The following is a 121,896-nucleotide window of genomic DNA, read 5'->3' on the forward strand; positions in this document are numbered from 1 at the left end:
CTTTTCGTCCATAGAAGAAATCCAATCAGCAGTGACAAAGACCTTGTGAGAGGTCCCCGAAGACGCCTTCCAGGGCGCATACCGGGCATAGCAGAGTCACTGGAAAATGGGTAGAGGCCCAAGGACAGTACTTTGAAGAATTTTAAGTGTTTGTGCAAATCTGTTCAATAAATTACTTAAAAATCTAATTGCATTACTTTTGGAACACACCCTGTACAATTCTTGCTCCCAGTAAGCAATCCTGCAGCTGTTTACAAATAGAATCCAAAAATAAACACTAGATCCAAAAATTTAAAAATAAATAATAAAATATATCCCAAATTATCTGCAAGCATTGCAAGCATCAAAATCTACTAATTATTTTAAAAAATAGAAAATGCATGAATAATATATGGCATATTAAGATGTGGTAGCAAAATGGGCACAACAACTATGGGAAAAATTATAAAAATATGTTTAAAATATAAAGTATACTAAAGTATAAAACATATGTCATAAGGACAATAAAAATGAGGGTAACTATACTGAGTGGGGAAGAAAATCCTGAAGTATTGGTGCCGCTATAGAAAAATCCCTACCTAAAATGCGCTTCTTTGTAGGGAAGCAATAATATCAGAGCAAATGGCAATTTTTATGCTTTTTTTGTGTTATATTTGGTGTTTTTCTTAGAAGAATATTTTACCATCACAACAAGATTTCTCAATTGTAAACTATATACTTACCAACACATCTTGGAACACCTCTCCAATGGCCATTCTCACATGTCGCAATTGGAGTGCCCTCCATTTCATACAGCCTGTAGCACAGATATAGCACATATTCACTTGATAAGAATTCCTGTTTTTCATCGCTTAGAAGCATTGCATTACGAATAGCAGGTGGAGGACCACAACTTGTTGGAATCTCTACAATTAAAATATTCAATAAATGGATATATTAGACTGGCTAACAAAACAGTCCTGGGTATAATTGTACTACCTTATATAAAAACATGGAATAAACAGAATGATTTCAAAAGACTTTCTCCTATTTATCACTGGATTCTATCTATACGTAACTGTTTCTGCTCCTGTTCAATTATTATGAGAGAATTATGGGGGAAGTAAAAACCATCGTTAGACAAAGATATAGTTTATTTCATTATAAAGAGTGATAAATTCTAATAATCATGAGAAAATTCCACAAAATCATGAAATCATGAATTAAAATCCATCTTAATAAATTTGTTCCAAACTAGCCTGATCATGAAGTAGAGTGATTTCCTCTTTATATTATAAGCAGTTTCTTCTGTGCCATTATGTTTTTGGTTTAAAAATACTCCAAAAGGATACCGTAATCTATCATATCTCAAAAAGTGGATCTTTCCAGAAGCTCTCCATTTCTAACACTTCTGATCTCCCACTTTACCAAGCATTTAACTTTGGAACATTAAGTAGTAAGTTATAATTTCTATCTACTATTCCCCATTTTTTTCTCCAACTCTGTTACAAAATGGTATTAGGACATGTTTTTCTGAAGAGGAACCATAGCTCAGTTACAGAATTACTTTATGTTCCGGCAAGCTCAGGTTTCCAAAGTCACAGATTACAGGCTAGAAACATATCTGCCTGAGAATAAAAATTACAAAAAATATGTAATCCTTTTTTTATGTGTGTGTGTGGAAATGTACATCTTTTAAGAATTAATATTGCCAGATATAAAATTGTTTGCATCTCCATATTTTTCCTAAAATCGAGATTTATTTTGTTTTTTAAGTAATGTTTACTTTAAAAGTAAAACTTTAAAAAGTATTTTTTAAAAAAAATTCTTAACTAATTAATAATATTGAATTAGCACAATTAATTACACTTGTGAAAATTGAAACTTTAAAGAGTTAGGATATTTTCATAAGTTATAAGATATAACAACCATTTTTCTTAAATAGTCTGACAAAAGTCTGACAATATACAAAGTTGATGTCATCAACAGTTACTAGATAAAGATAAAATATCACACTTTCAAAGTGTGATACAATACTCATAGCCCATTGCCATTTTATTAGCATGAAACAATAATATTGTAACATATGCTTTAAAGATATTCCCCTCACATACTGAAAATATATAACATCTTAGCCTGGATTCAAATTTAGTGGAATTCTTTCAATAACTGTGATTCCACTGTAAAGTCACCCAGTGAACATTCAATGGAAATCCAGTTTGATATATTAGTCACAATACCTTAGAAAATAGCGCCGGCGGACTTACCTGCTGGCGGCGTTTGCAGGAGGGCCGGGCAGACACCGGACTCCTGGTGGCCACCATCTTGGGTCTCGGCCGAAGTCTCACGAGGCGAGACTTCGGCCGAGAGTCAGGCCGACGTGGCCTGACTGCTGACAGGTCCGGGCGGGGCTTGCCGGCCCTATTTAAGGGCGCGCAGGCCCGGGCTCAGCCTTTTCGCTCGGACCATTGCAGCAGAGCAGACACTCGGCTGAGTGCCTGCTTGGGGTAGCCATTTTGGACGGCCTCGTGTTGCGGCCGCCATTTTGGCTTTGGCAAAAAGAGAGCTTACAGCGCGGCGGGAGCCGTTTTGGATTGCGGAGCCGGCATCGGCTGGTCTCCGCCTCCTATTTGCATGCTCCGGTTTCCCCCGGGATCGGGGGGTCGTGGGGGGTGCCCGTTGGGTGGCGCGGCTTGGCGCTTCCCTCCTGGGGGGGGTATTCGACGGCTCTACACAGGGGCATTCACCCAGGGTGGGCTATCTCCTCTCCGGGCCCTTAATAAAGGTGGTGGGCAGTGAGGCTTCGCTGTCACCGCTGGGGGGTTGGCCTGCCGAGGGGCCTTCCCTGGTAAGGCCTGGGTGATTGGTGTCGGCCTTGCTTCCCAGCAAGAGCTCTTTGGTTGAAGGGTAGTATAAAAGGATATAATAGAAAATAACAATAAGGGTATGGCCCCAAAGAAGAGGCAAGCTCGGGCCCCTCTGGCCCAACCAGCAGTGCGGCCTAGGAGGGCTCTTAGGTCTTCTGCCCAGGCTCGGGCTAGTATGGAGGGGCCCCCTGGGGTGGTCCCACCAGAGGGGGTGGTGGGGTTTCTGCCCACAGCACCTCACCCCGATGTTTCTCCCTCTCTTTCTTGGGCCAGGGTCCTGGAGAGGTTGGATGAGTTGGAGCATTGGCGGTCCGGATCGGGCCCCCCCCCTGCCTGCATCGGCGGCCTGGGAAAGAGATCCGGAGGAGGAGGTAGCCCAGGCCGGGCAGATGGCCTAGACCGGGCAGATGGCCCAGACCGGGCAGATGGCCCAGTCGGGGCAGATGGCGGCATTGCAGGGCCCTGCACGGATGGGCCCCCCGTGGATGTCATCCACCCCGTACGGGACAGGTGAGGCTGCACCACTCATGTCCACCACTTCGCTCCTTCCCTTACCCGGTTCAGGGCTTAACCCGCCGGGTTTGGGGACTGGGGCTAGTTTTATGGGGCCCCTGTCAGGCACATGCGGTCAGGTTTGGTCCCCGCCGACTCCGCCAGCAGTGGCGCCGGGGGTAGTTTTTCCACCGGGGCCTGGGGTGGGGGGTTGGACCCCTCCAGCGTCCGCTATTATGCCCCCGCCCCCTTTGGTGTACCCACCGGGGCTAGGGGTGTTGGGAACGGGGGCCTCCACTGTGTGGGACCCGTTCGCCAGCATCAAGGCTGGGGCCATCCCATGTGGGCTGCCAGCCACTCCCCTGGGGTACCACCTCCACCCGTCGGTGAAGGAGGCGATTTGGAGGGGGGAGTATGTGGACCTCTTCTCCCTATTGAACAGAGAGGTCCCCAAGCAGGACAAGGATGTAGTGCCCGGGGAAAAGCCAAAAAAGACCAAAGTCACCAAGTGCTTCAGCTCATGGCTGTACGCTTTCCTGACTTACGCATCAGTTGTGATTCAAAGGCAGCCGGCTAGGGCTGCTTCCATGCTCAAATATATTGACCTAATTGCTAGGGCTCATTTTGAGTATAAAGGTACTATCTGGCGGCATTACGACAAAGGTTTTAGGATGCGGATAGCTCACGACCCCTCCCTGCCCTGGGATATGGTGGTGCCGGACATATGGTTCCAGGCCACATATATGTCCGGCAAGGAAGGGTGCGATAGGACTGATAGCGGTCATTTTATGGAGGAGGAGCCCGTGGCTTCCACACCAGCCAAGGCGGCTACGGGGGGAGCGGGGAGGGGAGCCTCCCCTGCGTGTCATGAGTTTGCTGCAAAAGGGGCGTGTTTTCATCCCTTTTGCAAGTACAAACATGCATGCGGGAATTGTGGGGGGACCCATGCCTCTTCCGTGTGCCCCCGCCCCAAGAAGGGGGCGGAAAAGAAGGGTGGGGGTCCAGCAAAACCTCCCCCACCTACTGGGGGAAAAGGGGCCCAGCCCAATTAATTTTAAAGCACTTGAGGGTTGGTTGATTGACTACCACCCTCGCTCGAGAGCGGCTGCTCTCTTGCTAGGTTTCTCCAAGGGATTCAGGATCCCTTACGTGGGGGTTAGGCAAGCCTTCATGTCCGACAACCTTAGGTCGGTTGTGGGACATGAAGACATTGTTAGGGAAAAGATTCGGAAGGAGGTGGCCGAGGGCAGGGTCCTCGGGCCTTTCCTGGAGCCGCCCTTCCCGAATCTTAGAGTATCCCCATTGGGGGTGGTCCCCAAAAAGGCGAGTGGTGAATTTAGGTTGATTCACCACTTGTCTTTTCCTAAAGGGGAGTCGGTGAATGATTTCATTCCTGACGAACTTTGTTCAGTCCGGTACACATCCTTTGATGCGGCCGTGGCCATGGTTAGGAAGTGTGGGGTTGGAGCCCTTATGGGTAAATGCGACATTCCGGCTCCTCCCCAGACGACTTCGAGCTCTTGGGCTTCCATTTCGAAGGTGGTTTTTATGTGGACAGGGCTTTACCCATGGGTTGCTCTGTCTCATGCTCTCTTTTTGGAAGCTTTAGCACCTTCTTGGAGTGGGCGCTCAGGAGGCGCAGTGGTCTGGGCTCGGTCGTTCACTACCTTGATGATTTCCTGATGGCGGGGCCTGCGCGTTCGGAGCAATGCGTTGCTCTAATGCGGGACTTCGAAGCCCTTTGCGCTCAGTTGGGGGTGCCTTTAGCCTCTGAGAAGACCGAAGGCCCCGCCACCAGGATTACCTTCCTCGGTATTGAATTGGACTCAGAGGAGCAATCTTCCAGATTGCCCCTGGATAAGTTGACTAAAATCAGGGGTAAGCTCGATACGGTTCTGGGCTGCAGGAAGGTCACTCTTCGGCAGCTCCAGGAACTAGCCGGGATACTTAATTTTGCCTGCCGGGTCGTGGTGCTGGGCAGGGCCTTTTCTAGGAGGTTATATACTGCGATGAAGGGGCTCCGTTTGCCCCATCATCATACCCGCTTATGTGCAGGGGTCAGGGCTGACCTCTGCGTGTGGCGGGAGTTTTTAGATCAATTTAATGGGCTGTCTTTTTGGAGGCACGAGCTTCTTTTGGAAGCTGAGTTGCAGCTCTGCTCCGATGCCGCGGGGACTTGTGGTTTTGGGGTAGTGTTAGGTGACCAGTGGTGCTGGTCTGTTTGGCCTCCGGAATGGAGTGCCTCTTCATTGGTTAAGGATTTGACTTTTTTGGAGCTCTTCCCCTTGGTAGTGGCCCTAGAGCTTTGGGGTGAGCAGTTTAGGGACAAGACTGTGCATTTTTGGTGTGACAACCTAGCGGTTGTCCATGTTGTGAACACCCTGTCCTCTAAGAGTGACAGGGTCATGCGGCTTGTCCGCCATTTTGTGCACAGGTCCTTGTCCCTAAACACATTGTTTTTGGCTAGGCATGTCCCCGGGTTAGATAACGGGGTTGCTGACGCCTTGTCCCGTGGTCAGTTGTCCAGGTTTCGGACCCTGGCCCCGTGGGACCGAGAGTCGCCAGAGGCATTCCCCGACCACCTTTGGAGCCTGGGCGGGCTCCCGAGCGGTGGAGAGACGAGGCCTCCAGGGCTATCGCCCTCTCGGTAGCACCGGGCACCCTGCGGGCTTACCAGCGTGCAGGTAAGGAGTTTGGGGATTTCAGGCAGGATAGGGGTTACCCCCATAGTTGGCCTGCCCCAGTTGAGCACCTGGCAGAATTTTGTGTCCAGCTTAGGCAGCGTGGCCTTTCAGTTAGGACTATTAGGTCCAGGTTAGCCGGCCTCGCCTTTCTGTCAAAGGCGGGGGGGTTTAGAGATTTTTCTGGTGACTTCCGCATTCGGAAGATGCTGGAAGGCTGGATGAGGGAGCGACTGGGAGCCCCTTGTGACACTCGTCAGGCCCTGACGGTTCAGCAGCTGTCCCTGATTAATCAGGCTTTAGACAGTCTGTGTGCCTCCTTGTACGAGGCCCGTCTTTTTAGGGCAGCGACTTGTGTCATGTTTTTTGGGGCCCTCAGGGTCAGTGAGGCCATGGCCTCCTCTCAAGCTGACACGTTGCTCCGTGCCTTCCAGTATGCTGATCTAGCCTTCAGGCAGGGGGGGGGTATCCCTTGTAGTAAGGCATTCTAAGACAGATCAGCTGCACAGAGGGGTTTGTATTGAGCTCAGTGTGGCCGCCGACCAGTCTGTGTGTCCGGTGGCCGCCTTGCAGCATTATTGTAGTTTACGGTTGTTGGGGCAAGGGTACCTTTTTAAGGATCTGGACGGTACCCCTCTGACCCGTTATCAATTCTGGGTGTTAGTGTCCAGGGCAATGGCTCAGGTAGGCATGGATCCCGCCAGCTATGGAACGCATTCGTTCCGTATCGGCACCGCCACTAGCGCGGCACTTTCTGGTTTCCCGGCCCAGCGGATTCGGGAGATCGGCCGCTGGCGGTCAGCGGCATATTTGGGTTATGTTAGGCCCGCTGAGGATTCTAGGCAGGGCTTAGGCTAGGTAACCTCTCTGTGTGTCCTCTTCCAGGTCCCCATGCCAATACGAAACCGACGGCGCTGCTGTGCAGCCACAGCATGATATTTTGGGCCGGCCGCTCTGCAGCCAGAAGTGCCATCGGGACCCAGTTGTCATTGGGACAGTGGGTCAAGGTCGTTTGGATGGGCCAAAGAGGTATGCGGTGGGAGGGACTCCTGCCGGCGTTGCTGGGGGGGCAGCATCCCACGGCTGCACCCAGCGGTACTGGGAGGGCGGATTCCCAGGGCTGCGCCCAGGTTGGACTGGGAGGGCGGCATCCCATTGCTGCGCCCAGATGGCTGGTCTTGCACCTCGGTGGCAATGACCTGTGCCTGCTTGGGGGTCTGCCATTGATCATCCAGGCGAGCGAAGACCTGCAGCGGCTTCGCACGGTGTGGCCACACACACAAGTGGTATGGTCAGAGATCCTCCCGAGGATCACGTGGAGGGACGCCATTTCCCTTAGGGCCATTCACCGGGTCAGCCGTAGAGTAAATAAGGCCCTGGGCAGGATAGTCAGGGAATTAGGTGGGGTTGTAGTGGCCCATCCCCTCATCACTGTAGATCGGCCGTGGCTTTACCGGGCCGACGGCGTTCACCTGTCAGAACAGGGGAATGCCATTTTCTTACAGGACCTGCAGAGGTCTCTGCGTGAGCTGGCGCAGCTAGAGGGGGGAGTCGGGGGGCCAAGATAGAGATCTGACCCCCGCTCCGTGGCAGGTTAGGGACGGAAAACTGGGTGGTGGTTTAGCAACTGCGTGTTCTCCTTTGGGCATCTTTGGGGATGATTGACAGGTTCTCTCCAAGCTTGTGGTGGAAGCGACCTGAGCAGTTGGGGGGAACCTGTCTTTGGGTCCCGCACCTTTAAGTCCCCTGTTAGGGGTTAGCCGGCGGGACCCCTCTCATGCAAGTGCATGGCAGGGTCTCAGGTGAGGGAGGGGTCCCTCACCTGGACTAGCATGGAGCTATGCCCATAAGTTGCCCAGGAAGTTTATCTGATGTCATTTTCCGCCCCGGAAGCATTTGTTTGACCCTGCAGGTCCATTGTTTGGATCATAGTTGGGTATGTTAATTTATGCTAATTTAATTGAATAAATTATGCTAATTTATTATTAATAAAAATGACCCAGTTTAAATCCAGCTCTTGTGTCCGTGTCGTTACTCCGTCTCTTCTGCAATAGCGCCAGCGGACTTACCCACCGGCGGCATTTGCAGGAGGGCCGGGCAGACACCAGACTCCTGGCGGCCGCCATCTTGGGTCTCGGCCGAAGTTTCGCGAGGCGAGACTTCGGCCGAGAGTCAGGCCGACGTGGCCTGACTGCTGACAGGTCCGGGCGGGGCTTGCCGGCCCTATTTAAGGGTGCGCAGGCCCGGGCTCAGCCTTTTCGCCTGGACCATTGCAGCAGAGCAGACACCCACCCGCCCGCCCTATTTTGCAGTGTGCTATTGTGGGTCGCCCCAGGGGGCCGAATGGGAATTTTTTGCGGCTTTGCCTTTTAGCCAGGCCGTTTTTTCGTCCATTCCACACTGGGGAGATGGATGTGCGGTTAGGGGGTGCTTGCACCTGTTAGGCTAATTGGCTTACCTTTGGTCATTTGGGTAGGCAGGTTAGGGGCGGAAAACTGGGTGGTGGTTTAGCAACTGTGTGTTCTCCTTTGGGCATCTTTGGGGATGATTGACAGGTTCTCTCCAAGCTTGTGGTGGAAGAGACCTAAGCAGTTGGGGGGAACCTGTCTTTGGGTCCCGCACCTTTAAGTCCCCTGTTAGGGGTTAGCCGGCAGGACCCCCCTCATGCAAGTGCATGGCAGGGTCTCAGGTGAGGGAGGGGTCCCTCACCTGGACTAGCATGGAGCTACGCCCATAAGTTGCCCAGGAAGTTTATCTGACGTCATTTTCCACCCCGGAAGCATTTGTTTGACCCTGCAGGTCCATTGTTTGGGTCATAGTTGGGTATGTTAATTTATGCTAATTTAATTGAATAAATTATGCTAATTTATTATTAATAAAAATGACCCAGTTTAAATCCAGCTCTTGTGTCCGTGTCGTTACTCCGTCTCTTCTGCAATAAGAGACTGATTTCTAGGCCTGTCTTAAGCATGAATGATAGCTGAATGACTTTGTGCCAGTTATTCTTTTTTAGGTCAACACATCTCACAGGAGACCGGAATATCAAATATTTTTACCACCTTGAGTTTGTATCTAAATTTGTCCATGATGTACAGTATGTGTATGTATACATGATAATCTGAGTTTGAGATGGCTGAGTTTGAGGTATTTTATTGCTTACTTGCTCAATTAAAAAAAGTCACATACAGATGTATCTCATATAAGGTTTAGTGCCTTTCTTCAAATTTATTTTTAATATATTAAAGGGTAGTTGAGTTTATATCTTACCTGGCTCAGTAAGTAGATTGACCAAGTCATCATATGGAACTTGCATCTGCTGCGGAACTGAAAGAGCAATGCGGATGGCAACACGGAGGTAATAAATTTCAATTATATTAAGTTTTGCAGAGAGAAGAATTAAATTTCTATTAATGGAATAAGTTGATGATCTTTTTCTGCACTGATAAATACTGCCATTTGGGGGGGGATGCAATAGCTACTTTCCATTCTCATGTATGGAACCAGTCCTTCTATGTATGAAAAAGAAGCATCAATTCAAAGTAACTGATTCCTCCCTCCCCCCAAAGGATTTTTTCCCAGTTAGACTACTTTACACCCACATTGAAATCAATGAATGAAATTGTTATGTAAATCTTAAGTTTCATTAAACTTCACTCTGGAACCCTTTCAATATTGGTTAAGCATTCTTTCTGTGAAACCACTTTCCTTGTTCCCTTTATAATGTAGATGTTTTGCAAAGGAGAAGATTGTGAGTCAGGAATAGTAATGGAGTTTTTTTTCCTTTAGCATGAGTCAGAGCTAGTAAAGCAGCTGTAATTGTGTATGGAAAGGCCTTGTGAGGTTGGGCAAAGAGACACAGCCAAAGAAATGGTCAGATAAGAGAAAGGGAAATTGCAAGATTGATGTAAAACCCACCTCTATCGTCAGGCATGGGGGAATTGAAATTTCCCTTCCCCCTAGGCTTATAGAATTTATACATGGTATGCTTGTATGTATGAGTGGTTATTTAAATTGGGGTTTTTAAAATTATTTTTAATATTAGATTTGTTTATATTGTCTTTTTATATTGTTGTTAGCCACCCCGAGTCTTCGGAAAGGGGCGGCATACAAATCTAATAAATACAAATACTTCACATTGTGTATTATTGTCCCACCAACTGTGGCACTTGTCCTCAGAGAAAATGTTAAGGGAAGCCCCGAGTTATAGATGCTATTAATATGCCTCAGTGGATAGCCATTTGGGCTCCTACGGGTACGGTCAGGTACGCAGTACCGGTAGTAAAATTTAGAGCTCCACCCAAGAGCACCCAATTTGCACTGAAAGAAGTTGAAACAAAATGCATAAGCCACGCCCACAATGTGGTAGTAAAAAATTTGGTAGCCCATCACTGACTTAAAGCTTCTTAATGCCTAGCAAAAGTTATTTTCCCGTAAACTTTTGCAAACTTTACCTAGTTCTTCGAACACATGTAGCTGGATGTTAGACTATAATATGTGTTTTTGCCTTGACAAAGTACAAAACCCAGCCAAATAATTTTGGCGCATGAAAAATGTTGTAACCAGTTTCCCCTGTCAACAACTATATACAAGTGCAACAAATTATATAACAAATAATATGTTGGTCTTTCAGAATTTGCTAATTAAAACAACTTTTTCGATTCTACCTAATAACTGAATTATTAATAATTGATTAATAAAAACCAGTTGATGATTGTTGATGAGAACTGATAAGAATCTTCAACAAAATCTTTCTGTTATTTACAATATAACATACCATCTGTATTTCATTTCCACCTAAACTAATTGTTTACCAATAATTTAATGATAAACACACACAATTGTGTTTGTCACAGACAATTATTGCCTCTGTTGAAGTGGAATATAGAACTCCAAATTTTAAAATGAGATAAAGTTGACTTTAGAGGCCATAACAGTTGTACCCATCCATCCTTAATGGTGAAGTTCCTGTGAGTGCTGTACTCATTACAAAATTCAGAAAGGGATATCAGGTATCATTATATATTACATTCCAGCAAATAAGCTAAATAGACATAATTGAGAATCTAACTACAATTACCCAGCCAATAGACATGAGCTGCAACCTAAAAGACAATTCTATTATCTGATTTAGATACAGATATGTTAAATCACAATTTTCTCATGACATGTTCTTGTTTTAGAAAACTTAATTTAAAATAACATATTTTTTCTAGTTTTCCTAAAAAGTACTACTTTTTTTTGCCCTGCAAAAAAGCCAACTTTTACTTCTCCTTGAATAACTTACCCTTCTGAAGAACACAATTTGTCCATAATAGGACAAAAATTATATAGCCAAAATAGCACATATCAGTATTTCAGATTGTCAACATCCACACTGTGTACAGTCGGGGCTTTTAATCACTGACACCAATGACTGTCCTTGGGAAGGTTTTTCAACTTTGGATTCAAATGAATATTTACTTATTCGTGCTCCAAAGTCCACAAGACTTCTGTGTTTATTAGAAACTTGCATGATAAAGTATTAAGCAATATGCAATACTTACCCAAGACAAATGTTTTTCAGAATTTGTCAAAGGAAAGGTCTATGGAAAGCAGACTTGAAATTCCTAACCTAATTCATACAACATACAATGCTTTCAGTGTGCATAAAATAAAAGATACATTGTATTTTGGATATAGGATAATATATTTGTGTGTATGTTCACTGCTGTTTACTAGATATAGTACACATACACATTCTAAATAAGAATCTTTCTACTTTAAAAAGGGATCTGTTTTGCCTTTAAGGCTTCTCCCTACCCTTAGTTTAAGGCTTCCCTTAAGTAAAAATAAAAAATAAAACAATTAAATAAGCCATAACTGTGAGAGTAAGGCCAATTAGAGAATTAGGAAGTGAGACGGGCTAGCCAAGCTTTCCTACACAAATAGGAAGGGGCAGAGTAAAAAAAAAATATGTTCTAAGAAATACTTTTATTACTTCTTAGTATTCTTCCTCCTCTTCCTGGGGGAAAAGTGATAGGTTACTTAGAATTTTAGGCTTCATTTTTAACATTTTAAAAGGTGATATTGGTGTTTTTTAGCATAACATTCTCGGCCAATGATGGCAAACAATTTTTTCCTCGCGTGCCAAAAGATTGTGGGTGTGCGCTGTCGTGCATGCACAAGTGCCCACACCCATAATTCAATGCCTGAGGAGGGCGAAAACAGCTTCCCTCACCTCCTGGAGGTCCTCTGCTGCCGGAAATGGCCTGCTTCCCAACTTCTGGTGGGCCAAGTAGGCTCGTGTTCGGCCCTCCCCAGGCTCCAAAAGCTTCCCTGGAGCTGGGGGAGGGTAAAAATGACCTCCCCCATCTCCCCGGAGGCTCTCTGGAAGCCAAAAACGCCCTCCCAGAGCCTCTGTGTGAGCCAAAAATCAGCTGGCCTGCACACATGCACATTGGAGCTGAGCTAGGACAATGGCTTGCGTGCCAGCAGATATGGCTCTGTGTGCCAACTGTGGCACCCGTGTCATAGGTTCGCCATCACTGGTCTAGGCCTTTTTTTAAAAAAAAAAACTTCCAAGGATTTTTCCCCCCCCTTAATCCAGGCCATTTGTTTTTTCATTACTAAACAATGGAGAGTGTATTCTGAAAGTCCATGAATACAATTTTAAGTTTTAAGAAAGATAACGAAAGGGAAAGGGAAATGTAACCCATATGCTACATACCAATACAAATTCCTTGTGTGTCTAATCACACTTGGCCAATAAAAATAAAATTCTATCCTATTCAATTCTAATTCTATTCTATAAATATGTCACTTCTGGAATGTTATGTAGAATAATGTTTTCTATTGTTCTGACATGTAACCAGTCTTTTGTTCTTTGATCACTTGCCTTTTAACCTACATAGAAAAATGTCCATTATTTGTTTCAATAATGGACATTTATTATAATCAGAATAATCAGAATAGAGTTGGAAGAGACCTTGGAGGTGTTCTAGTCCAACCCCCTCCTCAAGCAGGAGACTCTATACCATTTCAGACAAGTGACTGCCCAATCTCTTCTTAAAAGCCTCCCAAGATGGAGCACCCACAATTTCTGAAGACAAGCCATTCCTCTGGTTAATTGTTCTCACTGTTAGGAAGTGTCTTCTTAATTCCAGATTGCTTCTCTCTTTGACTAGTTTCCATCCATTTTTTCTTTTCTTGCCTTTTGGTGCTTTGAAAAATAAGTTAACCCCTTCTTCTTTAAGGCAGCCCCTCAAATGCTGGAATACTATCATGTCACTCCTAGCCCTTATGGACTAGCTACTATATAACTAATTTCTGCAACAACTTGATCCTCCTTAATAAATCCTTTTGCTTTGCCTGAATTACTTGGTGATTTGCATTTTGGAGTAGGTAAAGAAACCTATTTGCAAAAGTAAACATGTTCCAAATAAAGTTCTTAATAGCTCCCCACCAAACTTGAGATCTTTGAGTTTTGAGGCCAAATTTCTATCAACCGATGATGCAGTGGGCAAGACTGAGAAAGGGACCAGCGGAGTTATTCACCCACACAAGTAAAGGCAGGAGTGATATTGATATTTTAGATACAAATAGTCCTCACTTAGTAACCACTATTGAGATTAGCATCTCTGCCATGGAATAATATGATAGCCAAGCAGAAAATCACATGGGTGGCAGCTAGGCTTATGAGCTTACTTCCCCTTCAGTTTTTAAACAAGACCACTTTAAGTGATTAGTGAGCAAAAAAAGAAATCTTGATTGTAATTTATGATTTTAATTCTACCTTTTGTATTAATTCTGCTTGTCATAAGCTGGTTGTGAACCATGCAATTGGTGATCATGTGTCTGCAGGAATTCAAAAATTGTAATTATGAGAATTGATCACAAAGGGTTTTTTTTCCCCTAGAATTGTCATCATTTGAATGGTTGTTGTGTGAGACAATTGATAAGCAAGCACTTACCTGGAGTCAGTTTATTCCCTCCGTTAGAAACCCTGGAATTGAAGGCCAAAGTCAGGGTAAAGAAGATGATTCTTTCTGTATATGAGACAATGTAATCAGTGAAGTACTGCCATCTTCGACGCTACCAGTATGCCTTCCGAGGCTGTCTTCGGTGCACACATGTCTGGCGTGTGCGTGCACACCTATCAGTGCAAGATTTGGCTTCCGCACATGTGCAGCAAGTGAAATCTTGCACGAGGACGTGCACGAGAGCAAGATTTTGGTAATTTTCACCAATATTTTTGCTTCTGCGCATGCAAAAATTGTCAAAAATCACCAAAATCTCACTTGTGTGAGTGCCTTCACATGAGATTTCACTTTCTGCACATGCACAAAAGCCAAATCTCACGTGGGCATGCAGGGGCACACATCAGGGACACAGCTACCGGAACATAGCACCTTACCGTTCCAGTAGCAGGCCGTCACTGAATCTAATGTAGTGGTATTGGGAATTGAACAGACCTCCCATTACTGGAAAACTCTCAGTTGTGCTTAAAAGACAGTTCTGTGCTGCTTGCAACCACTGCAATATATGGAGGGAATGTTTCATTTTGGCAGCACTAAATTACCTGTTTTGCTTATACCTGACATTAATACATAATAACTACAACAGAGCACATATTACTAGCAAAAAATGACTGGTTCTCAAACAGTAAGATCCCTCCACAGTTTGAAGCAGTCTTTTGGCAGCAAGAGTGGTTCAAAAACATCAGACTATACTTTTGAATGACCAGCTAGCTATTCTGTTTGTTGGATGATGACAGATTCTGCCACCTTCTTTATCTGATTACACCAACTGCTTTAATAATCTCATTCAGCAATTTTGCCAGCCAGGCAGGACTTACCCCAATCATGGATGCAGCAAGAAAGTGTTTTGAATAGTGCAGCAATAAGATGAAGTCTTTATGTTTGTTTTATCTTGGTCCATTTAGAGTGGGCTGTGTCTTCTTACCTTTCCCTCAGCGTGTACTGGTTTCAATGGAGTGAAAATGTAAGAATGAAGAGTCCAGGCAAAGTGTATTGCAGGCAAATTTTGAGATGAGTCCTGATGGAGCTCAAAGTTGACTCAGCCTTCCATTCTTCAGTAAAATGAGGGCCCAGATTGTTGGAGGCAAAATGCAAATTATAAACCACCTCGAGAGTGTTGTAAAGCACAATGGGGTAGTATATAAATCTATGTACTATTGCTAATGTCTTCTATGATAAGCAGAGCACTTCTCATGATGTGGCCGTCGGGCATACTACCTCATGGTAGGTAATAACCGCCCATGCGGAGAGGGGCGGCATACAAATCCAATTATTATTATTTTTATTATTAATAATAATAATAATAATAAATATGACTAACACAGCAGATGAGTTATGCATATTGAGTTGCTAAATTCAATCACAGAACCACATGAAAAGTGCAACCAATTAAGAATCTTTGTTAGTCTTGTATGTTGCTCACAATTGTGAGGGATGGCCATAGAATGAAGAAATTATCTGGAAAAGTTTGATTGCTTATTATTTCCAGTGATATATAAAAGGGAGACAGATACTAGATTATAATTCATCTTGACACCTGATCTTCAAATATCCCTATCCAAGAAACACTACCTGTTGTTCAAGAAGTTGCTAGGGATGAAATAGCAAAGCATTCATATAGGTGTTTTCTTTATTCCTGGAAGTGGAAATGTAGGGTGAAGACAATTTGTCTACCTCAACTGTTGTTCTTGCAATGAACCACTCAAATCTGAAAGCCAAGATTCTGCTCTTGACTTTTTTTCATAGAGTTCCTACATTTCTCTATGTACAATCATAGCAATTAAAATTCCCACTGGAATTGTACAGTGGACGAAGTTACAGTGCACGAAGGCCAATAAGATTTCTGCATTAGAAAAAGTGCATCCTAATATACACGTTTTATTATGTTAAGCAAATGTTTTTTAACAAGCTCAGAGAATGAACCTTCACTCTGAAAAGGCTTGATTGATAAAATGACTGTGGTTAATAAATCTGCTGTTACTGTGTCACATAAGAGTATCTGAACCATGCTGAATAATCTCAGATATGAAAAAGTCCTTTCAGGTATATTATTAATGAAAAATAAAATAATAACTTGAAGGAATTTTGTAATTTTAGTAATTTTTTAAAAATGAAGCAAGTAAATGCAAATCTGTTTATTGTAATAAATATGAATGTTTATTTATCAGGATCCAAATCAAAATGATTCTGTTTGTAAGCATCTTCAAATGTTGCATGCTGAAATCAACAGCTATTTCCATAAATCTGAGTAACTATAGTATTGCAGCAGTAAAAAAAAAGGTACTAAAGTTAATTTGCATGCTCCTTGTAACACGATATGAGGCAGAGAAGTCACTTGAGGTTTTTTTTTTCAACTTTCTCATCTAAAAAAAAAAGTTAATTATTACTTACAAAGAGAGATAAAGTATATAATTATAACCAGTATTTCTAAAGTTTGGATTAAGATTAATTATTCCCAAATCAGGAAAGAGCAGTACCGTTCAACTAAAAAGAGAGAGAGAGAGATTATATAAACCAATGTAACTTCCAAGTAATTTATTGCAAAATTCTGCACTTTTAAACAACTGAACCCTATCAAAAAAAGGAAGAATTTTATAGGAATAAGTTTTTTTCTCCATACTCTTGAACAGATTGACACTGACTGATGCTTTAATCTCATTTTATGTACCTGTAGTAGAATACTTTCCCTTTCTCTATTTTACAGGGTGCTTTATACAATTACAAGACGCATTGCATAAATATCCATTAAGTCTTCTATATCCAGCTAAGTCTTGGTTAGAGTTATTTAATTTAATAGAGAAGAAAATGTTTGTTTTTAATATTGCCAATATGTCAGGTTCAACAGAGCTTTGGTAAATTAAAAAATAAAAATCTTCTATTTTTCTAATTATGGCAGAATGTAAAAAACCAAAGAGGAAGTCTTTGGAAACTGATATTTTTGAGATAGCAATACATGTTTGAACACTTTGGATAAATATATTTAATATACATTGTTCCAATACCATTTTGTTAGCCAATATATCCTAATTCTTAAAATACATTTGAATAAGGAAAACATAGGACTACATAAAATATAAAAAGAGGTTGCAGATAATGTTTTGCTTACCCTTTATTTCTAACGCATTGTGGATAAAATAGTTGTCCATTCTGACACTGTACTCTAAAATCAGAGGGTGAATTTGATAGGAGTCTAGTGTGGTATGCTTTGCATACAAATTCAACAAATTCTCCATGAAGAAAATAAGGTCGATTATCAAAACTCCATCTCAAAAGCAAATTTTTTTTGGCCATCTCTTCCTGTGACAACGTGCATGGCTCTTTAGAAAATAAACACAATATGGTTTTTTTTACCATACCATGAAATGTAATTGTGAGATAAATCAACAGGAGTCCAGAAGAATAATAAAATAAAAAGCTTTTATTCATTCATTCATGAGCGGACCTGAGAGATAGGATAAACATGTCCATATCACAGAGGTAACTTTCAAATACAAAATGCCATACAGTGGCACCTCTACCTAAGAATGCCTCTACTTACAAACTTTTCTAGATAAGAACCGGGTGTTCAAGATTTTTTTTCCTTTTCCCAAGAACCATTTTCCATTCACAAACCCGAGCCTCCCAAAACTGTAACCGGAAAAAGCAGGGAGAAGCCTCTGTGTGGCCTCTCTAGGAATCTCCTGGGAGGAAACAGGGCCGGAAAAGGCGGGGAGAAGCCTGCATGGGGCCTCTCTAGGAATCACCTGGGAGGAAACAGAGCCTCCACCTTCCCTGTGGTTTCCCCAATTGCATGCATTATTTGCTTTTACATTGATTCCTATAGCAAAAATTGCTTCTTCTTACAGACTTTTCTACTTAAGAACCTAGTCACAGAACAAATTAAGTTCGTAAGTAGAGGTACCATTATACATCCATCTCTGTACCTTTATTCCTCCTCCTTCAAGCCACTCCTCCCTTACACAATACTTTTATATAATGTGTATTGGCAAGCTTTTACATCACTTGGCTCTTATTCATGGTAGTTTGCTTTCCAACATTTCAGATGACCATTATTATTAATCACTTATACAACCACTATATGTTTCAAGTTTATGTCTTTATGAGGTCAACTTGCCTGATTCTCCAACATATTGACCATAAACCATTCCTCTCTAGAGGCAAACATATCCTGTTTATTAAGGTTAACTGCTGATTAGCATGCCAAAATACATTTTAGTATGTAATCTTTATTTTGTAACACCTTTTTTGTAACACTTGTTTTGTAACACCTTTTCTTCTAGTCTCTTACCAGAACAAAGGGTCATATGAGGGAACAAGGGGGCTTTTCTCACAGTAATAGAACATTTCACTTAGATACTAGGATTCTTTTTATACTGCATCTGATAAAATGTAAATATTAATGAACTACAACTTCATTAATTAGAATTATCAAGAGTTCATTTTCACTCCATTAGATTACTAATTTGAAGATAGAGCTACACATTGTTGTGTTTCCTGTCTGGACAACCTCAAAGGATTAACACCACTGCTGTGAGTCAGACTTTAAAATAATCTGAGTGAAATCAGATCTATGATTTACATGGTGGCCATGAGGTTCTGAGCTGCTTCCTACTCCATATTTAGGGAAAGCAAGTTGAAGTCCCCCAATATTGTAAGTCTGGGGAACTCTGACACCAACATGTCTACTACACTGAGCAGCTCAGGCAGGGAATCTCAAAATGAGGATACAACAGCAACAATTAAGGTTGATTTCTAGAAACCAATCTTATCAGTGGTGCCTCACAGCTGATTATCTGTGGGGCAGTGCCTCTGAAAGTCAGTAGCATCTCTCAGATAACAATAGTCACTCCATCACTAAGAATGGCAACTGGAAGACAGTTGAAACCCAGATAGTCTCATTTCTGAGATGAGAATATACTCTTCCATGCCCAAGCAGATTTCACTAATACATGCGAGATCAACCCTCTCATCCACTATCAAATCATGAATCAGGAAGACATCATTACATGCCACCCTTTAAATCAAAACCCAGGCTACTGAACCAGTGATGGGTTCAAAATCCCATCACTACTGGTTCATGTGCATGCTTGCGTGTGTAATGCTTCTGTGCATGCAGAATGATTTAACATTCAAGCTGTTCATAGAATGAGAATAACATTCCTCAAGAGAAGTCTATTCTCATTGATGTTACATATCGAATCTGAGCTTTCATTCCAGTATTGCAATTCATAAATGCAACATCTAATTCATTGCTAGATAATATAATTAGAAAACTTTACATTGAAGGCCCTCCATTTTAGGCATGAAGACACCAATGATTTTCCAAAATGTATTGAAATGCATTGAAGCTGCATGTTTATTTGGTATCTATTTGTATTGTCTTATAAGGATAACACTAATATTCAATACCTATACAAACAGGTGGAGTAGTCCATTGGCTCCTTGAACAAAAGACTGTTATGGAACCTTGCAAAACATGATATTCATTGCAACTGTACTGTATTGTTGAACCATCTTCATAATTTTCTGTTAATGAGCCCATAACAATCCCATTTTTTATGGAAGGTGGAGGACCACATTTAGCATTTAAGCCTACAAAACACAATGGGGGAAAAGGCAGCAAAAGACAGCAATGTTTATGGTTAAATTCAGCTTTAAAATTGAGAGAGGAAAGGTACTTTTGCACAAATTTTCGCTGCAATCTCTATTAGTAGTAAACTATAAAATTGGGGTAAAATGCTTCCCCATTCAATGTGAATCACATTACTTGCTTGAAATTTTACTTTGCTTTTTCTTTGCTTCGCAGTAAAAGAAGGATATGGCCCCAAACAGCTGGATGAGCCCAAACAGTAGGGAAAGTTTTCATAAATTGATTCATGAGGAAGCCAAATAAAAGGACAAACCCATAACCCATTTTCCTCATTCCCCCACCACTTCCAGCACTGGGAAAATTAGGAAGAACAGAATTGTTGTTTATATTTACCTAAAGGAATAATCATGCACACAGTGAAGAATATACATTTTTAAAAATTCATTAGCATTGGCTGTTTGCCTAAAACACCATGGACAATGGATATCTTTTGTAGCCACAGACTATATCCACATATCCCAAGACATAACTCCAGATTTAAATCATAATATTTATTTAAGTCTTTGCTGACCCCTTGTGATGACAGTGCAACCCGCAGAAGTCCACGGGCCACAGATTCAGAACCACTGGTCCAGTTTGCTTGCAACTGCAAGCCACAAGCCCCTTAAGGAGACTCACAAATCTTTACTGTGAAACCTGGTTAGGCATACACTGCCAACCGGCCATGATTCTAATTAACTAACATCATGGAGCTGAACTTATTAACTTGTGGTTAAATACATTTTAGAGAAAACACATTGAGAGAAAAGCAGCCCAGGAAGAAATAACTTATTTAGGCTATCTCTTTGCTCTGCAAAGGGTTAAGGGAATGGTTAGGCCCAAGAGAATAACTGATTATAATAACTAATTATAATGGTGAACACAAGAAAGAGAGAGGATGGGACTACAAAGGTCATAAATATGGGCATGGGTTGCATAATTAGAATAGAATAGAATAGAATAGAATAACAGAGTTGGAAGTGATCTTGAAGGTATTCTAGTCCAATTCCCTGCTTAGATAGGAAATCCTATACCACTTCAGAAAAATGGTTATCCAATTTTTTGTTAAAAACTTCCAGCGTTCTAGAGGCAAATTGTTCTAGTGATTAACTGTCAAAAAATTTCTCCTTAGTTCTAGGATGCTTCTCTTCTTGATTACTATTCTGACCTAGGCTTCACCAAATCACGAAAAAGATTCTTTGTCCCGAAACCCCCCCCCCCACCTTTTTTATTTGGCGAATGTGAATTCCTAGTATGCACATCTAGCAAACAATCTTTCAAGGGTGAATTGCAACCACAGACCTTTTCAGTCCTTGGATAGTTGCCAGACCAATAGCTTCCAGACTCAATACTGTACATCTTGCAAATAATATTTGGCAAGGATTCTCTCAGATAAGCAAATCTTCATATTAACCAACTAATTGTCTCCTGCAAACACCACTCTTCTTTTGTTCCTATTTATTCCTTTGGGAGGGCCATTCAGAGTCCCCTTGTGTCTTTACTCCTGAGTTGACTTCTATTCCTTATTTGTTCTCTTCTCCTGACGGCTCTGCACATGTGCACATTAGGAACAGGCTCCAGCTGTTCTTCAGTCCCATTTATCTCTGACTGACAGGTAGCTGATAATTGTCGGATGGCCCTGGCCCATCTCTGTCTCTGACACAGAGCGCTAATCAGAACCTTCCCCAGACTCCAGAACTGGCCTATGTTCCTCCCAAGTGCTGCCTCTATGTTGGTTGAGGCAGGCAGGATTCGCTTGAGTACCACTTGTTGGGGGTCAAGGGAAAGGGAGGGTCTTGCCTTCTCTTTCTGCTCAAGATCCCCATGGACAATTGGTGGGCCACTGTGTGACACATAATGCTGGACTCGATGGGCTTTGGCTTGATTCAGCATGGCTCTTCTTATGTTCTCCCCAACCTCCTTACTGGCAAGCCACAACAATTACTTTATATCCATTGTTTCTTGCCCTCAGGTGCTTTGGAGAATAGCTTGATCACATATTCTTTATGGCAACCCCTTGGATATTGGAAAACTGCTATCAAGAGCTGGGGTGGTGCAGCAGGTAGAGTGCTGTACTACATTACCACTAAAGCTGACTACTAGATCTGCAGGTCAGCGGTTCAGATCTTACCAACGGCTCAAGGTTGACTCAGCCTTCCATCCTTCCGAGGTGGGTAAAGTGAGGACCCAGATTGTGGGGGCAATAGGCTGGTTCTGTTAAGAAGTGTTATTGCTAACCTGTTGTAAGCCGCCCTGAGTCTAAGGAGAAGGGCAGCATAAAAATCAAATCAATAAACAAATCATGTCACTCCTAGTCCTTTTCATTAAACTAAACATACCCAATTCCAGCAACGCTTCTTTATATGTTGTAACCTCCACCCCCTAATTATCTTTGTCGCTCTTCTCTGCACTGTTTCTAGAATCTCAACATCTTTTTTTACATCCTAGTGACCAAAACTGGATGCAGTATTCCAAGGTAAGGCATTAGGTAAAGCATTATAAAGTGGTATTAACACTTCATGTGATCTTGATTCTATTGCTCTGTTTATGCAGCCTAGAACTGTGTTGGCTTTTTTAGCAGCTTCAGCACACTGCTGGCTTATATTTAAATAGTTGTCCACTAGGACTCCAAGATCCCTTTCACACTATTACTACTACTACTACTTATTATTATTACTATTAGTATTACTATTATTATTATTGTTGTTGTTGTTGTTATTTACTACTATTGAGCAAGGCACTACATATACTGTGCCTGTGCATTTTGTTTTTCTTGTCTAAACATGGAACCTTGCTTTTTTCACATCTGAATTTGATTTTGTTAGATAGTGCCCAATATTCAAGTCTATCAAGATCCTTCTGTATCTTAAACCTATCTTCTGGAGAATTGGCTTATACCTGCAACCTTAGTATCATCTTGAAATTTGATGAGGTCCCCATCTATGCCCTCGTCCAAATCTTTGATGAAGATGTTGAAGAGTACTGGGCTTAAAACAGCTTTTTTGTCATACTTTTCATCACTGCAATAACTGTAAATGGTTGCTATCTGAGGATGTTAGAATTTGCCAAACTGCTAATAAAACCTTTCCTAAGAACAGCATAATTTTACCTTTGGAAATACACTGAGGGTATCTCAATTGTCCATCATTACATTGCACCAGCAATTTGGATTCTGAGACTAAGGGTGGTAAAGCATATCCTTGTTTACATACAAATTCAATAGATTCACCATGTATGGAATACCATTCTTCTTCAAGCTTCCATTTCATTTCTAGGTTGTAACTGACAAAAGTTTCTTCCCTAGCTAAACATGGCTCTGTAAGACAAGAGTCAACAATAATGTGTTAAATTCTGTGATTAAAACATTATTAGTATTCAGTAATTTACCAAAGCTCAAATCTAGTTGATTGTTGATATTAGGAGATGGGAACTAATTTTCATTTATGGTCAGCAATGATTTGCTGCCTTTTATAGTCTCCTGCCTTAGAGAATAAAGCTTTGTAGTGATCAACAATAATTGCAGAATCATGGTCCCCAGAAAGGGGCAGCATAAAAGTCCAATGAATGAATGAATGAATGAATGAATGAATGAATGAATGAATGAATGAATAAAATACCTGATTAATTATTTCATGTATTATTAACATTGCAGCAACTCAATCCATAACACAAAATGTATCATGGGCAGAACTGATCTATTGTTAGTTATTTCTTATAAAATGAAGATATATCAGTTGGGATAACCAAATAATATGTTCAAATACCTGTTGAATATTAACTATGCTGGTCAAATGTTTTCTTTTAACCACACTTCAAGCAATCAGTTTCAAATGGTTTTGGAGAGGAATTTTTTGGAGAAAAACAACCTATTATACTTTTAAAGAATAATCAGGTTTTATTGAAACATAATGCTGCATGTTTCTTTAGTCTAATTTGTAAATAAACATTTCATACAATAGTAATACAATATAGTGGTCTTTCAAGCAAATGTCTTTGCTGCAGAATAATATAACACATAATTTTATATAAAATAAAAAGATGATATATGTTGGCTTATGGGAGATGGGAACTTTTAACACAAAGTTCTGAGCTCATTCATCATATTGGGGGAAAATGTCCATGATAACTGTTCTCAATATTCCTGTAGTACATATCTGCTCTCTAGAAATATTTCAGAAGGTCTTCAAATGAAAGCTGGCAACTATCTTAAAATTTACAAATATTAAGATCTGGCATTACATCATTTATTCAGGATATCACAGTATTCTTCAATTTAACCATTTATATAATGTACAGTATTTATTCTCCCAGGTTTACCTAAACAAGTTGGTGGCTCAGTCCAAGCTCCATGGATACAATGAACTGTATTGGATCCTTTCATTATATGTAAAGGATGGCATGCATATTCCACTAAAGATCCAGGGTTGTAACTTGCCAACAGCCCAATGTTATTAACAGTAATACTATTTCTAACTACAGGAGGGGAATTGCAGTTTCCATCAGTTTCTACAGTCCGGTAATCTTCTGTGGTCAATATCCTGCCCACATCTGAGAAATAAAATGATGGAAACAGAAATACAACAGTAACAATCTAATGATGCTCAACTATACTTTATCAAAATTATTACATGCATACAGTAAATGGCATTTCAATCCTCTTGCATTTTTAAGTTACAAATTTCCCTTTTCTCTTTCTTAACATGTTAATTTTAATAGAGCCAAAGTCATAGCTAGGAAAATTCAGAATTCAGCAAAAGGATTTGCTTGTTACCAATCCATTTTCTACTGTGTCTTTGACTTAGAAAAGGGACAGTTTTTAGTTCCAGGAATAAAAATAATCTTACAGAAATATCTGAAAGTTTTCAGATCTGAAACTGGCTATCAAGAATGTCTGATATCTAGAATACTCTATTTTGGATTAGTAAATATCCCTGAATGCATATCACATTTATATTTGAAGAGAAAATACACAACATAGGAATTGCACTATATAGTAAAATTCTGTCTTACATTATATAATTATTTAACACTAATATTTAGAGTCAGACCTATGCATTTGGGAGGTGAAGTCCATTTCCCATTCTCACATCTGATTTCTCTACTTCCATTAAGCTGGAATGAACGCTCACACTGATAAAGTATCATGTCTCCATGACGGTAGGTTTTTAAATTAGTTAGCAATCTGGTATTTGGGGGATGGGGTGGGGGAGGGCATTTGTTTCTTCTTTCTGTAATCAGAATAATAAAATAATAAACAACAACATACTATTTTGTTTTAGTAAAAGCTTTATGGTATATTTTTTCGGAAAAGTCTTGTCCAAAGAAATCTGAGGACTAAAACAGACACAAAACATCTTTTTTTTCCTAGAAAAAAAATCAAACTCATCACACTTACATCATCGCCCTACATCACACTACAAAATACTGTACTACTATTTTCAAAGATAATAAGTGAAGCAAAATCAAAGTAACCTTAACTTCCAGGTAACGAAAATGTAAAACACACCTACTTGGAAAAAATAATTGTAAAAGATAAACATACTGTATATAGAGAAGGAAATTCAGTATAATTTTCCCTCCTAACTATTTCTGCAATGTATTTAAAGCAAGTTACATAATCATTGATTTTGATGAAGCATAGGGAAAAGGAGTATATTGTATAATGAAAATATTAATGGAGGTTGTTCTACCAAGATAGAGGGTTATGTATGGCTGGTAGACTTAATTCTATGGTTAAAGCTTAACTCTTGTCCAATAAACCAGGTTGCTCTAACAACTTCTACTCTGTCCCCAGAGTTTTAACTGTTTGTGGGCTATGTCTCTTGAACAGCAAGTCTTTATTGCTAATGGCAAAATGACCTGCTCTTTAAGTCCTGGAATCTGAATCTGATTCTGAAGCCAGCCAAATAATTTCCTGTCTGACCAATCTCAAAGTTGATTTAACATATGCTCTATTAGAATGCAAATTTAATAGGACATCCTACGAAGAGAGCACTTGCATGTTTGAACTTTAAGTATGGGACCAGTTTTTCTAAGGCACTGTCTCTCCCCAATCACATCTGCCCATTCCATTAAGTCTGGCAAAAAGGTGCTATAAACAGGAAATCCATCTAATGGGCCCCAGTAGGAGACTTTTCTGATGTGGAACCTACCCTTGAAAGATCATTCCTGCAACTCCCCCCACCCCCACCCCAAAAAAAAAGAGATTGGCCCTGACCTTGCTGACTTTACTGAAGGGCCTGAAAACATGGCTTTACCATGTGGCTGTGAGGATCCAGTAATGTACAGAAGACATGGAACCTGCAAAGTAGTTCTGTTGCTAGGAAAATTGGGTGAACTGTCTTGCAGATGGATTTCTAAATGACTTTCAATTTTTTAAAACTGTCTTTAATAGATTTTTGTTAAGCTTTTTCTTGATTTGTGCACCAGACTCATGTTTGTGAGATGGGCAATTATACAAATTACCAAACAAAGTTATAGGGATCTATGAGTCATATAAAAGAAGTACCTTCACATATTGGAAATTCCGGATACCAGCCAAAATAATAACACTGAATTAAGTCAGATCCTCTTAAAGTATAATTTTCCAAACAGATAATCTGAATTACATCTCCTTCTTCATAAGTGCTTTTCATGGGATAAACCTTTCCATGTTCAACAGGTTTTCGAGATAAACACTCTGATTCTAAAAAGCAAGGTAAAATAAGAATGAACATGAATAAATGATCTATTTTGCAGTATTGACCGATATCAGCTAATTAGGAATGTTGTTTTTCCCGTGAATTAACTTACTAGTACATTTGGGAACAAGAGACCACCCTTGAATCTGACATATCACTTCTTCTGTTGTGTTTCCTCCGACTGTAACATATCCATCCAGGCATTCATAGTTGAGCTTGTCATTCAAACTGAACACTCTCTGCACTGTAGGATAGTGACCATACAACAGATCAGGAGCTAAGCAAGTTCCTGAAAACAAATAACAGAAAAACCAAACAATCAATGAAAAAAGGAAAGTGGGAAAATAGGTTGTGCAGAAAACAATATAAGATATGGATATCATTATACAAGGGTTATCCGGAAAGTAAGGATACAAGGCATGTAGCTCTCCCAGAGAATGTTCGCAGGGGAAGTTGGTATTATTATCGTGTAGTGGGAAGCCAGTGGAAGCAAACAAGCAGTGCCAGTGGTCAATAGATCATCAACTGGCATTGTGGCGAAGGTTTGAGATGAGCGTCCTCATTCTGTTTCCCTCCAAGTGCAAAGTGTGCACTGTAATACGCTACCTGAATGTTAAGGACGTGAACGCTGCTGCAATGTGTGCCCAAGATTTGTGCGTGATGGGTGCCCAAGATTTTTCTCACTGATTGCTGAGTTTTGAATTTTTTGGCTGAAGGAGATTGGGTATGGTGCCATAGCATTGATTGAGGTTTGCTCTCTGCAGTATGGTAATAAGTCCAAGTTTCTTTCCTGTCATTATACAGTTGAGAAAAGCCTCGCCTTCAATCTTGAAACGGTCAAGAAATTCTTGGGTGGCACTGACGCTGTCAATTTTGTGCACTTCAGTAAGCATCTTGGGCACCCATCGCAGCAACATTCATGCCCATAGCATTCAGGTAACTTATTACAGCGCGCTCTTCGCACTTGGAGGGAAATGGAATGAGGACTCTCCTCTCTAACCTTCATCACAATGCCAGTCGATGATCTACTGACCATGGCTCTGCTCATTCTCTTCCACTGGCTTCCCACTACATGGTAGTAATACCAACTTCCTCCATGAACATTCCCCATGAGAGCTACATGCCTTGTAACCTTACTTTCCAATAACCCTCATATTTATTGTTGTTTTAGTTTTTAATTCCCTAACACTTTAAGTTACCTGGAGCAAAACCTACATATAGAAGCAATGAGTTTGTCATAAATTAAGAAAGGTGTAGCATAGTCAAAATAACTCAAAATATTTTTTCCCCAGATTAATTGACTTCAGCTGATCAATTAATTCTGTTGGTCTCTTGGGTTATTTGGCAGGTTCTTTGTAAGTAGTTCTAAGGCTGCCCAGAATTGCATCTTCAATCTTTGCAAGACTTTTTAAAGGATGAAAATTTCTGCAACTTGCAGAGAGTGATAAAAGTGGGAAGGGAGGGAGGGAGGGAAGGGAGGGAGGGAGGGAGGAAGGAAGGGTTTCCAGTGGTTACCCTCATCTTCCCTCAAGGAAACTCAATGGATTTCTTTTTTTATCTACCTGTGGTCATTCATTTTTTTAAAAAAGGAAATATGTTTGAAACAATGATCCAGAGGCTCATGGGTTGCCTACATACCTAAGGGTTCTTTAGTGGCTTCCATACACTGTGGCTGAACTGACCATCCATCTTGAAGACATTGTATACTTGCATTCCTCTTGCCTTCTGGAGTTTGGTAGCCTGAATTGCAACTATATTTCAAGTTTTCCCAGATGTCATAAGACAATTTTGTATCAGAAAAAACACCATTATCTAAAGTAGGTTGGATGCATTTCTCTTTAGTGTGTTAAAGAAAAAGAGGAGAAAAATGTTATAGATTTTTCCTTTGTTCATAAAAGTTAAACTCATACATGGCAAGAATTATATTATAGAAAGGACCCATAGTCACTTAACCAAATTCCATACATCAAGAAGCCATGTTAATAGCTTGAGAAATCTACAGATCATCCTTGCTTACTTACTGGATACTTAATAACTATTCAAAGTTACAACAAACTCCTCCAAAAGGTACTTATGACCCATCCTGCCATATCCATCCACACTGTCAAGTGATTAAATTTCAGATGTTTGGCAATTAGCTCACAGTTGCAGCATCCCATGGGCACATGACAGCAATCTGAAACTTTTTTAATCAGTTATTTAACTATCAAATTGTATATACAGATTGTTCATCCTAGCTCAAGGGTCCCCAACCTTTTGGATCTCAGGGACCACTGCATTCATAATTTTAAATTCCACAGATCACTAATACAACTCCAAGGCACCGCTTGCTGAAGCACCTGGACTCCCAGTGATGGGATGGGGTTCTTCAGGCATTCTCTCCCCTTTTCTCTCTCTCTCTTTCCCCCTTTCTTTCTTTCTCTCTCCCCTTCTCTAATCCCTTCCTTTTGTCTTTCTCTCTCATCTTTCTCTAATCCCTTTTGTCTTTCTCTCTCATCTTTCTCTCCCTCTTTCCCACTCTCCTTTCACTCCTTTCTCATCTCTCTCCCCTCTCCCTCTCCCCCTCTTTGCCTCTCATCTCTCTCTCTCTCTCTCTGACATCTTTTTCTCTCCCCTCTTTCTTTCTCCCTATATTCTATGGCAAATATTTCCAACCCCCCAAGAACTGCCTTGTCAGTCCAATATTCCAGAGCTCTAGTCACAGGACTAGCCATTAATCATCCTGGAGCAGCTCCTCCATCCATGGACCATCAAAGTTTTCTCCACGGACCACTGGTTGGTGACCTATGTCCTCGCTATACTTCGTGTGTGACGTTCAAATTTTCTTATATGAGAAATACTACATTTCTTTTCTAACCAGACTAAAAAGATAAGGATGTGGACTTACTGTAACATTTGGGGACTGGTGTCCAGCCTTCATTGGTGCAGTTTACCCTTCCACGTTGACTTCCAGTTTCAGCTGAATACCCAGCCAAGCAGGTATATGAGAGCTTTTCACCTTTCTTCATTGGAAAATAATAATTTTTAAAACTATAATAATAGAGTGCCATTCTTCCATTTTCTATACTGGGGAAATCACAAGTTTTGTCTAGAAGAAATGTATTAATATTCAGGTAGGAAAGTTTGGTTTGCTCACTTTATCAAACCTAAACATCCTGGAAAGTAAAGTTGTTAAAATGATGTTAAAGCCTATTGAATAAATACCAATCCTTTAAAAAATCTTACAAAACAATGCAATTAAAACGAATGTGTTTGTAATATGAGGTTTATTGTACAGTATAATGATCTGTTATAGCCTGATAAACATGACCTTATATTGATCATTTTTCCTCCCCCCAAACCCACCCCCCACCTGGATAACTTGTTATCCAAAATATTTTGATTGCTAGCTCAACTTTCGGCCTCTCCGGATGCATGCAATCATACATCTTTACATATATTCATAAAAATAAAGACATAATCAGAAGGATACACACATAAATTTTGAACCTAGGATATCAGTATCTACTGCCTTACAATTATTGAAAAATTGTGACATTTTAACCACAACATACATATATCTGATTTTTACCTTCAGCAAGAAGTTTCCTGATTGCAGCAAACAATAATATAAATGAAAGCATCCACCTTTTAAACTCCATCCTTAATGCTTTCCTAGCAAGTTTGTATTAGCCCACTTTTGCTAGTTTACTCTATTTCTGAAGGCAGTTCAGTTAATAATTTATAGGAAAGCATGACAGACTAGAAGGTTTTAGAAGAGAAGTTGAAAGATTATTTCTTCAACAACTATTCAGTCTAGGTTGTGACTATTTGAGCCCCCAGATTCATTCAAAAATATAATTTAATCTTAATTAATTTACTTTAATCAAGCTGGCAATTATTATAGTTTATTTTGTATTTACTCCTGCACCGGCATAAAATAATTTATTGAAATCCATATCATTTCTTACTTCTTTGGCCTTGCCAGCTATATGAAGTCTGACAGATAAAAATATTCCTCTTTTCATTAAGAAACTTTATTTCCCCTATAGAATTATATATATCTATAGTACATCTACATTGTAGGAAGGCAGCACCTCCTTTAGGATATTTCATAATATATCAACTAATGTAACATTAAAAGGTTGAAAAAATGTTTAAATACTAATTCAAAATTTAGCAAATTTATCAGATGGATTCAGATGTAAAAAAATCTGCAACTCTTATGTGATCTGTTAAAAGGTATTTCATTTAGATCAAATATGGATGATGCATGGAGGTAATATCAAGGGGAGGAGTATGGAAAACATGTCAAAAAGTCAACAAGAATTGAAATAGTAAGACGGACAAGAGATGGATAGAAATAGGGTATTTATTAATATAATATTTGTGCTATCAAGAATTAAATAGAGATAGAAATTAGAAACAGGAAAATATTATTATGCATATTACTATATAATATTTTAAAATCAGTATGTGGATGAAATGATCAGAAGTTGAAATATGACTGTCTTAACATTAAGACAAAATATCATCATATTTGTCAGTATTGTGTATTAAAATACTGAATACTTAAATGAATGATTCTATACATGATGGAGCAAATGTTTAACAACTTTAGTTGTAATTTGTTATGTGTGTGTGTGTATACACACACATTATAACAAATATTACAATTATTACAAAAAACAGCCTAGAGCTATCCAGTGTGTGTGTGTGTGTGTGTGTGTGTGTGTGTGTGTGTGTGTGTGTGTGTGTAGACTGTTTTTAAATGCCAATACATAATAATCTCCACTTTGTAAGGACTAGATAGCACTACTCCTAAAAATACTGCGGTACAAATTCATTGTAAACATTGATAATCAATTGCCCCTTAATGAATTTAAAGTAAAATAAATTGACTGGACTTTTTCATAATCTGAGGGATGGTTTAACTTTTACTGCAGTTGCCAGCAAACATTTTCCAATTATATATATTTACGGGACTGTCTCTTGCTGCATACCTCCCAGAGACCTATAAGAGCAGAGTTGGCCTCCTTCAGGTCCTGTCGACCACTAAGCAACGCATGTTGACGGAGCCAGGGGGACAGCCTTCTTTGTTGCTGCCCCAGCTCTATGGAATCAACTCCGCCCTCCCGAAGTCCATACTGCTCCCACCCTAATGGTTTTACATAAGGCCATGAAGACCTGGCTTCACCGGCAGGCCTGGGGGCTGTGAATTAACAACTATCATGACCAAATTGTAGGAATGTTATGTATGTATGCTGATTATTTAGTTTATTATGGGTTTTAATCTGGTTTTGCTGTTCAATTGGATATTTGAGTTCTTTTTTTATTGTACTTGTATTTTTATGTTGTAAGCCGCCCTGAGTCCTCCGGATTGGGCAGCATACAAGTCAAATTAATTAAATAAATAAATATAATTCTTCTGAAGAGATGTTGGCTGCTTCCTCCTCATTTACATATAAAAGTAAAATCATGTCAAGACAATGGCAAATAAGCATAACTTTTAAACATAATTTTGCTTCTATTAAAATGAAATTTGCATTATTTTTTGTATCCATTATTAAGTGTTGATTTTATTGCAATAGTCTTATTGTTTTTATTCTTCTATTGTAAACTATTCTAGCCTCCTCCGGGAATATAGGTCAAATCTTTAGGCTGATGCACTTTATTGAAAGTAAGCTTTGCAATTGACTATTTAAAAAATAAGGTTTTTACTAAAGGTCTTGCTAGCCATACTCATTGATAGACAATAACATTACCACCAAACTGGCCAAGGCATTTAACCCTGGTATTCTCCTCGGGTCTAAAAGGACCCGAAATGAACTTTGAGACCCTGTAAAAAATTTTCCCTGCATATCTGAAACTTGAAATTCTATGACTTTTTCTCATTTGAGGGATTCTTTCTAAAGGTGGTGGGGTTTTTTGGAAGGGGGTGTATAGTTTTTGCTGGGCAAAAAAAGGTATCAGTTATCCTCCGGGACCTTTTAGACCCAGAGTATAAAAGGGTTGGTTCTAGCTACTGGAATGGTCTTTTTGAATACTTTTTTCACTAGTATACTAACTCGAACATTTCTGAACACAATGATATGAAAATTGAAATGAAAAAAGTAATGCTTATTTGTTTATTTTGCTCAGAAAAGCCCGCCTCATCCATTTTTGTGAAATTTTGTTCATTTTCATCTAGATTAGGCTGCAAAATCTTACTTTTTTACCATCTTTGGCATTGAAATACTAATTTGAACATTTCTGAACACAATATGAAAATTGAAATGTAAAAATTGATGCTTATTCGTTTATTTTGCTCAGAAAAGAGCCTCCCCCATCTGTGTGCACTTTTTTCAATTTATAGATAGAATAGCCTGCCAAATCAAAAAATTTTGACCATCTTTGGCATTGGCAAACTAATTTGAACATTTCTGAACATAATGAAATGAAAAAAAAATGTTTTGAACACTTGTAATCCTCCGGGCCATATGTGACCCAGAGTAAAAAAAGGTTGGTTCTAGCTACTGGAATGGTTTTTTTGAATACTTTTCTTGCTAGTGTACTAATTTGAACATTTCTGAACACAATGAAATGAAAATTGAAATAAAAAAAGTAATGCTTATTTGTTTATTTTGCTGAGAAAAGCCTGCCCCCCCCCCCCGGCTATGTGCAATTATTTCAATTTATAGATAGATTAACCTGCAAAATCCTTTTTTTTTTTCATTTCATTTTTTTTTAATCAGGGATGTTCAAATTAGTGTACTGGTTCAAAAAAGTATTCAAAAAAACCATTCCAGTACCTAGAACCAACCTTTTTACAGTTCAGGTCTAAAAGGACCCAGAAGAGCACAAGTGTATAATCTTTGCAAACATCATTTTTTCTCATTTCAATTTTCATTTCATTATGTTCAGAATGTTCAAATTAGTATGCCAATGTCAAAGATGGTGAAAAAAAATCTGATTTTGCAGGCTGATCGAGATAAAAATGAACAAAATTGCACAAAAATGGGGGGGGGAAGAGCTTTTATGAGCAAAATAAACGAATAAGCATTAATTTTTTCACTTCAATTTTCATATCATTGTGTTTTCAAATTAGTTTCCCAATACCAAAGATGGTCAAAAGAGTCAGATTTTGCAGCTTAATCAAGATGAAAATGAACAAAATTTCACAAAACCAGGCGGGCTTTGATGAGCAAAATAAACAAATAAGCATTAGTTTTTTCACTTTAATTTTCATTTCATTGTGTTCAGAAATGTTCAAATTAGTATACTAGTGAAAATAGTATTTAAAGAAACCCCATTCCAGTAGCTAGAAACATTTTTTACTCCTGGTCACATATGAAGCCCGGAGGACTCCAAGTGTTCAGAACATAATTTTTTTTCCATTTCATTATGTTCAGAAATGTTCAAATTAGTATGCTAATGCCAAAGATGGTCAAAAAAAATCTGATTTGGCAGGCTATTCTATCTATAAATTGAAAAAAGAAGAGGTCCTTTTCTGAGCAAAATAAACAAATAAGCATAAATTGTTTCATTTCAATTTTCATTTCATTGTGTTCAGAAATGTTCAAATTAGTATAGTAGTGAAAAAAATATTCAAAAAGACCATTCCGGTAGCTAGAACCAACCTTTTTATACTCCGGGTCTAAAAGGACTCAGAGGGTAACAAGTGTATAGTAAATGCGAGGAGGGTACCAGGGTTAAACATGTAGGAATTACTTTTAAATCTTCTGTGATTTGGAGGTAAATCAAAAGCTTATTCGAAGTCAAATTATTTAGAAAAGAATTCTACCAATTTCTGTGTATAAGAATGAAGCCTTATAGTAAAATGTGTTTGCTGTGTTTTCTCTCATCTGAGTAACACAATAGGCTAGCATATGTGTGTGTGTAGGTCTAGGCATATTTGGGTCTTTTCCCATGTAAGGTTGATAGACTCCTGGTGATGTTTTGAAGAGGTCCCACTCATCATCTTCAGGCTGTTGTCTTTGGCTTTGCGCTCTGTTGTGCTTTGTTTGCCCACAATGTGTGTGTGTAGAAAGATAGATAGATAGATAGATAGATAGATAGATAGATATCGACACTTACCAGGCTGTTTATGTGAGATAATCCCTTTATATAAACAGCCTGATATGCCTGAATAGATATAGAGGAGGGAGGGAGGGGCGAGGGAGAGAGAGAATGTGTTTGTGTGTTTGTTAAAAACAGTAAAAATTAAAGCAACTGATACAATTAAAAAGCCATAACAAATGTTGTTTCTAAATTATGGCTAAAGTGTTTTACTTAAACTCCAAAGACAAATTGTATGGGTCAAGTGAAAGAGGCATATGTAGGCTCAAATATTTCAGTGGAAGGATATACAGATAATATTTATATATTATAAGGATATATTGATAATACAGATGATAATAAAACTTGTAAGAGTGTGGGATGAACTGAATATGAATACAAAACCTTGGAGTTACTGATCGGTTTTTTCCTTCCTCATAATTTTGATGTTTCCACGTAGTCATATCTTGTGAAATAATTTATGATGAAGTAACGAATAGGAAACTTAGGGTTCATAGTGATAAAGCAAAACTAGGAATTCTATGGATAAGAAAATCTACTTTCCATTTGTAAGGCAGAAGAACCGTTGTACATACCTGAACGGTCTTCTCGATGCACTGGAAGGAGAGTCCAACATGGGTAATTCACCAATCTTATTGGTAGAGACTGAGTTAATTTAAATATTTAAATATGAGGTAGTCACCGCCCCTTAGCAGCCCCCAATACCTCAGTTTTAAAAACGAAGCCAGTTTAAGGATAACCTGTTTATTGAACAATAACCATATAACCTCATAACAGTGTAAATTGAATCCCAAACTCCAGCGACTTGGCGAAACAACCATGCCGGGTGGGTTTGGACTCTCCTTCCAGTGCATCGAGAAGACCGTTCAGGTATGTACAACGGTTCTTCTCCACTGCATCTGGAAGGAGAGTCCAACATGGGATATGCCAAAGATTACTGCCCATGGGAGGGAAAAGGCTGAGCTACGGTCGCAGGAGTTGAACACACTTGCTGCAAAACCCGTCTCCCAAATGAAGCTTCCGCCGAAGCCACTGAGTCCAGTTTGTAATGGCGTATAAAGGTGGTAGGAGACGCCCACGTAGCCGCCCTGCAAATGTCCTCAATGGACGCCTGAGTCCTCCAAGCCACTGAAGTGGCTGCACTTCTAGTGGAATGCGCTGTTACCCCGGTTGGTGGTACTTGAGACCGGGCCTTGTAAGCCTCCTCAATACAGTCTTTCAGCCAGCGACTGATGGATTTAGCTGACACTGCCAGACCCATTGATCGCTGACCAAAGGACACAAACAGCCGCTCAGATTTCCTGAAATGTCCAGTCCGTCTGATGTAGATTTTCAAGGCCCTCCGAACATCTACCTTGTGCCATCTCAGCTCAAGAGGGTGCTGTCCATGTGTGCAAAAGTCTGGCAACACTAATTCTTGAGCCCTATGAAACCCAGAGTTAACCTTGGGAATAAATGTAGGGTCTAACCTCAAAACTACCCTATCAGGGTGGAATATACATAAATCTGCATGCGTAGACAGGGCCGACAACTCCGACACTCTGCGTGCCGACGTAATTGCGACCAAAAAGGCAGTCTTTAAGGAGAGCAAACGTACTGGAATAGTTCTCATCGGCTCGAAAGGAGGGGCTGTCAACGCCTTGAGTACCAGGGAAAGGTCCCACGTCGGGAATCTGTGTACTGGAGGCGCATGAGTGTTAATCGCGCCCTTAATAAAATCCCTAATCCAAGGATCTTGTGATAGGGAGCGAGCGTGGGGTACCCGGATGATGGTTGCCAGAGCAGCTAAATGCCTTTTCAAGGTATTCGGGGCTAACCCTTTTTCTATCCCTGACTGTAGGAATCGTAAGATTGACACAACCGAAGCCTCCCCCGGATTAAGGTGGTGATCCAAACAAAACTTACAGAAGGCCGCCCAAGTGGCCTGGTAGAGTCTTACCGTTGAAGGGCGACGTGCTGCCTGAATGGTGGATATGACCTCGTCTGCCAAGGCTTGCTGTCTCAGACCCGCCCTTTCAAGTGCCAGGCGGTCAGTTTGAACCACTGAGGGTCCGGATGGCAAACTGACCCCTGAACCAACACTACCTCGGAATCTGGAATCCTCCATGGGGGAGACACCGACAGGGCTACTAGGTCTGCAAACCAAGGCCGTCTCGGCCAATAGGGAGCCACCAAGATCATTTCCACCCCCTCCCGAATTGTCTTGTCTAATATCCTTTGAATAAGACACGTGGGGGGAAAGGCATACAGTAACCCCTGGGGCCATGGTGACCATAGGGCGTTGACCCCTTCCGCCCCTGGAGTCGGAAACCGGGAGAAAAACCTCTGCAATTGGGTGTTTGCTGGGGTTGCGAAGAGGTCCACCAATGGAAGACCAAATCGTAGCACTATCTGCTTGAAGAGTGCAGGGTCCAGCTGCCACTCCGAAGGATCCAGAGTGGACCTGCTCAGCCAGTCCGCCTGCACATTGCTGGTCCCGGCAATATGCTCCGCCGTCAGAGAGGCCAGATGAGATTCGGCCCAATCGAAGAGGTCCGTGGCTTGAGTCATGAGGCGATGAGATCTGGTACCTCCTTGATGGTTCAGGTGGGCTTTTGTGGCCACGTTGTCCGTCAGAACCAGGACATGCCTGTCCTGAACCCAGGGAGCGAAGGCCTGAAGGGCTAAGAAAACCGCTCTGAGTTCGAGAACGTTGATATTGACCTGGGTTAAGTCCTCCTGACACCACAGGCCCTGAGCTATATGAGGCCCCATATGAGCGCCCCAGCCCGACAAGCTCGCGTCTGTTATGATGATCACACGCTCGTGGCTGCGAAGAGGAGAACCCTGGATCAAAGCTGGGGACAACCACCATGCCAGCGACTGCTTGACTGAAGCTGGGAGTCGCACCTTTCGGTGGGAGTGACTCACCTTGTCCCTCTGGGCCGGAAGGAGAAACCATTGGAGGCCCCTCATATGATGGCGAGCCCAAGGCACAATCCCTATGGCTGAGACCATAGTCCCTAGTACCTTGGACAATGTCGCCAACGGTATTTGCCTTTGTCGACGAAGGCTGGTTACCAATCTCCGTATATTGAGGACCCTCTCTGGTGTTAGCGAGACCGTGTCCTCTGCGGTGTCTATGATGGAGCCGAGGTGTTGGATTGATGTGGTGGGATGAAGATGGCTCTTCTCCACGTTGACCGTGTACCCGTGCCTCTCCAGAGTTTCCCGTGTGAGCGCCAGATGGTGTTGCGCTTGGACCATAGACTTGGACATAACGATTATGTCGTCCAAGTATGCCATAACTCTTATGGACTGGGCCCTTAGATGTGCTGTCAGAATGTCCATCAGCTTCGTAAATGTACGGGGAGCCGAAGATAGGCCGAACGGCATGGCACGGTACTGGTAGTGGACCCCGTTGAGACAAAACCTGAGGTACCGACGATGAGCTGGCCAAACCGGAACATGCAGGTAAGCCTCTTTGAGGTCGATAGAGGTGAGAAAATCGTTGTGCCGAACAGAGGCCAAAATTGACTGCAGGGAGTGCATGCGAAATCTGCGATACCGAATGAAGGTATTCAGGAGCTTTAGGTTTAATATCATCCTGAACCCCCCCGAAGACTTCGGCACTAGGAACACAACGGAATAAAATCCCGTGCCCTTGGCATGTTCGGGCACCTTCTCTATTGCTTGTATGTTGAGAAGGTGTGTTATCTCCAGTTGAAGATGACGTCTTTTGAGTGGGTCTCGCATTAGTGGACAGGTGACAAACCGGTTTGGCGGGGGCTGCAAGAACTCCAGGTGCAGTCCTCTTGATATTGTGGCCCTTGCCCATTTGTCGGTGGAGGTAATCCTCCAGGAGGCACTGAAGCGTTGAAGTTTGCCTCCTATGGGCTGTAATGGAGCCAAGTCATTTTGTGCGCCTGAAGCCACGTTGGTTCCCTCTAAAAGGACGCCGAGACTGCTGGTATCCTCTGGGCCTATCCTGAAAGGCCGCTCGGTCCCCTCTAAAGGTGGGCTGGCCATACTGATTTTGGGTGTATGACCTATTACCTTGACTCGCCGAGGAAGAGGAATCCCAACGAAATGGCTGACGGCGAGCGTAAGGATTGGGTCTACGCTCCTGGCGCCGGTATGCTCTAGGGAGGGTCTTACGTTTGTCCTTATCCTCAATGAGGACAGGGTCCAAGGCTTCTCCAAAGAGCTTCTCCCCTTGGTATGGAGATGATGCCAGGTTCCACTTGGACTTCAGGTCCGCTGGCCAACTCCTCAGCCACAGGAGGCGTCTGGATGCAAGTGACGCCGCCATCCCTCTAGCCGAAAACTTTGCGGCATGGAGAGTTGCATCCGCAGAAAACTCCGCAGCTGCCAATAATTTACTGAGGTCCTGACGTAAGCGACCTTCTTCCGGACCTAGGCGGGCCTGTACCTCCTGTAACCACATTATGGAGGCCCTATTGAAAAATGAAGCCGCGGTCGCTGCCCGAAACGCCCAGCTTGCCATATGATGGGATTTCCTTAATAAAATTTCCGCCTTTCTATCCTCCGGCTTCAAGCTGTCACCAGTCTCAGATGGTACTAAGGCCTTAGAGATCAAGGTCATTACTGGCTGATCGATGGGCGGAAATTCTAGCAGCTTTTCCATGTCATCATCCAAGGTATAAAATTTCCTTTCGATGACTGAAGGACCTTGAGCTGCTGCAGGCTGTTGCCATGGGCGTTTGATGCTTTGCCTAAATATATCGGAGGATGGCACATGTTCAGTCTCAGGTTGGGGCTCCTTGAATAGCACTGCTGAAGGCTTAGGGTCCTCTGAGGCCTCGGAGGCCTCGGATGGACCTGGTAAATCTGCCACCTGCTTAGCTTTGTGTAGCAGAATTTTGAAAAGGGGAGCCTTAAAAAGTCCAGCTTGCACAGGAGGATCTGGAGCTGATTCATCATCCGAAAAATCGTATTCTTTTTCCATGTCCTCCAGGGGAGACGGCTCCTCCATCCAGGACCCCATACCCGAGGGGGGCGGTGCAGCCCACAGGTTCTTGGGCTGTGCAGAGCGGGGGTGTTGGGCAGTTTGTTGCACCCCCACAGCCATCCCTTGTGAGTATACATCAGAGATGAGGCCTTGCAAGGCAGGGGACATCTGCTGCCAGGTATCAGGTGACACCCGCAACCCAGCCGCAGTGGGTGTAAAGGTGGCAGATGGGGCACTCCGTAATGAGTGGCTGGCAGACCCTGGTCTCTGTTGCTGAGGCCCAGCTGGAGGAACCACTTGAGGCATGAAGTGCTGCCTCTCTGGAGACCATTCTCTCTCTGATAATGTCTCTGATGGTCTCAAATTACATTGGGCTGGTGGATCCCTGGCCTGCAATAAGGGAGAGGTGGTTCTAGGAGTTAAGAGGGCTGCCTCCAGTCTCTGCTCCAACGCTTTAATGCGCCTCTCTGCCTCCTTCATTGATGAAGATGCTTGGGCCTTAGATTTGTCCTTGGACTTCCCCTTGCCTTTATCCTGAGGCAATACACTGGGGGAAGATGACTTCTCAAGGGTCTTTTCCTCCATACTCACAGTTCACAGTTGTTTTTAAACAGCGAGCTCAAGAGACACTTGACAGACACGACTGTCAATGGCCAAATATCAGCGAAAAATGGCGTCCAGGCAATTTAGAGCATAATGCTGCCCAGTGACAGTTGGTCGCGCCCAGTGATTGGGCGGAGAGCAACATTACCCGCCCAATCATGGCGGGCGCGGGATTCCTTGCCTTCCAAAATGGCGTTCCCGCTCTTTTCTGCCGCTGACAGCTCTCTGGGAGGCTCGCCGGTAAGGGCCCTGCCCCCCCCCACGCTCGAATCTGACAGCCGTTTAAATAGCCGATCCGCGCGGCTTTTCCGGCTCAGCGAGCGGCTTGCGGCGGCGGCTGTCAAAATTAGCCGCCGAACAGCTGAGAGGCGCTGGCTGGGCGCCAAACCCAAGCGCCTTCGTTCCCGGCGAAATTCTTGCCGTCCAAGCTTCCCAGTGAGGGGGGCTGACCCCCTCACCTTCAGCTGGCAGCCGGGTATGGCCACTGAGGCCGGGGACCCAAGGCTGAGTTGCTCCTCGCTGAGCATAGTACCCACTGAGGGAAGGGAAGCTCGAGGAGATTCACGGTGGGGGTGATTCTGCCCGCGGAGGGCAGAGACCCCTTGAAATCCCTTTCCTGATTCACAGCACCTGCAAATAGAAAGGGGGAAAAAACCCAGAAAATTAATAATTTATTATTACTATCATTATTAGTATTATTACTATTATTATTATTACTATTATTACTATTATTATTAATGCTTCATCAGAGAAGCCAACTCAACAGTCTCTACACTAAGACTGAGTTTTTAAAACTGAGGTATTGGGGGCTGCTAAGGGGCGGTGACTACCTCATATTTAAATATTTAAATTAACTCAGGCTCTACCAATAAGATTGGTGAATTACCCATGTTGGACTCTCCTTCCAGATGCAGTGGAGAAAATAATGTTATTAAAAACAAAATGTAAAAAAATATTATTTTTAATATGTTGCAAGGAAAAAAATATTCAATATTTTTTGGGAAATAATCCTATCAGAGCTTTAATTAATTTTTTCTGATGTTATCTTTCAATAATCCTGCTCTGTTCCTTAGAATGCAATTTTCCAAAGAAACCCTCAACTTAAACAAATTTTACCTACTCATTTTATGCTATTAAACTGTTTCTCTCTAAAGCACAAGAAAAACACTTCACATTAACAACCTTATTTTTTCTGTTTTATTGTATAAAATAAATCTTATTATATTGTATACAGTATGCACTTTTATCTCTAAATTATATAAAAGTAATAGTTGAGATATCAATAAGAAGTTAGTTTAATTGACAAGTGAGTACAAACACAAATAAAAAATATTTATAAAACAAATGCATATGTACATAGATGCAAAAAATCCAGTCCATTTCTTTCTGGAAATGTCATAATTATAACCCCTTTCATGTCTTAATCATAGGAAATTCCAAGTGTGTTCACAACCATCTCGATGGCTTGCAATGGATCAACAATCTCTCTTATATTATCTTTCCTTAAATCCCAATCCGGCCTCTGCCTACAGGATGAAAAAAAATTCCATAAAAATAAAGGTATGATTTGAAACAGAAAATTTAAAGTTACAATAACCTAGACTTACCTTGAAACTATTTTTGTTTTTACAGGAATGGAACTCTGTTTGGCACGCATTCTTTGGACATCCATTTGATGTTTACGGGCTGTAACTTTGAACAATCTCCGAAGTCTAGCAACTGTTTTATGATTGTTTTGAATCTCCTAAAAGATAAGGCACAATTGTTAAAATATAGTATTTGTTCAATGAAACCTCACAACTGTACATCTTTGAAAATCCTTTCAAATTTTCAATTGGACCAATTTAATGTTCTTTCTATAATCTCAGTATGCCTCAAGTACTTCTTTTAAATCTCAGACTATATTACACAAAATTCAGGAGTCACTCTACAGAATAGGGCAAATTCAAACATTTAAAATTAAAACACAGAATTGAATAGAATAAGAAGAGCTAGTAATTTTTTAAAAAGCATATGCCATAAAGTAGTGTGGTCTACCAATTGTGAATAGTTTGAACTGATTTTAACTTTTAAAGGCTGTTAAATGTTGTGGGATCCAGTCAACCTGATTTATAATCTATAAGGCAAAGTTGAGTAGAAATTGTCTGTATTCAACTATATTCCCCAAAGAGGAAATGGGACAACTCACCACAGCCAACTCGCCGTTCCTAACTTGCCACAGCCAACGTGCCGTGGGCCAACTTGCTGCAGGACAAGTTAACAATTCTATTTAATTATTTAAAATAACTAAAAATATTTTAATTTTTGCCATTCACATTTCATTCTGTCCTTCCGTTTGCATCCCAATGATTCTACTCCATCATTTCTTTGATACAGTATTAACTTGTAACTCTTGTCGCACACCTTTGTTGTCCTGTGGTGAATGGCTGTAGCAAGCTGCCTTGCAGCGATGTGAGTGGTGACAAGTTAGCCATAGGGAGTTGGCTGTAGTGAATTGTAATAGAAGCAACTTCATATCTCCCTCAGCATATCTAAAATTTGTCATCATAGCTCAGAAAAGCAAATCTCATTGTTAGAATCTAATATCTAGGATTTGCTTTTATGGTAGTCCTAATTTAGTGATTGCTTCATTTAGTGCCTGAAAAGTTATAGTCAAAGAAATTATGAAAAAAGAGCTTTGCAACCAGCCCTCACATTTACAAACTTCAAATGTTTGAAAGCAAAGGAAAGCTGAAGCAGTGTCATGTTTTCACTTAGCAACTGCTTTGTTTAGCAACCAAGATGTCAGCCCCAATTGTGGTTGCTAAATTATTATTATTATTATTATTATTATTATTATTATTATTATTATTATTATTATTATTATTAATATTTGTATGCCGCCCTTCTCTGAAATCTTGGGGCGGCTCACAAGGTACAATATAAAAAACAAAGCATACAGGGCAAAGCATACAGGACAAATCTAGTACATTTAAAAACTACAGCTAAAAATTTAATATTTTAATCACTCAACCAATTCAATCATACCATGCATCAGCGGCATCCTATATAAAACCATTATATATAAGCAAGTATTAATTGGCCAGATATCTGTGAAATAATAACAACAACTTGTTATTTTGCCCACTCAGAAAATACATTTTAGGTTAAAACAACCAATTTCACTGTGAGAAAGAACGAGTAGGAACATTTGTTCACTATTCAGTTCTAAAATACTTCATTTTAGAATGTCTGTTTTTTAAAAATCTCCAGCAATTGCTCTTAAGTACTGTACTAGTTTCTGCATCTGAACCTGAAGGCTAATTCTAGCTTTTTTTTGGCATGCAGGCCCAAACAAGGAAAAAGAATTTACATTCCAATTTTTGAATGTTTATATTTGAATATATACTTTGGCAATTCTTACAGAACGAAGACACAAAAAGTTAACAAAGAAAACTTACAGAAGCTCTTCTCGAGTCCTTTGAGAGATGAGCAAATAAGCAGCACGTCTTGGTAAAAATGCTTCCAGTTTTTTTTGAAGTTTTGTCCCCAGATTTTTCCCGATACATCTGAAGTAAATCCAACAGTGTTTCCACTGAATTTTTCACTGAATAAACAGCATCAGCAGTCTTTTCATACTAAACAGATGAGAAGAGTTGTAAGTTAATTCTCAAAAAAATCCTAGGATTGTTCATCATTTGTAAAATCATTATGGAAACTGTAAACTTTCATTTCATTCATTTTATTTATTAGATTTCTAAGCCGCCCAACTCCTTCCAGACTCTAGGAAGGGTACAACAATTAAAAACAATTAACACCCTAAAATAAAACATTCTTCCTTCTTGGCAGAAGCTAGATGGTATTGTTCAATGACCCCAGGCCTGCCGGCAAAGCCAGGTCTTCATGGCTTTCTGGAAGGCTAGAAGGGTAGGGGCAGTACAGATTTCCGGGGGCAGTTGGTTCCAGAGAGCCGGAGCTGCCACAGAGAAGGCCCTCCCATATGGCCCCGCCAGCCAACACTGTCTAGTCGATGGGACCCAGAGAAGACCAACCCGGTGGACCCTAATCGGTTGCTGGGAGGTATGTTGCAGAAGACAGTGCCATAAGTAGTCTGGCCCTAAGCCATGTAGGGCTTTATGACAAATAAATGTCAATGATTTACAGCATCAATATATAGGCACAAGTAAACTCATTCTTTTTGATTTGTTAAAGTGTAAACAATATAAGCAGAATCAACTAACTTTATTCTAGCAAATATTTAAAATTCCAGATTCTACTTAGGCAGGACAATAACTAAAATATATATTCTTATGAATTGAGGGGCAGGTGTCTTCTTTTACTAGCAAAAATAATGTCCTAGTGGTGGGGGAGGGGTTAAGTATCTTACTACTTAAATGTTTTGAAAATTAACCTTACTATTTTTTTATTGCCTAATAAAATTCAATTTATTTTCTAATATTTAAACAGGGCTTTCTTTTCTTAACCTCGCTCAGAAGTTTTTCCAAACCATATCCTGACAGTATAGGAAATTGAAACAGTGCTTTTAGGTGGTACTTTTTCATCATCTGCAAATGTATTTCTTTTTTCAAACATAATACTAAATTCAACCAAAACCCACTAAAAGTACATTTTCATAAATTATTTGATAAGCAGGTCCAGTAACGATGTGGGACTAAGTAACATGCTTAGTATTTAATTTAAAATATACTTTCCCTAATTTTTTTGTAATGAAGTGTTTTCTTCAAATACTTTTTGACTATTTGGCAGACTGATACAAGCTCCAAGAATAATGAGTAATTTTTTTTGCAGTTTGAATAGCATATTATATGTAAAATGCTAATCAATATAGTGTAAATGAATGTAGCTCTCATTTGCAATATAACCTGACATTTAAATTCTGGTACTTATTATAAATGAAAAAAATAATAACAGATGTAAAATTGATAATACCAATTTACCGAAAATAAAAAGCTTAATTTCCACAAACATGAAATAAATTAATACCTTTGATAAATTAAGCAAGACTTGGACAGAATATTTAATAACATCCATACTAGGGACACTTCTATTGCAGCTCCGTATCAAAGTAAAAATAGTGCAGACTGCTTTACTTTGGGCCATATTTTCACAGCATACAGGAGACAATCTTGTAACAATCTCTGACAAGAAAAAACAGGAAAAATATTAACATCTTTTCAAACTAATACCTACATTTATTGTAGAAAGAAATATAAATTCATGACCAATGTATTCATCATACAACTGATACATCAGAACTGATTGCAAGTGTCAATTCTTAGTCTATTGCTATAATATTCTATTTATTGCAGCTTATGCTCTGCGCTCACAAAATTAAAACGCAACATTATTTAGAATTTAGAGTTACTATAATCTACATTGCTAGTCATACAATTATTTAAATTCCAGATTTCTATAGCCTGTGAGGACTCAACTGCACAAATTCAGACTTACATGTGGGGGATAATTAGAAAACTATCAATAAGGCAAGATAAGTTATCAAGACATCATATTCCCTCCCTTCCATACATATGAATCAAACTGCACCATGTATAACAACTGATTATGGGAGCAACTCAGTGGTGTCTCTCGTTCTAATTTTCTTTGAGACACCAATGCTTCTAAAGTCTAAGTAATGTTCATAAAAATAATTATTTTTTAGCTATGTTTTGCCTGTTTTTCACTTTGTAGATAGAAGATTGTTTGTATACTGATATTTACAAATCAAATTACTAACCCAGATCCTTCAAAGCTACCAGAATATAAGAAAAATGTTTATATTTAAGAAGATTATCAATGGCAACTGCAGTTCTATTATACAGCTTATTCTCTTCTTTGCTTTCTTTATTGGCAATGATCAAACTGTCTCGCAGAGATCTGGTTTCTGGAGTATCAGTCTTCTTTCTCCATGAATATCCTCTCCACAATGCCTTATAAAGGAAGAAGGGAAAAGTAACATGTTTAAGGAATAAAAGATGAGGCAGAAACTTCCTAGAATATAGCTTTTATTATTTAAAAATAAATTCCGTTATTTTTTCCAGGCAATTGTTTTTCTCTCTCTCCCCCACCTCTCTCTTAATGGAGAATTTTAGAGAATAAGCTATTCATAAAACATTTCCAGATAACCATTGAGCAATATGCAAGATGTTAGATCTAGTTCACAGAATATCCTAGAGAAAAAGCATTGTTTCCATGTTTGTAGTTTTCAGTCAGTTGATCTGAAACAGAATGTTTAAATCATTTGACTATTTTTTATTCTTTTATAATATTCAGTTAGCTGCCCATCTTAAAACTTACAATAGCTTATAAACAATAAAGCAATATAAACAATTATAAAAAACAACAAAAACAATAAAAACAGAAAAAACCTATGCCCCAGCCCCATTTTCAGATATTTTCATCTCAACCTGGGCTTTCCTTTTCCATTGTGTGTGGGAAGAGCCAAGTTTTAAGTATTCTCTGGGTGAACAGAAGGGTAGAAGACTGTTAGACCTCAGTGTCAACTCGCCAAGCTTTCCTAACTTGCTCCCCAGTTCTCATAGGCATGGGGATGGGGAATCGAGCCTTGCAGCTGCATTGAGGAATTTGCATCTCAGTCAAAACAATGCACATCCTAATCAGCCAAAGGCTATCTCCACAGAAACCAGGAACTGTTAGAGTGACTTCTATGACCTGCGACATTGCTTTGTTGGGGAATGTGACTGATGATACACCTTGGGAGGAGGGGGAAAGAGGATCAGAGGCAAGGCAGGAACTAAGTGGGGTCAGACTGGTTTTACTAGGTCCATGCTCATATGGTACTAATAAATAACTGGATTTTCATTCAAAATTGGCTTGAAGCTCCTACTTTTATCAGGGCATCGGTCGGAACCCTAACACTAAGAAGAAATGAGCTATTATAGAAATGGTACACTTCTGAAGTCCAACAAGATGACAATATTTTAAGTTTCAGTTGCCATATCTGGAACCTGGGGAACTACACTTCAGAGGGGAACCTCCCTCCCAAATACCCTGCTGGGTTTGATCAAATATAGGTCAGAATAGCCCTCTTATTCATAATTAAGTTATGAACAATAGAAACTTCATTATAAGCTGCTCCAATTTCTTTTATCTGGATCACTGCATGTCCAAGAAAAAACAAACTCCAAAAGAAAATATTTGGGTTTGGAACCAAATTTGTCTTTTATGCACATTCCTAAACAGTATCATTTTTCTGAAAATTTATTTACCTGAAATTTAATTACTCCAGTGTTAACATTTTGGGGGGTTATGTCTTTTGGAATTCCACCTGTATTTGTATTTCTGTGACTAATCCATCTTCTCACCATTCTTTGTATTATAATAATGTTCCTACGATATTGCAGATATTTCCTCCTCTGCCAGTTTCCTCGAAACCATCTCTGTTTTAAAGGAATATAAATGAAACTTTAACTTCATAATATAAAATTATGAAAGCAGCAGCCTGGAGTAAGTGAGGGACAGCTATAAAAGGATATTCCATATCTTAAATGTACTGGACTTAGATAATTTTGCTTTTAATTTGTAGTTAAATTGTATCAAAGGATATTTATAAGAACCGCGGTGGCACAGTGGTTAGAACGCAATACTGCAGGTTAATTCTGCTGATCACCAGCTGCCAGAAATTTGGCAGTTCGAATCTCACAGGCTCAAGGGTGACTCAGCCATCCATCCTTTGGAGGTAGGTAAAATGAGGACCCAGATTGTTGGGGGCAATATGCGGACTCGGTAAACAACTCAGAGATGGCTGTAAAGCACTGTGAAGCGGTATTTAAGCCTAAGTGCTATTGCTATTTATTCAAGCTTATTCTATTGTCACTGGAAACAAATAATGCTGGAGAAAACTGAATTTTAAAAATACCTGTATTTTTATTGTGCTTCTTTTCACTCTGGAAAACCTCTGTCGTTCAATGAAACCCCTCACTGTAGCTTGCAAAATAATTATTCTCTTACATGTTTGCAAATAAACTGTTGAGTGATGTTTCATAGTCATGTAAGATCGGTAATGTTGTTGTATTAAAACTGCAGCTTTCCAATATTTCTGGTATTGTTCTTTGGCTTCAATGGCTCGCTGCCTTTTAAAACTCCGCTGAAGCAAGAGAGCAGCTTCCTGTCTACTTTGGTTTCTTGCCTTCATCCTGCGAAAAGCTTTCTGGATGCAGATGGTAGCTTTCCGAATGGAAGAATATTGCTGGACTGCCATTTTGCTCGCTTGGTTGGCTCTGACTCTGACCTGGATGAGTCTGACTGCCCACTGAATACTTTTGTAGGATTTCCATTGCCTATGTTTTCTATAGTTACTTTGTATGACTACCGCAGCTTCATGTTTTTTCTTTAACATATTCCTAACTTTCATTCCTCTGTAAGCTGCCTGGAGAATTAGAGCAGACCGATTCTGTTTCAAGTACAACTCTTTGGTTTGCTTAGCTGCTTGGTATGCTCTATAATGGTGCTGTATTACAACACAAGCAGATTTCATTGTTCTGTACTGAGTGTAGGTTATGCGCATTCGAAAGGTTGCTTGGATAACTGCAGCAGCCAGATGCATTTGCTTTATGTGTCTCCTAACAAGCAGGCCTCTTATACCAGATTGTATTATAATCACTGCCCTACGCAAATTAAGGAACTTCTCATATTGTTGTTTTGAGAGTACTGTTGCTCGATATTTTCTCTGAAGAAAGTTAGCAGCTGCTTTTAAGGCAAGGTAATTTTTACGTGCTCTCTGTCTTTTAAAACTCCGCTGAAGCAAGATAGCAGCTACCTGTCTTCTTTGGTTCCTTGCCTTCATCCTGCGAAAAGCTTTCTGGATGCAGATGGTAGCTTTCCTAATGGAAGAATATTGCTGGTCTGCCATTTTGCTCGCTTGGTTGGCTCTGACTCTGACCTGGATGAGTCTGACTGCCCACTGAATATTTTTGTAGGATTTCCATTGCCTGTGTTTTCTATAGTTACTTTGTATTACTACCGCAGCTTCATGTTTTTTCTTTAACATATGCCTAACTTTCATTCCTCTGTAAGCTGCCTGGAGAATTAGAGCAGACCGTTGCTGTTTCAAGTACAACTCTCTGGTCTGCTTAGCTGCTTGATATGCTCTATAATGTTGCTGTATTACAACACAAGCAGATTTCATTCTTCTGTACTGAGTGTAGGTTATGTGCATTCGAAAGGTTGCTTGGATAACTGCAGCAGCCAGATGCATTTGCTTTACGTGTCTTCTAACAAGCAGGCCTCTGATGGCAGATTGTATTATAATCACTGCCCTACGCAAATTAAGGAAGTTCTCACGCTGCTGTTTTGAGAGTACTGTTGCTCGATACCTTCTCTGAAGAGATATAGCAGCGGCTTTTAAGGCAAGGTAATTCTTACGTGCTCTCTGCCTTTTAAAACTCTGCTGAAGCAAGAGAGCAGCTTCCTGTCTTCTTTGGTTCCTTGTCTTCATCCTACGAAAAGCTTTCTGGATGCAGATGGTAGCTTTCCTAATGGAAGAATATTGCTGGACTGCCATTTTGCTCGCTTGGTTGGCTCTGACTCTGACCTGGATGAGTCTGGCTGCCCACTGAATATTTTTGTAGGATTTCCATTGCCTGTGTTTTCTATAGTTACTTTGTATTACTACCGCAGCTTCATGTTTTTTCTTTAACATATGCCTAACTTTCATTCCTCTGTAAGCTGCCTGGAGAATTAGAGCAGACCGTTGCTGTTTCAAGTACAACTCTCTGGTCTGCTTAGCTGCTTGATATGCTCTATAATGTTGCTGTATTACAACACAAGCAGATTTCATTCTTCTGTACTGAGTATAGGCTATGTGCATTCGAAAAGTTGCTTGGATAACTGCAGCAGCCAGATGCATTTGCTTTACGTGTCTCCTAACAAGCAGGCCTCTGATGGCAGATTGTATTATAATCACTGCCCTATGTAAATTAAGGAACTTCTCACGTTGCTGTTTTGAAAGTACTGTTGCTCGATACCTTCTCTGAATTGTCACAGCAGCTGATTTAAGAAAAATAAATGTACGCCTCTGAAGAAAAGCTTTACAATTTTTTTGAATGATGATGGCAGCCATGTGCATCTTTTTCAAAAGGACTCTAGTTTTCATACCTCGGAAAGCTGCCTGGATTTTGAGAGCAGAAATCTTCATCATTTTGTATTTATACATCTGAGCATTTGTATCTCTGGAAGCACGATACCATCGCTGAATCACTTTTGTTGCTGCAACTAGCTTTAAATAAGCTTTCCGTTCTCTGTACATTCGATAATATGACTGAATAACTATTATGCACTGGTGACTACTTCTCAATTCCTGTCTAATTTTCATGCCTCTGTAAGCTGCTTGTAGGATGAGAGATGACTTTCTAAGTGCCAGGTATTTTTTCCGATCTTCTTGTCCTCTGCAGAAAGCTCTGCATCGTGCTTGAATTATAATAGCTGACTTTTTCAGAGTCCTATATTGAACATTACATTGATGCATTTTAAACATGGCTTGTATACAAATAGCTGCTTGGTTCATGCGTTGGATTTTTCGCCTTTCTCTCAAACCTCGGTAAATTGCCTGCATTTTAAGAGTTGTTTCCTTTAAAGTAAGATATTTTTGTCGTGAGTTACGGGCTTGAATAACAGCACGATACCATCTCTGAATTGTAACTGCAGCTTTCCTGAAATGTTTAAACTTAGCTTGATTTACATGCATCCTATAATAGGACTGAATAGTCACTGCAGCCTGATGCTGCCTTTCTATTTGCCTTCTCACAATTGTTCCTCTCCAAGTTGCCTGGAATAATACAATGCTATTGTAAAGAACAATATATTCCTGTTGCTGTTTTTTACTTGACATGTGAGCCCGATAATGCTGCTGTATAGTAATAGCGGAATGCCTCATTATCCTGAACTTTTTCATAGCTTTATACTTTCTGTAGGCAGATTGAATAGTAATTGCTGCAGCATGCTGCTTCTGAAGCCATTTTCTCACTTGCCAACCACGCAAAACCGCCTGTAAGGAAATCACAGCTGCTTTTGTCTTCTGAAATCTTTTTCTTATTTTGGATCCGCTTTTAGAAGTCCTGTACCATTTCTGAATTACAATGGAAGCTTGAATCAAACTTTGATATTTCATTCTAGCAGCATAAGCCCTGTACAAAGCTTGGATTTTAGTAGCAGCCATGTGTTGGTGTCTTAGCATTCTTCGTACTTTAAAGCCCCTATAGCTAGCTTGTAAATGCAAAATTGCCCTTTTGATTTGCAAAAACTTCTGTCTCTGAAAGGTCTGTTCTCTATGTGCATGATAGTATGCTTGAATGACAGATGCAGCTCCAGACATTTTTAAAAACCGCTGCCTCTCTCTCTTCATTCTGTACCAAGCTTGAAGGACAATTACAGCCTCTTGCCGTCTCTGAATAACAAGGGAAAAAAACTAAGTTATACATTTGTTTGTTCAGGATTTTTTAGTGAAAACTTTATTTATTTGAACTTAAAATTTAATGGTTTAAGGAATGACAATCTTAACTATCTTAAATAAGAAAGGGATTCATTTTGATCAAATGGTTTTATATGTAAAACCATTTATATACCAATGGTTACAAATGGCATACAAATGTTAATAATAATAATAATAATAATAATAATAATAATAATAATAATAATAATAAAGTCAATTATACCTGGATTGCTATTCTTGCAGTTTCTTCTTGCTTTGCCTTTTTTAATTTCTGAAATTCCAGCACAGCCAAATATCTTCTCCAATGTTTTTGAAGTACAATTACAGCATTAAATTTTTGTTCCTTGGTCTGAAAAAAATAATACAAACAATCATATTTCCGTCCAATAGCAGTAGTCTGAATTGACAATAGAGAGCAAAATAGAAAGCAAATGAATACCTCAGCAAGTATTTTCAATCTGTATTTTCTCCAAGCAGATTGAATCAACTGAGCTGCTCGAATCTCTTTAGAAAGACTTATAAGTCTTGAACACAGAAATGACACATAAATAATGACTACCTAAAAAGGAAGAACATACAAACAGAATCTTACTATATGTTGTGAGGAAATAAAACAACTCTGAATTTTAATGACTTGACTGATTACCTTCTCATCAGGTATTGTATTAGACATGTCTGAATGCTGAATCATAGCTGGAATACCTCCCAGATCAGAAACGGCAGCATTGATCAGTTGAAAATTTCTCTTTTCATTATCAAGGAGTTCTTTATAAAGCACGGAAGTACTTATAGCTTTATAAATAGAAACATAAAAAGTGGAATATATTAAAGCAGAAATGGTAATTCATAATTTCAAACTGCTTTGAAGCCAGCACTATTTTTTTAATGAACTCACTTTGATCAATTTTGAGATTTAAAGAAGAATCAGACTCAGAAGAGGAATTTAGCCCAAGAGTGCCACTTCTGGTACATTCTACAGTTTGAGTAGTGTGTTTACATACAGCGTCCAAGGGCACATAACATGGGTGATAATGATGAATCAAATAACATAATACTCTTCCATCTGAAAAGGACACTGTGAAATTTTCTACCTAAAATAAAGGAACATAAAAACAGTGATAGCTCTGGGATGGTTGTAAAATATAAATATATAAATAAATAAATGTATGTTAAAACAGTTCTGAAATAGTCATTCTGAGATAAATAACTTCCTTGAGACGTATTCTTCTGGATATATATTTCCAGAAGATATATATTGCAAATATATATATTTACAAAACTCTTATTTTAAAAAAGTAAGATATAGAAATCTACCTTTTTTTACACACTATCCTAATTTTTTTTTTCAGGCAGTTTAGGACTGGGAGACAAGCAGGAGAGAAAGAAACAAGATAGTAAATTGTGGCAGAAAGGTGATGGCTAGGTCAGCTGATGGGAAGGAGGAAGGAAGGGCAAATTCATTTTGCTTCTACAAATATTGTCTATTCAATTTTAACTAAGAAAGAAAATTTGTTGTTAAGTGTGTAGTGTAGTAAATGATAGCTAGGAAGATTTTCTAAAAATAAAACATAATGCTAAATGGTTCGAAAATTCTTGCTCTAGAGATTACTCAGAGAGTATTCCACAACTAGATGATGCAGTGCTTTTTAGGGGTAGGGATAGAAAGGGCACATTGAGACATATCTCATTCTTCACTGTTGCTAAACTAAATTGAAGCATCAAGTTAAGCTCTTTCTAAATCTATTTAAAGATTTCAGCACACAATTTATCTTGTGTTTTTTAACAACTTGTTAGAACTAAAACGGAAGAATATATGCCCATATTATAAAGTTACTAAAATTGTTAGATCAAGTGAAATAATTAACTTACCTTAAGAGCAAACAGATCAACTAGTAGAAAATTTAAGTGTGTTTAAAAAGAATCAGTGTCACATAATCTCTTACTTTGGTTAAGTAATGTACAGACTAATTATTTAATCTAACAATATGGAATACAGTACATTTTTTAATAACACTTAAGAACTTTTCTAGATAAGAATTGGGTGTTCAAGATTTTTTTTGCCTCTTCTTAAGAACCATTTTCTACTTAACAACCCAAGCCTGGAAAAATTTCCCAGGAAATTTGAGAGCGGCACAAAGTCCTGGCCAGTTTCCTGCCATTCCCCATTTAATCCCGGCCATCTCAGGCTTTTCTGGGCTGCCAGAGGAGCCTTTCGGTGGCGCTTAAGGAGGCTTTGGCAGTCCAGAGCGAATTAAGCATTTTCCTTTCTCTGGGCGCTTGAAAAGGGAATAAACCACTTCGCTGTGGTGACTCCCTCGCGCTGCCTCCCATACACCCGGTGTGAGGTTACCTCCTAAAGTGTCTAGGCGCAGAAAGGCAAAGGGGGGCGTTTTGCCCCAGCCGAATCAACTCGGTTTCAGCCAAACCGAGGAGCCACCACAGTGAAGGAAAGGCACCAGCAACAAAGCGAGCGAGAGGAGAGGGGAGCCCTTCAGCATGGGAAGGAAGAGGAAGCAGGTAGCAGCAGCCACCTTTTGGTCAAAGGAGCTGGAGGTTCTCCCCTCTCACCCGCCTGGGTTTCTCTGTCTGGCGCAGTGTGTGGGAGGCGCGTGCTCCTTCTCACTGCCTCTTTTTTTTTAACCCTTAAAAGTTTTGGATTTTTTAAAATTCACCTCACCTTCTTCCTTCAGTAGTGACTGTCCTCCTTCTCTTCCCACCCAAATTCTGAGCTTTTATTTCTTTCCTAATGGGTTTGCATGCATTATTTGCTTTTACATTGATTCCTATGGGAAAAATTGCTTCTACTTAAGAACTTTTCTACTTAAGAAGCTGGTCACAGAACGAATCAAGTTCTTAAGTAGAGGTACCACTGTAGTATTATATTTTATATGTTAAGCCCAATCATACTGACAGGCCATTATATTTATACTTTTTTATGTGCCATAGGTTGCTTTAAATCACCCCCCACAACCAGCAAGTAACTATTCACATGCCATTTAGCATCAATGAAGTATACCAAGAATAGAGAGAACAGTAGCAAATGCTATACTTTTACAAATAAATTATTATCATAATCAACTCATAAATATTTTGTTTTCACAGCAGTAATAATCCATATAACAAATATATAATCAAAGCATAAATATACTCCCTTCAACATTTCAATTCACTTTTATTATATTTGGTTAAGTTTAATAATTACCATACTCATAACTGCATTTTGTGAGATGGTTAAAGGAAATAATTATTTACCTTAATATTGTAAAATCCACAGACAACATTCACCCAGTCCATCAGCAGTTTTACATTTTCACCATAGCTTTCATATGAATAAGACATGCTGGTTTCATATCCCATGCTGTTAACACATTCCACATCAGGTCTTTTTAATTTTCTAACTTGCATGTTTTTTAAGAATGCAATTTCTGCTTTTAATTGATTCACATCAAGGGAAATATTCACCTAAATAAGATCCAACCACAATTTTATTCATAACCATTCCTTATGTAGCAAAATAATTAAACCAATAGTATTATTGATGGAATTTTAGAAAACATTCTGAGTAATGTTTAGGATGTTAAAACGTATCAACTCTTAACAAACTGCTAAGACAAATTATCAAAATTAAAATGGCAACAGGTAAAGTGTATGATATAACACATATTGAATTTTTTTTTTTTATTCAGGTTGTGAAAAGAGCCTACAGAAAATTCTAATAATTCAGAGACTATGAAAATAATGTCTTTATTTAAACTAATTAGGACTCTGCAGTGCTTTGCTCTAAATTCTAAAAACATGCTCCGAAATATGAAAGATCACTATCATAAACTCTGTAATGCTTTAAAGAAACTGAGTTATTTTCTTGGAATTATGCAGCTAACTTTTACAGTTGCTGCACGGTCATAAGACATGGCTCCTTTAACCCTGCTGTTCTGTTCGAGTCTGTGCAACATGAAATTGAAGTTTGAGACCCTGTAAAAAATTTTCCCTGCATTTCTGAAACTTGAAATTTCACAACTTTTAATCATTTCAGGGGTTCTCTCTATATTTTTTGGGGGGGTGGGGTGGGGTGGCTTAGTTTTTGCTGGGCAAAAAAAGTCACACTTGTACTGTTTACGAGTCTGTGTGACTCGCACCAAAAATGCTTTATTTTAAGTGCTTATGTTTGGTCAATTTGAAAACTTCTTTCCCTTGGAAACTAGGTTGAACATTTCTGCACACAATGAAATGGAAATTGAAATAAAAAAATAATGCTTATTGGTTTATTTTGTTCATAAAAGCCCACCCGCCCCCTTTTTTTGTGAATCTTTTTTCAATTTACATACTTTAGCCTGCAAAATGTGTACAATTTTACTAAATTTGGTGTGGGATTACTAGTCTGAACATTCCTGATCATAAGAAAAATATAAATGAACTGGAAAAAAATGATGCTTATTGGTTTTTTAAAATCAGAAATAAGCCCCCACCCACCCACCCCCACCCCGGCTGCTTGCAACTATTTTCACTTTAAATTTTTTTTAGGCTCCAAATCCGAAATATTTTTAATATCTTAGGCATTCATTTACTCAATTTAACATTGCTGACCATCATAAAATTATTTTTGAGGGGGGGAGGCTACTTAAATTTGGTCTTTTTGAAAACTTTTTTCACTGGGAAACTAGTTTGAACATTTCTGAACATAATAATATGAAAATTGAACTGAAAAAAATCGATGCTTATATTTTTATTTTGATCAAAAAGCCCCCCCCCCATTTTTTGAGCATTTCGTGTCAGTTTATATTTTTTTAAGGCTACAAATCTCCAAGAAATTTCCCCCCAAAAGTTTTGATATACTAAATTGAACCTTACTGATCATAAGAAAAATAGAAATGAACTGAAAAAAAATGATGCTTATTTGTTTATTTTGGTCACAAAAAGGCCACCCCCTCGACCTTGCTGTGTGCCATTAATTTCACTTTTTATATAGATTTGGCTAGAAATATTGGGAATATCCTTTTGAAAAGCAAGCACATGATAGCCAAACAACTAATTTTATGAAAGAAATTCATTTTACTAAAAACAAGTATGTAATTTTGAAATTAGCAGCATAATTTTTATATAAATTGAAATAATTGAACACAGCGGGGGGGGGGACTTTTATGTGCAAAATAAACAAATAAGTATCAATGTTTTCAGTTCAATTTTCATATCATTATGTTCAGAAATGTTCAAACTGGTAATTCAATGCCAAAGTTATTGAAAATATTTGGAATTAGGGGCCTAGAAAAATTTATAAAGTGACTTGCTTGAAAAAATGGGGGGGGGCCTTTCATGAGCAAAATAAACAAATAAGCATCATTTTTTTTCAGTTCAATTTTCATATCATTATGTTCAGAAATGTTCAAACTAGTAATTCCACACCAAATTTAGTAAAATTGTATGTTGTTTGCAGGCAAAACTATCTATAAATTGAAAAGAAATTCACAAAAAGGAGGGGGAGCTTTTATGGAAAAATAAACCAATAAGCATTATTTTTTTATTTCAATTTTCATTTCATTGTGTGCAGAAATGTTGAACCTAGTTTCCAAGGGAAAGAAGTTTTCAAATTGACCAAATATAAGCACTTAAAATAAAGAATTTTCGGTGCGAGTCACACAGACTCGTAAACAGTACAAGTGTATAGTGGTTTTGAACAAAGCAGCAGGGTTAAAAAGTTGCAGTGCTGAAAAATGATGCTGAAAATTAAGCTTTAAATAATGACAGCAATCAATTTCTTGATAATATGTGCATATTTTAAAGGTTTCAAATCTTAATATCTATAGCTGCCACTTTGTATGACAGCTTTTCATGAAAGCCTTCGAAATGTACAAATGTATCCACATCAGTGCTGTCATCTATTTTTAATTTTTTTCTGAAATTGAGTTTGTGCACAGCACATCTACTTTTACACATTGACTTTATGCATGAAACAGAAATATTTTGCACAGACCATTTCATGCTGATATTCTGAAGCTAGAGAATGCACTTTCTTATTTTATGCTCTAAAGATAAATTAAACCAATGATTACACAGTACCTGAAAAGCGAACACTATTTTCCATAATAAAGCAAATGTTTTCTCTCTATGTCGATCTACAATATCCTTTGCGTCAATGGTTGAACCTATAAATCAATGAAAAAGGTTAATGAAAAGCACAATCAACAGACTGGTAGGATACCGGCTCCACATTATTTTCTAATACTTACCAAGTTCATCTTTCAACTGAATTCCATGAGCATTCAATGCCTCAAAAGCAAGTTTAACATTATGCATCTTCTGAAGTCTGCTGATTGCAGGCACTCTTAATTTTTTTGAAAGAGTCCAATCTGATGACAGCAGTTCTAAAGTTCTCCTTAAATACATTAATATTTCATATTAAAAAGTAATTAATTTCTTCATGCAACATTGTAACTGTAATGAAAAAATTCAGTAAAAACTTACACAAGACGAATGCCACATTGTAAGTCTGTAGCTAAATTTGTAACACCAAAGTCAAATTCATCCAGCGTAGTCTGTACATGATTAACAGGGAAACCCATGAAGCCCAAGTGACGTGAAAGATCACCTTCTCCACTTAAAAAGTCCCGGGAAAATGCTAGTAATATTTCTTTACTAGACTAGGGGGGGAAAAGGGGGTAGAAAGAATCAGTACACATAAATAGAGCTATTATCCTACATAATTAATGAGTCTTAAGTCACTGAACTATAATATAAATATTACTGCAAGCTGTATACTTTAATAATATTGGTAATACAGAAGAACCCCGACTTACGAAATTAATTGGTTCCGGAAGGAGGCTCGTACGTCGAAAAGCTCGTATGTCGAAACATTGTTTCCCATAGGAAACAATGGAAAAGCGATTAATGCGTGCAAGCCCGGGGAAGTTCGCCAGGAGTCAGCGGAGAAGCGGCGCGCCTGTTTTAAAAGATCGGAGCCGGCCTGGGGGGGCTTTCCAGCAACCCCCCCAGGCCGGCTCCGATCTTTTAAAACAGGCGCGCCGCTTCTCCGCTGACTCCTAAAGCGGGGAAGTTCGCCAGGAGTCAGCAGAGAAGCGGCGCGCCTGTTTTAAAAGAAGCCGGCCTGGGGGGGCTTTCCAGCAACCCCCGAGCCCCCAACCCGGGCTCGGGGGTTGCTGGAAAGCCCCCCCAGGCCGGCTGCGATCTTTTAAAACAGGCGCGCGGCTTCTCCGCTGACTCCTAAAGCGGGGAAGTTCACCAGGAGTCAGCGGAGAAGCGGCACGCCTGTTTTAAAAGATCGGAGCCGGCCTGGGGGGGCTTTCCAGCAACCCCCAAGCCGGGTTGGGGGCTCGGGGGTTGCTGGAAAGTCCCCCCAGGCCGGCTGCGATCTTTTAAAACAGCCGCGCGCTTCTCCGCTGACTCCTGAAGCGGGGAAGTTCCTGAAAGGGACGGGGAAAGCCCTCTCTCGCAGCGAAAGCGCTCCCAGCCAGGGGGCTGCGAGAGAGGGCTTTCTCCGTCCCTTTCAGGAAAGCGCGCCGCGCCCCTTTCGCAGCCCCCAAGAAGGGGTTTTTTGCTTTTTTCCCCCCCGCCTCATGGGAGAGAGAGAGAGCAGCGCCCTGTCAGTTCCGAGCTGTGAGAGGGGCGCGGCGCGCTTTCACGAAAGGGACGGAGAAAGCCCTCTCTCGCAGCCCCCTGGCTGGGAGCGCTTTCGCTGCGAGAGAGGGCTTTCTCCGTCCCTTTCAGGAAAGCGTTCAGATCCCCCCACCCCCAGTAGAAGCCAAGGACCCGCAGAGTGGGGCGGCAGGGGAGGCGACCGCCTCTCCACTCACCAAGTGCCGGGATACGAGCTGAGAAGAGCCGGGCTGGTTTGCTTTCCTTCCTTCCCGCGCTGATGCAGAGCAAAGTGTCATGCCCCCCTGACGCTTTGGGTGGCAAAAGAGCCCAGCGTTGCTTCGGAAGCCGCCGAAAGCGCCAGGGGGGCCTGACGCTTTGCTCTGCATCAGCGCCGGAAGGAAGGAAAGCAAACCAGCCCGGCTCTTCTCAGCTCGTAGCCCGGATTTGAGCTCGGGAGACGAACAGAAATGTCTCTCCCCTCCCAGCTCTTATCTCGAGTAGCTCGTAAGTAGAGCTGCTCGTATGTCGAGGTTCCACTGTATTTCCTTTAATTACAATCATTAATGAAACTTCCAGTTAGATATTATGCAGTTCAAAAACATGTAATAAACCCATTGTTGATTAAATTCAGCCCTGAAAAATTATTGTACTTTATATCTATTATTTTTAAAAAATCAAAAGAAATAAGCATGGCTTGTGTCTTTCAAATACACAAATACATACATATTGTAGGCAAACATAATTCAAGACAAGCTTAAGGAATACCTTATATTCTGCATTTTTGAAGAATAAGCAAGGGTCATGTTCAATAATTCGAGATACTTTGGCACGATCAAGGAAACAAACCAGTAGTAGAAGTTTTTTCAGTGTAAATTTGGACAGTGCTTCTTCATGACCTACAAATGCAATATTTTATATAGAGATGCTTCTTGTAACTATTTTTTTACCTTTGTTCTTTTCAATCAATCTGGATACCTACAAGGATTTTTAAAAACATTTTTGGAAATGTTTGCCATTTCCTTCTTACGATAGAATGATTAGCCCAAGGATATCTGACTGAATTCATGGCTAAGGCTAAAATTCATAAACTTCCAGTTTCCAGCCTGGTACCTTTAACCACTATACCAAGCTTGCTCTCAATTTCAAAATTCTGTTACGTTAATAGCAAAGAAAAATGTTACCATCTCGATAAAGATGAGGCACGGTTGGGTGTCGGTATTCAGCTGCTATAACTGGGTTCCATAACAAGCGATTTAGTATAAACACTGCCAAACCCATCATATCACTGTTACTTTCCAAAGCAATCAGTTCACCAAAGATTGTCTGACAAAGAGAAAAGGGTGAAAATAATTCAAACTATGAATAAAACTATTGAAGCAATAGGATAGCACTCAAATTTTTGAAACAATTTGGTACATGAACATATCATTAATTTCATTGCAATTTCACTAATTTATCTTCACAGAATATTTTAGCAAGCAATAGAATAATGTATGGGAAAGTAAGAAAACAATATACAATATTATTATGTTAATGCAGTTGTTATCATCACTGAAAATCAGCTTAATGAGCCACAAAATACTACACTTGTTTTGCTGTTATATGATACCTATTCATATAAACATTATGTTCTCAAGCAGAAGAATTTTACATTTAAAGAATCAAGGTCATGTACCTGACCTTGAACAGTTTCTTGTAACACAATAAAGATTACTCTACAAAATAACATGCTGCTTACAGAATAATCATTACAAAGTACAAACTCACTTCCAGGCCGATGCGCAACCACAGTGGATTGTAACATAACAGCCAGCTGAGGATTTTCTGTCGTTCTCCTGAAAGAAAGACACAAAAGTATTATGTAGTGAAAGCATTTCTGAATGTTACAGAAAGATATTGAACACATTAGTAGCAGACACAGTCAATTTATTTATCAATTTTCTTAAGCCAACACCCACCCTCCCAACAAAAAACCAACAAAAAACCAGCAGCCCGCAACCTTTTGGACACCAGGGAGCAGTTCCATGAAGATTTTTCTTGCATCCCGTGGATGGAGCTTCACTTGCTTGCAGTTTGGTTGGCATGCCGTGGATGGGTGCCAGTTCATGGTCCAGGGATTGGGGGACCCCTGCTCTAAAACACAACTATATTCTTACCAATATCCTTCCACAGATGTCTGTCTTTTCGAACTAGCAAACGTTTTGCTTCAATTTCAATCTCCAGCCTCTTTATTGCTTTCATCATTTCATCACAAGTAAACAAACGGAAAGATGACCTACGAAGTTTGTTTAATTTGCATCGAGTCGTATATGCTCTTAATGATGCTTCTTCTTTTGTTGGTGCTTTAGGAACACTGGTTTTATAAGTCTCTGTTCCCAGGATGAGACATGCTGTATTAACTAATAAAGAGAAAATGGTTGTATGCATGTAAAACATACACTATCTCATCTTAAAAATAATTTGAGTTGTCATTAGGTGTTCTGCCTCCAATTACGACCATATCAAAACACACCATTTGAACAAACTTAATCAATAAACCACTAATGATTGGCTTAGCAATGGAGACACACACAGAAATCAAAAAGTGATCCTTTCTTGCAAAACGTCAGCTGCTAATTTATTATTTATAAATTGCTAGTTAATCTTCATAAGCAGATGGTGTAAGTTCAGACAGTCTTAACTTGTATAGATGGTGGCAAGGCATGTCAGAGCCCTGGTCTCAGCCTGCTGCTGCTGAACGTCAGGTCTGTAATCAGCAAGGCCCGTCTGGTCCGGGACATACTCCTGGAGGAGGCAGACCTGGCATGCATAACTGAGACCTGGCTGGGCCCTGAGAGGGGTGTTCTCCTCTTGGAGATGTGCCCAGACGAGTTTCAGGTACTGCACCAGCCGTGATACCAGGGAAGCAGTGGAAGAGTGGCAATTATAGTCCGGAAAACTCTTAGTCATCACAGGATCTCTGCACCCGAGATTGCCAGGTACTTACTTACAGGACCACCTTCTGCCTCATACCTCTTAATGGCCAACAAGGGCCCATAGGGCTGGCCTTCTCCAGGTCCCGTCCACCAAACAATATCGGCTGGTGGGGCTGCAGGGAAGGGCCTTCTCTGTGGCAGCTCTGACCCTGTGGAATCAACTGCTTCCAGAGATCCGTGCTATCCCCATCCCACCAATCTTCTGGAAAAACTGGCTTTTTCGGCAATTCTGGGACTAGGAATGACTGAGTCTATGCATTGTTTTTTGGATTAGTTATGTATTTTATGCTGTTTGCTGTTTTTTAGTTGTGGTTATTGTTATTGTGAGCCACCCAGAATCCGTCTGGAATTGGGCGGCATATAAATATCACAAAATAAATAATTTTTTGTACTTTGGCAAAATGCCCGGGAGTCTTGCTTGATAAGCTATTCAAGGCAGAAAGAGTAGATTTTCACAAGACAATCACAAAAGATAGACGAGCCTAAATTGTTGTTTTCTGCTGAGTTTTAGCTGCCTCTACTGTTCTTAAGTAAACTAGGGGAGTGGCCAATTAACCCCAGTTTTACTCCTGAAGAGACCTCCTCTGGAGTAACCATTCCTGTCTCTTGGCAGCTGCGGGTTCTTGCATCTGCCATGAGGTGCTGGAAGTTTCGAAGACCCTGGCTGAACCTCTGCCTCTGGCATCAAGTTCTCACCATCCTCTTCACTGTCCAACTCCGATGCCAGCTGTACAGGCCGCTGGTCTATCACGAAGCCGATCTCCTCCTAAACAGGATCCGCTATCAGCTCCATGGGCTGCTGGCGGGCCACAGCAGAAGGATGGCCAGATGGCTAAAACTTGCTGAGTACAAGTGACACCAAATCCTAAGCAAGTCTAGCAATCAAAAGAAAAGACCTTTTAATCTGATTGCTAGGCTGACTTTAGATAATAGTATCAGGTCCAACACAACTATATTTCTAGCTGATTGTAATAAATGTGTAGATGCATGAAAAAATCATAATGAAACATTTTAATGCATATACACACAGCTAATTTCTGGAACGCGCAACAGTTCTTATATTTTGTAATAACTCTTAATCCTTGAAAAATTAAGATGCCATTGATTAACTTTACCTTGTGAAACGTCTGTTTTCAGAGTAAAATCATCAGGAGTAAGTACAAAATTCAACCACCATGTAAAACCTCGTTGTTGTTTTTCTTTCCACTGCTCATCGTAAAACATATTCTTTGCTGCAAAAGGCATTGGATGCCTAGGAATATTACCTAATGAGAATATATCAAAGCTCCATTTATAACTGTAAACGAACACTAGGAAATGCTGGGCAAAGGATTGGAAATAGGATTTTCTTGAAATACATGAACCCTTATAATAAATGAATAATAATAATAATTTATTAGATTTGTATGCCGCCCCTCTCCACAGACTCGGGGCGGCACATAACAACAATGTGCAATGTAACAAATCTAATATTTTTAACAAAGTATCTAAAAACCCGTCATTTAAAACCATAAAACACAAGCATACCATACATAAAACGTGCACTTAACTGGCTCTTTTATTTAGTGTGACTGCTTTGAAGGTTGTTCTGGTTATTTGAATATGAATATGCATTCAGAAACAACAATTGTAACTACCAATAAAGTGAGGCAGGTCTGTATGCACAGATTGCTTCTTGGCCTTTTGGCTACAATCAAAAATGTAATGCAAATAGTTGCGGGGACAAGCTTTTAAAGGAGCAGCACAAGCTTTTCAAATCACATGACTGCTTCAACACTGAAAAATATTGACTTGCTTATGCTAAATAAGATTGTGAAGTGTCTCTTTCTAATGTTTTGTACTACAAAAAATGAGATAATGGAACAGATGAACAACTGTAATGAAACAAGTGTTTTAAGATTTCACATAATTCTCCATTATTCTCAAAAAACTTTCAAGCTTGAGGTGAATTCTGGTTAAATTATTCCTTTTTTATTATTCTTTGCTTTCTTGTTCAATCTGTGTATGCAACCAATAGTTCAACATATGGAACTCATCAGGTTGTACACTACACTCATGAATATATATGTTTATAAGCAGGAATTATCCATTTTGGATTGAAAATAGCATCTTTAGGAGTTCACCTATCAGCCTTCACTCTGCCACTTTGTGGGCCTAAATCACTACACAATAATTTTTTGAACTCTGCCATATCATTCATGGAGTTCAGAGGATGAGCACCAAACCTACTACTAGTAGGTGGCGAGGGGGGCGTTTGCCCAGGTTCGCCTGGTGCACCAGTTGCGGCCCTACTTGGACCGGGGGTCACTGCTCACAGTCACTCATGCCCTCATCACCTTGAGGTTCTACTACTGTAACGCTCTCTACATGGGGCTATCTTTGAAGAGTGTTTGGAAACTTCAGGTCGTGCATAATGCAGCTGCGAGAGCAATCATGGGCTTCCCTAGGTATGCCCATGTTACACCAACACTCCGCAGTCTGCATTGGTTTCCGATCAGTTTCCGGTCACAATTCAAAGTGTTGGTTATGACCTATAAAGCCCTTCATAGCACCAGACCAGAATATCTGCGAGACCGCCTTCTGCCACACGAATCCCAGCGGCTGGTTAGGTCCCACAGAGTTGGCCTTCTCCAGGTCCCGTCGACTAAACAATGTCGGCTGGCGGGACCCAGGGGAAGAGCCTTCTCTTTGGCAGCCCCAACCTTCTGGAACGAGCTCCCCTCAGAGATTAGGATTGCCCCCACCCTCCTTGCCTTTCGTAAACTCCTTAAAACTCCCTCTGCCGTCAGGCATGGGGGAACTGAGATATCTCTCCTTGCCTATGTAGTTTTATGTATGGTATGTTTGTGTGTATGATTTGTAAATAATGGGGCTTTTAGACTTTTAATGTTAGATTTGTTATTTTAGACTTTTAATATTCGATTTGTCATTGTATATTCTTTTATCACTGTTGTGAGCTGTCCCGAGTCTACGGAGAGGGGCGGCATACAAATCTAATTAATAATAATAATAATAATAGTAGTAGTAGTAGTAGTAGTAGTAGTAGTAGTAGTAGTAGTTGTTGTTGTTAGAAGACACTTTCTTCAAGCAGCAGTAAAGGACAAAGTCTGCATCTTTCAAGAAAGCCATGATTTTTATCTGGGATAATGCTTCATCGCATGCATCGAAGTACGCCACTGCATGGCTAGCCAGAAAAGGGCTGTAAAGATGAAGAAATATGACATGTTCCCCTCCCTCACCTGACCTAAACTCTATTGAGAACTTGCGGGCCCTTCCTAAAGGGGATATTTGTGGTGAAAGAAAACAGTACACCCGTCTGAACAGTGTCTGGGAGACTGGTTGCTGCTTCACACAAAATTGATTTTCAACAGAAACTGACAGACTCCATAAATGTATGGCTCCATGAATGGATGACTGTTATTGAAATGAAGGGTGGCTATATTGGTCACTGTTATTTGTTTGAACTGTCAAAAATGCTTTTGTAAATCTTGAGTTGTTTATTATTCTCACTTTAACAGATGAAAATAAATGAGATGGGGAAATTTTCATTTAATTGCATAATTTTGCACATTATAAACTACCCAATAATTGTGCACACATAGTTATTTTCCTAAGAAATCCATAATCTCACTTTTACTTTTTTAATATTCAAGTTTGAGGTTTATTAACATTTTGGATTGACCAAGAGCACTGTAGTTGTTCAATGATAAAATTAATCCTCAAAAATACAGATTGCCTAATAATTGTGTTGATAGTGTAAATAAGTGAACATTTATCAGAGTAAGGAAAATTTTAGCAGACTACACCCCATGATAAAATGACTAGGCAGGGTGTAGGCAACCCTTTCTTTCAAAGTGCAAAATGCCAGGAATTTATGTTTACCTGCTTTTAAAGGCTTCACAAAAGTCAGATGAGACTGTGCAACTGGAACAATATTTTTTGTCCTTTTAAAATTCTTATATTTTTTTGATGAGGAACCTGAAAAAAATAAATTTCTAACATTCTAAACATGAAATTGAAGCAAAAGATCAAGAATTAATATAAGTAAACTATTCTATCACTTTGTAATCACAAGAGAGAATGAGAACAAAAGATTGGTTCACTCTTAAGTTTCATAAAATATTATTTTTTCTAACAGAATAACAATTGAAAATTAAATGCTTTTTTTTTTTTACATTACCAAATCTCTTCTTTTGCTTATCTCCAATCTGAGATTTGGAAACTGCTAATTTCAAAGCATTCTTGCTTCCATTTCCGTCATTGGATACCAGAGTTCTTTTTCTTCCTAAATTTTCTGCATATTCTTCTTTTCCATTAACATCTTCCAAATATTCTCCACTTTTTCTTTTACGATTATGAGACGATTCCAAATAAATGAATCCGGATTTATCTTTGATACATTTAGTTTCATTTGAAACACTTTCTATAACTGGAAGTCTTGGCAATATGTCCAGATTTTTAGGGATAATGTCCGTACAATGCTCTATTGCATTAGAAAGACTTTTTTTAGATTTTAGTTTTAACATCTTTGCTTCTTTTCCTTCAGGATTGGGCTTAGTTTTGGTAGCAGTACTAGAAAGCAAAGGCTTTATTTTGCTCTGAAGGCAGCAAGCTTGATCACTTGTCTTGGATTTGACATTTTGTTTAATCTTCTTATAGCAAAGTGTTGTAGGATTTTTTTCATTTATATTGTTGGGAGTTTTGGTGGAAAGCTGAGGTTCCATAAAAAAAGCAACTTGTACCTTTTCTTTCTGTTTTGAAACTTTTGCTGTTGACATACATGATTTCACATCTGAAGAAAAGGACACAGTTTTACATTCTGAGATTGGTTGAACAACCATTTGATTTTCTTTTAAAAACTGATCAGGTGAAAGAATAGGCATTGCAATTGCTGCATCTTCTGTCACTTCATAACTATTGTTTATAAAAGAATCAGGACTTAAAATTTTCCTACGATTCAAAGACATATTCAATTGTTCTGGTGTACCGACTGATTTTGCATTTATTTCTGCTGAGTTAATATTATATTGGCATACTTTCCCCCCCAAAACATTAGCACATAGAGTTGTAACAGTAGGGGTTTCTGTTACATTATTTAATAACTTATGACAGGCTGGTGCTTCTGGAACAGAATATGTAGTTGATAGGGGAGTATAAAAGACATGTTGGTTCTTCTGACTGACGGGATTAATAGGGGAAAGAGATAGGTTATGTTCTGAAATGATTAAGGAATTTCCATTAGGTGAAATTCTGTTTGAATTCACTTCCAGATTCTCACAAGACTGAAGAGGGCTTCTGTTTTTCTCTGTTTTTTCAGACACCTGAAATGTTTTATTTATACTTTTAACGACTGGCACTCTTTTTCGTAATTGCTGCGCAGGGGGTCTTCTTTTAATAGTATCCCAAAGATTTTTCTGAAATGATATTAAATAAACATAGGCAAGTATTATAATTTTCCTTATTTTCCCTATAAAATTAAAAGCTCATACTGCCTGACATATTTATAAATAAATATAAAGGAACACTGATTCTCATTGTTAAAATTGGTAGCAGCATTTTAACTCTACTATGTACGTATGTCTACTGAATGTTTTATTTACAATGGCTATTTTTTCATTTTGTTGAATTCAATGTTGGGGGAAATTCAGGATGCTTAAAACCAAGGGAGATATATTAAAATTTTCAGAGAAGGCACAATAATATATAGCAGATGTAAATGTTGCGGAGACTTTAAATATATAAAACTCATAGACCAATGATATTTCTGCGTCTTTAATTACATTGGTATATGATTTTGCACTTTCAAGAAAACCAAACATGCCTTTTCAAACATGCCAACAATTTATGCAGAAAAGCTTATTACATAGATGGATATCCTGCCTGTCAAACTAAGAGACTGACTTTATTAACAAGCAGAAGAAGAAAGATTTTAAAGAGCTGCTGGAAGAAAAATCTGGTCCTGTTCCAAACTGGGAGAAGGATGCTGTTGAAATGAACTGGAGGCAGGCTGCATCTTGAAAAGGAGGTCTCTATTTATTTTTAATATATAATTTTTAAATATAAACTTAATATTTAAATATATAATTGTAACCAGAAACCACAATTAGAGCAGCATGTTTCTGGGCTAGTTAATAAAAGGGGTTGAGAGTAGGTAGGCTTTTATACATTCTTTGGCCTTTGTGACTGACATGCATGTTCTTGTGCAAGAATATGTCGTTTAATATTTTAATGGCTGTTGTCAGATTCCTATCTGGTCAGGGTCCAGCGGAATGAATATAAAATATCCCTTCCAAAAGGCTAGCCCATTGATGGAAAACCTATGGCACACGTACCACAGGTGGCAGGCAGAGCCATATCTGAGGACATGCGAAGCATTACTCTATGTCAGCTCCAGCGCACATGTGTACTGGCCAGCTGATTTTCGGCCTTCTTTTCTATCATTTTTCAGGAAAGCCTACTGAAGCCTAGGGACGGTGAAAAATGGCCCAAGGGCCTGTGCGCATGTGTGAGGGGAGGGGAGGGGTTGTGTTAGCATACAGCATGGAAAAAGGGGAATAGAATGTTACATGAGGGCAAATTTGCATACTGGCATACAGTTGGTTTTGGCAGTTGGAAGAGATAATTCTATTTTTTCGTATGTTGACTGTTGGTGAATCTGCATCATAGAGAGCATATGGATTCTCTTAATGTTAGAGTTCATGAGAGAATATATATATATATATATATATAATGTTCATAGATATATATAATGTTCATAGATATATATTGTGTATGCTTGGTTTTAATAATGGGGTTTTTAGTGTTTTTTAAATGATTAGATTTGTTCTTACAGTGTCTTTGTTATTGTTGTGAGCCTACGGAGAGGGGCGGCATACAAATCTACATAATAATAATAATAATAATAATAATAATAATAATAATAATAATAATAATAAATATTTAAGATTAGGGTAGGATCTAAATGAAGTACAAGGACTGTGTATATATGTTATTACAGTGGTACCTCGAGATACGAGTTTAATTCGTTCCGGACCTGGGCTCTTAAGTCGAGCAGCTCTTATCTCGAACGACTTTTCCCCATAGGAATTAATGTAAATAATTTTAATTGGTTCCAGCCCTCAAAAAACTCACAAAGTTAGTCTAAATTATGCAGAAAGACATGTTTTTAATGAAGAAATGTACATGTACATATAAATGAATAATGAAGTTTCTTTCACTTAACTTGTAAACTTTCTTAAACTTTTAAATTTACATATGTTCAACTTCTCTGCCACCCAATCCTGTAGGACAGAGGTCCCCAACCCTTTTTGCACCAGGGACCGGCTTTAAGCGATCAAGAGAGGAATGGGTGAATGAATGGACGGAGGGTGGGAAGGAAGGAAGGAAAGAGGGAAGGGACAGGAACAGTGGAAGGAAGCAAGGAAACTTATGAAAGGGGAGAGTAAGAGAGGAATGAGTGAAGGGAGGGAGGGAGGGAAGAAGGTGGGAAGGAGAAAGAAAAGAAGAAATAGAGGAAGGGAAGGTAAAAGAGAGAAAGAAAAAGAGCAAGAAAGAAAGAAAGAAAGAAAGAAAGAAAGAAAGAAAGAAAGAAAGAAAGAAAGGGGGAAGGGACAGGAACAGAGGAAGGAAGCAAGGAAACTTATGAAAGGGGAGAGTAAGAGAGGAATGAGTGAAGGGAGGGAGGGAGGGAAGAAGGTGGGAAGGAGAAAGAAAAGAAGAAATAGAGGAAGGGAAGGTAAAAGAGAGAAAGAAAAAGAGCAAGAAAGAAAGCTGCAAGCACCCCCCCGAGCCCCCCAGGCCGGCTGCAACCTTTTAAAACACGCGCGCCGCTTCGCAGCTGTCTCCTGAAGCCGAACGCGGAAGTTAGCGTTTGGCTTCAGGAGACAGCTCCTTGGCGCTTGTATCTCGAATTTGGGCTTGTAAGTAGAACAAAAATATCTCTCCCCTCCCAGCTCTTATCTCGAGTTGCTCTTAAGTAGAGCAGCTCTTATGTCGGGGTTCCACTGTACTTGAGAAGTATAGTTCTGCTGTAATGGGTTACAGGTCCAGAAAATACCCATTATAATTTGTTGTGCTTCATTAAAGTTTAATAAGAAAAAGAAGAAGAAAAATTTTGTGGAAAAGACAAGTGGAAGGCTGTGGCAGTTGGTGGTGTTAACTGCAGTAGCCGGAATTTCTGTGACAGTTGGCAGTGTGATGAGAAAATTTAAAGGCACAGTATTAAAAGTGCAAATCGCTCTCTAAGATTTATCAAAATGTCTGGGGATATGATACAAAAGTCACTAATCAGCAAATTGAATGGAGAAAACTATAGTTCATGGTGTATAACAGTGTTTCCCAATCAGTGTGCCGCGAGCCCGGCCTGGCTGGAGCTTCCCTGGTGGTGACGGCAAGTGAGCTTTTGGGGCCTGGTGGGAGGGCGCCGGCCACTGTGTGCCCGCACAGCCATTAGGAAACACCCCCCCGGCAGAAATTTTTGAAGTGGCACAAAGCCACGCAGTCCTGAATCGCTCCCTTCTCTGGCCAGCAAAGTCGGCTGCCCAGGAAAGCGCTGCGTTTGAAAAGCACGCTGCTTTCCCAGGCAGCTGGCTTGTTGGCCCCAGAAGCGAGCAATCCGGGACTGCGTGGCTTTGCGCTGTGATGACAACAACGGTGCCGTGGTGGCCTTCAAATGCCGCCCTTCATGGCGCCCCACCACCCGTTCCTCAGGTAGAAGTCTGGCGCGCTGCCGGGAGGCGGAGGTGGCACGTGGCAGGGCGCTGAGCGCCATGGACACCTCGGAGGGTGAAGGGGTGAATGTGGCTGCTGCCTCTTAGGCGGAGGCGAAGGTGACAGCGGAGTCTGCGGTGGGGCCATGTGGGGACGCTGATCCAGGGGGCCGCGGACCGGCAAGCCGCCCTCCACTCTCTCTCTGCGCGCTCTCTCTCTTTCTCTCTGTTGCCGGCGTGATGCATGAGAGAGAAAGAAAAAGAGAAAAAGGAGGAGAGAGCAAGAGAGAAAGAGAGAGAAGGAAAGCAAGAAAGAGAGGAAGAGAGAGAGAGAAAAAGAAAGCAAGAGAGAGAGAAGAAAAGCAAGAGAGAGAGAAAGAGGGAGAAAGCAAGAGAGAGAGAAAGCAAGAAATAGAGAAAGAGAGGAAGAGAGAGAGAGAAAGAAAGCAAGAGAGAAAGCGAAAGAGAGAAGGAAAGCAAGAGAGAAAGAGAGAAAGAAAGAGAGAGAGAGAAAGCAAGGGAGAGAAAAAGAGAAAGAGTGTGTGAGAGAGAGAAAGAAAGCAAGAAAGAGAAAGACAGAGAGAGGAAGAGAGAGAGAGAAAGAAAGAGAAAAAAAGCAAAAGAGAGAGAAAAAGAAAGCAAAAGAGAAAGAAAAGGAAAGCAAGAGAGAGAGAGAAAGCAAGAGAGACAGAGAAAGAGAGAGAAAGAAAGCAAGAGAGAGAGAGAAAGAAAGCAAGAGAGAAAGAGAAAAGGAAAGCAAGAGAGAGAGAAAGAGAGAGAGAAAGCAAGAGAGAAAGAGGGAGGGAAGGAGGGAGAGAGAAGGAGCAAAAAAGAGAGGAAGGAAGGAAGGAAGAAAGAGAGAGGGAAAGAAAGAGGGAGGGAGAGAGAAATAGGGCGAAAGGGAGGAAGAGAGGGGGGTTTTGTCCAAACTTTTTAGCCCCCCCCCCTCAATGTTCCCCAGGATTTTGTAAATGTAAATAATGTGCCGCGGCTCAAAAAAGGTTGGGAAACACTGTACACGAATGAAGTTACTATTGGAGTCTGAAGGCTTATGGTATCTTATTGAGCAAGATCAACAAGAATGTGAAGCCAGAAGGCTTCCACAATAGATAAAACACCGAAACTAAATTGTTGGTTATAAATATACAAGATTCAATGTTGTTTAGAATTCAAGAGACCTCACCTACAAAAAGATATTGACAAAATTGAACGGGTCCAAAGACGGGCTACAAGAATGGTGGAAGGTCTGAAGTATAAAACGTATCAGGAAAGACTTAATGAACTCAATCTGTATAGTCTGGAAGACAGAAGGAAAAGGGGGGACATGATCGAAACATTTAAATATGTTAAAGGGTTAAATAGGGTTCAGGAGGGAAGTGTTTTTAACAGGAAAGTGAACACAAGAACAAGGGACACAATCTGAAGTTAGTTGGGGGAAAGATCAAAGGCAACATGAGAAAGTATTATTTTACTGAAAGAGTAGTAGATCCTTGGAACAAACTTCCAGCAGACGTGGTTGGTAAATCCACAGTAACCGAATTTAAACATGCCTGGGATAAACATATATCCATTGTAAGATAAAATACAGGAAATAGTAAAAGGGCAGACTAGATGGACCATGGGGTCTTTTTCTGCCGTCAGTCTTCTATGTTTCTATGTTTCTAAGATATACCAACAGCTAAATTAATTTGGAAAACACTTGAAAACTTATATGCCAGGCCGTCAGTAAGCAAGAGGCTGTTTCTGAGGAGAATGTTGTATCAAATGAAGATAAAACAAAGTAAAAGCATGATAAATTACCTAGACAAAATTGAAGTCTGTGTGTGAGCTGAGAAAAAATAATGCACAGGTAGATAAAGAGGAGCAAGTTGCAGTGATGCTAAGTTCAGTGGGAAATAACTACTCAACAATAGTCAGTATTCTTGAAAACTTACCAAATAAACAGATAAGTGTAAAAAATGTGACAAGGAAATTTATACAAGAATACAGTAATACCTCGTCTTACGAACCTAATTGGTTCCCGGGAGAGGTTCGTAAGACAAAAAGTTCGTGAGATGAAATATTGTTTCCCATAGGAAACAATGTAAAGTCAATTAATCCGTGCAACAACAAAAAAAAAAACCCGCAAAAAAACCCGCCGCCGCCCGGCTGTCACCTTTTGAAACAGCTGGGGGGCTTCTCGGCGGCCTCCCGAACACCGAACGCCAAACCCGAACTTCCGGGTTCGGCGTTCGGGAGGCCACCGAGAAGCCCCCCCGGCTGTTTTAAAAGGTGACAGCCGGGCGGCGGGGCTTCTCGGCAGTGGCGGGTTCGTAAGAAGAAACAAGTTCGTAAGTAGAGGCAAAAAATTTCTGAACCCCAGGTTCGTATCTCGGGTTGTTCGTAAGACGAGGGGTTTGTATTATGAGGTACCACTGTACAATAAAAGAACTAAAACATCAGGGGTGGTGGTGGTAGTGGAAGCAGCAGATTAGCTGAAAGTAATGTGGATAAAGCATTAAAGGTGAAGAAGAAAAGATGCTTCAGATGTGGGTGTGACAAACATCTTATTGGACAATGTTCACAGAAACAAGAGTACCAAGAATAAAGAAAACTTCCAAAGATATAGAAGAAAAGAAACCTGAGAAGATGATGATGTACAGAGAAAATGATGCAGAGGAGGATGAAATACAACACTGGGTGGTTGACTCAGGGGCATCAAATCATATAAGTTACAGTAATACCTCATGATACGAACATAATTGGTTCCAGGACGAAGTTCGTAAGGTGAAAAGTTCGTAAGATGAAACAATGTATCCCATAGGAATCAATGGGAAAGCGAATAATTCGTGCAAGCATTATGCGTGGGGAGGGGGAGAAGTTTTCGCTGACGGCAAAGGAGAATCCCGGCACTTCAGCTTCAGACAAGGCTCCCTTGACTAGATGCCCCCTTCCTTAGCGTCCTCTGGAGCCCGTGGGGACAGTCACATGCTCCCCCTTTTCTCCCTGGACAAGGAAGTGGCGCCCAATTGAAGTAACGATCCGGAGTCCTAATCCGGCTGCTGCTTCTCCTCCCTCTAATCCTGAGCAGCCCATCTAAGAGAAACCGTTCTGAGTCCTCTTCGCCCTTGGGGGGGAGGACGGGACTTTCACCTAGGCAGCTTCAGCTATCATTGCAAAGGAGAGGCAGCCCAGCTGCCGAAGATCAAACTGTTTCTATTCCGTTCTAAGGCAAGGCTCAGGATTCCTTAAAGGGGCAGCGCTGGCAACTTTTCTTTTTAGCACTGGGGAGAAGCAGAAGGACCCTTGCCTCCCTCCCCAGTGCTTTGCTCAGGGAGACAGAAACGGCGAAGGGGCGGGGGGGAGAGAGAACGGGAGGCTCACGATTCCTTAAAGGGGCAGCGCTGGCAACTTTTCTTTTTAGCATTGGGGAGAAGCAGAAGGACCCTTGCCTCCCTCCCCAGTGCTTTGCTCAGGGAGACAGAAACGGCGAAGGGGCGGGGGGAGAGAGAACGGGAGGCTCACGATTCCTTAAAGGGGCAGCGCTGGCAACTTTTCTTTTTAGCATTGGGGAGAAACAGAAAGACCCTTGCCTCCCTCCCCAGTGCTTTGCTCAGGGAGACAGAAACGGCGAAGGGGCGGGGGGGAGAGAGAACGGGAGGCTCACGATTCCTTAAAGCGGCAGCGCTGGCAACTTTTCTTTTTAGCGCTGGGGAGAAGCAGAGGGACCCTTGCCTCCCTCCCCAGTGCTTTGCTCAGGGAGACAGGGACGGCAAAGGGGTGGGGGTGGGGGCGGAGTGCCATTTTGCGATCTCCGGTGGGTTCGTAAGGTGAAAAAAGTTCGTAAAAAGAGGCAATTTTTTTCTGAACCTCGGGTTCGTATCTCGAAGTGTTCGTATCATGAGGGGTTCGTATCATAAGGTACTACTGTATAATAAAAATATTTTTTTGCAGGTTACAAAGCAAGAAGAGTCATATGGATGGGTCGAGATAACTGATGGACAGGAAATAAGAATATCAGGGGTCGGAAAGGCGAAGATATCAGCACTGAAACATCCAGAAGATCAAGACAACAATGTGTGGAACAATGTTATGTGAGTTCCAAAAATCAGTAGCAATTTATTGACTGTGTCTAGACTAAATAAGGATGGTTTTTCTGTATTATTTGAAAACAATATATGTAAGATAATGCACAAGGGCAAAGTTTGTGTAACAGGTAAGATGGAAGGGTCTTTATATGTAATTGACGGGAAGGAGAATTTGGAAAGGGCAAAAAGGATGTTTGCAAAATTTAAGTGAAGAAAAATATAAAGTTCCAATTTGCATAGATAAATGGCATCGTAGGTTAAGCCGTGTGAATTTTGGGTATTTGAATAAGATGATAAATGGAAAAAATGAATATAATTTAAAAGTACAAAAATTTGAAACTATGTAGCGTGTAACTGCTGTAACACTGAAAAAGCAAAGAGAAAAACAGTTTCTATCAGAAATAATGCAAGGTCAAAAAGAGTAATGGAACTTATACACATTTACATGCGCGGACCAGTATCTTGCAAAAGTGTTTATTTTTAATCATTATCAATGATTTCTCCAGATATTTCTTTGTATATATCAATATCACTTATATCAATATCAGTGCTTTCCAGCTCTCTCTAAGCAGTTTACAGACTCAGCATATCGCCCCCAACAATCTGGGTCCTCATTTTACCCACCTCGGAAGGATGGAAGGCTGAGTCAACCTTGAGCCGGTGGTGAGATTTGAACTGGTGAACTACAGCCAGCAGAAGCAGCTTGCAGTATTGCACACTAACCACTGCGCCACCAACGCATATCCAATGGAGAGTAAGTCAGAGGTACTAAAATGGTTCAAATTCTTTGTTATGTGGTCAAAGAGGAAATTTGGAAATACAATCACTACAATATTAAGTGACAATGGTAGTGAATTCAAATATAAATTTTGAAAATTATTTAATGTCACAAGGCATAAGTCATAGACGCACTCCAATATATACCTCAGAAGAATGGGGAATTATTGAAAGGAAGCTTCAGACATTATGTGCTGGAGTCAGAGCAGTACTTTTGGATGCCAAATTAGAAAGGAAATTTTGAGCTGAAGGGCTCAGGTGTTTAAATTACATACAAAATAGAATTTATCACTCCTATCTTAGAAAGTCTCCATATGAAGTTCTGTATGAAATAAAGCCAAATCTGAGCTATACTAGGGTGTTTGGATGTATAGCATATGTTCATGTTCCAAATCAGATCAGAGGAAAATTAGATTCAAGGGGCAAGAAAGGAATAATTTTCATAACATATGATGAGAATAGCCATGCATAGAGAATTTATATAGAAGATAGTGTAGTAATGTCTAGAAGTATAATATTTGAAGACATAGGGAGAGAACATGTGTGGTTGAGAAATAAAAATAATGAGAAAGAAAATACTGTAGTTAGAAAAGAAAAAACAGGAAGTAGCTGAAGTTAAAAAGGTGAATAAGGCTAGAGTAAAGTTAGTAAAAGAGGCACAAAATTGGGAAGAAGTAGATAAAATGCCAAATGAAGAGACAAGTAGATGGGAAAAGGCAGCTTCAGAAGAAATTGATTCATTGAAAAAAATTAAACTTGGAAATTGGTAACGCTACCAGAAGAAAAGAAACCGATTGGTTGCAAGTGGGTGTTTAATGCCAAAAATAATGGAGAAAGCAGCATAATGAGGTATAAACTAGGCTAGTAGCATTGGGATATAATCAAAAAGAAGGGTTAAAAATAGAACTAAGCACATTGATATTCGTTATCTTCAAGTGAAAGATATGGTGTTTAAGAAAGAAATTGTCTTAGAATATATGCGAACAGAAAATATGCTAGCTGATATATTTACAAAGCCATTATCAAATGAAAGACATAGAAACTTGATGGATTTGTTAGCAGTAAAGAAAAAAAATGAAAATGTTTTCCCATGCAAATGAAATAAGAAATGAATTTATATTGTTTTAGTTTGAAAAAATATATAAATTATTTCAGCAGGGGTATGTTAGCATACAGGATGGGAAAAAGGGAATAGAATGTTACATGAGGGCTAATTTGCATAGTGGCATACAGTCGGTTTTGGCAGTTGGAAGGGAGAATTCTATTTTTTCGTATGCTGACTGTTGATGAATCTGCATCATAGGGAGCAGACAGATTCTCTTAATGTTAGAGTTCATGAGAGAATATATATACAGTGGTACCTCGACATACGAGTTTAATTCGTGCCAGAGCTGACCTCGTATGTCGATCATCTCCTATCTCGAACAAATGCATTTAGATTTATTTGGCTTTTCGCGTGGAGATAACTGGAAAAAATGGAATTCTTGCGCCACCTAGTGGACGCTCAGCTCATATCCTGAATTTGAGCTCGGGTGTCGAACAGAAATTTTGCTCACGTCGCAGCTTGTAACTTGAAATACTCGCATGTGGAGCAGCTCGTATCTAGAGGTACTACTGTATATATAATGTTCATAGATAAAATATTTAAGAATAGCATCTAAATGAAGTACAAGGACTGTGTATACAGTGATCCCCCGCTCGTTGCGAGGGTTCCGTTCCAGGAACCCCCGCAACGAGCGGGTTTTCGCGAAGTAGCGCTGCGGAAGTACAAACATCATCTGCGCATGTGCAGATGGTGTTTTTACTTCCGCAGCACTAGCGAGGAGCCGAAGATTGAGGACTCAGCTCGGAAGCTGCACGGGTGTTTTAAAAGGTCTCCGCCGGCATGGGGGGCTTCTTAGCACCCCCCCAAACCCGAGTTGGGGGTTCGGGAGGTGGTAGGAAGCCCCCCATGCCGGCGGAGACCTTTTAAAACACCCGTGCAGCTTCCGAGCTGAGTCCTCAAGCCAAGCGCAGAAGTTAGCCTTGAATCCCTTTGAATCCCGCCGCTTCTGCTGGATACGGGCGATGGGGGGGCAAGCTGCCACAGCCCCTGGCTTCCGCGCCGCTCGTCCCACCCACCGCCCGTATCCAGCAGAAGCTGCTGGATTCAAAGTGCTGCTGGGAGCCGCAGGCGAAAGGAGCTCGGGCATCGGAGCGCGGCGCCAGGCATTGTTCTCCGGACCCCGCCCGCTCAGCCCCGCGGCGGCCCTTTCCCTCTCCAGGCTGCGGGCGGGGTCCGGAGAACAATGCCCGAGCTCCTTTCGCCTGCGGCTCCCAGCCCACCGCCTGTCTCCTGCTGCCCGGTTTAGCCAGGACACGAGCGGCGAAATGACTTGGAGGAATGTGAAGCTGAAACCGGCCAGTTTCAGCTTCACATTCCTCCAAGTCATTTCGCCGCTCGTGTCCTGGCTAAACCGGGCAGCAGGAGACAGGCTTTGAGTTTTGGCTGCGGGGGGAGAAGTAGGACTTTCCTAACTCCCTCGCCCCGCAGCCAAAACTCAAAGCCTGTCTCCAACGCGCGCTACGATCTTCCGGGCGAGCCAGGCTCAGCGGATCAAGGCAGCCGCTTGGGCCGAGAGGAGCCGGCCTTGATCCGCTGAGCCTGGCTGGCCCGGAAGATCGTAGCGCGCGTTGGCTGCACCGGCGGCGAAATCGCTCGCCGCTGCAGCCAACGCGCGCTACGATCTTCCGGGCCAGCCAGGCTCAGCGGATCAAGGCAGCCGCTTGGGCCGAGAGGAGCCGGCCTTGATCCGCTGAGCCTGGCTGGCCCGGAAGATCGTAGCGCGCGTTGGCTGCACCGGCGGCGAAATCGCTCGCCGCTGCAGCCAACGCGCGCTACGATCTTCCGGGCGAGCCAGGCTCAGTGACGGAAGGCAGCCGCTTGGGCCGAGAGGAGCCGGCCTTGATCCGCTGAGCCTGGCTGGCCCGGAAGATCGTAGCGCGCGTTGGCGGATCAAGGCCGGCTCCTCTCGGCCCAAGCGGCTGCCTTCCGTCACTGAGCCTGGCTCGCCCGGAAGATCGTAGCGCGCGTTGGCTGCACCGGCGGCGACATTGCTGCCGGCTTGGCTTCGCTCGCCGCTGCAGCCAACGCGCGCTACGATCTTCCGGGCCAGCCAGGCTCAGTCACGGAAGGCAACTGCTTGGCCCGGGATGCTGGGCCGAAAGGAGCCGGGCTTGAAGATCGCAGCGCGCGTTGGCTGCGGTGGCGAGGGCTTGCAATAGAGGGTGGAGGAAGCGGCCATGGGAGGGCGAGCTGCCTCAGGGAGGAGGATCGGGCGGGACCAGGTGGGGGCTGGAATTTCTCCGCCAGGGCGAAGGGCGGGCGAGCGGCGAAGGGCGGGCGAGCGGGTGCTGGGGAGGGCTTCTCGCCCTCCCGACAGCAAGAGGGGGGAGCGAACGGCGTGGGCAGGCGAAGGGCGGGCGAGCGGCAGCGAGGAGTTTGCGTGGGCGGTGGGGAAACTCCTCGCTGACGCCAGCAAGAGGGGGAAGACCCAGGGAAGCCGCTGCCATCTACGCATGCGTGCCCGGCACGCATGCGTAGATGGTATTTTGACTTCCGGGTTGAAAAATCGCGAATTACCCTGTTCGCAATGGTCGGGGACGCAATAACCGGGGGATCACTGTACATGTTATTACTTCAGAAGAGAAGTATAGTTCTGCTGTCAAGTTGTTATTTGTGAAAACATAAAACAAGTTCTATGAAAAAGAAGAAATAAATCACATAAGCTTATATTGGAGTCAGTATATTTATTTACCCAATATACATTGTTGCACAATTCTGCTATGATAATACTCTGCTAAGTGAAATGAAGATCACTTAAAAACATAAATCTCATAGAAAGCCAACAGGTTGTAAATCATGTGGGGGCGGGGGCAGTACACATAAACAGGGGGAGGGCATTGCATTATGGGTGGGCACACACACTATCTTGCATGTGCATACCCTTTTGACACTCAAACAAAAAAAGGTTTGCCACCACTGGGCTAGCCTTTTCTGGCTTTTGCCTAAGGCTGTTTTCTTATAGCAGGAAGAGTGGGTCTACTTTCTGCCTTTAACATGTTTCTCCTCCTTTAGGGACAATATTCTGAATAAAGATTATTTTATTCGGGAGGCAGGGGCTTTCCTACAGAGTGTCCTACCTTTTTCTTTATAGGCTGCTCAGCATTCCCCAGCAAAACTGCTTGAAGTTTTACAACATCGTTTACAATAAAAGTTATAAGCTCTCGAACTTTGCCGCCTTCTAGTGGTGTCCATGTTATTAATATATAGATCCTCTCTCCAGGCTGCAAAAGAAAAACATGAAACAAACAATTGGTGTGATGAATATATCCAGTTACAAGTGCAATTTTGTATGAACCTAGTTTCTTTGAATGCTAAAAGTTATATCCCAGGAGCATATTTAATGGTATCATTCTCCAGAAAAGTCACTGGTAGATTTTGCTTTGTGTGCAATCTCCAAATTTGCTTTGAAACTTAGGAGTTTTCCCTAGCAGAACTATGGCTTCCATGGTGTAGCCCTAAATATAAAATAGATTTATATCACTTTAAAATATTGTATGAAAATAAAATCATGCTTATATATTTTGTGAGTATGGTACATTTGCTAATAGATAGCAAGTTGTTCCAGTGATTGTTCTTACTGTTAGGAAGTTTCTCCTTAATTCCAGGTTGCATCTCTCCTTGGTTAGTTTCCATCCATTGTTTTTTGTCTTGCCTTCTGGCACTGTGAAAAATAAATTGACTCCCTCTTCTTTGTGATAGCCCCTCAAATACTGTAATACTGCTATGACGTCAATCCTTCTCTCTAGACTGTCCACATGCAATTCCTGCACCTATTCTTCATGTTTTTGTCTCCATGCCTTTAATCATCTTAGCTGCTCTTCTTTGTAGTTTTTCCAAAGTCCCAACATCTTTTTTGTAATCTGGCGACCAAAACTGGATACACTATTCCAGGTGTGGCCTTATAAAGCAGTCCTAATACTTCACCTGCTTTTGATTCTATGCCTCTCTTTATACAGCCAAGAATTATTTTAGCTTTTTTACTGTCGTGCCCTTCTGGCTCATTTTAAGTGATCATCCACTAGGACTTCAGGATCCCTTTCACGGTTACTGTTTTTGAGCAAGGATTCACCTACTTTATACTTAATGTCTTTTTTCCTGCCTAGATATAAAACCTTACTTTTTTCCACATTCAATTTCATGTTGTTGGAAAGGGCCCATTGTTCAAGTCTGCCAGGATCCTTTTTGAATACAGTGGAACCCCGACATAAGAGCTGCTCTACTTAAGAGCAACTCGAGATAAGAGCTGGGAGGGGAGAGATATTTTTGTTCTACTTACAAGCCCAAATTCGAGATACAAGCGCCAAGGAGCTGTCTCCTGAAGCCAAACGCTAACTTCCGCGTTCGGCTTCAGGAGACAGCTGCGAAGCGGCGCACGTGTTTTAAAAGGTTGCAGCCGGCCTGGGGGGCTCGGGGGGGTGCTTGCAGCTTTCTTTCTTGCTCTTTTTCTTTCTCTCTTTTACCTTCCCTTCCTCTATTTCTTCTTTTCTTTCTCCTTCCCACCTTCTTCCCTCCCTCCCTCCCTTCACTCATTCCTCTCTTACTCTCCCCTTTCATAAGTTTCCCTGCTTCCTTCCTCTGTTCCTGTCCCTTCCCCCTTTCTTTCTTTCTTTCTTTCTTTCTTTCTTTCTCTTTTTCTTTCTCTCTTTTACCTTCCCTTCCTCTATTTCTTCTTTTCTTTCTCCTTCCCACCTTCTTCCCTCCCTCCCTCCCTTCACTCATTCCTCTCTTACTCTCCCCTTTCATAAGTTTCCTTGCTTCCTTCCTCTGTTCCTGTCCCTTCCCTCTTTCCTTCCTTCCTTCCCACCCTCCATCCATTCATTCACCCATTCCTCTCTTGATCGCTTAAAGCCGGTCCCTGGTGCAAAAAGGGTTGGGGACCTCTGTCCTACAGGATTGGGTGGCAGAGAAGTTGAACATATGTAAATTTAAAAGTTTAAGAAAGTTTACAAGTTAAGTGAAAGAAACTTCATTATTCATTTATATGTACATGTACATTTCTTCATTAAAAACATGTCTTTCTGCATAATTTAGACTAACTTTGTGAGTTTTTTGAGGGCTGGAACCAATTAAAATTATTTACATTAATTCCTATGGGGAAAAGTCGTTCGAGATAAGAGCTGCTCGACTTAAGAGCCCAGGTCCGGAACGAATTAAACTCGTATCTCGAGGTACCACTGTACTGAGCTTATCTTCTGTGGCGTTGGCTATTCCTGCCACTTAGTGTCATCTGCAAATTTGATGAGTTCTAATTTCCAATTTATATGCCATGCAATTCCAAAAAGGAAAATGCCCTTCTGAAGCAAGATACTGTATTGACAACTTTGTCACAATATTTTTATAATACCAGGTACTCATATAAATTCAGACCAAGATGTAACATCATTAGTTTACAAAAACACTAAAAGCACACTTAATTCTTAATAACCTATACAAGTCTCCAAAGTTCAAATAACATACCAGCCACTAATATATGGATCTGTGAAAAGGGTGATAACAATTTATAAATGTTCGCCCCACCAGGCCTTTTAACAGCCTTCTTATCTAGAATACCTCCTTAAAGGTAATTGCACCCTGACAGGCAGCCTGGAATCAATCACCACTTAAAAGACTTGCAAATTTTGACACCTATGCCCATGCTCTTTACACCATGCCCTGGCCAGGAAGATCTTTTCTGATAAAGGAGATAACAAGGATATTTCCTATAACTATAAAAAGCCATGTTTTTTACTTTTTTTTTCTTTCTCCCAGTCATAAACCATACATTTTCCTCACAGCATGTCTTTCACCAAAGATTTGAAATCATATAAAAATCTTGCTGATGGACAGTCTGTTGCCATTTGCCCCAAAAGCAGCCATACTTGATTTGGGGGATGGTTATACATTCCCAGGAAAATTGATAATGCTCTCCCAGCTCAGGAAGGAACCCAGGCAAATTCTCCCAACAAGGGCAAAGAGAAAAAGGAAAGGAGGGGAAGGAAAAAGAATTCTTCTATAAGCAAATTGAAATTGATTTTCTTCATCTTAAAGTGAAGCTCAAGGTCATAGACATACCATCTGTATATAGTTTTCTTGGCAACATTATATGCAGAAATACTAGCCTGAGCTCCTTTCGCCCAGCTGATACCTCCCCCCCTCACGGAGCCTTCAAAAAAACCCTTCCCAAGACAGACGCCCAGCTGATTTCTTCCCCCTTAGCTTGGGATTCCTGAGCCTCTATCGCCCAGCTGTTTCCTCCTCCCTCACCTTTACAGAGCCATCAGGTAATCTTCAGGAGGATTCCACCTCTAAACTCCAGAAGCCCAGAGATTTCTCCTCAAAGCTCTGACTCCCGAAGACCCATCCTGCAAATCTAGCTTCTGTTGAAAGTTGCATCCACCATTAAAGAAACTTTAACCCCGTGGCTTCAAACAAAGCCACTCTTCGAACAGAGACCACCTGATCCCATAGGTGAAAGGGACCAAATAATTTAAATAAATAAATCAATTGGGTGCGAGGGGCACTGGAGCTCAGCAGAATCATCTCAGTCTCCAGAGACTACCATAAACTCCAATAGCCCAGCCTAATCATCCCTGATTGCTCCTAACTTCAGAAACAATCCCTGATTGCAACTAACTTCAGAAGCCCCAAGATACTTAACCTCACTGACCTTAACAAATAAAAAAGTTTACTACCTACTGTCTAAAGAATGCACTTAATGCCAAATGTGCCATAATTACATCCATAATACCTGCCTGGAAATTAGCAAAACTTTCTACAAAAAACTTCCTAATTTCTACATTTCTGCTCTTCATGTTTACCTATAATGAATGACCTAATCACCATGTGAATAAAATTTCAAAACCTCGAAACAACCATAGCCTCACAAAAAGTCCTCATAGATTCCATCGAATCACGCATTGAAGAACGCTTGGAAGCCCACATTGAAAAATGCTTGCAAGCATTCTTCACATCTTTGGATAATAAAGTCACAGCACAATCAAAAGGAAACCCAATTCATCTAAATCATACTCTAACTCAGCAACAATCACCACCTCAACCATATGCCCTTCAACTGCCACCTCCACCATATGTTCAGTCACAACATCCACTACCTCAAACCATCCTAATGTCATTTCCCTACTCATTAGAGACACCCTGGATGGAACATGAACAAAAACAGAATAATGCCATTGTATTTGGGCTTGAAGTCACTAATGAACCTGATATAGACCAAATTCAAAAATCATCACATCCAATTTTCCAGCTGATGAAATCATTGAAGTGACCAGAGATGGCCCGGAATACAAATATAGAGATGGTTCAGTAGCCCCCAAATTCTGTACAGTGGTTCTCACAAATGAACTTAGCAAACGCAAATTCATTAGGACCATAAACTCATTAAACAGAGATGACTCAAACCCTAAAAAACTTCAGTTTAGACCGGACTTATGAATTACGAGCAGATCTAAAAAAACGTCAAGACCAAGGCCAAACTGATCTTTATATCAACTACCATGCCGGCTGTATCAAAACCACTTTACGCAACCCACCAACCAACCCCCAAACCATCATCAACCAAAACCTCCAATCTACCCTCAACCAAGATCAACCCCTCATTAACCACTACCTTCAAACCACCATCGCTCACAACCATCCTAACTTCCAATCCTTCACTACTCAAAACTAACTCTCAATAGACCAAGACTTGGTATGCACGCCTCAGAATCCCCTTTTTTTTAAGCCTTAAAGTTTTGGATTTTTTCACCTCACCTTCTTCCTTTGGCAGCAACTCTCCTCTCCTCCTCTTCTTCCTCCTTCTCCTCCCCACCCAAATTCTGAGCTTTTATTTCTTTCCCAATTAGTTTGCATGCATTATTTGCTTTTACATTGATTCCTATGGGAAAAATTGCTTCTTCATAAGAACGTTTCTACTTAACAACCTGGTCACTAAACAAATTAAGTTCTTAAGTAAAGGTACCACTGTATTAACCAAAGAACCTATTCAGTCACTTTCCCCATACCCACAAATAGGATGGTCCAGATACAGCAAGAGGCACTCCCGCCCCCTCTAAGTCCATACCAAGGATCAGTCGCCTTATAAAAGTAGCCCATTTTCTCTGCAGCCTACAGCCAAGAACAAGCCTCTTTGGGAGAATAAATGGATCTCCTTTTCACATGCAATGTACCTTGCACCTTATTTTTATCCCAGCTTGGAAAAGGGATTGGGAAAATTCTTTTAACAAGTCCTAATATAAGAAGTCCCTGATTTGCAACCACAATTTACCTCCAAAATTTCCATTAACTGCCATATTTGTTAAATAAATTTTGCTCCATTTCCCCACTTTTCTTGTCATAGTTGTTAAGTAACAATTTTAGTTAGTAACACAAACTTTCCAATTGACTTTGCTAGTCAGGTCATAAAAGGTGATTACATGACATTGAGAGTGACAGTCATAAATACAAATCAATTGCTATGTTTCTCCATTTTGACCAGATGGTCCTGGGGATGGTGGAAATGGCATAAGTATGAAAAGCTGTCATAAGTCACTTTTTTCAGTGCCATTCTAACTTTGAACGGTCACTAAATGAACTATTGTAAATCGAGGACTATCTATAATCCAAGTTTACACCCTACCAAAAACAATCCTCATAGAAAGAGCCTCGTTTGGGGAGGCTATACATTTATTAACCATTAATATACCCCAAGGTTCACTATCTTTTAACTTACCATACCCTTTAAAAAGAAGTAGGATTTTGGGAGAGCATCAGCAGACGTCATCCATAAATTGAAGATTATTCTATAACGTCCCTGACCGATGAAAGTCACAGAGTAAAACCTACAGATAACTGCGGCGCATTGCTACATTTGCCGTTGCCATTTAACCGTTCCTACCTATCGGGCAATCTTTCAGGCTACCGATGCTACACGAACGTAAACACCCGTCCGCCTGCGGCTTAGGCTAGCATTTCAGCCGACCCTTCCCAGACCGCCTCACCTTCCCCTGCTTTAAAGAAAAAAAAGCACCTGAAGAAGGAAACCGTCCTGCTCCACCGTAAAGCCTTTGGAGGCGGGCGGCGGGCGGAAGACGGCTCCGCGGACAGCCTCCGAATTGGGATTCTCCACGGCCAGGCGGCGAACGCAGGAAGTCCCGACGCGGACAGAGCCGAAACTAAGGAAGGGAGGCCGGGAGAAGTGGCCGAGTGACAGCACGGCGTCGTTTCCATCCTCGCAGCCTGGAGAGGCAGCGCTGCGCTTGCTCCGCTCCGGAGGACACGGCTCCCGAAGCCCGGCTGGTCCCACACCCTGCCTCCTTTCCTCCATATGGGGAGAAACGATTGTCGTCAACGTCTCCAGTTAACAACCAGAAGGGCCTTCGCCCACCGGGAAGGAATACTGTAGACAAATTCCCTCCCAAGAAAGAAATCGAGATTCGCAACCGCCGTTCGAGAATTCAAACTAGCACCCTCCGCCAATCAGGAGGATTGACAGAAGACCGCACGTTTCTTACGTAAGACCTTTTTCCTCCAATCGCCAAGCGGCTGTGAACAAAGATTCGGCCAATCGCTTGAGATGTTTGGTTTTGGTTTTTTCCCTCCCTGGTTTTATGCCTTTTCCTCCCCTCAATGCTGTCGAGCTCATCACGTTACGCACCAATAACAAAGGGAGGGCTCAATTCATAACAATTTAAATTGTTTAAATTTCTCTCGAGAAAAAGACTTGTCTTCTTTCGGTTGTCCCAAAGATGTTTTTTCAAGAGCAACTGGACTTTCTGGGTTTTTTCTTTGAACACTTTTCGCTTCTCATCCAAGAAGCTTCTTCAGCTCTGACTGAATCCCACCATCTAGTCAGAGCTGATGAAGCTTCTTGGGTGAGATGCGAAAAATGTTCAAAGAAAAAAAAACAAAGTCCAGTTGCCTCTTGAAAAAGCATCTTTGGGACAACCATGCCCCGGATGACTGAGAATCTCCATATAGATACTCTTCTTTAGGTTGTTTATTCCGCTCAAGCCCGCCTTCTGCTTCAGCATCATACAGAAATAAGTTCGGATTTTTCCCCCTAGCCTCTGAATTGCCAGTTAAGAGCCACTAATTCCATCTGGAAAAGATCCTTTTTCTTAAAAACCTCCCGAAATTTTATTTATGTTAGTAAAATAAACAAACCTTGGAAATGTTCTTGGTGATTTGGAATCAGTGCTCGGACTTGTTTGGCCCCTGCCTTTAGTTTTAAACTTTTGGTTTTCTTTGAACGTTTATCAAAGACATTTATTTCTGGGACTAGAGCAGGGGTCTCCAATCTTGGCAACTTTAAGGCTTGTGGACTTCAACTCCCAGAAATCCTAGCGAACTCTGGGAGTTGAAGTCCACAAGTCTTAAAGTTGTCAAGGTTGGAAAACCCTGGATTAGAGAATAGAAACTTATCTTGTCAAAATAATAAAATAACTGTGACTTAACACAAAACATACCAATCACTTATCATTTACATAAATAAGGGGTCCCGGGACCGCAGTCCGTTCGGAACCGGGCCACGAAAGGGCGAGCGGGCGAGCGGGCGGGCAGGTGGGGGAGCGCGTTCAAAACTCAATTTGCGCAAATGCAACTGCGAGCCCGCTGCCTTGGCATCTCCCTTTCCCATTTCTCTGCCCCACCCCGCCGCTGCTGTTACCGCCGGTCCGCAAAGTCGGAAAGGTTGGGCACCGCTGTATTACAATAAAGTCATTTCTAAGGTGGTTGACGGTTTTGCAGTGAATTGGGGGCTTTCATAAGTGCACTAGGGTGCCTTCCATTCCCTGTCCTAATGTTTCTTACTAGTATCATGTATATAAACATTGTTTTATCTTTGTATACCAATACCTACTTGACAATAGAATAGAATTTTATTGGCCGTGTGATTGGACACACAAGGAATGTCTTGGTGCATATGCTCTCAGCGTACATAAGAGAAAAAGATACATTTGTCAAGAATCATGTGGTACAACACTTAATGATTGCCATAGGGGTCAAATAAGCAATGAAGAAACAATCGATATTAATAAAATCTTAGGATACAAGCGACAAGTTACAGTCATACAGTCCTAAGTAGGAGGAAAAGGATGATAGGAATAATGAATAAAACTAGTAGAGATAGAAGTACAGATTTAGTAGAAAGTCTGACAGTGTTGAGGGAATTATTTGTTTAGTACAGTGATGGTGTTCGGGGAAAAAACTGTTCTTGTGTCTAGTTGTCTTGGTGTGCAGTGCTCTGTAGCAGCGTTTTGAGGGTAGGATTTGAAACAGTTTGTGTCCAGAATGCGACGGGTCAGTAAATATTTTCCCCGCCCTCTTTTTGACTCGTGCAGTATACAGGTCCTCAATGGAAAATAAATAAATAAAATAAAATATCCCCGCAACCTCCCAACCGGAGCCGGAGGGCGAAGACCAAGCCCTCCCCGCCGATTCGCCACTTTTCGCTTTTCCTCTTGGTCCGCTTCTTTTTGCCATAGAGCCAGAGTCGGAATGACAAACTTGCCCAGCTTCCTGTCAAAAACTCAGTCTGAGTGACGTCAGCCTTTACCCGCACCTATACCCTCTCCCCATCCTTATGGAACCCGGAAGTGATGGCAAAACCTGACGTGGGGGGCTAACGGGACGCGACGATTTGATTTTTTTTTTTTAGGGGGGAGGTGCATTTTTCCCTCCCCCCCTTTTTGTTGGACACAGCTGCCTTTCGGAATCTGGAGGCCGGCCTAGCGACGGCAAATGGGGGAGGAGCGTGCTTTCCGAGAGCGCGCGCCTGGGACCGTTGGTTGCCCCTTTCCTCGGCGAGGGGAGGAAGGTAGGTAAGAGGCTCCTCCCCTCGTTGGAGGCCGGGTGGGTTCAGGGGGTTTCCGAGGGGCGCAGGTTTTTTTACTCTTCGCCATCCCGGTCGGGAGGTGGGGGTGGGGGTGAAGAGTTAAACGACAGTCCGACGTGTCTGAGGCTCGGCTTTAGTATCCTTGCCTTTTCTGGGTGAACCTGACCTGTTAGATCTGATTTAAACCTAGTTAGGATCGCCTTGTTAAAGGCCGGATTATTGTTAGTGGGTGTGGGTGCGTGGAGGAAAAGGGAACATTGTCACTACCTCATTGATAAAGGGAAGGCGCCTGGCCGCGAAGGGCGATTCCTTCTCCCGCCCACCCTGCGACAGAGGCCGTGGAAGAGGCGATGGAGACGGTTTCCCCCCTTGTGGAAGCCCCTTCCCCCATACACACTTACTTCCCTCTCCGTTGTGTTGCATCGGTATGCAGGCTAAACAAAATGTTTTTACGCTTCTGCTGCTTTTCTCCTTGCTCAATCTCTACTAACACAATGGTGCTTCTTAGAGCAGCGGTCCCCAACCTTTTCGATCTCAGGGACCATCGAGGTCAGAATTTTAAATCCCGCGGACCACCAGATTCATAATTTTAAATCCCACGGACCCTAATTCCTAATTTAAGTCCTCCAGGCCACTAATATTAATGTCTTTTGAAAAAAGATAAATACATTTGTAAAATAATGATCAGAAAACTTCCATTTTATTAATATGAAAGGCACTTATTTAACGTAATAAAATTATAAATGCTTATTTAATTACGACAAAATAGTAAATGCTTATTTAATCATAAAATCTTTAAAGGTTGTTTAACTGTTACAAATTATTAAAGATAGTGTAATTACTACAGAATAATTGAAGTTTATTTGATGGTGGCTTGCTGATGTTGATGGGAAAGTCAGTCCCATATTCCAAAGCTGTAGCCCCTTCCTTTCCCTCCCTTTCCTCTCCTCCCTTCCCCTCCCCTCCTCTTCTGGACTGATTTAATTGCACTTGGCCATATCTGGCCAAGGGACCAAGATTTCTCCACAGACCACCAATTTTTTCCCATGGACCACTGGTAATCCACAGACCACAGGTTGGTGACCTGTGTCCTAGAGGACTGATGATAGTTGCACCCGAGTCTGCGGAGAGGGGCGACATACAAATCCAATAAATAAATAAATAAATCTTGCTCCTTGCCCTAATAATGTGGCCATTGGGCCAGTTATTACCCACCAAATGAAAAAGCAAAGGAGCAGTTATGAGATACAGATAATAAGTGTCATGGTATTATAGCAGAATTATGCAAAAATGTATATTGGGTACGTAAATACACTGACTCCATTATAAACTTATGTGTTTTATTTCTTCTTCATGGAACTTGTTTTCTGTTTTCACAAATAATAACTTGACAGCAGAACTATACTTCTCTTCTCAAGTAATAACATATAGACACAGTCCTTGTACTTCATTTAGATCCTATCCTAATCTTAAATATCCCATCTATGAACATTATATATATTCTCTTATGAACTCTTACATTAAGAGAATCCATCTGCTCTCTGATGCCGATTCACCAACAGTCAGCATATGAATGAAAAGAATTCTCCCTTCCAACTGCCAAAACTGACTGTATGCCACTATGCAAATTAGCCCCCATGTAGCATTTTATTCCCCTTTTTCCATGCTGTATGCTAAAATACCCGTGCTGAAATAATTTACCGGTACATTTTTTTTCAAACTAAAACAATATAAATTCATTTCTTATTTCAATTGCAGGGGGAAACATTATTTACATTTTTCTTTATTGCTAGCAAATCCATCAAATTTCTATGTCCTTCATTTGATAATGGCTTTGTAAATACATCAGCTAGCATATTTTCTGTTGGCATGTATTCTAAGACAATTTCTTTCTTTTGATTATATCCCAATGCTACTAGCCTAGATTTATACCTCATTATGTTGCCTTCTCCATTATATTTGCCATTAAACACCCATTTGCAACCAATTGGCTTCTTTTCTTCTGGTAGCTTTACCAATTTCCAAGTTCCATTTTTTCCCAATGAATCAGTTTATTCTGAAGCTGCTTTTTCCATCTACTTGCCTTTTCGTTTGGCATTTTATTTACTTCTTCCCAATTTTGTGGCTCTTTTACTAACATTACTCTAGCACAGTGATGGCGAACCTTTTTTCCTTTGGGTGCGGAAAGAGCGTGCATGTGCGCTATTGCAAATGCCCGACTGCCCACATCCATAATTCAATGCCTGGGGAGGGCAAAAATATCTTGGAGTGGGTCTGTGACTTATTCCTTGTGACATTAAATAATTTTCAAAATTTCTATTTGCAAATTCACTACCATTGTCACTTAATATTGTAGTTATTGTATTTCCAAATTTCCTCTTTGACCACATAACAAAGAATTTGAACCATTTCAGTACCTCTGACTTACTCTCCATTGGCTACACAAAGCAATATCTGGAAAAATCATCAATAATGGTTAAAAAATAAGATTTATCACTAACACTTTTGCAAGATACTGGTCCATGCACATCAATGTGTATAAGTTCCATTACTCTTTTTGACCTTGCATTATGTCTGATAGAAATTGTTTTTCTCTTTGCTTTTTCAGTGTTACAGCAGTTACACACTACATAGTTTCCACATTTTTGTACTTTTAAATTATATTCATCTTTTTCATTTGTCATCGTATTCAAATAACCAAAATTCACATGGCTTAACCTACGGTGCCATTTATGTATGCAATTTGGAACTTTGCATTTTTCTTCATTTAAATTTGCAAAATCCTTTTGCCCTTTCCAAATTCTCCTTCCCCTCAATTACATATGAAGACCCTTCCATCTTACTTGTTACACACACTTTGCCCTTGTGTATTATCTTACATATATTGTTTTCAATATCCTTATTTAGTCTAGACACAGACAATAAATTGCTACTGGAACCCACATAACATTGTTCCACACATTGGTGTCTTGATCTGGATGTTTCAGTGCTGATATCTTCGTCCTTCTGACCGCTGTTTTCTTATCTCCTGTCCATCAGCCATCTCGACCCATCCATCTGACTCTTCTTGCTTTCTAACTGGCAAAAAATTATTTTTATTATAACTCATATGATTTGATGCCCCTGAGCCAGCCACCCAGTGTTGTATTTTGTCCTACTCTCCATCATTTTCTCTGCACATCATCTTCTCAGGTTTCTTCTATAGCTTTGGAAGTTTTATTCATTCTTGGTATTCTGTTTCTCTGAACATTATCCAATAAGATATTTGTCAGACCCACATCTGAAGCATCTTCTTCACCTTTAATGCTTTATCCATATTACTCTCAGCTAATCTGGTGCTTCCACTGTTCTTGATGATCTTGCTCAATAAGATAGCATAAGCTTTCGGGCTCCAATAATAACTTCACTCATACATCATGAACTGTAGTTTTCTCCATTCAATTTGCTGATTACTGACTTTTGTATCATATCCCCAGACATTTTGATAAATCTTCATAGAAAAAAATGCACTTTTAATTCTGTGCCTTTACATGTTCTCCTCATACATAAAAATTCTGGCTACTGCAGTTAACACCACCAACTGCCACAGCCTTCAACTGTCTTTTCCACAACTGTCTTTTCTTTTTATTATTAAACTTTAATGAAGCACAACAAATTATTATGGGTATTTTTGGGGCCCATAACCCATTATGTTGGCTTTCTATGAGATTTATGTTTTTAAGTGATCTTTTTCACTTCACTTAGCAGGGCATTATCATAGCAGAATTGTGCAACAATGTATATTGAGTCCATACAGGGGGTGGACAACAAGATGGAAACATCTTGAAAAATCATCAAAATATCTTTTAATATGGTGTTGGTCCACTTTTTACGGCAAATACAGCCTCAATCCTCCGAGGTATTGATTATACAAATTGTGAATTGTTTCCAAAGGAATTTTAGCCCATTCTTCAGTTAAAGCACCCTCCAGTTCTTTTAGAGACGATGGTGGTGGAAATGGACTTCTTACTTGAATCTCTAAAATCGACCATAAATGCTCAATAATGTTGAGGTCTGGTGATTGTGGTGGCCAGATGAGATGCTGAACTTAATTAGAATGTTCCTCGTGCCATTCTTTAACAATTCTTGCTTTATGGATTGGTGCATTATCATCTTGAAAGATGGCATCCCCCTCTGGAAACAGTTCTTGAACCATAGGATGAATTTGGTCGGCCAAAATTCCTAAATAGTGATGGCTGTTAATTCTTCCATGAAGGGAAATCATTGGCCTGGCAGATTTCCAAGAAATAGCACCCCAGATCATCGCTGAACCCCCACCATGTTTGACGGTTGGGAGAAGGCAGTCTGATGAAATGATTCTTTTGGCTATCTCCAAACATAAACACAGCCAGAGGTCGGAAAAATGGTAAATGATGATTCGCCAGAGAAAATCACATTTTGCCACTGCTCGAGGGACCATTTCTGGTGGTTTCTACACCGCTCTAAATGCTTTGAAATATTTGTCTTTCAGAGCAGAGGTTTTCTAATTGGAGCTCTTCTGTGGAATCCAGATTTGTGAAGCTCCCTTCAAATAGTTTTTGTGGAAACTGGGTTCTGTACGTGTCTATTGAGCTCTGCAGTGATTTTAGGAGCTGTGTTCTTGTGATCCGCTCACAATTCGCTTTAGAGTCTGACGGTCTCTCTCAGACAACTTCAACTTTCGACCAGACCTGTGCTTGGCTGAGGACGTTTTCCCTTCTCTTTCAAAAGCAGTCATTACTTTTGAGACATTACCTCTTGAAACGCCAAACATTCGGGCACTTTCTGTTACATTAGCACCTACCATTCGAGCACCAACAATTTGGCCTCTTTGAAAGTCTGAGAGGTCTGCCATTTTTAGAAGGTCAATTTCCTTAAATTTCTGTAAAAAAAAAATGTAGCTTAAAAAAACATATCAAATAACAGAATTTTAAAAAACCCATTAAAATATGTCAAGTTTTGATTGATTTGAACATGTTCCAACATTATGATGCCAAAAAGTCAAGTGTTTCCAATTTTTTGTCCACCCCATGTAAATACACTGACTCCAATATAAGCTTATACAGTGATCCCTCGATTATCGCGAGGGTTACGTTCCAAGACCTCCCGCGATAATCGATTTTCCACGGTATAGTGGTGCGGAAGTAAAAACACCATCTGCGCATGCGCACCCTTTTTTCCATGGCCGCGCATGCGCAGATGGTGGAGGCGGGGAGCGACGAAAGTGCGGAAGCCGACAGATTGCTTTGAATGTCGGCTGCCCCCGCCCCCCCAGCACCCGCTCGCCCGCCCGCCCTGCCGGCCGCTCGTTCTCTCGCCGCTCTCCCGTTCGCTCGGCCGGCCGCTGCCTGACTGGGGAGGTGGATTCGCCGCCCCCACCAGCCCGATCTCTCTCCGGTGGCTGGGGACGTGGATTCGCCGCCCCCACCAGCCCGATCTCCCTCCGGTGGCTGGTGTTACACACACAAGCCATTCCTCCTTTGGCTGGGGAGAAGAGACCCCACCGGGCGCGAGCTGCTCTGTTATTTGCCGCTCCTCGCCGCCTTCGCCTCGCTTCGCCTCAGCTGCTGCCCGCTGCCTTCATCTTCTCCCCAAACTCCTCCTTCCCCGCCAAAGCAGCCACCGCAGTCGAGCGCGTGAGCGATGCAGGGCAGCCCAATGCCGCCGGGAGGGGAATCCAAGCCGGTGGCTGGGGACGCAGATCCACTGCCCTCGCAGCCCGATCTCCCTCTGTGGGGGGGGGCGACAAACCGACAATCGGGGGCTGTCCGTCCCTGTTGGGTGGTGCAGGGCAGGCACAGGGAGGGAGAGAAAGGAAAGAGAGAGAAAGGGAGGGAGAGAAAATTGAAGAAGGGAGAGAAAGAAAGAGTAAGAGGTAGAAAGGATAGAGAAAAAGGAAGAGAAAGGGAGAGAGAAGTGACTCTTGGTGATGACGTATGACGTCATCAGATGGGAAAAACCGTGGTATAGAAAAAAAAAACGTGGAGTATTTTTTAATTATTATTTTTTGAAAAACCGTGGTATAGCGTTTTGCAAAAATCGAGACCGCGAAAATCGAGGGATCACTGTATATTTTATTTCTTCTTCATGGAACTTGTTTCCTGTTTTCACAAATAACAACTTGACAGCAGAACTATACCTCTCTTCTCAAGTAATAAGGTATATACACAGTCCTTGTACTTCATTTAAATCCTGTCCTAATCTTAAATATTCTATCTATGAACATTATATATATATTCTTTCATGGACTCTAACATTAAGAGAATCCATCTGCTTTCTATGATACAGATTCACTAACAGTCAGCATACGATTGAAAAGAATTCTCCCAACTGCCAAAACCGACTATATACCAGTATGCAAATTAACCGTCACGTAGCATTCTATTCCCCTTTTTCCATGCTGTATGCTAACAATTATCCCCTGCTTTGCTTAAAGACGAGCAAGAGCGATTCAGTAAGAATACACTTTTTTAAAATCTATGTCTCTTTGAGTAACATTACTAGTAGCAACATATGAAAGAGATAATGCAGCTGGAGACAGATCTAAATGCTTTCTGGTACAATATCTTTTCCAGGCTATTTTTCCAATTACTTCTATTCACAAATAAAGGAATAAGTACTACCGTATTTACAATTTGATAACATGCATGTAACTTGAATGTTTTGGTTCAATTCAAAATGAATTTTTGCTTTCTAGAAAGAGGGTGGATGCCAATTTTTAGGACTCACCAAATGTAGAAGTAAATTAACTGATGTTAAAGAAAATGGAATGAATCTAGGTTTTTTTTCATTGGTTTCAAATAAAATTATTTGATCCATTTGCAGGTCATAACTTCAAGTATCATTGAAGCAACTATTTGTTTGGAAACATTTGGCTTATTTATAACAGTTCTGATTTTAACGTGGCACGATTGCAATGAAGAAGAGAAGAAGGCTTAATGTAAATGTAGATGACAAAATACATCTTGATCACCTAAGAGAGCAAACTAATAAGATTCCTATAACAGAGTCTGAGCAGGAAGCTCAAGCTGATTCTGCAGAAGTAGCTATTGCAGACCAACTCATATATTCCAAAGAACTTTCTCTGCTCTCTGATCAAAGAAAGCTTTTAACTTCTTTGCAATACAATAAAAATCTACTTAAATATTTAAATGATGATCGACAGAAGCAGCCGTCTTTTTGTGATCTTCTTATAATTGTTGATGGAAAGAAGTTTAGCTCCCATAAAGTAGTAGTTGCTGTTGGGAGCAGTTACTTTCATGCTTATTTGAGCAAAAACCCAAATACAAATGTTATTACCTTGGATTATGTAACACATTCAGTTTTCCATCATCTGCTTGAGTTTCTTTATACATCACAGTTTTTCTTAAATAAAAATGAAATACCTTTAGTTTTAGAAGCAGCAAAATTTTTAGATATTATTGACGCAGTTAAATTGCTAAATAGTGAAAATGTTTCCATTTCACAATCTGAAGAGAAAACAAAAAACCCGTCTCAGATAGAAAAGACAACTGAACAAACTCCTAAAATTGCCAACAATCATCAATGTACTTTATGCAATCGTAATTTTTGTTACAAGAAGTCATTGGAAAATCATTTGTCCAAAGCCCACAAATCATCTGCATGGGAAAAAGAACATGGACTAAAAATGGTTGAGAAATCAGTGATTTGTACTAGACGATCAGTGCGAAATCGTAAATGCCCAGCCAAGTTTGATCAGAGTGACAATGAAAGTGGCAATGCATCAGATACCAATTTAGATACAATTGATCCTAGTAAGGAGAGCAATGAATTGGAGGACAGTGGAAGTGAATACAACACTGATGGGCAGGAAGAGGACACTTTGGGAGATGATACAGAGTCTGAACAACACAGTGAAAAAGAAGATGGTGGAGAGGTTGATGAACCAGATGGTCCAGCAGGAAATATTTCTGAAGATAATCTTTCTACATGTATTTCACCGATTCTTCAGAACAGCAGCAAAAAATGTTTGCAGTGTCCTAAGTGTGATAAAATATTTGATCGACCAGGTAAATCAGAATATGTTTCATCTTACCTTTGCAGGATGTCTGTGATAGATTTAAAAGCAATCAAAAAAGTCATTTTCAATCTTGGGTTACCATCCAGAGCCAGATTCAATGTATAGAATTGTGATTATTCTTTAGATTTTAAATATATCCATGATTTACTTAACAGGACATACAAAACTTTAGGCATCCTTTGTAAAAATTAATGCTTCACTGAATCCTTAAATCGACAGAAGCTGACACAATATCTCTGTACCATTCAAGGCAACATACAGTACATAATGCTCCTTCCTATTTTACCCAGAGCAACAATCCTGCAGTTAATTGAGCTGAGAAAGATCCAGCTGGCTATTAATTAGATTGCTAGTTGGAAGACATTAGATTTTTGTACAACTTTTCCTGTTTTATAAGAGTCATTTTTCAAATGCTCAGAAAGCTGTTAGAGCTTTCCTAGCTGCTGAAATAAGATGAAATAGTCACAGCCTGGGAAGGTAGGTTATTTAATGACCACATCTGTACAGTTGTCTTGATCTAATTGAGCTATAGGTCTACTAAATGAATCACTTCATTGGGCCTTATTAACAAGTACAATAAAAATGAACTGTAAGGTACCAGTATCTACACTGCTATACTTGTCATACTATCTGCCTGCAATTGCTTTTCAAGAATACTCTACATGCTCTCACACATACACCCAAGTTGCAGGCAAACAGTATTCAGATGAATAATTAATGTTAAATTAGAGAGACCTTGAAAATACAGACACAAAGTCTCCCCCCCCCCTCCTCCGCCTCCACTTCAAATATTTCATCTCCACTCAAATTCTACCTGTGTTGCTTGGGGCCTTCAATTAATGTGGGAACGTGTCTCTATAGTTGTGAAAATATATTAGCATTGTGATATACACTATATATAATACTAAATTCTATGCATTGTAAAACCTAATGTTCATTCAACAGCAAATTAGCTTCACTGGTATATAAACTCAATGCAAGGAAAAATACATATACAGTAGCTCATTTCAAACACTGCAGCAGATTTGCATGTTTGGTACTATTTAATTGTAGAAGTTTTTGGCCATTATACTACTGAATTGTAGAACTTTTTTTACCCCTCACCATTGGTTGTACTAACTGGGATTGTTTGGAGATACAATTCAACAGTATCTGGAGAGCCTACAGATTATTGGCCTGCCCTTTAAATTATTGCTTCTCAATTGGTATGAGGCAACTCTGGTAACTTTATCAATTTATTATTGTATCAATAGAAGTATAGCCATCTAATGGAAAAAAAGGTCTATCCCTGATTTTGGATACCCTTTGCCTAGTATGCAATTTTAGGTATGCAGTTCAATTGAACATTTATTATTTAATTTTTGTAACTGCCCATCTCAATCAATAACAATTCAAAAAATACACTACAATTAAAAATATTTTTGAAAAATACAAAAACATGAAATCATTTGAAGATGCCTTCTATGGCTGCCAAAGCTCATATAATATCAAGTGTAAGCGCCTACGTGAAGACTAACCATCCTGCATTCTATGGATGATCAAACATCTGAACAATTTAAGATAAAAATAAAGTTGCATTGGCTTATCATATTGTAGTATGGGCTTAGAATCTTAGTTTACTTAAAGTTAAGTTAAATCTTAATATAGTTTATTTATTACACAAGTTTATAGAATCATTCAGGTAATTATCTTTGTTAATCCTTAGTTGCTTTGTTCTCCAGGACTATAGGTAAAAGGAATTGATAATGTATAAGATTAAAGTGAGAAAAAGAATCCCAGCCATTTTTTAGCAATTTTTTAACACAAGAACTGTTCCACTGTTAAAGATGAAAATAGTGTGTTTCTACACAACTTACTGTGTATTCCAGGCTTTTATATAAGTCTCCCTTGTATAGATTGATAGCTACTGTTAAATGATACAGTAGAATGGCAGTTATATATTTATCAGCTATTTTTCATTTTGAAATATATATCTTTTATTTTGTAGGAAAATTTGAAAGCCATGCTCGAGTACATACAGGTGAAAAACCTTTTGAATGTGATATTTGCCAGCAGCGTTATTCAACCAAATCTAACTTAACAGTACACAGAAAAAAACACAACAGTGGATTGGAATTTCATAAAAAGGAACACAAATGTTCATATTGTAACAAACTACACGCCACCAAAAAGACCCTCATAAAGCATGTAAAAAGGCAAGTATCATTGAATCATATTGCATTTTGGGTAATAGAATAATCATTTGGTTTCCTTTTATTATAAAATTATATAACATTATGCTGCAATATATTAGATATAAACAATAATTCAGTTAAATTATTGCCTACATGGCAATTTATTTTAAATATGTAGAATGTTAAAAGCATACATAATATACATCAGCCTTTCCCAATCATGCCCTACCTGGAGATGATGAAAATCTAGAGGAGCTCAGGCTGGCTAAAATTGTCCATATTTTAAAAATAATATAGTGTAGTTATCTTGAATCAAATCAAGATACAGTGATCTCCCGATCATTGCGGGGGTTCCGTTCCAGGACCCCCCGCAATGAGCAGGTTTTCGCGAAGTAGCGCTGCGGAAGTAAAAACACCATCTGCGCATGCGCAGATGGTGTTTTTACTTCCCAGCAGCGAGGAGCCGAAGATTGGGGTTTCCCCGCCGCCCACGCCCACATTCGCTCTGGGGTTTATTGTGTGTTTTCTTAATCCCATGTAAGCTTCCTAGAATTGCAGCTGGTAAATTGGGTGGGGATATAATAACAGCAACAAAATAAAATGAATAGAACGTTTTAAAACGTCACCGCCGCCATGTCCCGAAGCCAATCGAACCTGGGTGGCCGGGCGAGCAGCGAGCGAACGGCGGGTGGCCGGGCGAAGGGCGGGCTCGCGGCTCGCCCGGCCACCCGGGTTCGTTTGGCTTCAGGACATGCCGGCGGCGACGTTTTAAAACAGCCGCGCGGCTTCCCAACTGAGTCCCGAAGTTCGCCTTTGACTTCGGGACTCAGTTGGTAAACCGCGCGGCTGTTTTAAAACGTCACCGTCGGCATGTCCCGAAGCCAAACGAACCCGGGTGGCCGGGCGAGCAGCGAGCGAACGGCGGGTGGCCGGGCAAAGGGCGGGCGAACGGCGGGTGGCCGGGCAAACGGCGGGCGAACGGCGGGCGAACGGCGGGTGGCCGGGCAAACGGCGGGCGACCCGGGCAAACGGCGGGCGAACGGCGGGTGGCCGGGCGAAGGGCGGGCGAGCGGCGAACGGGGGAAGACCCAGGGAAGCCGCCCAGCAGCTGATCTGCCCGGCGCCATCTACGCATGCGTGCCCATAGAAAAAAAGGGTTCGCATGCGCAGATGGTGTTTTTACTTCCGGGTTCAAAAATCGCCATATAGCCGTTTCGCAATCATCGGGAGCGCAATACCCGGGGGATCACTGTATATGCTCTCCACCAAAAAGTACACATGTGAAGTAAGATATCAGTATGTTCAGTAGTATTAAGTATTCTTTTTAATGTATGTCCTGCTGTTCTATTTGGTGATATTGAAAGATGATTTAAGTAAATTGGGGCAAAAAGTGCTTAAAGATGACTTTAATGACATTTTAAAAAACAGTTAAAATTGGTGCTGATGTCAAATTATAAATTTCAGTTTGTGTTATATACATAACTGTTCAAATATGAATATAGATTAAGAAATTTCAATTATTTTGCTTTCTTTATATGCAGTACAGAATAATATTTCTTTTTAATGATTATACAATTAGGCCCGCAAGCAGTAACAAAATGCAAACTAGTGATTTGCTTATTGTGTTATATTTATTAAATAAATAATATCTTAGTAGATTTCCTTCTCAGATTTCATCCTGAAAATGTACAAGAGTTTCTGTCTACCAGAAAGAAAAAAAGTGAAGGATGGAAATGTGAGGTAAGTATGATTTTGGTTTCACTGAAATTATTTGATACTTCTGAATTTTTTTTAAAAAATCACTCACTAAATCAGAGATTGTGCATTTATTTACTGAAGTTCTTGAATTTGTTGTTTTAATTGCTACTTAGAATTATGGTAAATTGTTTTAGAATGTTCGTCAAGAAAGTAGGAAAGGAATTTTTGAAATTCCAGAACATGGAGAAAAGCTTTGCTCCATGCTCTTGGTTATGCTGCTACTTTTATGCTGTGAGAGTAATATGCGGATGTTGTTTGAGTACATTGACCTGATAACTAATAAGTGCCTAAAATAAGTTATGCTAAAGTTACTAAATCATAATGTTATCAGAAAAAAGGGAAAACTTACATTTCATTATGTGCTTTAGTGTGTAATTAGTGCATTGTGCAATTGGGTTTAGGATAATAAAAATAAAAAGTACCATAATATGACTTTGTGGCTTATTGATGCATGATCTTTTATGGTAGGTGGTTTAATAAAGTAATTTTAGTGGAGAAAATAGTATGTAGCAATCCACACTGAGTAAATCACTGTGTAGGCTAAAATAATGATAAAAGTTCAAATTAACAAAAGAAACAGAGAAACAAATAGTCATAACTATGCAAATGCATAGTACAGTTATTTCCAGAAAGCTACCATATGTATTCACATGTACACCTATCAGTAGATAAGACAACCCTCAAATTTTTAACAAAAAGATAATAAAAAATGCATTATCGATGAATAAGCCAATCCACATTTGTCATTGTATTGTAATTAATCAATTTATTTACAGATAGATTCATGTGAGTAATTGGTAAAGCTAATTTTTTGGTACATTTTGGCACCTAAAATCTTCAGCTTATTTGTAAATGTAAATTTATAATTTATATAATATAATTTATTTATAATTCATTCCTTTGAGTGATAAGATTGTGTTTGTGTATGTATTCTCACAGATAACTTGACTCTCTTCAGGAAGCTCAAAGTTGTGTATTTTACTTAATCATTGCATAATGTTGTTGCTACAGATTTGCAATAAGTCTTTCACACGAAGACCTCACTTGGAAGAACACAGAATTCTTCACACTCAGAATAAGCCTTTCAAATGTACCTATTGTGAAGAGCATTTTAAATCCCGTTTTACGAGATTGAAACACCAGGAAAAGTTCCATTTAGGTAAGAAAATATTAAATGCGTATATTCTTTAAATTAATTAGCTGAATTGAATTCTGTATACCAGATTTCTGAATCTCTATTCTTTAAACTGCTTGAAGGTAAGGTTCAATTTTTAGACAAATTAATTAAACAAATCCTTATTTAGAGGCTGTTTAGAAAAACCCCCACAATTTTCAGTTAATCTAGCTATAGTTAGATAATTATAGTACAATAGAACCTCTGGTCACGAACATTTCTGACCATACCAAATTTGGTGACAACCAAAAATTTCGCAAAATTTTTATATCTGGTCACAAACAAATATTTGGATAGTGATCAAACACAGCCATGGCGATTTCCCCAGCCTCAACGATTTCTCCTTCCAACCTTTTTTTTGCACACACATGTGCAGTCAATCTCGCTTCCAGTCACAATCAAATTGGGTTGCGACCAAACTCATGGAATGAATTACGATCGTGACCAGAGGTTCCGATGTATATATTGTGCAGTTCACAGGGTATTTTCCGCCTCCTTCACTTCAGCCTATCTATTTGATTTCACAATTTCATTCTGAAGTTTATGGAAGGCTACTTTTCCATTAACCTGACCAATTACTTGATTTTTAACACTAGTTTAAAATTACAAAAACTGTTTCTCAATGAATTCTGAAAAATGCAAAAATAATAAAAGCCCAACAACAGAAGAGAGGTGGGGTCTTGTGATTCGCCAGTGGCCTGTGCAGCTGGCAGCAGAGTTGGACAGCGAGGAAGCTGGGGAGGCGTATGGACCATGCCTGGAATCTAGAGAAGGCTTATTGCCACAGGTAGGATTCAGCCAGGGCCTTCAAAATCTCCAGAGGCTGACAAGAGTGAAGAAGAAGAACAGGAGGAGCCTGTTCTCAATGCGTACATGCGCGGAGCTGCCAAAAGGCAGGAATGGTTCCAGAGAACAGCTACTCGGGAGTAAGGCTTGAGGATAATTGGCTATTCCCATAGCCTATGTAAGTGATGAAAATGAATGAGGAATTTGCAGGAAGCAACTTAATTCATTTCTAGTCCTTGTCTTGGAATTCAAGCCTCTGTTTTGCTCCTGTTTGAAATAATCAAGTTTGCCTGCAAATTGTTTCTGGGATGTTTGCCAAAGAAGAGCAAAGTTCATGTGGGTTATCTGCTGTTATCAAATTGTGTTCTTTTGCTTGGACTATTGCAGACTGTTATTCCATTGCACAGAAAAGACTTGTTTATCCTTTATTTTGAATTTAGAATAACTGCTAAGAAAGACAGATAGCAGCAGTTACTATTAAAAAAAAGCTTTATAAGGATGTTGTATGTGTTGTGGTCTGTTATCAGGAAGCTGGGCCAGAACATGGGAAAGTTATCAGGATCACTCCCTGTTTGTTTTGTTTTTTAAATGTAATAATTTTGTGAGCTACTAAACCTTTGGACATACAGTGGTACCTCTACTTACGAACTTAATTCGTTCCATGACCAGGTTCTTAAATAGAAATGTTTGTAAGAAGAAGACATTTTTCCCATAGGAATCAAATGTAAAAGCAAATAATGCATGTGATTGGGGAAACCACAGGGAGGGTGGAGGCCCTGTTTCCTCCTAGGAGATTCCTAGAGAGGCCCCATGGAAGCTTCTCCCCGCCTTTTCCAGCCCTGTTTCTTCCCAGGAGATTCGTAGAGAGGCCCCACAGAGGCTTCTTCCTGCTTTTTCTGATCACAGTTTCGGAGGCTCAAGTTTTTAAAGTGGAAAATGGTTCTTGAGAAGAGGTAAAAAAATCTTGAACACCTGGTTTTTATCTAGAAAAGTTCATAAGTAGAGGTGTTCTTAGGTAGAGGTACCACTATATTGTTTTCCCAGTTTTCTTGGAAACAGTAAACTTTTAGACTTCGAACAGAAATGATTTAAAATTTTCTCCTAAATCATTTTCTTTATTGCTAAGAACTAAAGTAACATATGAAACATTGACCGGTTTATATTTCATTATTTGTTTAGTCGCATGTAACAAACTTATGCATTTACTGAATAATCAGGCAAGTAAAAGAACATTGATTTTTTTTTTGCGGGGGGGGGGGGTCAATTTTGTCATTAAAATCTATTAGGAAAAAAATTGCTGCAATTCTATTTAATGCATTAGTACAACTATATTACACTTGAAATAGAGAGATTAGGTGATATTTATTTTTTGAAGTATATCTCAAAATAAAAATATAATAGAGAAGGACTTAGAGTTCTTGGGTTTCTACAATACATGTAACATAGAAGATATAACTACACTTCCTAACATTTTTCTCTCTCCTTGTTTTTGGAAGTTGTGAAAATTTTAAAAGCTGTGCTTGTGATGTTGACATGAAACAATAGATTTGCTTGGATATGTAGGCTATAGAAGAGAGGATAACCATTCCAGTGTTTCAATTTTTTTTAAAAAATAAATGAATTTTATAAAGATAAATCATGGCTTTCCTTTTTAAGAGCCCTCTTCAATCGGCTTTTTTCCCCCTGCAAGTCGCTATTACTAATTTAGTACATTTTGAAGAAAATTGTTCATTTAATAAACGTCTTTTAAAACAATTGCTTTCTCCTATCCAAGAACACTTCAAGAGGCAGTGAGGCTGTTTTTGCTCATAATGCTAAATGATTATTTCAGTCATACAATGAAATTTTAAAAGCCTTGAGTCACTATTGATAGTTATGGCACCTTAATTTAATGTTATACCAAGTTATCCATAAAAATGTAATATCAATGTGTTTGTATTTCAGTTTTACAAAAAGAAGAGAATGCAAAAAAATACAAAGCTGTACAAAATATCTTCCTTTTTGGTAGTTAAGTTTTGGTAAACTTAATTTATTGTGTCAGAATTACCAGTTGCAACTTCTGGGAAAGAAATGATGGAGGGTTTAAAAATGGAAGAGGAAGACATAGTAATAGATTGGCTACCATATTACCAAATTCAAAGTAGATACAAAAAGGACTTGGTGAAATCCGGAATATGTAAAAAAGAAAATGAAATAGATAAAATATGGACAGGATCCGATAAAAAATTTATAACCAAAATGTATACCTATCTACTAAATCATGAAAACATTGAAGAAATAGTCAAACCTAATATGATAGCTTAGATTACTAACTTTGGCTACGCAATTCAGATAGAAGACTGGGAAAAACTATGGTCAGTTAACTATAAAATGACTTTGTCAACACCATACAAAGAAAATCATTTACAAAATGTTCTTCCGATGGCATTATGCACCAGCGCGCCTAGCCAAAATGAATGTTAATATTAGTAACAAATGTTGGAAGTGTAAAAAAGAGGTGGGAACATACTACCACATATGGTGGCAATGTAAGGAGGCAAAAAAATTCTGGATCCGAATTCAGAAATGGATGGAAGAAATTCTGGGCTATATACTTGAGATAAAACCGGAAATGTATTTATTAGGCATAATCAGAGGTAATCATAGCAAAGAAAATTATTACCTAATAAATCACTTACTTACTGCTGCAAGATTAGCATATGCACAAGTTTGGAAACAAGAAAAGGCTCCAAACAAAGAAATGGTGATTTAAAAAATATTAGACTGCGCCAAATTTAGCAAATTAACATATGAGATACAAAACCAACAAAATAAGGACTATTACAAAGTGTGGGAAAAAATATACAACTGGGTGGAAGTTAAGAAAAATATATAGCAAATAGAATTGTAAAAAATAAATCTTGTAAATATATAAATTGTAGATGTTCAATGTTGTATTGTATGATGTCTAAATGTTTGTATGTCAAACAAAATAAAAATAAATATTAAAAAATAAAAAATAAAAATGGAAGATTAATATGCTTGTGGTTAAGTTTTTCAAAATGAAGAGAGTTATTTTGTTCTGTTTTGTATTTTTGTGTTCCAAAATATGTGTTTATTCAAATCACGTGCTCAACTTGCATAAATGTAAAATTGAATCCCTGTGTCTTTTTAGGACCTTTTCCATGTGATATTTGTGGTCGTCAGTTTAATGACACTGGAAATCTGAAGCGCCATATTGAATGCACTCATGGAGGAAAGAGAAAATGGACTTGCTTTATTTGTGGAAAATCAGTTAGAGAAAGGTATGCTTAATACAAATGCTGTGTTTTAGTAAACAGAAAGTAGATCCATAAATTCGCTAATACAGTATTTTTAAAAATATTGTAAAAGCAGTTGAACAATATAATTGTATAGTGGAGAACTGCTGTTGATGCTAATCAGCACTTATATGTTTCTCAGAATATTCCATTCCATTTACTTCCCAAGTCTTTACTCATCAGTCAGCATTTGTATCTACTAAGCCAAGGAAAACCATTGAATGTTAAGTTTTCAGGTGTATGTTTTTATTCGATGTACATACCTTGTTTATCAATGAATAAACCTATGATCCTCACAATACCCTTTGAGATAGATTGGGCTAAAAAAGAGAGACTGTCTAAAATCATCCAGCCAGTTTCTGTGCCTAAGGAAAGTCCAGCACTTACTGCACCAAACTGGCTCTCCATTTTTATATCAGTGACATTTTGGGGTTAGAAGGTTTTTTGCTGTTTAGGTTAGATAAAGTCAGTGTTGTACAGCACTTTGAATTAAAACAGAAAGACTGCTTTGGGGGTTTAGGAAATCATTAATACGTCAGCAACCACTTTGGGGATTATACAGCTGCAGAATGATCCTCAAGAAAGATGCATTTTAATTTGGGAAGTACTATCCTTTTCTTTTTTATACCAAAAGCTTTGCCCACTTAATAAAGATAGGCATTCGAGATTTAACCATTTGTACATATTAAGAAAGGCTACGTATTAAGAAACAACCCAAATAAAGACTGGGCAGATCAGCAGGGGCTTGATTCTTGGTAGTGGTAGACAAGAATATGGACAGGCATAGGAATATCCTTTGATCAATATGTTAAATGGACTTTTTCAAATTCTTCCTTTCCTTTTTGTCAGGCATTTTATCTGCTATCGACATACTTAGTTTATTTTATATGCTGTATATTTACATATTCAATTATATAGCATAGCAGAATTCTAAATTTTGTCACTCCATGTGACTTAAAATGATAAATAGGTTTGTGTTCCCCCATACGGCTATGAATATCAACAGTGTTTTATTAGGAATGATTGAATAACAACAGTTTAATTTTCAAAATTAAAATGTAATATATACACCAAATAAAATGATAGAATCTAATAACTTTTAAAAAGAACAATAAAAATACTTATCTTTAGTAACGCATACACTTCTATAGAGACCCCAAAGACCGTGGATGTACAGTACATGGTGTCCCAAAGTATTGCACTAATATTTTTTAAATGTCCTGAGTACTACATGCTATGCTGGGAGTAATGCCAGAAAAAAGCCAAACCCAGCTGTCAGTGATCATTGGGAATGGATTGCCAGTATCTGGTAACAGTTTGTCCATTATCAATAGATGTCAGTTACACTTTGCAGAAAATTGGACTATGGGCATTTTAAATGCATTACAATGAAATGTATTATTGTATTATTGCAATTTGGGGGGTGGGGATCCTCTTTATATCTAAAATTTCTTCCTTACAGAACAACTTTAAAAGAGCATTTGAGAATTCACAGTGGAGAAAAACCACATCTATGTAGCATTTGTGGACAGAGTTTTCGTCATGGAAGCTCCTATAGGTAATTATATTATTATTATTATTATTATTATTATTATTATTATTATTATTATTAAATTTATTTATTTATTTATTTATTAACTTGTATGCCGCCCAACTCCCGGAGAACTCTGGGCGGGTCACAACAAAGATAAAAACAACGTAAATATCAAAATCATCTAAAACATCTATTAAAAACAAATACATCATTCATTTCTGGCTAATACATCCTATACTGTTATACTGCAATCAGTTATACTCTTAAATGACTTTATTATAGTATTTATAGGTAGTTAGTCATGAAATAGTAGAATTAAAAATTCCTTATGAATTACTATAATAAGAGAAATTCATGTGGAAGTTATTTTTAGATGTTAGCAAAAAATGGACTATTGATAAGCAATCCTTACCAATGTTTGCTCATCTGAATTATCATATTTCCAAATAGATGGGTACAAAATTTAAATACAATTTTTACCTATCTGCTTGGAAATAAGACTACTAGATTCCATGACCCATTTTCTTCCAAAATTCAAAACTATTTGGACTTAATAAAATTAGTGGCAGCACACAGTATCTATCCAGTGTCTAGTATATATAGCATCTACTATATACTAGAAATAGTATAGCAATCTCTCAGAGTAGATTATATTATTATTGGATTATATTAATTTAGATTTTCAGATTTAAGTTACACTTAATATAAGTTATGTAATGTTAGTGTCAGTTATACTAATTTAGATTTTCAAATTTGAATATCATGGTACATTACGCATGCAGATGCTAATCTTGTATTCCTGTTAATACTGGCTTCATCTACGAGTCCATCATGATGATAAGAGATATGAATGTGAAGAATGTGGAAAAGCATTTATTCGCCATGATCACCTTACAAAACACAAAAAGATACATTCAGGTAAGGATTGGCATTGACATTACCTTTTTCAATTTGATAAATCCTACTTTTTCTCCCTGTCCCAGGCTTGGTGACACATATATTACCACGTACTAATGAGCCTTGGACACTGATCCCTAATTTATTTATTTTATTTATCTCCTTCCTTTATTTTATATAGCTCAAAGTGTCCTACATAATATTCCCTTCTCTTATTTTCTCCACAATAACCCTGTAGGTGGCTTGGACTGACAGAAAGTGAATGGGCCCCAAATCAGAAATAGTTGGATGCCTCTGGAATTTTTTTGGCTGGAAGTTTTATTAAATTAATTCAGAATATATCACTGTTTCATCTTAGGAGAGAAAGCCCATCAGTGTGAGGAATGTGGAAAATGCTTTGGCCGAAGAGATCATCTCACTGTTCATTATAAAAGTGTTCATCTAGGAGAAAAAGTGTGGCAAAAGTAAGTTTAATTTAATATTGAAATATATTCAATATTGATATATTGTTGTAACATATCCAACATCTGAGGATATGTTAGATTGATTTGTATATACCAAATAGAACCAGGGTCAGGTTCTGTTTAAATCAGGATTTAATTGAACCAAAAATAGTCTTTCTTAATTGAACCAAAAATAGTCTTTTTACCCCTTGAAAACTAATGTTGAAGAAATATAGTGTATTATGGTACGATAAGATACAATTTTCAATTATTATAAACAGTATGAAAATATGATTTAGATAACAAATATAAAGCAAAATCTCCGAGTCTTCAAGAGGGGCAGCATACAAATCCAATAAACAAACAAATAAATAAATAAATATAAAATAAAATAAATATTCATACCTACAGGTGGGACATATCAACTCAGGGAAAATATCATTGGAGAAAAGATTTCAATAATACATGACACCTGTTTCTTGATATCCAAAACAGTGAGAAACAAACATAGAAGATACTATAGATCTAAATGCCTTATCTAATTTTATATTTTATTGGGTGTGTATCAAGCAGTTGAAAGGGAGATGAAATCGAAAAACAAGGAAAATAAGATGTAGAAAATGTGCTTCAATATTTAATTGATTATAACTCTTATTCTGTTCGGATAGATAGCCTTCGAGCCGTAAGTTTTTAAACTAGCATAGAGTAGCTGGATTTTGCAATAATCTTTACCCTTGTACTGGAGAATATGAATGTTTACATTACAAACCTATATATGGCTAACAGAATAACAGAGTTGGAGGGGACCTTGGAGATCTTCTAATCCAGCCCCCTGTTCAAGCAGGAAACCTTATATCATTTCAGAAAAATGAAAAATATAAAATATAACATAGTGGTTTACTCCTACGCATTATATAGTACATAGAATCAGAACATCATTAAGGATCTTTTTCTTTCTTTAAAATGTCCCTTTTACAAGAGACAGAACCAGTGGTACACTAGTAAATGTTTAAGGACACGTTTTGCCAGCTTCATTGCTGCTACCATGCTACTAGCCATCGAAATTTGATTAATACATGTGACTCAGCTCTCCCTTCAAGTTGACTCACAAATTTGCCCCAAAATATTGTGATTCCAGCCCCATTACTGGATAGAACTGAATTTCTTGATGGATTATACATTTATTTGTGTTAATACTTCATGTGAAAGTATTGAAATTGGCCACAAGCAAACAATTAAATGCACATATATTTCTAGAAGAACCATTTAAAATGAGGGTTGGGGTGGGGAATGAGAATAAATATGTAATAGTAATTTAGTTTAGGTAATCTTGAAAACGTTTCTTGGCAAAAAATAAATAAATTATAATATATTTTATTAACTTGCTTTTCTTCAAAGGTACAAAGCAACATTTCATCAATGTGAAGTCTGCAAGAAAGTTTTTAAGGGGAAATCAAGTTTAGAAATGCATTTTAGGACACATTCAGGTAAACAATCAGACTAGTCTAAAAATCCAGTTTGGGATCTTTTCTGTTTTTAAAAACTTGCTTGCAGCAGAAGGGAATGCTTGCATTTTTTTTTTTTCATTTCCTCTATTTTGGGCAGTGAAAATAATTAATCCAGAACATTTTGAGCATTATTCTTATTTTTATTCTAATTTTCACAGTTTAGCAGTTTGCTAAGGACTCTCTTGGATTCTTAATCTATCCCAATTCCCTTCCTTGCTTTATGCTATATCCCATGTTGTTGAACTCTCCAAGGTTCCCCACATAACTAAATATTTTCCCCAATCCAATGCTTTCATTAAAGAATGTTGTCAAAATATTTTAAAATATGTTTTTTTGGCCAATCTACCTATCAGCTGTGGCGAGGGGGGCGTTCGCTCATGTTCGCCTGGTGCACCAGTTGTGACCCTATTTGGACCGGGAGTCACTGCTCACAGTCACTCATGTCCTCATCACCTCGAGGCTCGACTACTGTAACGCTCTCTACATGGGGCTACCTTTGAAAAGTGTTCGGAAACTTCAGATCGTGCAGAATGCAGCTGCGAGAGCAATCATGGGCTTTTCCAAATATGCCCATGTTACACCAACACTCCGCAGTCTGTATTGGTTGCCAATCAGTTTCCGGTCACAATTCAAAGTGTTGGTTATGACCTATAAAGCCCTTCATGGCACCGGACCAGATTATCTCAGGGACCGCCTTCTGCTGCATCCCAGCGACCAATTAGGTCCCACAGAGTGGGTCTTCTCCGGGTCCCATCAACTAAACAATGCCTCTTGGCGGGACCCAGGGGAAGAGCCTTCTCTGTGGCGGCCCCGGCCCTCTGGAACCAACTCCCCCCAGAGATTAGAATTGCCCCCACCCTCCTTGCCTTTCGTACGCTACTTAAAACCCACCTCTGCCGCCAGGCATGGGGGAATTGAGATGCCCTTTCCCCCTTGGCCATAACAATTTTATGCATGGTATGTTTGTATGTATGTTTGGTTTTTATTATAATGGGTTTTTAATTGTTTTTAGTATTGGATTATTATTATATGCTGTCTTATTATTGCTGTTAGCCGCCCCGAGTCTCCGGAGAGGGACGGCATACAAATCCAATAAATAAATAAATAAATAAGTTGAGTGGCTGATAGTATTCAGCATGGATTTCTACCCCCTATGTCATCACTAAGACAAAAAGCTATTTTGACTTCCCATTAATAACTTTAAAATTATGCAAGACACAAAACAGTCAAACATAGTTTCCAAAACATCAGCAAAACTAATGAACTGTGTGATTATTGAGGTGTGAATTTTAAAGTTATTTTTTTATTCGAACTTTTTTTGGAGTGGGGGGGAATCCTCTTGAAGCAAAACTACAAATTAAGACCTCACTCCCCCTTCCAATCTTCCCATACCCTACAATGTTTTCTGTTAACCTAACTAGTTCAGCACATTTTTGATCCAAGGCTGGCAATTGGCATGAATCAGCTCATCTGAATTTATTGTAAATCACAGAGTATCAATTATTGGTGTTGTATATCAGTTTTGCATATCCTGATGCTTGTTTCTAACCTGAAACAAATGGAAGGTTTTCTGTATTCTTAAAATTAATTATATATATATATATATTTTAAAAATGAAATGATAGTAAACATCAGTAACTTTTGTGATTTTTCTCAAGCATGTGTCAGATGTTCTGCATTCTATAGAAATAAATTGAAACAATACTTTGCTATTTAACAAAGATTAAATAAGTAGATAGGATATAAAAGACAGCATATTTATTCTGTTAATATTGGTTTTTCTAATGCAGGTGAGAAACCATACAAATGCCAAATTTGTAATCAGTCCTTCAGAATTAAGAAGACATTAACTAAACACATGGTTATTCATTCAGATGCTCGCCCTTTCAATTGTCAATACTGCAATTCAACATTTAAACGAAAGGATAAACTAAAATACCACACTGATCACGTACATGGAGTGAAGTCTGCAGAAGAACTGCAAAACTCGTCAGATGAAAAAATTGTGTCATTACCAGCTCAGTACACATCAGATGATAAGGCTTTTCAGGGTGATTCTAAACCATTTGTGGATCAGAACACAACCTACCAAGTGGATACCAAGGCAATGCTACAGAATGTACCATCAGACACATGTGCGCCAGTGACACTGATATCTGTTCGAATGCATGAAACTCAGTCTGATCTTGTACAACAGCCGCCTCCTGTTACATCTTCAGCTCATTCAATTCTTCCTTCACAAGCCCCTCCAACAGATTATCAGCAAACAACAGATCTGGAATTTCTTGAAAAATATACTCTTACTCCACAACCAGCAAATATAGTTCATCCAGTTAAACCTGAACAAATATTGGATCCTAGAGAACAAACCTATCTTGGAACGTTACTAGGTCTTGATTCAGCTCCTTCTGTACAGAACATTTCAAATAATGAACATTAATGATCATGTCTATGAAATGTGATATTTCATTAGTCTTGAGCTCTTAGCCATTTTGAAGGCTAACAGTATTATATAAGCTGTTGTCTATTTTATTAAATGAATGGGGTATTATGATGGAAAAGGTGTGTGTGTGTGTGTGTGTGTGTGTGTGTGTATGGAGAGAGGGAGAAGAGAGAGAGGGAGAAAAGGGAAATGAAACGTAGAGAATAGAGATTGTGACATGTGTCTCCTTGTCAGGGATCTTAGCATTCTTCTGCATGACGGAAGACAAAAAATACTATATACATGAAAGTAATTATACAAACTGTACTTAGCTAATTTAGACTTTAATATCAGTTCATTTTTTGTTTAATCACTAAATGGCGACCAAGTTCCATTATCACAGACTTAAAAGAGCCACATTTTTATTCAGATTTGGTCAAAAATGTTAAAAAAGAAGCAGTTGAATGAACAGTAGAAAAGTGCTACAATTATCTAAGATCAAAAACACTTATTCTAAATCATTTTAAGGCATGCACAACCATTGTAAAGAAAATTATTTATAAATTTATCTAATGTATTTTTTTCTGACTGCAATACAGTGGGGGGGAAAGTATTTAGTCAGACACCAATTGTGTAAGTTATCCCACTTAAAAAGATGATAGAGGCCTGTAATTGACATCGTAGGTAGACCTCAACCATGAGAGACAACATGAGAAAACACATCCAGAAAATCACATTATCTGATTTTTAACTAATTTCTTTGCAAATTATGGTGGAAAATAAGTATTTGGTCACCTACAAACAAGCAAGATTTCTGGCTCTCACAGACCTGTAACTTCTTTAAGAGGTTCCTCTGTCCTCCACTCATTACCTGTAGTAATGGCACCTGTTTGAACTTGTTATCAGTATAAAAGACACCTGTCCAGAACCTCAAACCATCACACTCCACATTCCACTATGGTGAAGACCAAAGAGCTGCCGAAGGACACCAGAAACAAAATTGTAGCCCTGCACCAGGCTGGGAAGACAGAACCTGCAATAGGCAAGCAACTTGGTGTGAAGAAATCAACTCTGGGAGCAATAATTAGAAAATGGAAGACATACAAGACCACTGATAATCTCCCTTGATCTGGGACTACACGCAAGATCTCATTCTGTTGGGTCAAAATGATCACAAGAACAGTGAGCAAAAATCCCAGACCCACGTGGGGGAACCTAGTGAATGACCTGCAGAGAGCTGGGACTAACGTAGCAAAGGCTACCATCAGTAACACACTACACCGCCAGGGACTCAAGATTCTATAGTGCCAGACATACCCTCCTGCTTAAGTCAGTATACGTCCTGACCCGTCTGAAGTTTGCTAGAGAGCATTTGGATGATCCAAAAGAGTATTGGGAGAATGTCATATGGTCAGATGAAACCAAAGTAGAACTGTTTGGTAGAAACACAACTCGTCATGTTTGGAGGAGGAAGAATGCTGAGCTGCATCCAAAGAACATCATACTTACTGTGAAGCATGGGGGTGGCAACATCATGTTTTGGGGCTGTTTTTCTGCAAAGGGACCAGGACAACTGATCTGTGTACATGAAAGAATAATTGGGGCCATGTATTGTGAGATTTTGAGTGCAAACCACCTTCCATCAGCAAGGGCACTGAAGATGAAACGTGGCTGGATCTTTCAGCATGACAATGATCCCAAATACACTGCCAGGGCAACAAAGGAGTGGTTTCGTAAGAAGCATTTTAAGGTCCTGGAGTGGCCTAGCCAGTCTCCAGATCTCAACCTTATAAAAAACTTTTGGAGGGAGTTGAACGTCCATGTTGCCCAGCGACAGCCCCAAAACATCACTGCTCTTGAGAAGATCTGCATTGATGAATGGGCCAACATACCAGCAACAGTGTGTGTCAACCCTGTGAGAACTTACAGAAAATGTTTGACCTCTGTCATTGCCAACAAAGGGTATATAACAAAGTATTCAGATGAACTTTTGTTATTGACCAAATACTTATTTTCCACCATAATTTGCAAATAAATTTGTTAAAAATCAGACAATTTGATTTTTTGGATGTGTTTTCTCATGTTGTCTCTCATTGTTGAGGTCTACCTATGATGTCAATTACAGGTCTCTCTCATCTTTTTAAGTGAGAGAATTTGCACAATAATTTTCCCCCACTGTATATACTATTCTGTGTGTATGTGGGTGTACAGAGAGACCAAAAGAGTGTTAATATTCCATTCATTACATGAAGAAAGCTACAGTGCAAAAAATTTATAACATAGTTGGCCTTTATGGTGTCTGTTTGCTACAACAAACTAAACCAAGTGTTCTACTGAAAATTCTCTTTAACAATTGAAAAGTTAATGTATCAATATTTTCTTTGACTTCAGTTATTTTACAGGTGTTTAGCATGAAAAATTATTGTTGCCATTTTAATGCAGTGGTTTATCTTTCAAAATCATGTATTTTTCTTAAAAATTGTAATTTTTTAAAAATAGATTTAAACAATTATGGATTAACGTCCCCTCCCATGTGTTTCCACTATGCACATATCTCATTTTATATGTTATAAAAAGCTTTACAGTTAAAACTATATATGCCTTTCTTTTGATTGTCACAATTTTTAAACCATTTCTTTTTCAATATCAGCCTAAATAAATCAAGGCAGCAATACTGCTTCCTAGACAAGTGTCATTGTTGGAGTCATTGCTATTAGCAATCTAAAATGCATCCAGGAATCAACCTTGTAAGCCTGGGTTTTGTTTATGGCTTCCTTAATCTTTCTTTTTTATGAAGAGTTTTTGGGAATAATAATAATAACAACTACTACTACTACTACTACTATTATTATTATTATTATTTAAATATAATTTGTTTTAAATCCTGCACAAATGAAGTCTTGTGGAACTGAAATACCAATTTCAATTGCTTTTATTATAAAAAAGGAAAGGAATTTCGTTGTGCATAAAGAAAAAAATACATGTAATTAAAAACTAAACATAAAATAATACTGTTAGTGTTTAAATCAGGTCTATATAGAGTAGAATCTTTTACCTATTGCAATCTATTACTATCTGCATACAAGGATTTAATATGAAGATTATTTCCAAACTTTGTTGCAAGACATATTTTAAAAATAATAAATTTTCAACTTTGGTAATGTTCTGCCGGGCTCTCTGGTAGAAGCCTCCTGAAAATTCACGGGTACAAATTTCAGACACACATACGTTTGAAAGTTCAAAACAATGTCCTTTATCACAAAATTCAAAAGAAACAAAGCACCCTTTTTGTATTGCAAAGAGCACTCTTCCCCAAAACAACCTTGTGGGCTGTACAAGTCCCTTAATCAGTCTTACGTACTTAGCTAGTAGCTGTGAAGAAACATCACAGCCCTCCTTCCCACGAAGTGAAACACACACACACTTTACTCTGCTTTGGTGACAAAGGCATGAAAAAAAATCACAAACAAAGTTCAGAAACAGCGAGGCACGGTCCTGAAGAACTGTGAACAACGGCCAAACTAGCACGCTGCTATTTATAACAGTAGCTCTAATTACTGGAGCCCCACCCAAGCACAGGTGGCCTCTCTTATCTCCTGTAATATTTCCTCAATTGGTCTTTTCAATGCATAAGTCTGCGCCTGTGTGGGACTAACACTTTGTCATCCGAATCAACCGAAGATAATGGTGATTGGCTTCCTGGGCTGAGTGCCAAGCCCCCCTCTTCCAAGTCACCCCCACCTTCTTCGTCCGAGGAAACTGCACTCCCTGACTGCTGGCAACAAAACAGGCCTAAGACATGTTGACATTTCCCCTGCCTCCACCTCCACATTCCCTGGGGCAGGAGCTGGGCCAGAGACAACCACAACAGGTAATAGTTCTTAAAAACCTAAAAACATACACGTGGTTTTATTATATCACTAATTTAGGAATCTAAACGTAAATGATATAATTTTTTACACATTAAATAGCTAATTTTGTTAGTTTACCTTTTAAACTAGTAGCAAGGTTTATTGCATTAAGTAATAACCGGAGCTACATGGACAAAGATCTTTCTTTTAACCTAAAGTTAATTACAAATTACAAACTCACACAGTTTTACTGCTACTCAGAGCACCCTAAGGCAGAATAGAATCTTAGTTCTATCAGAATTTCACACAAATCACACATTTTTTCAGTGTTGCAGTATTATTTCATGGTACCAATTTTTTTTACCATTCTGAATGTTGATTTTAATGATTTATGTAGGCAGAACTTCTCTCAAGAGGCTAAAAAATAAGAGTGGAAGAAGTTTGACATATCTTGGTGTGATGTGATTCCTTTAAAGTGTGGTACAAGAACCGTAGATGAAAGCCAAGCAGTTTCAGGAGAGGTTTGGTTTGTGACATCGATAACAATATCAATACTACTTAGACTTATATACCACTACACAGTGCTTCATAGGTCTCTCTAAGCAGTTTACAGACTCAGCATATTGCCCCCAACAATCTAGCGCCCTGGTTCCCAACGTGGGGGCAATTTAATTTTTAATGGGGGCAATTGGAACCTTGTTTAAACCTAGTTAATGGCCTTTTAAGCTTCCTCCGTGTGAATAGTTCACTTTTTGAATAATAAAAATTATATGTCATGGGGGGGGGAGGCCTCAGGATTTTAGAAATGATGAAGTGGGGAATGGCCAAAAAAAGGTTGGGAACCACTGATCTAGCATCTTACTTTAGAGACCTCAAGGAAGGCTGAGTCAACCTTGAGCTGGTCAGGATCAAACTCCTGGAGTGAGCAGTGAGTTGCAGTGTTGCATTCTAACCACTGTGTCACCATGGCTTTTATTCTTTTGAACTCTCTTAGACATAAGCACGGAATAGCAAATGCAACAGGGGTCACCAAACTTGATTTCATTGAAGGCCACATCAGGGTTGTGTTTTATCTTGGTGGACATGGCCAGGTCAGTGCTACTCGTGTCAGGAGTACCTGTGGTGACCTGGGAAAGGCTGGGGGGACCATTGTCTCCCGCAGAGGTGTGCAAGACTAGGGAGAGTGCCAAACGATAGCCGCCACAGCCATCTGTCAGTGGAAAAATGGAGCTCAGAAGAGCTGTTTTCAATGACGGAGGACTGCAGGAGGCTATTGCAGCAGAAAATGGAGCTTTAGCTTGACATGCAGATGACACTAGACACCTGACTTCTGCAGAGACAACTGCCATTCTCCACAATTACAAGTAGTCCTTGACTTACAACAGTTCTTTTAGTCAGGGTTCAAAGTTACAACGGCATTGAAAAAAGTGACCTGTGACCATTTTTCACACGACCATTGCAGCATCTCTAAGGTCATGTGATCAAAATTCAGACGCTTGGCAACTGACTCATGACAGTTGCAGTATATCACCAGGCATGGGGGAACTAAGACATCCTCCCCCAGGCTTTTATATTTTATGTTTGGTATGTATGTGCTATATGGTTTTAATTGCTGGGGTTTTACATATGTTTTTTTAATATTGGATTTGTTTTACTGCTATATTGTTTTATTATTGTCGTGAGCCGCCCCGAGTCTTCGGAGAGGGGCGGCATACAAGTCCAATAAATTATTATTATTATTATTAGTAGTAGTAGTAGTAGTAGTAGTAGTAGTAATAGTAGTAGTAGTAGTAGTAGTGTTCCCGGGGTCATGTGATCACCTTTTGCAACCTCCTGATAAAGTCAAGAGGGAAGCTTCTGCGTTAATAACTGTGTTATTAACTGCAGTGATTCACTTAACTGTGCCAAAATTGAGGCAAAATTTATTTAACAAATGTCTCACTTAACAACAGACATTTTGGGCTTAATTTGATCGTAAATTGAGGATTACCGGTAACAAGTCCCGAGTAATGAGGAGTTAACTGAGGTTTTCTATCTTTCCTATCAGCTCTGAAGTAGGCAAGGTCAAGAAACAGACATGATATATGAATTCCAGAAATGTAATAAGGTGCAATAATAGAATTTTGAAAGCCTGTCCATCTTTCTGTGTGTCCCATTTTATAATAAATCAGCTTAGGGTTATTTTGAGTTTGTGTGCTTCTTGATTTTGACCTGAAAAAGTCTTGGTCTGACTATTCTTTGTTTTTTTTCGTTAATTATTTGAGTAAATAGGGCAAGATCTGATGACTTCTGACCATGGTATTCTTTCAGGACATCAGAATGTCATGTTTGCATTCAGCCTCAGCTATTTCACTCAACAGCAGTGTAATCATCCTGCTGTTAGTTAACTCTGCAAACATAACTTGGTATGTTTGTGTGTATGCTTGCTTTTAATAATGGAGTTTTTAGTGTTTTTTAAATTATTAGATTTGTTCTTACATTGTATTCGTTATTGTTGTGAGCCGCCCCGAGTCTATGGAAAAGGGCGGCATACAAATCTAATTAATAATAATAATAATAATAATAATAATAATAATAATAATAATAATAATAATAACAACAACAACAACTTGAACCTGCAAAATAAGTTAATGTGTCTTGTAGGCCTGCTTATGATATTAATACAAATATCAGAGCATCCCTTGAAAGCCGTACTATTACTGCAAACTGTACTTTATGTTCCTACAAACCCATTGGATATGCACACTTTAAGATGCTTGGAACTTTAGAAGCCATCATTATGAAGTGCATTATGTTATTATTAATGTGATTTTTAAAATGTTAACAATTCTGCCAACTAATTGCAAATATATACTGTAAACAGAACTGAGTGAAATGGATTATGAGTCCACTAGGAGGTGCCATTTATCAGTTTATTGCAATACTGAATGCTCTGCTATTGCTGTACAGTATTTCCTAAATCACAGAAAACTAAAGTCAGTATGGTATGATGGAAGCAACCACAATGGGGAGTTATTGTCTTATTTTTGGTTCACGGGCGGCATTATATATTGTGATGGACAACTTGTTACTATTGAATACATATATTTGTACACATTCAAACTTTTTGTACAACTCCAATTTGCATTACTCACTACAATAATAAGAAATTGTATAAGCAAGTGTGTTTTTCACATAAACATCCATATTCTCCCCTTTATTATGAACTGTTTGACATTTACTGAGCCAATGTATTATAATAATTAAATATTAGCTTTATTTCAAGGAAACCTATATTTAAGCCTCCACTTGTCTATGATATTATGATATTATGATGTTATTTTAATCAATCACTCTCTTTTAGCCCAAACAACTATAAATAGGGAATAGGGCTTCTATTATATCTTTAAAAACTCATCTCAGATCTTTAGACAATAATTTGGTTTATGAATGGAAGAAATGTGCATTTTTAGTTAAATATTTTTTTAGTTCTTATTTTCCGTATAATATATTGGCTCTTCCTTATCCTAATGAGGTTCATATTTCACGTGTACCCTAATCATGATCATCATCATCATTTCCTGTGAGCCTTTAACAAAGCATAATAAAAATCAAAGAAAAACACAGCATAAAATTAGTTTACAATTTAACAACCAGCCAACTGTAAAATAAATATATACAGCTAAAATAAATCAAATATAAAACCATGTATATTTAAAACGATGTCCTATGATACTATGTAATTTTATTTATTTATTTATTTATTCATTTATTCATTTATTCATTTATTCATTTATTCATTCATTCAATTTTTATGCCGCCCTTCTCCTTAGACTCAGGGCGGCTCACAACATGTTAGCAACAGCACTTTTTTAACAGAGCTAGGCTATTGCCCCCACAATCCGGGTCCTCATTTTACCCACCTCGGAAGGATGGAAGGCTGAGTCAACCTTGAGCCGGTGATGAGATTTGAACCGCTGACCTTCAGATCTACAAGTCAGCTTCAGTGGCCTGCAGTACAGCACTCTACCTGCTGCGCCACCCCGGCTCATTTACATCCTTATTAGGTTTGAAAATTGGGGAGATATCAGGCACAACTAGAAACACTTGTGAATAGATCCAAGTAGATACTTTATTGCACATCACCTATATTACAAGAATCTCACCAGACTATCTTGTTGCCTCCTCTTCTTCAGCCAGTGGTTCCACTGCATCAAAAGACAGTTGTCCTCCTTCTAACCACAAAATGATTTTTCATATATCAAAAGGAACTACCTTTCTGTGGGATCCAGAAGAGTTGGGAAGAGATTTATCTCTATCTTGGGGAAAAATGAGGAGGGGCTTTAGGTAACGTAAGAGGTCTAATTTGAGGTTCTGTGAACTAGAAAGAAAAACATGGATGTCTTCATGAAGTACACTAATTTGGGTTTCCACCTCTTTGTCTTAAAATTGAGTTAACATATTTATTTCACTTTATATTTAGTTAATTCAAATATATGCCAAATTAAGCAAGTGTGCTTTATAGAGTACCAATTTAGCTTTAAAATAATGGATATTGGAACAAATTTTAAAAATTATGCAAATTATTTCCAAGAGCTTTTTTTTTTAACTTGAACCATGGTGAACCAGGCATCTTGAGAACCAAATTAATAAAAGAAGGTGGTGGACTTCTGCTTCCCACTTCTTTGTGTGTGCTGTAAATATGAAACAAAACTAGTGAGAGATACATACCATTTCAAGTTGGGAAATGTGAGTCTGGCAATGTACTATAACCTCCTCCATTGTTCTTTTTAGGGTAAATTCAAAATTATGGTGCTTGGCTTTGACATTTAATTTTTTAAAAAAATTATGATGTTTCCACTTTTTAAAAAATGTTCAATGCTTATTACATAGATTTGTGCGAAAGCACACTGTCACTTTGCAAATTTGTTTACTGTAAAAAAAAATCTGCAGGCATTCTGGTTTGAAAGTCAGACTGATTAACAGTGTGACTCTAATTTACATTCTTCAAAACAGTATTTATTTGCAGTTTGAGCACCCCTCAAGGTTTGAGTACAAATAAAGAATGTTAGAATGCTAAATGATCCATTACCATGACAGGAATTTCTATGATAATTCACCTTTGGAAACCTGATATTCTTGAACTCTTAGAATCACCTGATTTAATCAAAAATGTTTTTTCATCATAGCACAATATACATGTGCATAAATGGTGGCTGATTTCCATAAAATTGCTCCTAATATTTTTAAGACCAGATGTTGTAGGTAAACATCTCCACTCTACATCAAATTAATATGTCAGTCTAAACATTAATAGAAATCAACTTTTTTAACATTATGCAGAGCATTGATCCTCCCCTCAAAAAAATGTTAAGTAGTGAGTATATCTCCTAGAACTTAATGGAACTTACATACATACCACAAAGTGAAACTCTACATCTTTTTCTGAATCATCCCATTTGAATCTGTTGGATAATTACACTGAAATACACCAATGTAAAATAGTTAAAATACAGTGATCCCTCGAGTTTCGCGATCTCGAGTTTCGCGAAACGCTATATCGCGAGTTTTCTACCCGGAAGTAACACCACCATCTGCACG

General features: G+C 39.6%; 3 protein-coding genes across 4 annotated transcripts; 1 reads left to right on the forward strand and 2 right to left on the reverse strand.

Annotated features, from left to right (window-relative positions):
* Positions 1 to 16,168: 16,168 nt before the first annotated feature.
* On the reverse strand, positions 16,169 to 30,018 carry LOC139155877 (coagulation factor XIII B chain-like). Its single transcript, XM_070731221.1, has 11 exons — positions 29,915 to 30,018; positions 29,231 to 29,431; positions 27,982 to 28,179; positions 26,456 to 26,632; positions 26,172 to 26,348; positions 24,712 to 24,891; positions 23,981 to 24,211; positions 22,773 to 22,979; positions 19,444 to 19,626; positions 17,141 to 17,351; positions 16,169 to 16,397 (listed from the first exon to the last, which is right to left on the reverse strand). Exons 1-11 carry the CDS (start codon positions 29,982 to 29,984, stop codon positions 16,394 to 16,396), a joined length of 1,839 nt encoding a protein of 612 aa, XP_070587322.1. The 5' UTR covers positions 29,985 to 30,018; the 3' UTR covers positions 16,169 to 16,393.
* An 11,193-nt stretch (positions 30,019 to 41,211) lies between these two features.
* On the reverse strand, positions 41,212 to 86,092 carry LOC139155875 (abnormal spindle-like microcephaly-associated protein homolog). 2 transcript variants are annotated; one of them, XM_070731216.1, is made up of 24 exons: positions 85,607 to 86,092; positions 79,680 to 79,823; positions 66,126 to 67,359; positions 65,828 to 65,923; positions 63,061 to 63,210; positions 61,127 to 61,369; positions 60,738 to 60,805; positions 60,152 to 60,293; positions 59,736 to 59,866; positions 57,840 to 58,015; positions 57,605 to 57,750; positions 57,435 to 57,520; positions 54,633 to 54,842; positions 52,276 to 52,471; positions 52,027 to 52,172; positions 51,820 to 51,939; positions 51,604 to 51,729; positions 47,811 to 51,335; positions 47,161 to 47,331; positions 45,669 to 45,861; positions 44,918 to 45,072; positions 43,375 to 43,551; positions 41,542 to 41,678; positions 41,212 to 41,460 (listed from the first exon to the last, which is right to left on the reverse strand). In XM_070731216.1, exons 1-24 carry the CDS (start codon positions 85,901 to 85,903, stop codon positions 41,355 to 41,357), a joined length of 8,175 nt encoding a protein of 2,724 aa, XP_070587317.1. In that variant the 5' UTR covers positions 85,904 to 86,092; the 3' UTR covers positions 41,212 to 41,354. The 2 variants fall into 2 exon arrangements, with proteins under 2 accessions (XP_070587317.1, XP_070587318.1); XM_070731217.1 differs by lacking the exon at positions 85,607 to 86,092 and adding an exon at positions 85,310 to 85,388.
* Positions 86,093 to 88,265: 2,173 nt separating this feature from the next.
* Positions 88,266 to 115,151, forward strand: LOC139155883 (zinc finger and BTB domain-containing protein 41-like). The gene is made up of 11 exons (XM_070731229.1): positions 88,266 to 88,393; positions 95,255 to 96,459; positions 98,458 to 98,665; positions 100,315 to 100,384; positions 101,414 to 101,561; positions 105,517 to 105,646; positions 107,124 to 107,218; positions 108,006 to 108,113; positions 108,451 to 108,556; positions 109,934 to 110,022; positions 111,834 to 115,151. The coding sequence occupies exons 2-11, from the start codon at positions 95,346 to 95,348 to the stop codon at positions 112,481 to 112,483; spliced, it is 2,718 nt and encodes a 905-aa protein (XP_070587330.1). The 5' UTR covers positions 88,266 to 88,393; positions 95,255 to 95,345; the 3' UTR covers positions 112,484 to 115,151.
* The last annotated feature ends 6,745 nt before the right edge of the window (positions 115,152 to 121,896 follow it).

Source organism: Erythrolamprus reginae, unplaced genomic scaffold (genome assembly GCF_031021105.1).
Source record: "Erythrolamprus reginae isolate rEryReg1 unplaced genomic scaffold, rEryReg1.hap1 H_8, whole genome shotgun sequence".
Taxonomy (NCBI): domain Eukaryota; kingdom Metazoa; phylum Chordata; class Lepidosauria; order Squamata; family Dipsadidae; genus Erythrolamprus; species Erythrolamprus reginae.

What these genes read in the sequence shown, in the direction of transcription:
- LOC139155875 (XM_070731216.1), bottom strand. Translation starts at nt 85,903, where the DNA reads ATGGAGGAAAGGAGGCAGGGTGTGGGACCAGCCGGGCTTCGGGAGCCG. An exon ending in GGTTGCGCATCGGCCTGGAA is followed by an intron (nt 60,294 to 60,737) that starts GTGAGTTTGTAC and finishes TCTCTTTGTCAG; the next exon opens with ACAATCTTTGGTGAACTGAT. An exon ending in CTGGAGTAATTAAATTTCAG is followed by an intron (nt 45,862 to 47,160) that starts GTAAATAAATTT and finishes TTCCTTTATAAG; the next exon opens with GCATTGTGGAGAGGATATTC.
- LOC139155877 (XM_070731221.1), bottom strand. Translation starts at nt 29,984, where the DNA reads ATGGAGTTTAAAAGGTGGATGCTTTCATTTATATTATTGTTTGCTGCA. An exon ending in TTCACCTCCCAAATGCATAG is followed by an intron (nt 24,212 to 24,711) that starts GTCTGACTCTAA and finishes TTTATTTCTCAG; the next exon opens with ATGTGGGCAGGATATTGACC. An exon ending in CCCTCAGTGTATTTCCAAAG is followed by an intron (nt 19,627 to 22,772) that starts GTAAAATTATGC and finishes TGTGTTTTGTAG; the next exon opens with GCTTAAATGCTAAATGTGGT.
- LOC139155883 (XM_070731229.1), top strand. Translation starts at nt 95,346, where the DNA reads ATGAAGAAGAGAAGAAGGCTTAATGTAAATGTAGATGACAAAATACAT. An exon ending in GTGAAGGATGGAAATGTGAG is followed by an intron (nt 100,385 to 101,413) that starts GTAAGTATGATT and finishes TTGTTGCTACAG; the next exon opens with ATTTGCAATAAGTCTTTCAC. An exon ending in ACACAAAAAGATACATTCAG is followed by an intron (nt 108,114 to 108,450) that starts GTAAGGATTGGC and finishes GTTTCATCTTAG; the next exon opens with GAGAGAAAGCCCATCAGTGT.